The sequence below is a fragment of the Podarcis pityusensis genome, assembly GCF_964106645.2.
Source record: "Podarcis pityusensis genome assembly, chromosome: 11".
Lineage (NCBI taxonomy): Eukaryota > Metazoa > Chordata > Lepidosauria > Squamata > Lacertidae > Podarcis > Podarcis pityusensis.
Window position 1 is genome coordinate 41,823,903 of NC_138036.1, and position 144,179 is coordinate 41,968,081.

A 144,179-nucleotide genomic window follows, 5' to 3' on the forward strand; every position below is an offset into this window, starting at 1 on the left:
TGACCTGTTTGTGGTGTTTCAACAATCCACTTACCAGAATCATAGACATCCTAAGTACAACATGTGTGGTACCCCTCCTTCAAAAAGCTAACTATACATCATGGACTTGATTCTTATAAAGGCAAAACTAGTAAATGCTAATAAAACCAACAATCCTATATTAAGCTTTCCTGGTAATATGAAAACATTGTTTTGTTGTGTGGATTCTTTTGAGATATAGCAATGGCCATTGTCAGGAAAATATGTGGCATGCTGTTCTCTAAGCAGATGATGAGTATTGTGACAGTAGCTGTCCAAAACTAAGAAAGACAGGTAAATGCTGGTTCTTATTTAAGAATAGTGTTAGACAGCAACAGATAATATGACTGGTCTTTACAATCAACAATCTCAAGAGTTTCTCTATTTAAAATAATGAATAGATCCTGGTTTGATTTTGTTTGAACTCTGCTGAATTTAAAGCTTTATACTTTTTGCAGTTTAATGAATGCCTGATCTTTAAATGTATTGTAATAGCTTGCTGGGAACTTATTTGCATCTTTATTTTTTTAAAAAATCCCTTAAATATTACAAAAGTTTCTAAATTTCAACATTTTTCAGTATTTGACACCTTTGGATTTTTGAGGGAGTGCCATGAACAACTCTTGCAAAATGGCTGCCGCAAGGTGAGGCCTATGACAAAATGGCTGCCATGGGGAAAGTGGCGTAACACAAGGTGCAAGATGTGGCCCAGCTATACAGTGGCAACTATAATGTACCAACTAAAAGTGCAGCTGACACATATGTTTAAAGCATATTTTGTGTATGTAGGCAAAATAATAACACAAAGAGAAAGAAAGCATTATTCTGAATAAAATTTAATTCGGTGACAAGGTCTTCGTAGATTGCAGCAATACAGGGTCAAAAAACCTCTAAACTAATTTTCAAAAGACCTAGTAAGTCATCGTAATCTTACAAACGAATTCGATAACTTAGGATATTGTCTCCAAAGCATAGACAGCACCAAATGGGTTTCTATTTATAAAGGTACTTAGTTACAGGGTCCTTCTGATCAAAGGATAAAGACAAAACAGTTGGCTAAGATAAATATAAGTTATTAGGCAAGGGAGAGAAAGCACACACAAAAGGACCACAGGTCAATGCACTATGATAATACATTATTTATTGTGCAATAAAGAAGGATATCTAGGTTACATCCAAAAATCGACTTACAAGATAGCTCTGTTCTCGCTGACCTTTTGCAGAACAGCAAGCAAGTAGGTATATAAATGTTTTGCAACATGCAGTTTGGTATAAAACCTTTCAAAATGCACATGGCTAAGTGTCAATATTTCCCAACTGTATTTTTATGTACACTGGTGTCTGAGTGAGGAAAATAGGGGCATACATATTATAATATCCCAATACGCATACCAGGAACGTTTTGTCCAATCTACAGCTCAAACACATCTCAACAGCAGCACTGTGTGATGTTTGTGCTGGGGTTGAATATTTGGACCAGCATTTTTGCCACAGGGAGATATGGAGTTTGGGGAGCAAGAACTCTCTCTGACGATTACATGGACTATAAATCTGGGTTTTGTTTCTGCAAGTTTGAGTGGCAAGGGTTGGTTTCAACCCTTCTCCTTTTAAAAAACTATTCATTTATTTACATACCACTTATAAGCAGTTTACAGGTGTAGAAGCCATTAAAAGCCATCATTAAAATATACAATAAAACAATCCCATAAAACACTTAAATATTAACACCTACACTTGAAAATATGCAATAAAACAATCCTGTTGAAATAACACCACAATTTAAACTGGAGACTCAGGCAGGGAGATCAAGGGAATAAACAGAAGCATCATCTTTGAAAGCTGGTAAAATACCACCACACAGGGAATGCATTCTATGATACTGGTGCCATCAAAGGAAAAACCCACCACCGTATCAATAACCATTAAGCCATGGCAAGATGAAGCAGATTCCATTGGTTCATCTTAATGTGTTGACCAGGCAATGGAGACGAAGTCAGTCTTCCAAGTAGAAAAGCTAAGCTGTCAGTCCCATGAGCATCCAGATTCCACTTTGAGTGTTTGGAGCAGTGACTTAGTTATTATTTTCCCTTCTAAGGTTAATTTTTAAACAAACAAACAAACAAACAAACAAACAAACAAACAAACAAATATTAAACCAGCCTCATTGTTCTGCTGTCACTAGGTTGTTCATTTACCAGGGTGTTTGCCAGTGGCATAAGTAAAAAAAAAAAAAGTGTCCTGGGCTTGTCTGAGTAAACAAGCATTCATGTTAGACAGGGGTGGTTCTACAGTGGTACCTCGGGTTACATACGCTTCAGGTTACATACGCTTCAGGTTACAGACTCCACTAACCCAGAAATCGTGCTTCAGATTAAGAACTTTGCTTCAGGATGAGAACAGAAATCGTGCTCCGGCGGCATGGCGGCAGCAGGAGGCCCCATGAGCTAAAGTGGTGCTTCAGGTTAAGTACAGTTTCAGGTTAAGAACGGACCTCCGGAACAAATTAAGTACTTAACCCGAGGTACCACTGTACTATGAAACTAATGAAGCCTAAACTTCAGGGCCCCTAATTCCAGAGGGGCCCCAGAAGTAACTTTAGTGCGCATTGCTTAAAATTTTGGATCTAGTAGATCCAATTCAAGTCACACAGCTCAATTTGATGATGATGATGAGTATATATTTTAACAATCCCAAAGTTTGAGAGTCAGTAGCACAGAAGTTGGAAAGGTGTGGTGATCTGTCGTGGAACAACTCCATTGAAGAAAATAACAGTGGTTACCCAGATCTTATTGCTGGTTGTGAAGGGGCCCCCATAACAGTTCAAGGTTCAGGGCCCCCAAAATGAAGGTCCACCATTGATATTAAAGGCCAAACTCACCCATGTTGCAGGTGACCCATGCTCAGTTTCAGTTAAGGATCCCAGCTCCACACTCATAAATGGAGCCTGTTCAGGGCTTGGTGTAATGCTGGGACTTGCATGTCATCCTCTGATGAAGAATCTCCTGGCTGAGATATTACACTCAACGCCTTCATGGAATTGCAACAACTCTTCCCCACTCCAAAGTCCTGTGACTCTGGCCCAGCTGGCAACAGTCACAAATATTCACCTCCCTCAATGCACACAACATACATAAGGGAAGGATGGACCCATGAAAATGGGGGAGGGGGAGCGGTATCTCTGCTTTGGTAAATAGCAGAGGTTATGCCTCCCATTAACAGCAGTCTCGTTAAAGTTTTGTCATTTTGAATTCCAGGCGAATTGCAGGCGAATTGCAGGCAAAAGGCACACCAAGTAATCTTTCTGTAAGGTGGCTTTAGGCATGCAAAACTGGTTTGGTTTGCTTTTCCTGGAGAATAATAGCATCAAGGTCATTAAGCAGCTCAGATCTGCTGGATAGCACAGAATACTGGCGCCTTCAAATTATATCAGCATTGTAAAAAAGAACATCATGTACTGGTAATTTTATTTTATGTTTGCCTATTTATTCTAATGTTCCAAAAGATGGCCAAATCTGAAGCCCTGGTTGATTGTCCTTTCTGTACAGAGCATGTGTGTGGTTTTTCTCTTTCCTGTCACTTGGACGTACTCTACTACTGATAAAAACATTCATGATGGGAAAGACCATTGTTTAGATTCTGTCTACAAGGTTTTAGGGGTGCTGGTGAAATTTACTGGGTGCTGCTAAAGCCGATTGTAATTTTTAAAATCTCTGATCAAGAGGGAGCAATGATGAGAAGAAAAGAGGAAGGGTTTAAAGACTGGTGGAAGTAAAACTTGCCCCATCTTTCCAGAAAATTGATAACAGGTTGTTACCTCATAACATATTTGCTTGCAATTCAAGCCCATGTTCAAGATTGTTTGAACACCTCAGAAGGCTTTTTCCAGATTTTCAAATGCAACGTACTGTGAAACTGTGCAATGAAAGAATGACAAATTTTGGCTCCCCCCAATACTTAATGCTTAACACCTCCATTAATGAATGGCCAAGTAAACTAATTGATTAATTCTGCACCATGAAATAAACCCAAAGCCTGAAAGGAATATTTTTATTTCATGTATTAAATATTTATTTCAGCCTGAGCTTTGTCAAATGATCTCAGAGTGGAGTTAAGTGTAACTGAAAAAGCAGCAGATACTTGTGAGAACACAGCTGGAGTTTGACTTTTCTTGCATGTTAGTGAAGGGCCCATTAGAAGAATGGGATGCTTTCAAAAGGCAGGCTCTGTCTGAGGCCATGTCCTCATCTTGGGACTGTTTGGCAAGCCCTTTATTATTAGCAAAAGGCATGGAGCAAGTATTGGTGGAGACAACTGCGTTTGTCACTGCAAGAGGCTTTCGCTATCTGTTTGAGGACTCAGCTACATTAGTCAAAAAAACGTTTTGAATGCATTATAAGCATGCAACACCAGATGCATCTCTACAGAAGGCGCTGTAGAGCAGAAAAGATTTCTGTGTGATTTCACATAGCGGTTTCCCCCTTTTTGTTATAATGATTTAATTTCTGACTTTTTGATAACGTTTCCGTCCATCCCGTCCCCCCAGTGTGTAGATCCACCCTGGGTCTTCTTACAGTACAGGGTGACCAGGAGGCTCTGTTGGATAAGAGGTTAGAAGGAAGCAAAGGTAATTGCTTCTACCAGGTATTTGTTTATGTAGTTCTGCTTATCTAGGTTTCCTCCATACACAAAAAGACACGAAGAATGCTCCCATTTCACTTCCAATCTCATGGGCGCTAAACCACCTTAGCTCACTATTAGAAGGAACATTGCATAATGGAGTGCGGAGGGCTGGGCGTGCAGGAAAATCAGGGTGAACAGGATGCCGGAAGAGATGGGTCATTGGGCAAATCCAGCAGGCTCTTCTTGCAGGTGAATTTTAGGTTCCCTTCCCGGAGGGCAATAGTAACGAGGTATGAATCAGGGAAGATTTATTGCATGTGCAATCCCAATGAAGAAGTCACTACAAAGGATTCAAACGCCATGCAAGCAGAGGTACATCAACATCAAACCCACCCTGTCGTTGCCTTAGTTCAACACAATCTTAAAGCATCATTTCAACGACACGAACCAATAAGCAGTTTACACCTTTTGACGTGGCACTGTTCGTTCCCTTTGTTGCTACCCTATTTTACACTGTCAGCTATGCATAACTGCTCAATCTGCAATTCTCTTTGAAGCTCCTACAGCGTGATTTGTTGCGTTCTCCATCTCCTGACGTCTCCAAATGTTTTGATACCTGTAACATAGCTTGCTTACTCCCCTTTCAATCCAGTCAAATATGCCTTGTTTTCATTCCACCTGGCATTCATGACAAATTAACTATTTCAGTCCCTGCATCCCTCGCTCCTGATAGTCTGTTGGGTATCACCTTATGATGCTAATCTCACTCCTAACCTTTTTACCCCTCTTTCCTCTTCTACCCATCCATCCATCCATCCCCCCCCCCATCTATCTTAACCATATGCAGTGCCGGATTTACGTATAAGCTAAACAAGCTATAGCTTAGGGTCCCAAATCAATATCCTTACCTATTCCCCTGCTGTTATCTGGAATATAGGTGCAGCATTCGTTTCTCACCAGGGCGCACACTCCTTTGGCCAAATGTAATCCAGCGCCAGGAAAACTAAGCATATGTTATACTGTTCACCATTGATTCCCTCCTCAAGCGTTAATTGAAACATTTATTAATGTTTTTAATGCCTGACTGAGGGCATTCAGCCATTCTCATTGCCCTTGCTGCCTCATACCAAAGGAAGGCTGAACCAAAACGTACCTGACACATCATTACTAAAAGGGAGGCTTATTTTGACCTTAGATAAGGCAATTTCTCTCTTATTTCTTACTCTTTCTCCAAGATGGGCACGTACACAAAATGCAGGCATTAGTAACACCTTCCATTCCAATTCTTGAGCAACCAAAGGTATGCCTTCTGTTCACGCATGAAAGCAACTTCTTCCATAAGTGGGTAAACCGCATTTCAAAACCTTCCCTTCGCAGTTTTCATTGGGCCAATAGTCTTCCTTTCCATTCATGGTTACATTTTCTATTACAGCTCAAAGTATGATTGCTGTTAGTTTGAACAATCATACATTCCTGTCTCTTTCTTGTCGAAGCAGAAGGAATGGCTGACACATGCAGAGGTTTAGGAAGGACATTCACTTGCATAATATTTACAATTCTTATCTGCGGCACCCTCCCACATCGTAGCTTGGCCCTCCCAGTCCCAGCAATGGACATAATTTGTACGCCATTGGATAGGAGAACAGAACCAGCCAAAGAAATCTGGTCCTGAGTTGACCTGAAAATGCAAGCTTGTCTGGAAGCCCTGCTCGCAGCATATTGATGATCCAGATGACCTCCTACCTAATTGGTAGCAGCTGTAGCAGTGAGCTTATACGTGTTTCACACACTCTGATGTATCCACAGGCCCCAGGCGTTGTTAGACGGGTAGGAAATGGTTAATAACAGCCCCTTGTGTTCCTATGTGACGTAGCCTACCTGAGCCTATAAAGATTGTGTGTATCTTTATGTGGGTGTGGATGAGCCATCCCCTTGCTGTGGAATCTGTCCCACAGAATGCTGTGAGCCAGGGGCAAGGAGGGAAATGTTGGACTTTTGTTGTAAGTCTGTACCCTTCTTTAATAAATCGTTAGACCTGATCACTCTGCTGGTTTGAGCATCTTTCTTTGGAATTCCTGTGTACCCGAACTCCCGTGAGGCCTTCTCTGGTTCTGGAGGGCGTTTCAGGTTCCCAGATGATCCCATAACTTTACTGCAAGGAAACATTCATGCAATTCCAACAGACACGTAGGTTGAGAGCTGACAGGTCTCTGTCTTAAAAAGCTCCTTTCAAAGGCCTGCCATCCAAATGTCCCGAGGCTCTGAAGAAATAAAATATTTTGTAAATCCAGCATGGTTATTATAGATAGGGTACAGAAAAGTCCGTCAGCACTTGACTTACAACAGTTTCAGGGCCACCTGCAGTTGTACCAAACCAGGTATAGATACAGCAAAGCAGAATTCAGAGAAGTGTGAATTTCGAAAGGTTAGCTGCATTTCAGTTTCTGTATTATTTCAGAAAGTGCAAATTGCATAGGTTCACATAGAAATGAGAACTGAACCCAAATTCTCCCTGTCCCTAATTATAAGCAGCTTCTCAAACTTCTAAAAGGCCAAAATAAAGGGCAAACAAGAAAAGGGCAACAGAAAAGGGGGGAGGGGAGGGAATAAACTTTTGTCAACGAAGCATATAAAGTATTTTCACTGCAAACAGTTCTTATTGACATAATGAAGAAAGCCAGTCATGTCCAGCCCATGGGCCTTTGCTGAGATGCCCTCCGAACTCCCAGTTCTGTATACAATATTCCTATACGACTGGCAATTGAGCAACATTGGTTTGTCACCTGCTGCATCTGAGGACAGCAGGGCAGATGGCATGACATAAACTGCTTTGTTCTCCAATACTTTGTCATTGTAACCCCCCCCCCCATCCCACCAGCCTCTGTTGCTTGACATAGCCACCTCACTCTGCTTAATGGGTAAGGCTGGCCCATTAGTTTGAAATGTTATAATCATTTCCTTATCTCTATAGGCAGGAATTCTTTAAAACACTGTCTCTTTGCTGTTGTGGTTGGGGACATGAAAGCAGAAAAATTCTTCCAGGTGATCATAACTGTTCTCCTGGCATGCCGCAAACAACTCTGCTTATCTAAGTAAGCACAGGAGTTTTAGAATAATCATCCTAGGTAACTCTTCTGGGCCTGGGATGCTGCCAAGGCTTGGAAGGTGTCTCTCCTTCCCCTGGGAAAGAGTTTTCTCCCATCAGTTGAAAAATATGGATCCCCCCACCTTTAAAAATAATAATAATATTCTATTGAATTTTCTGTCTCTGTGACCTTTCTGGTATCCTATCTGTTTTCATGTTCGATTGTCGTGTGCCATAGAGATTTGAAAGCTATCTGCATCTTAAGAAATAAAAATAAAACGAAGATGAGTTGCAAATTAAATGCAAGCAAATCCTCAGGGCTCAAAGAGTTGCTTTCGTGGTTGAATGTGATACTTCGCCTCCAACATGTTTTGGAAACTTTTCTCTTTCTTCTCCTGCCTTTCAGTGGATTCCTGTAATATTGGGAATTTTACATGAAGGAGCTGAATGTCTGAAATAACATTCCAGGTGTTAGGGCAGCAGTGCTGGGATCGCCGTAAGGAATTCTGTTCTGAACATGAAGAAATAGTAAGAGAATCTGATAAAATTACTTTTAGCAATGTAGAAAATTAGTATTCAACTAATGGGACTTTATTTGTGATTCTAATGGTGCCCATTTCCTCGGAAAGCATCAACCTCACCCATTTGGTTTCATCTCTTGCATGCATCTCTCAGCTGTGTGGGAGCACACCATGGCAAAGCAGCTTCCAATCTGCAATCCTTAGTATACTTCCTGAGAGCAAGGGCTGGGGGAATCTCCAGAACAGATTTGGGAGGGTGCATGTGGGGCAGAGGTGCCAACTGACACCCATGAAAGGGGAGCAGGGAAAAACAAATAGACCAGAAGCAACTGTACTTCATCCAGCACAGCTTTTACTGGTGCTGAAGGCAAAAGAGCACAAATGGTCACAGATCCAATACATTCAGGATTGGCACTGTCCATAAGAAATCCAGTTGCAGCACTTACCATAAAACTTACAAAGCTTATAAGAAGTCTAAAACAGGCTTCCTCAACCTCGGCCCTCCAGATGTTTTGAGACTACAATTCCCATCATCCCTGATTACTGGCCCTGCTAGATAGGGATCATGGGAGTTGTAGGCCAAAAACATCTGGAGGGGTGAGGTTGAGGAAGCCTGGTCTAAAAGTTAACACTACAGCATGCAGAAACAGATCACCAGAACAAAGGTGACAGAAAAGAGAAAGCAAGTGAGACCTCCTGGTCTTACTATTATAGTCAGCACAACCTTGGCAGAAAGATAACAGAACCAGTTTAAACCAGCTGTACTCGGCTTCCCAGAGAAATAACCCAAACAGAAACCTCCTTTCACACAGAGAAGCTTCTTGAACCTTCTTGTAGTAAACAGAATAGGAAGGATCTCTACACATCAGGTCAATACTTTCTGTACTAAGAAATGACAACTGACACCAACTTCTCGAAAACATTGCAGGGGCCCAAGACAATGTCCTGACGTCATGTGCGTGATGTCGCACAGAGCCAGGGGGTGGAGCCAAGCGTGTGGCAGCATGGCTACAGCAACTGGTGTCCCCCATCCTCCCCACCCACCTGCAGCACCAGGGAAAGGGGGGAGCTGCCCCCACTGTGCCTCCAGATTCTACTCCAGAGAGCCAGTGTGGTGTAGTGGTTAAGAGCAGTGGACTCGTAATCTGGTAAACCGGGTTTGTGTCTCCACTCCTCCACATGCAGCTGCCGGGTGACCTTGGGCTAGTCCCACTTCTTTGAAGTCTCTCAGCCTCACTCACCTGACAGAGTGTTTGTTGTGGGGGAGGAAAGGAAAGGAGATTGTTAGACGCTTTGAGACTCCTTCGGGTAGTGATAAAGCGGGATATCAAATCCAAACTCCTCCCCCTCCTCTTCTTCTTCTTCCTCTGGCTGGTTCAAGTCCCCCTACCTGGTCACATTCTGTGCTCCACAGAAGGGGCAAGGGAGAGATCTGCCATATCTGGTTTTTCCCCTCTGACTTTTAGAGTTACAAAGAGACGCCCTCCCTGCTTCACCCCTGGGTGCCCACCTTCCAGTCCCTCATCTGCTCCTCCTGTTTGCATTTCAGGCTGCCAAATCATGTCAGATCCTGACAAAGCTGAGGGGGCCATGGTAGGACAGGAGATATGGGTCCCCAGCACAAAGGACCTGGGCCTCTGGCCTCCTGTGCCTCCCCTTAAATATACCTATAAAATCAACTACCTGAAAGCTTTTCTCCTTTAAGTTTACGCTTTAATTATGGGGCAAATGTCCAAAGCTGTGTTATGAAAAGACTCATGGCATAATCACATTTACTCAGACATAAATCCCACTGAATTTAATGGGGTTTACTCCCAAGTAAGTAAGTACAGTGGTACCTTGGGTTAAGAACTTAATTCGTTCTGGAGGTCCATTCTTAACCTCCCGCTGCTCCCATGCGATTTCTGTTCTCATCCTGAAGCAAAGTTCTTAACCCGAGGTACTATTTCTTGGTTAGCAGAGTCTGTAATCTGAAGTGTCTGGAACCTGAAGAGTCTGTAACCCGAGGTACCACTGTATAAGATTACAGCCATAGCTTGCTTATCTTTGTCTCTAAAAACACTCCTGCTGCTATCTTTTCCTTTTCTGGTTACGTTCTCAGGAGAAGCCAACATGTTGCCCTCCGAATGTTGTTGAATCACGACTCCGATCATCTCTAACCACTGGCCATGCTGTCTAGAGATGGCAAGATCTGGGAGTTAACAATATCTGGGAGATATTTTTCCCTCCTTCCTCTTTCAGCATGTTGCTGGAAAAGGACAGGAGCAGCAGTTGAACAATTTTGGAGCCCAGCCTGTAGTGTAACATAACCGCTGTGGTATATATAATAAACAAGATTCAAATAGCACTTTTTGCTTAGTGTGAAATTAATAAGGCCTCCTCTTGGGAATTGCTGCATATATAGCATGGCTATTTCTTTTATTACTGCTATGGAAGGGGAAAAAAATGCTATGCCAGAGTTTCCTCTGTATATTTATAACAGTGCTGTGCCGAATCCTTTTCTCCTATTTCTAAAAGTATTCATTCCTTTGAGAAAGAGGCTTCCATTTGGCTTTGTCATTCTTGGTGAGCTTTTGAATTTCTTTCAACTTTTGGTGGGGACAGGGTTGAGCTTATTTTAACATTGCAAGGTGACCATGGGTGGTTTGAACTCTGCAGCCTCCCTAGCTGCCTGCACTTCCTGATCTGAATGAGACCTATGGGAAGAGTCCTCTCAGAAGGTCTTCTCTGAGCCCTGGCTACCGAGGGCCTGAGATGGCCATATGTGCTGGTTTTATTTTATTTTTTAGGGAAGGTCTTCCCGTTAAAAAAGCTTTGTGCACAATTCTTTAAAATAAATTAATTCAGGCATAGGCAGACTTGGCCCTCCAGATGTTTTGGGACTACAACTCCCATCATCCCTGATCACTGGCCCTGTTAGCTAGGGATGATGGGAGTTGTAGTCCCAAAACATCTGGAGGGCTGAGTTTGCCTAAGCCTGAATTAATTAATCAAAAGACTTTGGTTAAAAGAAGAACAAGGACATCATGAGGTTCTTAGGGAATATGGGTACCCAGGAAAGCTGCAGAATGTGGACCACTAGAGATTTGATGTGTAGCATGAAGGAAAGAAGCACCCCTAGGCCATTTTAAAAGTAAGTGCAGCAAAAACCGTGTGCCCCACTCTTGAGAATTTATCTGAAATTTTCTCTGCCCTTTGATAATTTTTGAATGCTAGTTAGTTCTTTTCTCATTAACTGATGGAGAATGGTAAAAAAATGGGGGGGGGGTGAGATAGAAATCCATCACAGCACTAATGGAACTCTTAGGCAAACTGTCACCAAATGGTGATGAAAACATAACTCAGAGGCAGATGACTCCTTGGTCCCCAGGGCTAACTTTATTTTCTCCTCTTTTCACATATTTCATGGGGTTCTCCACAAGCCTCTGAGTTCCCTGCTGCTCATTTTCATCTGCCATCTTTTTCCTGTGCCTCACAACATCTGCCCTGAGTATTTAATCCATCTATTGTTCACTATCATTAGCCCAGATCTCACACCTGGCATGTGCCTTGCCTAATAATTTCCCTGCAAAATTTCCAGGTATGTGTAATTGGGTTATCTTTTTAGTGCCGTCGTAAATTCCTTCTCTGAATATCCGTGATGTAAGGCACATGGTTCTTCAAGTGCTACAGAACTGGGCAAAGGCCACAGTATATATGAATAGATTAGTCTGAGGTGAGAGAGCCCATCCAGTTGCTAGGCAACCTTATGAATTAGCGGCACGGAAAGTGCAATAGTTTCTCGTCAGTGTTGGTGGGTGGGGGGTTGCAATTATGCAAATAGGTGTGAGACGAGGGAGAACGTACATCTCAGTGGCACAGAAGCCTACAAACATGGGCAACCTTGCTATGGTTAATTTTCTGTATCTTTTATGGAGGAATTTTTTTTTTGGAGGGGGGAGGAGGATTTCTTAGAGATTAAAAGTCAAAAGTGGATTAAACATAGCCTGTTAACCCCTTCTTCTTCTGAGCATCCAAGTTACAATGCTGCCTGAGCCAGTGAAGCAATATGTAAGAAGGGAAAGGACAAGCAAAGTCATATGATTAGGGCTAAAGTACATGCAATGCAGCAGGTCTGTGATCAGATTTTCGGATGCCTCCCACCCCCCCTGCCCCTCCCATCTACTGCCAAGCAGCCACAGGAAGCTAGTTATTTGAATGGGGGAGTAGAGTTGCGGGTTCAAACCACAACGCTGTAGAAGGAGCACGAGAGAGGCGGGGCTTGAATTTTTTTGCATCGCCATTGAAATTTGAGAACCCAAAGTCTGCCACGGCCCAGACCAAGCTCCTTCTGTAAGCTACACCCCTCACCTGCACCCTCCGTGAGTGCTTTTGCTAAGCTAGAATGTGTCCTTGTTCATGATAATGGCCTTTTCTTACTCGGATGAAGAGGTGTGTCTATGGCGATGTGCCCTCTGACTTTTGAATGGCTGGAATGTGTCCTGCTGCGCAAAGCTAAGACATCATATTGCTTGCCTGGCCCAACTGTGTTTCACCCCCCCCTTTTGCTTCTGACCTTGCCTGCCTCTCACATGTGGCCCCCAGAAAGTTGCCTATAAGGGATTGTGGCCCTCAGGCTGAAAAGCTTTCACCATCTTTGGTGTTCAAAGCCCATAGTGCAGAATGATTTCATGAGCTAACGTAGTGTAGCAGCTGAGAAGCTGACCTACAATTTAAGACGTCTCCAGTTGGAATCTTCTTCCTTTTGCTGTGGGAGCCTTCTTAGGTAAGCTACTCTCTGCCTCAGTGTACAATATAGGATGATGATAGTAATACTGAACTAGCTTGCAGGGTTATCAATAAGAATGCAATAAAATGCAAATGCAAATCATTAGCTTTGATCTTTGGATTTTCTTCCTGGTTGTGCTATTTGTGTCTGTATTTAGGAATAACTGTACTGATGTGGCGTGCACTTTCATAGAATCATAGTGCTGGAAGATACGCTGAGAATCATCTCACCCAACTGCCTGCAGTGCAAGAATATGCAGCTGTCCCATATGGGGATCAAACCTGTGACTTTGGCGTTATTAGTACCATGCTGTAACCAGCTGAGCTATCCAGTGTTCCAGTTGTCAGCTAACATTCCACAACGCCTTTTGATTTACTTTCCAAGTCTACAGTAAGTTACTGGAGCTTGTCCTCTGGAACCGAGCAGAGCGGCCTATACAGTGACATATATGGCCCCGAAGCCCCCATACCCATTGTTTACCTTTACCTTTTTCACTTTCTCCTTTATGCACTTATATTAATAGTCAATAATAATAATAAAGCAGTTTTATTTTAATTGTAAGTAGGGAGGATGACTCAGTAAACAAAGCTCTTTCCACCCCTTGCGCTACATTCAAGGAATAAATGTTTCCAGAAAGCCTGCTTGAAACTCTTAATATCCTCCCTATAGTGTGTACAATTCAACTTCCCCGAAATCTGACAGAAGTAATAAAATAATTTTTAAAAACCCACTTTGTATTTCAGTAAGTGCTAAGTAACAATCAGCACAAATTATGCAAATTGTGTTCCATATTGTCAAAATTATTCCAGGGACTGCAAATTCTGAGACATATGTGATGATTTAATTAGTTCGTGTACCATACGTTAAAACATCTGACACACACTCAGGAATGTTTGCATTCTGAAGTTATTATAGTGACTACTTTTTCTCTTTTTTTAAGAGAAGGACTCAAACAAACCACCAAAAGAGGAATGAATAGTTAGGTGCAGTTGATGTTATTTGCAACCATGGAAGCATATTCACAGAGGGGAAAAGAAAGCTCTTGAGTCACTCCAAACGACAATTTTGTTCCAAACCATGATGATTGTACAGTACAGATGTCTCTTTACCATTTGGCTTAGTGCTTACGTTGCATGGCCACAAAATACCTAGCCGTCAACATCCTGGAAGGCTTTGGGTTCAAGTGTTGCTTGTCTTTACATGAGTGACTGCCATGAGAAGTTGGGAAATGATGCTTAGGATATAGCGCTAGTAAGAACATTCCAGCTCCTCTAACACAAATAAGCCCATCTAACAAAAATATGTCCTGCTAAGGATACTGAGAATCAACTTTGCATCATTGGCTGTAGTCCTAAGCAAACCTGAACAGGTAAATAAACCTGCTTCTATTTAGGAGTGCAAGGTTACATTTTCACTAGGAAGTGTCCTCAAAGAGGAAGTTCCTGTCTCAGGACTAGCAATTAAGCGTTCCCACGTGAGGGCGAAAAAACAGCAGCCAACACTAATTACAAGTATCCAGAGATTTCAGATAGAACGATGCAAAGGCTGGGACAAAAGCGAGCTTCCATGAATCAGCCTTTTAGTTCTCTTCTACTTTTCTCAGACTGGTGTCCTAAGAGAATCCTGTTGGGCAGTGTTTAATTGTACACTATGCAACTTTATCACAAATGCAACATGTACTCAAGGCAAGGCAGAGTCGAATTTAAACTCCTGCGGTTTTCAGAGCCAGTGGTATTTGTGGCAACAAAGAGAAGGAACATTTTCGAGATGAGCAAACTTTATTATTTCATAAGCTTTAATGAACTACAGTCCAGTCTAGTTTATCAGATGTGTTAGCTGGCAGGAGTGTGTGCGTGTACAGGTCTATCTACACACACACACAAAGAGGGAGGGATATATATGTTTGTGTAGGAATGTTAATGGATGAGTTCAGAAGGAAATAATGTTGCTTTCTGATATCAAAGATTTGAGGTTGAGAGTCTGGACAGTACTGAACGATTTCTCCAGCTGCTTCAGGTCAATTCTTTAGTATTGCTTTGGCAATAAACTGTAGGCAGAACCTAAAGGTCTTTCCTTAGCTTCAGCAAAAGGTATCAGATGAACTCTGACCAATACAGATTCATTTATTTGCTTTTCCAAGTTCCTATCTCTGCTTGGAATGTGGCTATACTGACTGGCCTCTGTGCACACTTTCTGGTTTGAGTTTTAACCGTGCAGTCCTAAACATGTTTACACAGAACTCCCCCCCCCCCCTACTCTGAAGTGTGCCTTCAATTTCAGCCTAAAATGCCTTTTGCTTCTCGAACACAGCTTTACAATTTTTCTATTCCAGGATCCAAACCAGGGATGTAGGCTGCAAAGCAGATTTCCCTGGGGCCAGCAATGTGTGTGCTCAAATCTGTGGACAATCGTTTAATTAAGGGTATTTTGCTAATGAAGCATCATGCAGTCCTTGAAGCCTGACCAGTCAAACCTGCCTTGCCACATTTCTCCTCCAGGCTTTTAAAATTCTCTCTTGCCCCCATGTCACACTGGTTCAATTATGGGAGGTACTGAATATGGCCCCACTTAAGCTCTGGGACACCAGTCTAACGTGTTTATGCTTCTTTTCATTGTGGTGAGGTTTGATGATAAAAGATTTCACAGGACTTCAGTGAGGCCTATTTTTTTTAAAAAAAGATGCATATTTAAGCAGGAGTCTTTTTGAGTCTTGAACCAAAGTAGTAACCTCTTCACATTGTGGTTATGAATGGCTTCCATTCACATATTTTGAGCTATGGTGAATTATAAATGTGCAGTTTACAAAGATGTCCTCACATTGAGCAATAAGGGGATTAGCACCTACTCTTCCATGAGCAATAAAATTTGTACAGTTGTACCTCTGGTTACGGACTTAATTCATTCCGGAGGTCTGTTCTTAACCTGAAGCACCACTTTAGCTAATGGGGCCTCCTGCTGCTGCCGTGCCGCCGGAGCACAATTTCTGTTCTCATCCTGAAGCAAAGTTCTTAACCCGAGGTACTATTTCTGGGTTAGGGGAGTCTGTAACCTGAAGCGTATGTAACCCGAGGTACCACTGTACTATGATTACTTTTTACCCCTTTGGTAAGGATGTGAATCGGTTGTGGGGGGAAATTTAAAATATTTGCTCATATTTCACGAAGTACAGTGGTGCCCCGCAAGACGAATGCCTCGCAAGACGGAAAACCCGCTAGACGAAAGGGTTTTCCGTTTTTGAGTTGCTTCGCAGGACGAATTTCCCTATGGGCTTGCTTCGCAAGACGAAAATGTCTTGCGAGTCTTGAGATTTTTTTTCCGCTCCCCCCCTTTATCTAAGCCGCTAAGCCTTTAATAGCCTTTTAGCAGCTAATCCACTAAGCCGATAAGCCTTTAATAGCCGCTAAACCGCTAATAGCGCTAATCCGTTAAGCCGCTAATAGGGTTGCTTCGCAAGACGAAAAAACCGCTAGACGAAGAGACTCGCGGAACGGATTAATTTCGTCTTGCGAGGCACCAGTGTAATGCAGAGCTTTCTTTTTTAGAATAAAATTTTGTGATGTTGCAAACAGGCGGTTTTAAAAAAAAACTATTGGTAACAGCAGTTTTATATAAACAACTTTGATACCTTGGTTTGCAGTTTTATGTAAGTTATTATTAATAGTATAAAGGGGACTGGTATGCAGTATTATTTATCCAGGTATGAACAGACTGACCAATGCTGAAATTTACTCAGTGACTTGTAACTGTTCTCTATATAAGTAACAGTCAATGAAGTGGAAGCATCATGCTGAACAGATGAAAATGCATGATGGCTGAAGATGGTGGCAGCAGGCTGCTCTAAATTTATTTCTCCTCCATTCTGACCAGTGAACTTTCTGGGCAGCTAAAAGCAAACTTTCTAGCAAATGCCACCACCCCTATGCTGAAAAGGGCACATAAGATGAAACAAGTACAATTTAGCAAAATAGCTGTAGTACAGTCCTACTCACAAACCTCATGAATTTGACTGAATTATTCAAAGACAGCCTTAGACATGAGCACACAAATATTTTGCCGCCTCCCATCTACAACAAGAGTTATAGGAGGGATTCCCACAATATATGAATTCTACATTGCCAATATTATATGTGCCTGCTTGCAAGTTAGTCCAACTGAGCTCAGCGAGACTTACTCCTATCCAAGTATGTATGTACAGTGGTACCTCAGGTTAAGTACTTAATTCGTTCCGGAGGTCCGTTCTTAACCTGAAACTGTTCTTAACCTGAAGCACCATTGTAGCTAATGAGGCCTCCTGCTGCCGCCGGAGCATGATTTCTGTTCTCATCCTGAAGCAAAGTTCTTAACCTGAAGCACTATTTCTGGGTTAGCAGAGTCTGTAACCTGAAGCGTATGTAACCTGAGGTACCACTGTAAAGGACTGCAGCTTTAAGTAACATTAGTCTAGGGGAAACATGAACCTAAATACCCAGGCTGTCAATGGGATTCCTCTGAGGAAAGTGTGAACGACATCCTATTCTATCTTTTTGCACAATTTTGGGGGAATACTGTAAACTCTCCCACTGAACTCCAGAAGCTTGGAATGGTACGTATGCAAGATACCATACAGAAGTTACTACAGAAGACTAGGCCATTTCTTCAATATACCACAAGGCTGAAATCGTACACACATTCACCCAGGCATGAGTCTCCTTGAATTAAACGGCATTTGCTTATGTGTAGTCAAAGGATTAAAGGCACAAACCCACAAGTAAGTCCTATATCATTCAATGAGACTTGGTCATAAAGGTTAGGATTGCAGCCATAGTTATTTATACTTTCGCCATAAGGTCCCAAGGCTTTCTATAACATAATACTACAATATTAAAATAAGTTTAAACAATTTACAACAGAATATTAAATATGGTTTTAATAATTAACATAAAAAAGAAGAGGGGTAGGTCCTAAAATATATATTCCAGTTGTCTTAGAGCAGGCAAGGAAATGGGGAGGAAAGTCTACAAGTTTCGGGGCTGACACACAAACCGCCCTCTGGCGGACCACATAATAATTATAATAATAATTTATTATTTATACCCCACCCATCTGGCTGGGTTTCCCCAGCCACTCTGGGCAGCTCCCAACAGAATATTAAAGCACAATAAAACATCAAACACTGAAAGCTTCCCTAAACAGGGGAATTATATTATTATGTATTATTATGTTTATTATTAATACCCCAGTCATCTGACTGGGTTGTCCCAGCCATTCTGGGCGGCTTGCAACACATATGAAAACATAATAAAACGTCATTTTGGGGGGGAGGGACACTCCAACTCCCAAGTGTGGGGAAATTCCCGAGAGGCTCCCCCTGCGATCTCCAGCCCCACGCGGGAAGGATGCGGTTTTTCAGCTATTTCCGATCCCATCTCCCCTCGCTTCTTAGCGTGACTGAAGACTTCCGAGCAAGCACGCGATGCCAAGGAGCTGCGAGCTAAGCAGGCGCGCGCTCTTCCGGCCTCCATTGCCGAGCCCTGCAATTATCCCCCGACGTACGTGGGAGCGAGCCGCGCCTTCCGCTCCGCCCCCGGCAAGAGCGGGACAACTTTCTAACTCGTGCCGGGGAGGGAGGCTGGCATCGGGGGCCCTCGCTCCCCTTTCGCGGAAGAGGAGCGTCAGGCAAGTGCCTGTGTCTCGCCTCGCACCTGCCCGCCGTCTCGAAGGCAGCAACAGCTGGAAGCCTCCGAAGGCTCCAGGGAAGCGGGCGCACCAGCAGCTGCTCCGCTCCCCGCGCCGCAAAACACAAAAGGCGCATTCTCCCGCCGGCCGGGCATGCCAAGCTCGCTTCCTCCCATTGACGCGCAGCTGCGATCCTATGCAGGATCCTATGCTGCACTGACGCACAGCGGCGATCCTATGCAAGCCCTCTTCGAGCAGCCTCGGCTTGAGGGGGTGGGAATCCCTTCCTAGGGCTCTGGGTTTGTGCAAGCGTCTTTTTTTTGGGGGGGGGGGGGAAGGGGAACTGATCTCTGCGCCGAGATCCCCCAAGTGCCGCCTTTCTGCGGGAAGCGCGATCGCTACAGTGCAAGCGAAGCCCACCGCGGCGGGCGGGAAGAGTCCGGGGCGCGCAGAACAGCCGCGAGCCGCCTCGAAAACGTAATAACGGCGGCAGAACGAGGCGCGATCGCCGAACGCCTCTCTGCCCGCCCGCCTGCCTGCCTCGCCGCCCAGCGTGGTCGTGGCGCTGTGTGGCTGGTGGTGGGCCAGGCTCCGCCTCGCCTCGCCTCTCCTCCCCGGTGCGTGTCTGGGGGCGGAGCGCGTCGCTCTCCGGCGGCGGCAGCAGGCGCTGTTGCTGCTGGACTGGCGGGCCAGGCGGCCGCGGCTCCTCCCCGCTTCCTTATCAGCCGCGCCGAGCGTGGGAGCGCCGAGCCCTCCTCGCTCGCCGCCGCCGGTTCCAAGTCCCGCTTCTGGCGGAGGCGATCAGGAAGCAGCGCATCCGGAGCTCCGGCTGCGTCGAGGCGGCTGGCTGCCCTTCGCCGGCCCCGCGCGGCTGCCTCGCTCCCCTTCGCGCTGGAGGAGCTCGAGCGGGGGAGCCCTCTCGCCTTCCCCCGAAACTCCCGGGCATATCTTGGTGGATTTGTAGAGGGGCCCCGACGGGAGGGGAGAACTTGCCCCGAGGGACTCGGAGAAGCGGCTGGAGGCTTGGCTTCGCCCCGGCCCCGCTGGCTGGCGTCCGCCCGGCCCCGGTGGGAACTTTTGTCCTTCCTGCCGAGCTCTCCGGCCCGGCGGCGGGGCCGGGATTGTTGGAGATCGCGCTCAGAAGTTTAGTTGGAGCCGGAGCCGGAGCCGCCGTCGCTACTGGGCGGGGTAGGGCGCAGGGCGCATTGGGGTAGCTGCGCTCGGGGCTCCTTTTTGTGCTTTTCCGCCTTTGCTCGGCGCGGCGATGAAGCTGAGCCGGCAGTTCACGGTGTTTGGCAGCGCGATCTTCTGCGTGGTGATCTTCTCGCTCTACTTGATGCTGGATCGGGGCCACCTGGACCACCCCAAGAACCACCGCCGCGAAGGCTCCTTCCCCCAGGTGAGTTGGTGCGGGGTTAAGGGGCAGATGGATCGCGGGTGCGCGTGTTTGTGTGTGTATTTGTGTATCATACAGGCTTGTCTCGCAACTGTGAGCAGTTACCAGGAGAGAAGGAAATGCAGAAAGCTCGTTTTAGCGACCATAAACCGATTCCGGATCAGTGGCCTTGCCCGTAGATAGGATCTGAGTCAAGTGGGGTTGGAGGTTGGGGTGTCTCCGGAAAGGAAAGGGGAAGTTGCTCATACTTCCCCCTTGTTCGATGGAGGGGGGGGCACTAGGAGACTCCTATCTGCCCCCTTTCTGCGCCCACTTATCAGTCTGTTTCGATGGGACGAATTCCCGGGTGGAAACTGCACGTGGGATTGTAGCCTTCCCCTTGGGAAAAGTCGCATCCTGACCGACTTCGAATCTTCTTAGTGCCCTACTTTCTATGTTGGGTAGGCTTAATTCGAGCCGCAGGCCAGTCCCGGAGCCAGATTTGAATGTCACCCTCGGCACAGCCTTGGAGTACGTACTTTAGTAATAAAAAGTGCCTGCTACTATCGGTCCTATACTTACTCCAGAGGAGTCATAGCCAGGGAGTAGGGTGCAAGGCTTCAGACAGGTGGCGAGGCTATCAGAAAAGGACTACAATACTCTGCTGCCCTAAAAAAGACCTGGGAAACAAAGGGGATGGTGGCTGTTAACTGCTTGATAGGAGCTGCGTGAATGTGGGAGGGAAACTCATTTGGAGACTGGAAAAAGCAAGTTTTTCCTGTGTGCCTGTTAAATGGGTGCTCTACTGGTCCCAAGGCACAACTGTTTTTTATTTGCAAAGTCTTATTTTTCTCATCCTCTATATTCCCCCTTAGTCCCCAAATAACTCAAGGCAAAATACATGGGTGTTGCCCTGTTTTTTTTTCTAAACAAAAATTATTTGGCATACTTTTAGGCCCTGTGTGCGAGGCTGGACTGAGGCTGCCAAGTTAGCTTGGAGCTAGGTTTCCATGTTTGAAATCCATTGTAGTTACATTACATTATCAAGTTACTTGCTTGTTGCTAGAAAGTTAATACAGTGTGAAAACATAGGGCTTATTTTCTACACATAAACACACCTTGTTTTATGATTTGTACTTTTCCTGATTTTATATGACAAGTACAAATCAACCAAAAGAGTTACGTCAGGCTGAATAATTTCCCCGGGATATATAAGAGGGTGTGCTTGCTTCTGAGACAGGTAACTTTGGCACAGAGAGGTGTGCATTTGAATTGGATAAATGAGGCTTTTCAACTGCTTAACAGGTTAGAATGTACTGCTGGAAAAGAATTGAAATTAGTATCTTATATCAGTAGGAAAGAGCTTATTTTATTTAAACCAGCTTTTCCTGCAGATCATGGCCTAATGCTCAGAACTGTAAAACTTAACGTGGGTTGTGTAACAAAGTAAGTGTATTTCAACATTGAGTACAAGGCTGAGGTGGGGGAAATCTTGCTCTTTTCCAGCTCTGTGGTTCTAAAATTTCCAAATTCCTATGCTATTAAGTAAAGTATAGTTACCAAAGATTGCTAGTAAATCTCTCATCTCTTGCGTAACCCGTGCTTTAATATGCACATTCTAGAAAGTGGTATCCTTGCCTTTATGGAGCACAGATATTATGGAAATAATAGGTTTCTGAAGTGTTTAGTGCTTTGATTTTTTTTTTTTTAAAAAAGCTGCTTAGAAAGTTTTCCTGTGCAACAGTACGCCAGCACGCTAGGTTGCATAGGAAGAAGGCCTTTGGAAGCTGTTGGAAAGAATTGTGACATTCCTGGTTTTGTGTTTGAGAGAGCCCTTAGCTCAGCAGCGGCTTGAAAATAGAGGGTTTTCTAGTTACTCCTGGTAACTTTTGTGGTGTGATTATCTCACCACAAAACACACTCAAATCAATAGTTGCTGCCACTTACTGAGGGAGCAGTATGGATTCTTACTACTTCATTTAAAAGATCCAGTTAGGGTACTGAGTTGCAAGTATTCCACCTTTGGCCCCTCTCAACAGCCATCTTCCCTCCCTAAAGGGATAATGACCAGTCTTTGCTTAACAGATAAAGCACTCATGTGAGGTGACAAGAGCCTAGCTTAGAAATCTGTTCAGATCAAGTTTCCTTAACCAAGAAGATCACTTTATTGTTTAAAACAAAACATTAAAAATGCACTTGGGGAAATAAAGGTAAAATGCAATTTCTAGTTTAAAACGAGCCTCTCGATAAATGTGTTAGACAGATGTTTATGCTTGCCTGGTTACAGATCCAGAGGAAAAGGCAGTAATTCTTATTCAAATTCAGGACCTTTCTACTTGGCAGAAAGGTACAGTGTAGTATTCATTAGTTCACCATTAAGCCTCCTACAATATTCCTGGTTGTATACTTGGCTGTGAACTAGCCCCAGGGCGCGATCTGATCTTGAATGGCAGACCAGGGCAAGTTCCAGCTTGTCTTCACAGACAGTGTGGCATCTGGGGTGTTCTGATACTGTCTAGAGTGTCAGCTTAAGAAACAGACACACAGTTCGCCCTTTGAAAAATAGGCAGGCTGGCCTCAGCAGATGCAGACTCAAAGCGATCATATTTAACTCAGATGGCGTCATATATTCCTAACACTACAGATAACTTAATTGCCTTGAGCACTTGTTTCTTCAGTATCCCAAAGTTTTTTGTGAAGGGAGGAAATGTGTGATAAGGCATGTGAAGTAGTTCCTTTTTACCATTTGCAAGCATAGTGTCAAACAAAAGGACATTGTTTAGTGCATTTATATCTAGCCTTGCTTCCGTCATGAAACTCAACATCTGTTCAAGGTGGTGTACTTTGGGTTCCCAGGTGGTCTCCCACCCAGGCACTGTCCAGACCGAAATAGACTAGATAACAAGTATAGCTTTGGTTCTATTCTATGTAGATTCTGGACATTTTAATTGGAAGTTAAATTCAGTGTGTTGACATGTGGTTCTCCAATACGTGCTGGTTGAAATCTAAATAATAGGATTTACGCAGTGCTGTTTTTCTAGAAAAAAGAGGTGCAGGAACTCAACATGATCTCCTCTCTCATTCTCTTAGAATGGCCATGGTGCCCACCTGAGAGATGCTGGAACTGAGTTCCAGAGAGTTCCGGAAGAAAAAAAAGCCCTGGATTTAAGGCCTGTTAGTATGCAGAGTCAGGCATATTTTAAAATATTCAGTGAGACCAGTGGATTTAAGTAAACCTAATTCTTCATAGGATTGGGCTGTTAATATGCAAGTGCTGAAAGGAACACAGTCCTGGTAGCTGTGGAGTTTTCTGACTGGAATGAGTTTGTCTCTTGCTGCATCAGTTTGTCAGTTCTTTCAGACTAGGGATTAAAACCTTCCCAACCCAAAGGGATTTATACACATCCTTTCCATTCACAGCCAATTGTGTGTGATCTTGTGCCCACAATACACAAATATCCAGAGACTGAGGGTCATGAGTCAGACGGCACGCATGTCATAGACATAGGAGACTTCCTGGTACACCCATGGAAGACTCTAGTGGTGCTTTGCTGTGGCCCTTTCCCCTAAAGAAAGGAAACTAATGTTTAAGAAACTAATTCTAAAGGTCCTGAAGTTTTTAAGCGTGGACAAAATGAAGTGAAAACCCAAAACAGCAGAAGACCTGCTACAGGTTTACAACAGAATACTGTACACAATTCAGAAGGGGAGAGGGTGAGGACATATTGCGGGGGGGGGGGGGATAGGCAAGATCAGGCACCAGTCATTACACAATACTTGATTTCTTAAAGTGAGAAACTTGACTTAAAGTCACTTCAGTTTAAAAATCAATATGTACTTTGGCTTTGGGGGTAGAGTTCAGTGAAGTGCTCCTCAGCAAACTGAATCTGTGGAGATGGCACACATTACAGAGTAAGATTGGTCGTTGTGTCTCACTGCCATGGGTAAACATCAACATTTTGGCATGATTGAAGGACACTTGAACACACAATCCACATGAGGCAAGGCAGATCAAATGCACTTTTCCTGTAACGTCTGAAGAGAATTTAGCATAGGGGCCTAGTTTGCACGTTCACAGTAAACCATAGTTAGTGGGTTTAATTTGAACACATATTTGTGGTCTGTCTTGCTCCCTCCCTGCTAGCACTGGCTCTGTGTTACATCTGTAGTGTCGCTGTCAACGAAACAAACAAAACCGACAAAATTGTTCTGGTGTTCAGTGATGCAGAGCTCTATTGTAGCTCAGGTTCTTAAAATAAAACAGCAGCACCTAGTTCCTCAAAGCTAAGTACCTCAAAATCAGCCTGCAGCATAACATTGTTTTTTATTCTCTCTGTATCTATGTCGAACATTTGTTTTGAGCCTTCCAAAGTTGGACGTAACAGTAATCCAGGGGTCAAGGTTTGCTTCATCTGCGCATAAGCAGGAAGAAGCAAAAAAGTCCTTTTAAACTTTCCTCCCTGCGTTATCAGTGTTCTACCTGTTCTCAAATGTGCAAGCGTTTTGCAAACTTTACAGAACAGACACAATTGACCCAGCGTGGTAATGCGCAGACTTGTTCTGTCACATGCAGAGCAGATCTCTCTGTCTCTCTCTCTCTCTCTCTTTATATAGTTGAAATATCAAAGAATATGACTATCTGGATGTTCAATGGTTTCCTAGTTGAGCAAAGTTATTCCAAAGGGTAAGACTCCTTTCCTGTACATTTTTAAATTAATCCATCCAAGCATGCAGCTGAAAGTTGTTAGAAGAACAATGAAAAGTATGACTTGTGTTTGCAAAAGGAGTCAGCTCTGACTTTCAGTAGCAAAACAAGAGATTACTGATTCATTTACGGGCTGCAAGCTGAATCTTGCTAGATCTGTTAGTGGGAAAACAGATCAATGTTTCTATAACACAGCACTCGCTAACAGCTCAAAAGATAACCTCAAGGCATTTTGGCCTTAAAGTGTACATGGCACAAAATGCCTAGCTCTGTTTGAATATGATCCTCCCTGGAAAGTTTTGTGCCCTTTTTAGATTTATTGAACGATGTGACACTTGGCATGAATGCCATGAAATAATTAGTTAAGTGTGGTTTTCCTTAAATTTAAACTTCTTCATTTAAACAAAGTGACTCTCTGGTTTTCTAAAGCAGCATCTGAGTGAAGCTAAAGTTTCAAAAATATAAACAGGGTTGTCATTACTGTCTGAATGGAAACTTCCAAGTCAGGCTTCCTCAACCTCTGCCCTCCAGATGCTTTGAGACTACAATTCCCATCATTCCTGACCACTGATCCTGCTAGCTAGGGATCATGGGAGTTGTAGGCCAATACATTTCCCATCATTCCTGACCACTGATCCTGCTAGCTAGGGTTCATGGGAGTTGTAGGCCAAAAACATCTGGAGGGACAAGGTTGAGGAAGCCTGTTCCAAGTAGTCCAAAATTCAACTGCTAATTACCGGCTGGGGTTCCCTTCAGAATGCATATAATGCCTGTTTTAAAACAGCTGCATTGATTACCAGTCTGGGCCCAATTCAAGGTGCTCACATTAATGTTTGAAACCCTAAATCAGTGTTCCCCAACCTTGGGCCTCCAGCTGTTTTTGGACTACAACTCCCATCATCCCTCGCTAGCAAGACCAGTGGTCAAGGATGATGGGAATTGTAGTCCAAAAACAGCTGGAGGCCCAAGGTTGGGGAACACTGCCCTAAATGACTTGGGCGCCAAATATCTGAAAAACCACCTCCTTCTCTATAGACCCTCTTGAGTATTAAGACCAGCAGTGGGAGCCCTCTTGGTAGTTCCACTTCCCTCAGATGTTGGGCGAAAAAAGGTATTATGTGTGGCAGATGTGTTTGGCATCTTCATTATGCAGCTTTTATCGTATGATAAAGACGCACCTCTTTGCCCTGACCTTTGATACTTGAGATAATGTGTTTTCAGGACCTACCCTATTCCTATGGCTGTCCTTTGATCAAACAGCTTTTAATGTTGATTTTTAGATTGTTTTGACCCATCTTGTGACTTCCTGGTGAAGTTCAGGCTGTAAATATTAATAACAATGCAGTAACAACATAATCTGTTGTAGTGTTCCTATAATCATAGAATTGTAGAGTTAGATGGGACTATGAGGATCATCTAGTCCAACTCTATTGAATCTTTTGCACAACGTGGCAAAACCTCCCAAAGGGCAGTGTAACCATCTCCTAACCTTAGTTGGAGCTTAGGTGCATGTTGTGGGGTCTCATTCCTCCTTTTGTCTGATCTGTCATTCCCCATGCAAATTTCCCCTTCCCTAGAGGGGAAGACTTGGGAGATCGGAATTTATATGTCTGCCAGTGTTAGACACTCAGATATATGAGCTAATTGCCAAACGGCACCTAAAACCCAGGTTACAGCCGCCACAACGGAATGTCTAGACCAGGCACCCCCAACCTCCGGCCCTCTAGATGTTTCGGCCTACAACTCCCATGATCCCTAGCTAACAGGAGTAGTGGTCAGGGATGATGGGAATTGTAGTCCAAAACATCTGGAGGGCCGAAGGTTGGGGATGCCTGATCTAGACACCTTTTTTTAAAAAACAATGAAATTTATGATGATGATGATTCATTTCATTTCTATACCTTTCTATATTTTAAAGAAAAAATATAGCTGTTTACAACACGTTAAATAAAGTAATTCGGTATAAAACAAATATAAGCTTCAATAAAAATATTTCAAACCCTTCCCTAAGTGACATTTTGCTTTCCCCAGATTTATTTACCTACTTAATTTATATAGCTGCCCCAAAGCAGAAGTACTCTAGGAAGCCAGTATAGTGTAGTGGTTAGTGTTGGACTGGGAGATCAGAGTTCAAATCCCTACTCAGTCATGAAGCTCACGGGTTACTTTGGGCCAGTTGCTGTAGGGATTAACTGAGGAGGGGAGTACTCCTTGGAGAAAAAGATGGGATATAAATGCAATAAATAAGCTCTTCTGCTTACCTTCTTAAAAAAGCTGGAGGGGCCAGCCAGATGGAGATGTCAGTCGCCAACTTGGCATCCAGTGATCTCCATGTGTTCGCAGCTGGACTTGTGCAAGTCGCAAAATACTCCTAGCGCCCGGGGAATTTTTAACATTGAATTGTCTGCTCAGCTATTAAGCTCGCTTGGTAGTATTGTGCAAATCACTTTTATCAGCTAAATTGACTCTGATTACTGAGTTTTGGATACCCAGAACTCTGCATTGCTTCAGTGCGCCCCACAGCTGGGAGGGGGCAGGAAGCCCATGAGTAAAGTATAATTATGAATGAAGCAATTCCTCTTCTAAAACTACTTTTATCTGTTGCAGCAAAAACAACAGTTTTGCATCACAAAGCCAAAGCTTTTTATTATAGCATAAGATTTCAAGGAAGTGGACTGTAGTCCATGAAAGGTTACATTCGCCAAAATAAGTGTATTATCATTAGGTGCTGTAAGAGTCTTTCATTTTTCTTTTAAAGCTGTTATATTCTTAAAGTATTTTTTATATTCCAGAATGTTACTAAAGAATGAAAGCCTTCAGCCCTGTGAGAATCCATAATTGCAAATACAAAGAATTCAAGTTTTGTATTGTTCGAGATGCAACTGTGAATTAATTGAGGTTGTGAGGTTTCAAAAAATACTAAGTAAATTTTATACCTGATGCTCCTGCTTGAAGAAAAGCAGGAACCAACTTGCATGTGGTTGCAAAACATTACTTCTGTAGCCAAATATCATATCTGTGTTCCCTGGAATCATTAGTTCAGGTGTTCCAAAATTATGGTAATAATTTGAAATGCACACCGCTCGCTCATTGTCTTAACTGGAAGTGATTTTGTTGTATAATTCTCAAGGACTGCTAAGATTAGAATGTTTCAGATAATTTTGGCCTTAGACATTTGGTTAATGTACCACCAGGGGGCATGAAGTAACACTTCAGTGCTTTAGCTCTTTTTAAAAAAAACTTTCTCAGTGCTGCCATAATATTTATAAATTGCTTTCAGATGTTCAGCTTTGCAGATGCCAGAAAGAATACTGCGAACCTTTGTACCCCCCCCCAAAAAAATCTGTCACATCAAAGGAATGATCTAATCAGCAACTAAGCAACTAGCGTGGCTTGTAAACCTGATAAAAACTGTAACATTTGAATGGAAAGGTATTAATGAGCCTTCCTTTTAGAAAGCAGCTCATTCAGACAGAAGCTTAAAAAATGCAACTGTGTATTAAGACAGAAAATAAAGGAGCTAGCTGCAAAGGGAAAGACAACAACCCCCAGGATTCCTGCAGAAATGCTAATAAGAAACAGAAATGCCCCGAAGGAGAATTTACATGCTGTTGAATGGATTAGCGTTACTGTACCTGGTGTAAAACAGGATGTATTGTCCTTCAGTAGATAGAATTTGAGTATTAGCTGGTTCAGCGTGTGTTCTGTGCATTTTCTTTTGTGGACTTGAGGCAGATCACTGTCTTTAAACTTTCTTTTTAAAAAAATAATTTTTATTGTTTTTTACACATGTTTTCCAAACATAACATAACATCCCATCTTATACACTATAATAAACCTTTGGCTACCACAGCCTAGGACTTCCATCAACCTTGACTAATGGTTTTCTAGCTTTCTTTCTGATTTTGCATTTTATTTTAATAGTTATTGCTATAAAATCCAAATCCTAAATAAACTCCCCCTTAGTTCTTTTTCGCAATAATTCATATAGTTCTCCTTACAAAACTTCTTGCAACCCTACAAGCGATATCAGTTGATTACAATTGTCTTTCAAATATATCATAAATTTCTTCCAATCTTTCAGGAAAGTCTGGTCTTGCTGGTTCCGAATTTTCCCAGTTAATTTCGCCAACTCAGCATAGTCCATCAGTTTCATCTGCCACTCTTCTTTTGTTGACACTGTCTTTAAACTTTCGGTCATCAGTGGATTAAAAGTTGCTGTTTTAGATTGTTGTAGCAGTGTTAAAACTGGTATATAAACGATCGTTTTACATTTACATAAAATAGGTAGCTGACACCTGTCATGGCTCTGCATTTTTCCTCAAGTGCATTTGGTAGTTGGTTAAATGATCCTAGTCTAGACCAGTTTGCAACCAATATGTTGGTGACAATCCGCTTGACAACAGCTGTTGGACATTGAACAACAGTTGCCATTAGCAAGGAATGCACTGGAGAAGTTACACTTCTCTGCACAGATTAGTGCCTTTTTGTGCCTGGGGAAGGCAGCATACATGACACAAGCAATAGCACAAGGGAAGATGTGTGGAAAAACTCCCAATAAACCAGGGAGGAAATAACACCTGCTTCCCAGAACATTGATGGTGTGGACAAGCCTCAGCTGGTTGAACTTGCTCTTTTGCTCTCCTGAAACTTTTTCCAGTTCCTCTTGAAAACGGGTTATTAAAATTATATGTCGTAAAGAAAATGTCTGCATATTAATGAAAATATTAGACCATCTTTTATTCACTTTTGCAGCAGGCTACAAAACCTTTCAGTCAGGTCTTGCCTTAATAGGAAGACAAGTTCTCAGATGTGCTTTTAGTTGAAAACATGACTGAAAGGAATTGAAAAGATAAAATTTGAAAACGTCTGCCTCTTCACTTGATTTGTAACAGATTTGGTCAGTGCTTTCTTACTTTTTTTTTATATTAAGACTTTTAATTGTTGAAGACAACAGTCTTCATTATTTTAATCTTTTTCTGAGAAAGTTTTCTTTGGTCATCAGGGGCTCTTTTCCATTTCTTTTCCTCTGGACTCTGAAGGCCTGTTTAGTAGAGTTGTGAGTTTCATTCAGTACAAGTGGGATGTGAAATACAGTAGCTTGCACATCTGAAGGACTAATGTTGTGCCTCTCCACAGGGTCAGCTTTCAATACTGCAAGAGAAAATAGACCACCTGGAGCGCTTATTGGCAGAAAATAATGAAATAATTTCAAACATAAGAGATTCTGTGATCAATTTGAGTGAATCTGTCAAAGATGGACAACGTACTCCAGAGGCTATAAACTTCAGTCAAGGAAACTTCTCTGAGCTGTCACCTCTTGCCACTATGTACCTCTCAGTTGACCCTGAGGATTGTCAGTTTGCATCAAAAAGTGGAAGCCAAGCTTCAGATGTACAGGTAAGAATATAGTGAATTTATTGCTATGGATGATCTGAGTATTTAATTCCTTTCCTTGCAGTCTCACTGGGTGCTCAGTCATAGGTTAATCCTGTTTATGCAGGTTTCCCCCCCCCCCTTCTTTAAGAATGCACAGAAAGTCCACATTTAAACTACAATTCTTGTATATACTTTTTACATAAAATACACCCGTCCATAAAATATGCATTTTGTGCAGATCTTTTGCAAACCAAAAAGAAGTGTGTAATGCAGGGGTCAGCAAACTTTTTCAGCAGGGGGGCGGTCCCTCAGACCTTGTGGTGGGCCGGACTGTATTTTGAAGAAAAAAATAATGAATGAATTCCTATGCCCCCAAAATAACCCAGAGATGCATTTTAAATAAAAGGACGCATTCTACTCATGTAAAAACACGCTGATTCCCAGACCGTCTGCGGGCCGGATTTAGAAGGCGATTGGGCCAGATCCGGCCCCCAGGCCTTAGTTTGCCTACCCATGTTGTAATGCAACTGGAAACATGTTGTAATGCAACTGGAAACCTCAGCCAAAGTCAGGAAAACAGACTAGACTACTTCCTCCTCCATTCCTAACCACTACTAAGCTTTTTAAAATGGGCCCTTAAGCGAGTTTCCCAAACAACTTAGTTGACTTGCAGGTTAGCCAAACAACACTTGACTGTAAGTTATACTTAAGTCAGTGGGACTTACAAGAAAAGGTGGCTGTGTTGCAGCTTGAGGGATGTCTTTTGTTCAGTTCTTTGGTTTTAAGGAATTGCCTCATTCTTTCCAGGTGGAATCTGAGTGGATAACTGGTTGGTACTCTTGGCTCATCTAAGAAATGAGAGGTCATGCATGTTGTGGCATTGTATAGTTGCAGCATTCTCGTTGTACTTTGGAATGATTGTGCCCACGTAGAGTATTTTTCTATAGGCATGTTGAAAGATACATCTTTATGATGCAAATTACATTAAAAAACTAAACTTAAATCTGAAAAGCTATAGCATGGATATTAAAATGTTTCAAGATATGAAGATACTGAATAATGGGAGGTCTGCAAGCTCAAAAGGTTGAGCCAGGTTGCCAGCCTTGTTTTGTGTTATAAGGCTTTTGCAAATAAAGCACTGCTTAAGTCCAACAGCCAGAGATTTGACTGTTTTCCTCAGGTCATTATGTAAATGTCAGCTTTTGTTGGCATTTTAGCTCTTGGCCATGTGAATGCGCCTGCTATTCTTTCTCAGCTTCTTTTCTTTCTCTGACCTCTTTTTTCTTTCTTTTCTGGACAGTTTTCTTTCCCATCCATCATATTCAACACTCCTTCCCTCCTTTTTACTGTGGTCCATTAACTGCCCAGGTATCTGCTGCTTCTTTTCCTGGGCCACAGCATCTTATTAGGTTTCCTTGTTTAGACCCTTTCTGTCTCCAGTCAGTGACAGCCAAGTGACTTTTCTAACCCCTTCCAACATTAAGAAAGTTTAGGTGATTGTTGACGGAGGCTTCTGTGTCATAAATACAAAAATATTACTGCATTACTGTGTAGATGAAAGCCACTGTGGTAAGATCATCGTCATACAAATCCCCCAAAGGAGAAGATAATTCTAGTTGCATTGAATGGAATTGATACCTGGTCAGCATCTCAGCAGTTGCAGTTAATATCAGTTATGCAAACCCTGATTTTGATCCGAAATATTTTATTCTGCAACAGAATACTGACACGCAACTGCGTGCTTTGCAAGGTTTATGTTGGGTTGAAAACTTCCCTTCAGGTTTAGATGGGATTTTAGTTTGTAGGACTGAAGATTGATGCCCATGTTGCAGCATCTTTATTAAAAAGAGTGTAGAATGCATCGTGTCCCTTTGTTCACTTACTGTAAGGTGTAATAGTTGCTTGGTTACCTTTGAGCAGGTTTTGTGGGAAAGGTAAGCCATAATTGCAGAATCAAATGTGTCATGGAGAGTGGTCATGCTCAGGCTTCCCTGTTTATGTCTTGTACTTTGAACAAATCAAGAAAAAGCACCCATATCAGCTCACTGTGTTAATACCTGATTTAATGCTGATTCCATCAGCCTTGTGCTTGTACTTATAGTGGGTTATTAAGACTCATGTGATGGCACACTTAAAAAACAAATCCCAGCATAAAGACAGCAGGTTACTATTGCTAGAATACTTTCTTGCATGGGACAAAGGGAGCTCAACGACAGCAACTAAACATGTCTTTAAGACAGAAAATATTTATACTCCTTATTAGAGATGGGGGGAGGGACTTCCATGCTGCAGCTTGAAAGTGTTTTCAAGAAGTCTTCATTAAATATTAGACATATAAAAGATTTTTTTGAGCGTAATTGGGAACTGCTGGTGTCTGTTTCATTGGTTTTTCTCATACATTTGTACCTTGGAAGTTCCAAAATGTTTGGAAACCAAAGCACAGCTTCCGACTGGCTGCAGGAAGCTCCTGCAGCCAATCAGAAGCTGCGGAAGCCCCGTTGGACATTCAGGTTCCAAAAGAACATTTGCAAACCAGAACACTCATTTTTGGGTTTCTGGCGTTCAGGAGCCAAAACGTCTGAGTTCCAGGGCGTTCTGGAGCCAAGGTACGACTGTAGTCATATTTGATGCCTTGTTCTTGTTCAGAAAGGAGTTAACACTCTAGGCATGCAGAAAGTGGGGTTGTGGTGATTACTGTTCACATTCAGTAGGTGCAAAGTTTCATTTAAATAACTTAATCAGATACTTTGCTCATGTAAATTCTCTTTTGAATAAAGAACATAGACAAATTTTCAGTGTGAGTTTTTTCCCCTTACTATTTTTTTTTAAAAAATAATAATTTGCAACTGACTACAGCCTTGCCTTTGTAAGTGCAGAACTGTGTACTTCAACCACTGAATGTGTTCTCATGTAACCTTTTTTCTTCATCCATTTTAGATGCTAGATGTCTATGACATTCTTCCCTTTGATAATCCAGATGGTGGAGTTTGGAAACAAGGATTTGATATCACCTATGATGAACACGAGTGGGACAGTGAACCTCTTCAAGTTTTTGTTGTGCCTCATTCGCATAATGATCCAGGTAATACAAAATTCTAAAAGGATTTGGAGATTTATTTTTGCATGGCAGTTGCCATCTCTATCTGCTGGGCCTCGAATGTGGCTGAAATGTGGTCCTTGACATTCTTTCTGTGTAGGGCAGGTTTTATCCCTTGTTAGGGCAGTACCACGAGGCATATCTGGCAAGTAAGAGTCTTAACACTCTAAAATCCAGAGCCATTTGATTCTTTGGATAAGACCAGTAAGCTTATTTAAGGAACAGACGGATTGAGAAATGATGCGAGCCCAAAGCTTGCATGGGAAACATGCCATTATTATTATTATTTTTTACATAAAACAGAAAAGGGCTAAAGCTAATAACATATTCCAATGGATAACTGTAAAGTTCTGCATTTACCTTGGAACAGAAGATGCAGAAATACAGGATAGGTGATGCTTGGTTTGGCAGCAGTATATATGAAAAGAAGGTAGAAGTATTAATGGCACATAGGCTAAATAGGTCTGCAGCTTGACATGAGATTGAAAAAGGCTAATGCAGTTCTAGGCTGCATCAATAGAAATATAAGGCCAGTTCGCAAGAAGTAATCGTACTGCTCTATTCTGCTTTGGTCAGATATCACCTGGAGTACTGTGGTGAGTTCTGGGCATGGCAGTTTAAGACAGATATTGACAAACTGGAATTTGTTCAGTGAGGAAGGAGACAAAGATGGTGAGGGGCCTGGAGAACAAATCCTTTGAGGAGAGATTGAAGGACTTGGGATACTTAGCTTGGAGAAGAGATGATTAAAAAGGCAATATGATAGACATCTTCAAATATTTGAAGGGCTGCCACATAGGTGATAGACAAAATGTATTTTCTGTTACTCCAGAGGGTAGGACCTGAACAAATGGGTTCAAGTTGTAAGACAAAGGATTCAGAGTACATGTTAGGGAGAACTTCCTAACCCAATGTGTTTGCTGCTCATTGTATTTCTTTACAAAGGGGATGGCCATGCAGCTGAACTGACTTTTGTTGGTTCACTTTTTATTATTTCAAAACATGTGCTGTTCCCCATGAACTTCAGCCATCTTACAGCATGAGTAGCTAATTTGGTGACCTCCAGAAGCTGCTCCCATCAGCCTCTGCCTTCATAGCCAGTGGTGGGAGTTGTAGATGGTTACACCATTGTTTAGCACAGGCATAGGCAAACTTGGCTCTTCAAATGTTTTGGGACTACAACACCCACCATCCCTAGCTAACAGGACCAGTGGTCAGGGATGATGGGAATTGTAGTCTCAAAAAACATTTGGTGGGCCAAAGTGCCTGTGTCTGGTTTAGCATCATGTTGTTTACCCTTGTCTTACAGCATTAGATGCTCAGATCATTCACCAAGATGCTAGTATTGCCACTATAACTTTTGTTTTTGAAGTGCTAAAAAGCAGCAAGATATAGATAAACTTAATTTTTCTGTGTGTGTGTCACTGCCAGTCTGCAAACTGCTTCCAGTGTAACCGTAGTCAGGTAAATGACTCTTGACTATTGTTTCTGGTAAATCCTGTATTCCAGTGCTCCCCAACCTTTTTATCGCCGCGGACCGGTAAATGTTTGATAATTTTTCCGTGGCCCGCTTGTTTTGAGCTGAGTCGTCCCCCCCCCCCCCCGTGCACTTACCTCATGGCAGCTTCTCTTCAGTCACCGCGTCTCCGACCTCGAGTCCTCAGTCCTCCCGTGGCGCCTCCTCCTCGGCCAATGGCGTGAGATTTGCCTTTCGGCCAATCAGGAAGCGGGAGGACCCGCCAGGAGGAGCATCAGTGTAACAATAGCGAATTTTCATTCGCTATTGTCACACAATGGGCGGGCTTGAGAGGGCGCAATGCTCTGCGCCTCGGCCGCCCACCACAGTAAAATGATTTGAAGTTCCTTGGGCGGCCCGGTGCCGATTGATCCACGGACCGGCACCGGTCCGCGGCCCGGGGGTTGGGGAACACTGCTGTATTCTACTTAATTTAGTCACTTTGTGATCTTTTTATGTTTAAAAGGCTGGCTGAAGACATTTGATGACTACTTTAGAGATCAGACGCAGCATATTCTCAATAACATGGTTCTAAAGCTGCAAGAAGACAAAGGGAGGAAATTTATATGGTCTGAAATCTCTTATTTTTCCAAGTGGTGGGATGGAATAGATAGTCAGAAGAAGGATGCTGTGAAAAGGTCTGTATATTTTATTTATTTATTTATTGTATGTATATGTATATGCCTCCCTTTCTGTCAGAGGCCCTAAAGGCAGTTTAGTATTAAACTACATCAATATTAACTATAGTTGTTTTTGTTATTCACAGGTTCATAAATTGTAGTGTTCTAATGTGTTGCTGTATCTGGGATTTCTCCCCCACCCTGATATACAATTTAGTGGAATTCCTTAACGGTTAAATTACCAAGCGCTATAAGATGAACACTTTGAAGCAGAAATCTTAAGTGGTAGCACACGCAATTCTTCAGTGAAAACAGTGTCATGGGTTACCACTTAAACAAAAAAACCAAAAAAACCAAAAAACCCCAAACCTAAGGTGGTTATTTGGCTAGCTTTTAAGGTACAGAAATGCCAGTATTCAGCTACTCTAGAAAGTTGTTGAATTAGCATTTTTCTACCAACGGTTTTACCGTTTCTTTGCTGTTCTCCTTCATGTAGTTGTCACTCATTTGTTGTAGCTTCTGTTGAATTTTCTGTTTCTGAAACCGGAAGCATTAACAATGCTGTAGCGAATGTGGCAAGTTGTTGGCAGGAGCCTTCCCAATAAGTATTCAAGTGCATGCCACGGACCAAAGGGCAGGGCAGCGTAGCTTTATTAGCACTGCATACAAGTCAAGTGGGGACAGTTCCTGAGGCTGATTGACGAGTGTGACTAAATCGCAGGACTGGGAAGTGAAAATAGAATGACAAGTGAAAATGAAATTACTGCATCAGATCTGGTGCTCTTAACTCCACAGAGAGATGCAAATTAACTTTGTGTTGCTGACACAAAGCATACGGATCAACATTCATTTTTCTTGAAACCCTTTGAAAGAGATTTTGCTTGCAGTATTCATTGCTATGGTATTGTCCCAAATAGTGTTGTCATGATGCATAATTTTTCAATAGTGAGCTTTATGGCTTAGTATATTTTGCATGCAAAACAAGCATATTGGTATTCTGAGTGTTCATTACAACCTGCTTGATAACACCTCTAGGTTGATATCCAGAAGCAATGTAGTTCAAGTCAGTGAGAGCCATTCCAATTAGTGCTTTTAAAAGTTGATGCTGGAGAGAGAGAAAGAGGTGTATTATTTTTTAAATGCTCAGCATTTTTTCTGTACGAACTGCCTGTCTAGTCCAGCGTTCTGTTTCAGATAGTTGCCCGTCACAAGCAGGGTGATGGCGGTGATCATTATTCTTTGTTGTTTGGCTCCCCAACATTTGGTGGTACAGTGGTACCTCGGGTTAAGTACTTAATTCGTTCTGGAGGTCCATTCTTAACCTGAAACTGTTCTTAACCTGAAGCACCACTTTAGCTAATGGGACCTCCCGCTGCCGCCGCGCTGCTGCTGCACGATTTCTGTTCTCATCCTGAAGCAAAGTTCTTAACCTGAGGTACTATTTCTGGGTTAGTGGAGTCTGTAACCTGAAGCGTATGTAACCTGAAGCGTATGTTACCCGAGGTACCACTGAACTCAGATGCTGAATTTGTGATACAGCAACAGGCAGGGAGATTCATTTAGCTATCACGGCAAATTGTGGTGTGCCTTTTTCTTGCCGCATACTTGACTCCTCTTCTCTGTGTTTGCCATTTTGTGTCAAGGAATCATAGAATTAAAGAGTTGGAAGGGACCATGAGAGTCATCTAGTCCAACCCCTTGCAACGCAGGGATCCTTTTCCCAGCGTGGGGCCCAAACCCACAACCCTGAGATTAAGAGTCTCATGTTCTACCAACTGAGCTAAGAGCACAGTACCTTCCACCAAAATCCAGTAAAGAAAACAGTAAAGAAGGGAAATGCTTGCAGGGACAAGCTAGGGTGCTTGATCTGTGCTGAGGAAGAGAAGCCTTAGATTGGAAGAAGGGCCGGGTACTGTATATGGCAATGTAAATTCTATTACTGGGGTGTCTCCGGGACACTCAGCCTGCCTGCTCCAAAAGTTTTGTGCAGCAGTGAAAGAACCTCTTGGGCTACTGAGCTAGAACATAATTTGTGGGATCCTCACCTTCTGTTAAAAATCCTGTTAGTCTCAATTTAAAAAGAAGAAGAGGTACTAATCAACAAATTATTTATTGATTGTAAGAAAGTCCTCTTTGATACTGCTGCTAATTTATAATGACTTGGTAATTGGCAATTAGAGACTTTTGACTTGCATTAAGGCACAGAAGCTAGATCAAAGTGAATTTTCGTGCGTGGATTTCACGCTTTAGAACTAACAGTGTAAATATATATACTTTCATTTTTCACTGCCACACAAATTGGAATGTTCAACATTTGTTTCAGATTTGTCTGCGTATACGTTATTAGGGCAGAAGTTGATAAAATCTGGGGCCCATTTTTAGATACACCTTTCCATTGGCTTTTCGTCTATAACTTTCGCTGTCCGCACTATGCGAGTTACTTTTAGTGGTCATCCTCTTTGAGGAACAAGTATTGAAGGGAACGATGAGGAGGCTTGAGCAAAGAATTTGCAAGAGCCATCTCATGAATAAAAACCAGAACTGGCAGCTGCCTACAGGTTTGAGGGAGAAGGAAATGGAAAAGGGCCCAAAGGAAATTAAATCCGTCTCAATCCTCTTGTTTTTCTTAATTTAGTCAAAGGGATATGGCTTTTAAAATCTGGACATGGGCAGAGGGATGGGTATTCCAGGTGAATTGCCTGTGTCATATAAATAGCTGCTTTCTAGAGATAGATTACCTGTCAAACTTTTCTAAACAAATGAGGGTAAACTATTGCTAACTCAGGTTAGTACAGCAACTTGAGAATGAAACATCTTTTTATATGGGGTGGGGGGAGGACAGACAACCCACCCATGTTTAAAATACAGGCACAGTCTGTCAACAGTTGCACTTTATTGAACCCACTGATTTAAGTCACACTGTCTTAATCCCACTGAACATGCCAGCTACACGACGGAAATACGTTAGGAGTCAAAAAGTGCTTAAGTGTGATTTAAGATACAGCCTGTGGCCATTCTTATTTCGAGAGGGTGCTTTTCAGAGCGGTCAAAGCTGAAGCTTTTAGAGCATTTTGGTTTCTATAGAATTGAGAGTGCAGCTCTTCCAGAGCTTGAGTAAAGCAGGTTTTAGACAAGGGGTGAAGAATCTGTTTCACAGGCCAGTCACCCCAAACCCCAGCCACCTGTCCATCAGCTGATGTCACTGGGTGATGTCAGTTGATGGGCTGAGGGGGCGGGGTTCAATGCTGCTGAGTTTTGGACCAGTCACCTTGAAAATGATTTTATCGTTAGAAGATGTTCCATAACATGAAAGATGGTTAATTGTGTATATGATTCCTAATAGAATCTGCTTCTTAACATTTTACAGAGGGCTAAGAGTGGTCTTGTTGAATGGGGAAAGTATTGTTCCTTGTATATAATTTTTACTAAATTTTCTGTTTTACAATTTAAAATACTCAAATACTCATTTTTACATCCTTAAGATATAAATGACTTCCCTTCTTCTCTTTCCATGGTTCATTTTACATATCATAAACCCCTGCATATTTTACAAAAACTATACCATTCAATATTCCATTATTGCATCCATCAAAGCTTAGTTACACTGTTGAGTTTATCTTAATGCTGCCAGCATTTTCAGCTGTACGCAGTTATTTCCCATATATTCAATAAATGTTCTCCAATCTTCTCTAAACGTATGTTCTTCTTGTTCTCTTATTCTATATGTTAAGTCTGCAAGTTGCGCATATTCTGTCAACTTAAGTTGCCATTCTTCTTTCACCACAACGTCTATGGCATAGTGAAGTATTGTTAATATTTAAGTATTATTGCTGCCAACATTGTATGTTGCTACTCCAGATAATATATTGATTGGAAATAGTTACATGCATGAATAAAAGTTTAGTAAATATGTTTTTCAGGTTAATTGAAGATGGACAGTTTGAAATTGTAACAGGGGGATGGGTCATGCCTGACGAAGCATCTGCTCATTATTTTGCTATAATTGACCAGCTGATAGAAGGGCATCAATGGCTCGAGAAGGCACTAGGTGAGTTCATGTAACTTTTGCCTTGTGATTTCATTGTGACAAGGTATTTTATTTCATTAACAGTATTTTAGAAAAACTGTTTCCTGTTAATTAAATGATTGAGTTTTCAACATTGACAACCACAGTACAGTGGTACCTTGGTATACAAACTTAATCCATTCCGGAAGTCCGTTCTTAAACCAAGGCATGCTTTCCCATAGCAGCGGGGGACTCAGTGGGACTCACTTTACAAATAGAACACACTCAACAGGAAGCGAAACATGTTCTTATTCCAAGGCAAAGTTCACACACCAAAACACCTACTTCCAGGTTTGCAGCGTTCTTAATCCAAGTTGTTCATAAACTAAGCTGTTCTTAAACCGAGGTACCACTGTACATTAGTTGCAGGAAAGTTATAAATAACAGTTTTTAGTTTATGTAATAGTGTACCTTTGAGTTTTATATGGTGAAACTCGCTTTACCCAGAGTTATAGAGGAAGCAGATGTCATTGTGAAAACTCAGAGAACTCAGTTAAGCCTAAAACGGTTAATGCAGCAGATTTCTTACCACCTACAGATCAGAATAAATAATTCAGTTACTTACTGCTATTGATTATTTTTATCCATAGACTGCAGTGGTTTGCCATAGTAATCATTTTTAAATGCTTTCCTGGTCAGAATCTATTGTAGTGTAATCCTAATCACGGCTAGCTTCAAAGTGCCCTGCTTTGAAGAAAAAAAAACATGATTGAGCTACTAATGGTTAAAATTGGTGCCGCCATAATTCTGCACAGTGGTGAGTTTCTTTTAAAAAAGGAGGGTGACTTTACATGTGGGAGGATGAGCATGCTAGTCTCTTAATAATTATTAAGAGATTGCAGTCTTGACATTCCCAATGTGTAATTTGAAACTTAAGCAATTAAAAATTGCGTAGAAAGAATCCTTAAAATAAATGCCACTTGAAAAACAACAACTTCAATTAGTAAAGTATAATTGCAGTCCTGTAGACAAGTGGTATGTCATTTTTAGCCATACTGTTTTGTTTTCATCTTGCATAATTGGTTAGGGGTGCGAGCCAGACATTTTTGATACGAGAAAAAAAAATATTTATTTTCCGTGAATCCGCAGGTGCATAAACAAACACTAGCCGAATTAGAAAAGCTCTTCCCTGATAAGTAAATTAAATTTCTGGGTCATCGTCCCCCCCCCCCTCTTTTAACGTACAGTAGTTAAGTGGTAAGGATTTGAGTTTCTATAGGATGAGATCTTAACTGTGCAAGACTAGGTGCACTTTCATTTTTATTCCACTATGGCGTGCATTTTCAACATGTATTCTTTTTTTATTAGGAGTGAAACCAAAATCTGGTTGGGCAGTTGATCCCTTTGGACATTCACCAACCATGGCTTATCTTTTGAAACGCACTGGATTTTCCAATATGCTTATACAGAGAGTTCATTATTCAATTAAAAAGTATCATGCAGCCCAGAAGACACTAGAATTTTTTTGGAGACAGAATTGGGGTATGTATTCCTTTTTTGCATGACCTTATGCCAAGAACTGTCATAGCAACAAATACTTTGAAACTGAAAGGTCTTGCTTTGACCCGGAACATTTAATAGATAATACAGTTTTCTATGTTGCTATCTTCAGAACTAATTTGTAACTTCAAAATGATTTATAGAACTACATGCAATACACTATTCATCCGGTGCACTAGACTTTAGTCTAACGAAAGCTCATACTATAATAAATTTCAGTTTGTAAGGTGCTGCAGGAGTCTTGCTCGGTTTTGCTGAAACACAAAAATATAGCTATTCAGAAATGAAAAGATAAGGCTGGTTTGCACATAATGCTAAACCATGGTTTAGCGCTACGTGATGGAGCCTAAGTAAAGCATTGGCTCACGTTCTTTTTCTTCTCTTTCAGTCAGGAGGAGACCTTCTGTCATGTTTGCTTTCAGTTTCAAAAAACCTTGACTTAGTTTTATGGATAAGTCAGGAATTCTGACTTACAACAGTGGTTGGTTAATGTTTAGCATGGGGTAGAGGGAAATGTGTGAACCTGCTTCTCTTAGGCATGCGCCGCCATTTAGAATTAAACCATGATTTAGTACAGCGTTCACACTTGCCCAGTGTTCATGTTGCACTGGAATTGTCAAAACAGGTCTTCATAACAGATTTTTTCTTGAAAACTGTGGTGGGTAGTAGGTTAAAATATACAATAATTGTAATCAGGTTGGTCAGTGTTCACTGAAGCCATGTCATGGGGAAGGGATCAGCAGTGGAAAATAGGATTATTTTTGGCATTTCTTTATACTCCTTTTAGCTATTTCCAGATTGCAGGTCACAAGGATGTTAAGGTGTTAAATGAGTGTTACTTTTACAGAACTCTGAAAATGCTCAGTGACCTTCAAGAAATTGCATGTGGAGCTCACCTATGTCATATCACATAAAGTACTGAAAGCAGCACCTTAAAGTTTGAAAAGCCGGGAGTGACTATGTAATATAGCTATTTAAAGCTCATGCTGGCAAACAAAGAGATTCTTTCTTTGTCCTTAGTGATTGAGGAATAATTGGAGTTTGCTTTGGAAAACTGAAGATAGAAAGTGTTTCAGGCAATTCTTTCTATTTGAGACAGAGGCAAAGGTTATACTTTACAGAGGGAAACAAATGTTGGAAAGTGCCTGGGCTAAAGTTGCCATATTTCAAAAAGTAAAAATCAGGGCACCCCGAAAGTTGACTTGCCTAAGATCCATGACAAAGTGCTGCTTTTCGAAAATTCCCCTGGATGTCAATTCCACCTTTGAAAATCCTGGTAATGTCCAGGAAAATCCGGACGTATGGCAGACCTAGCCTGGAAACTATTTGGCACCAGAAAGCTATATTATTAAACTTAATCCTCCATTGCTGTAGGAAATTGTCTCAACTATATTTGGCATGTTAAGTTTATGCAAGGAAATGTAGTGTCCCGAATTCTTTGTACAGCACACTTGCCAAGTTCAAAGTTTGGTATACACAACAAGAACTAATAAGCAAAGCACACAACATATTGTTAAGCAATACTACAAAGAACCCCAAGGCCAATGTACAATATATAATTAAGGGATTTAAAATTATGCAACAAGTGAGATTATGATTGTATCTGTGGCTCAAAAAAGTGTGGTTATGGCTCTAAACAGATTTATTTGCCAGTATTCTTGTTATGTTCAGCAGGCAAATTTTTTGACATTGCTTTGAAAAAAATCCATTGAGTAAAACTGGGTGGTGGAATTGATCAAAATTTAGTTTACCCTATTTTGGGGGCTGCATGGTTTCTCTTCCTTCTTTGCCTCTGCAGAGTAGACAGTGCTAACAAAGATAATAAAGGAATTTTATAAAATAAAAATTGAGGAAAGCTTGGAGTAGATGGGTTGGGTCTAAGGATTGGAGCCATTTCCCCCCGTGACTTCAGTGGGTTAGCTTAAATGCACTGATGAAGATGATCAACTTTCAAAGTCTCCTTTTTAGAAACACAATGTTTGTAAGTCTCTAATGACAGATTGCTTTATTAAGATGGTGGTTCTATGTTTTTGAGCCGGGGCTTAGACCTGTTGCTTCTGAAGCTGTTTCAGTCTCTTCCGTATTGAATTTGGCATTTCAGGGTAGCCTGGCATTGTATTTCATTGGGTTTCTCTGCACTATTTTTTACTTAACACTGTTATATTTATCTTTAAGACACTGAGTTATTGAAGTATTTGTGAGCAATCAATCTGGTCACCTCATGTTAACTCGAATAACAGAAGCTTACTGGATTGAATATACAGTGAATTATTTTTACTGTGTGGCGAATTATTGGCAGTTTGGGTATCATTGCCAGGTTTGCAAAGCTTACCAGGCCCACAGGTATGGGAGGTAGCTTGTGTCATAAGACCATTTATAGCTGCAAAACTTGTTACGGTTGGCTGTCATCCAACAGTCTTCCAAAGGCCTTCCAACTGCAATTTCGGATTATGGAATGGGAAATTATTAAAGTACTCATTCTGTCAGCTGATAAGATGGAATGACAGTTTTTTGGCTCATGATGGGTCCTTCCAAATGGGCGCACTAAATAACAGACCTAGGGAGACATGGCCTAAAGTGACATAGATACCACACATGGACTTCCGTATTACATCAGTAGACTTGTCAAAAAAAGTACAGGCCAAAGAGCATATTTGGAGCTAATTACTGGTGGAAATGGGATGCAGGTGGCGCTGTGGTCTAAACCACTGAGCCTCTTGGGCTTGCTGATCAGAAGTTCAGCAGTTCGAATCCCTGCGACAGGGTGAGCTCCCGTTGCTCTGTCCCAGCTCCTGCCAACCTAGCAGTTCGAAAGCACACCAGTGCAAGTAGATAAATAGGTACCGCTGTGGTGGGAAGGTAAATGGCATTTCTGTGCACTCTGGTTTGCATCACGGTGTTCTGTTGCACCAGAAGCGGTTTAGTCATGCTGGCCACATGACCCGGAAAGCAGTCTGTGAACAAACGCCGGCTCCCTCGGCCTGAAAGCAAGATGAGCGCCGCAACCCCATAGTCGCCTTTGACTGGACTTAACCATCCAGGTGTCCTTTACCTTTACCATGTTTTACTGGTGTAAATAAAAATTCTCTGAAATGTTGTTCTTGTTAGAGAAAAGGCATGTCATGTAATGGGCATGAATGAGATATGAATGAGAAAGGACAGAGTATTCCTTTTATCTTTATCTTGCCTATTTTAATTCTAGATTTGGGATCTAATACGGATATTCTCTGCCACATGATGCCTTTTTATAGCTATGATATTCCTCACACTTGCGGACCAGATCCTAAAATTTGCTGCCAATTTGATTTTAAGCGCCTTCCTGGGGGAAGAGTCAGTTGTCCCTGGAGAGTCCCTCCTGAAGCCATTCATTCTGGAAACATTCAGCACAGGTAAGTACACAGTGCTGCCCATTAATTTCATGGCCAGTCATATCTTGGAACAATGTCAACCATCTAAATTCAAACTATGTAGGATGTGGAAATTAAATAAATTTAATATGTATAAAAGTTGGCTTTTCAAGAGGTATGGGTGATCTTACTGACCCTGCAGGTGGCTTGTCTCATATTTTCAGACAGCGACGATGGCCCTGAATCCCTTGGGATGAAGTCTCACTTTGTGCAGGGAGCTGCACCTTGTCTTTGAACAATCATTAATTTGGAATAGGCTTTACAATAGAGTTGTACCTTGGAAGTCGAACGGAATACGTTCCAGAAGACTATTCGACTTCCAAAACATTCAGAAACCAAAGCACAGCTTCTGATTTGCTGCAGGAAGCAGCAGAAGCCCCGTTGGATGTTCGGGTTCCAATGAACGTTTGCAAACCGCAACACTCACTTCTGGGTTTGCAGCATTCGGGAGCCAAAACTGGTTCACAAGGCGTTCAGGATACAAGGTACAACTGTACAGTGGTACCTCAGTCTACGAACAGCCCTGTTTACGAATTATTCAGTTTACGAACTCCGCAAAACCGGAAGGAGTGTCCCGGTTTGCAAACTTTACCTCGGTCTAAGAACGGAAGCCGAAGGGTGGAAGGGCACCAGCAGTGGGAGGCCTCATTAGGGAAAGTGCGCCTTGGTTTAATAACGCTTTGGTTTAAGAAAGGACTTCCGGAACGGATTAAGTTTGTAAACCAAGGTACCACTCTATTGCTTTTGATGTCCTTTGATCCTCATCGTTTTCTACTGAAGTATTTTGTATCTTGTGGCAGTTCTGAAGAATTTGGACATCTATACAAAACTAGGAAATGATAATAAACTGAGTTGAGAATTCTTTACTAGCTAAATATTTATAAGGACCATTAATGCCCCACATGAGCCTGGATGTATACTAATGTCATCAGAGGTCTCTTCCCTCCTCCTATTCTGAAGGGAGACAAGTGATAACAGGAGAGAATGCCCTGCATTGACAACCCCACCCCATCGGTCTTATCTGGCACTCAATTTGATTTCTTTTCCAAGCCGGGTAAATTATCTTTTTGCTTATGCAGATCTCCCTGTGGGCAAACTAAGCTTGTTTTAACTTTACAGTTTTTACCCTATGTTTTTTTACTAAGTGTGTTTTATGATTGTTGCAACTGTCCTGGGATTTTCTTAAACTAAAGCTCTTGGAAGCATTCCTTGAGCAGAATATCCTTTCTGTTGTACAACAGAAGCTCTCAATTTCTTGAAAGCGTGTTCTCGGTGGATTGGGATGTAGACAGTTTTTATAGTACAGACACCTAAGTCTGCTGTCTTCCATCATTGTTTTTAAAAAAGAATCCTTTAAAAAAAGAATCTGTTGATTTTAGTGGATGTGGGGGAAAATATGTTACAGTGGTACCTCGGGTTAAGAACTTAATTCGTTCTGGAGGTCCGTTCTTAACCTGAAACTATTCTTAACCTGAGGCACCACTTTAGCTAATGGGGCCTCCTGCTGCCACCGCGCGATTTCTGTTCTCATCCTGAAGCAAAGTTCTTAACCCGAGGTACTATTTCTGGGTTAGTGGAGTCTGTAACCTGAAGTGTCTGTAACCCGAGGTAACACTGTACTTCTGGACCGTGAACTGCAAAGATTAGATGTACTTGAGAACAGAGGAAATTACATGGAATTAAATTCCATGTGATTTGCATGGAATTTAAACTATAAAACCTAAATAGGTTGAAAAACAATATTAAATGTTGAAATTTCATTGATAAGTGTTTTGTCGATGCATTGATTCTTTTATAATTAAGTTACTTTTAGAAGCATTGTAAACGGACGCGGGTGGCGCTGTGGGTAAAACCTCAGTGCCTAGGACTTGCTGATCGTATGGTCGGCGGTTCGAATCCCCGTGGTGGGGTGAGCTCCCGTCTTCCAGTCCCAGCTCCTGCCCACCTAGCAGTTCGAAAGCACTCCTAAGTGCAAGTAGATAACTAGGGACCGCTTTACAGCGGGAAGGTAAACGGCGTTTCTGTGTGCTGCGCTGGTGCTGGCTCGCCAGATGCAGCTTCGTCACGCTGGCCACGTGACCCGGAAGTGTCTCCAGACAGTGCTGGCTCCCGGCCTCTTAAGCGAGATAAGCACGCAACCCTAGAGTCTGGCCCATACGGGCAGGGGTACCTTTACCTTTACCTTAGAAGCATTGTAGTATTTGTGCTCCTTGTACTGACTGAACACAAATCATCTAAGGCTACAGCCTTATATATACTTTGGAATATTGTCACATTGAACTTGGTGGGACTTTGTTTTCAAGAAGCATGCATAGGACTGGGTTGCACCAGTTTATTTATTTATTTTGAAGAGTTGTGCCCCAACTTGCAATCATTAAAAAAAAAATTAGTCCAGTTGCTCTTCCTCCTCACTTCTGCTGTCAGAACTATAGGTCAGAACTATTGGAATCAAATCAATTTGGCTGCCATAACTCTTTTAGAAAACTTTAATTCACCCCAGACAGGTGAAATTTTGCAGACTTAGTAAGAATGAGTATTGTTGCAAAATATCTGTTCATGTTGGTTTATCCACTTACTCTATCTTTCCCTCTCAAATTATATTTTTTTCTAAGGGCATGGATGATTTTAGATCAGTACAGAAAGAAATCGAAGCTTTTCCGCACCAAAGTTTTGTTGGCTCCACTGGGAGATGATTTCCGCTACACTGAGAGTTCAGAATGGGATCAGCAGTATCAAAATTATCAGAAGCTTTTTGATTACATGAATTCTCACCCAGAGTTCCATGTTAAGGTAAGGTACAGTCCTGCTATAAGTCAGTTGTTAAATGGATTTCATTGCCTTCGCGGTTCATTTAAACTTCAGTTTTGCTTTTTTGCTGGTTGGTTATGCATTCTCAGTGATAGAAAGAACTCTAGAATGAATACAGCTGCAGTAAGCCACCTTGAACACAGATGAATATGCTTCATAGTAAACATATTCCTACACATGTTTTAAGAAAATGTGGGTGATATACAACTAAGTCGTATTCAGGTGACTTTACATGCTTGGTGTTTAAAATGGGGGGCAGGTGTGTGTGTTGGGGGGAGAGTATTTGGCAGTCCCACCTGCCATGGCACTCAGCATGTTTTGACTATACACAGTTTTGACTTCTGTTGTGAACCCTGGAACGTAACTCCCATGTAATTTGCTGGCTTACTGTATGCATGAACACTGAATGTAATTCTTAGACTCTCTCTATAAATTCTCAAACTTGAAGATTCATGATTTATGTCTACAGAGAAGGTGGGTGGGGTGGAGAAAGGATGAGGGTAGGTTCCATTCCAGAGCTAATGGAAGCAACGTGAGCTTCAGTACTGAAACGGAACAGCAGATGCCTGCCAAAAACGCTGGTCTCCAAGTACAAAATGTGCTTCGACTGAACGCAGTGTAAAGAACTTATATACCATATTTTAATTTGCTTCAGGCTCAGTTTGGGACTTTGTCAGATTATTTTGAGGCTCTCCGTAAAGCTAGTAATTTGGATGAAAAGAAAAGTAATTCAGTGTTTCCTGTTCTGAGTGGCGATTTCTTCACATATGCAGACAGAGATAATCATTACTGGAGTGGATATTTTACTTCACGCCCCTTCTACAAACGCCTAGATAGGATTCTAGAGTCATATATAAGGTAAGTAGGGTCACTGGCTTTTTTGGGCATGGGACCCCCCTGAGGGTTTTTCCCTTAAGGTTGAGTTAGTTTGCACTACTTCAAATGTGGGGTTACTTCCAGTTGTACTGATCTTGTGCCTGTTTCCCTGAACAATATAGTGTGGGACCAGGAGTGCTGGGTTGTCCTCTAGTTAAAAGGCCAGATTGACCAGCATGATGGGTCTTGCAACACTTCTTTTGAAAGGAAGTGCTAGGGTGGTTGGAAAGAAAGGTTGGTGCTTCCATTTGCCTGTGAACACTGGTGTTTTGTGTTGGGGGAGTTACACATCTCCTGTTCTTTTCCTCCCATGTTTCAGCAAATGTGTTTGATACGTTTTTAGTTTGGCGTTTTCTAGCATTTCCTGTATTTTGAGTTCTTCTTGGGAAAGGAAATGCAGGTGGAGTGGGAAAATGGCGCACCACACCAAAGTGGGTTCTTTCAAATACCGTATTTTTCGCTCTATAGGACGCACTTTTTCCCCTCCAAAAATGAAGGGGAAATGTGTGTGCGTCCTATGGAGCGAATGCAGGCTTTCGCTGATGCCTGGAGAGCGAGAGGGGTCGGTGCGCACCGGCCCCTCTCGCTCTCCAGGCTTCAGGCAGCTATCTGCAAGACTTTGGAGCTAGATGCTAGGTGTATTTTAAGTAGTTCTAAGCATAAACAAGTTTTTATACTTAAGGCTTTGTTAGTCTTGTGTTTCAGATCCTTGAAAGAAAGTAGCCTCAGACCTAATGCTAAGTGAATAATAGGATGTTGTAAGTCTTGTTCAGTTGTATTACGGAAACCTCTTGGGGAACCTTTATGTTGAAAGGTGGTATACAAAGACTGTAAACATTTTTTTTAAAAAAAACCACATCTTTTTTTGTTTCAGGGCTGCTGAAATTCTTTACTCCTTGGCTCTGGTACAGTCTAAAAAAACCGAGAAAATGAAAGCATTTCCTTCAGTGGACCACTACAAATTACTAACAGAGGCTAGAAGAAACTTGGGACTTTTTCAACATCATGATGCTATCACAGGAACAGCTAAAGACTGGGTTGTTGTGGATTATGGCACTAGGTAAGTGTCATGCATTTCATACTGCTTCTGGTATGTTTCTTGGCTTGAGGGGAGATCTGATTATTTGGTCTCCTATTTTAGACAAACTTCTCTTGATTTTTATATTTAAATAAACTTATTAATAGCTTTGTGTTAGTCAACACTTAGTAATTGCTGCTTTTTTGTAGCCCTTTAACATAAAGAATGCTTGAATCCAACCTCCCACAGCTGCAGTATTTATTTTGTTCACAGGCTATTCCATTCGTTAATAAACGTGAAGAAAATTATCACTGATTCTGCTCACGTTCTTATTCTAAAGGACCAAGAAACGTATCATTACAACCCATCAACCCCATTTCTTACAATGGTGAGTTTGTGGTAATAATCCTTATAATCATGAAGAAATTCTTTCCAGGAGGCCACAATTGTGTTGGTGAATAGGCCAGTCTTGTTTTAGGTTCTTAGCATGAGATGGTTGGATGCATTATGCACCTCACCTGGCACCTAATGCAGCCTGGACAACATTTTTTTGTAATCATACCATAAAAAAAAGGTTTGGGAGAAGGAATGTGCTAAATTTTGCTGGTGAACTTATTAGCCATTTACTTCATGTGGTGTTCAACTGTGTCCTCTTGATGAAAAGAATGTCAATGGCATGAGGGGAAGGGAGATAATTTTCAGTGTTCCTTTCAAACCCCCTGAGCAGATTTAGGGGAGTTGCAGGGGGAGGGAAAATTGCTGAAAATGACATCCCTCCCCATCCTGTTCCATTGACAAATTCATTCTTTGAGTGAACGGACACTGTTAGATGCCTACATTGTTTACAAGGTACTGTATAATACAATTATACTGGATGACCAAGTTAAGTTGTAGTACAGTGAATGTTACACCTAAACTAACTGTGCTTGCAACAGGGTAGGTACTGTGACTAGTTATAACAATTTCCAGTTGGCTTCTCAAATAGTTAAATAGTGAGCAAAAATGAAAAACTCCCCCCCCCCCCGTAATGTTATTTCATTGGTTATTTCTTATTTGAGTTTAAAATAGCTTGACTGTATGAAACTAGCATGAAAGCATGACAAATCACATCTTGTATAATTTGCATGATTAAAGAGTTCCAAATTCCCAGACAGAGGAGCTGAGTTGCCTAGAGCAGTCATTTACTTCAACTTGAACTATTTGTGCACTGATACCTACTACAGGTCCCTTCTTCCAGGTGTCTTCGTCATCTGAGGTTGAGGCAGATAGTGATGGGGAGAGGCTCTCTCAGTGGTGTGTGGCTTGCTACCTGTTAATTCTTGCTGAGATCAGTGCTTCCTTTTATCTGCTTTATCTTGTGGTGGTGGCTTAAACATTTTTTCCGCACCCTTAGAATTTGAGGGCAGTGGACCATCAGTCATGGTAATACAAAAACAAAAGTATAAAGTGCAGTGCATAAAATTAATTTGCAATGGATTTGAAACATCTGGGTCAGTAAACAACGATTTTACATGGCACCAGAAGATTTGCAATATTGGGGAGGATGTTCCAAAGGCCCAGGACGTTGCCACTGAAGTAGCCTTCCCTCTTGAATGATGACTTCTGAAATAAGGAGGTCCCTGAAGGTCTCAAAGCATAGGAGAATTAGTATGTAAAGAGGCACTCATTCATATATTTGGATCCCAAGCCATTTTATTGGTGGATTTGATTTTATTACTAAATTTTATAAGCCACCCTCAAAACATTGAAAATTAAAGAGGGATCAGTATACTTCCTTAAAAATAAAGTGAATGGGATTTGAATGGCCTCATGCGTTCTGTGGCATGGCAGGCTCAACTCTGTTCAGCAGCACAGTCCTATCCACTGAGTTCCATGAGACTTGCTGCCAGATAAGTGGGTACAGGGTTGCAGCCTTGGTGGATTTTCAAATAGACTTTTCTTCTTATGCTCTGTGTTGTATCTGCAAGTAACCTCAACATTTTTCCCATTGGAAGGATGATGCGCAGTCTACACAGGACTCTTTGCCACACAAGACTGTCATAGAACTGAGTAAACAGCCAAGGTAAATGCTTTCATTCTTAATACATGAGAATACGCAGAATGTTAAAAGTTCTACTATTGTTTTGATTTTTTTAAAAAATAAACTAAGCTGTTTCAGGGAGATATTACAGGACTTGCTAAAATTACAAAATCAAGGTGGTATAGTTGCAGTAAATTAATTTTTAGTTAATGTTTTTTCCTTTTTTGTAAATAGAGATGAGATTTCCTTATTTACAGTGTATACATTTTATGAAATAAAAATAAAGCAAATTTAATTCATTAAAATAGGATAGTTCATGATTTATGAAGAAATTAGAATAGGAAGCTTGGGTGGGAGGAAGAAAAGTTATAGATAACTCCCAAAGCAGTGTCATTTCATTTATGTTTGCATTTTTTGATATGCCAAGTCTAAAGCCATAGTTTGTTTTTTTAAAAGAAATACATTTGAGGATTTAGCAATAGGGCGACATTGAGAAAACAAAGTACCATCTATATCTCATCTCAAAGCTTATGCTTTGCTTGAAAAACTGCTCTAATAACCAGACACTTAAATACATATTTATTTATAGGATTACTTACGTAGCCCTCACCATAACGTCTCATGGCGAGTTACAACAATATAGTCATACAATTTAATATCAGACAAAATCATTAAAATAATGAACCAACACAGTTTAAATAAATAAATAAATGAAGGATGTCAAAGACCAAAGTAAAGAGGTTTGTCTTCAGCATCTGCTGAAAGCTCTACAATGAAGGTGATAGATACACCTCTAGCTAAGAAAGGTAACCATGACAATGCCTTTTTAATCTGCTGTGAAATAGTCTCAGAAGCACTGAGCAGTAGGGTTAAGCAAAACATAATTTATTCTCTCTCTTTTTTTAAAAAAAGCTGACACTGCTTATGGTTGGAAATGTCTTAGTATTGCATAGTATCTGTGTACTATACTATACTGTGTACTGTGTATTATACTATTGCATAGTATCTGTGTAGCATAATGTCTTGATATACTTCAGTGTTTCTCAATATTGAACAACAATATTGGTAGCAAATAAACTAGGTGAAAGAATTGATTACTGTAGTTTTTCAGAATTTGCAGTTTGATGCTTTTTTTGGGTTGAACTCTAGCTCATTTCAAGAAGGAACACTAGGAATACCTCTTTATTAATATTATAGGTATCTTATCTAGTTCAGAAATGTGGTGTTTTAAATTAGTATGTTGTGTGCAAGTTTGTACAGAAGTGAATAACACTGAAACTTTGTAATTGCCTAGTTGTCTGTGGTAATAGTTACAGCAGATATCTCCGTTGCTGTCATAAGGGCCACTAGTACTGGGATTACAGCTGTAGGGGTAGCCCTCATAGTACTGCCTTGTGTTCAGCAAAGCAGGGCTATGAAACCTGTGGTCATGACCCCTTTCTCTTTTCTAACCTGAGGAATTGGAAGGAAATGGAATTGGAAGTGGTGTTTATGCAGCTTCTAATAATACCAATAGTTTGCAAACAGTGTCATGGAGACTCTGAATTGCTCTTTTCTAGACTATGGAAGTTCTTCACATGCTTTGTTTTGCCATGAGATCAGCATTTTTGATAGTCTCATTCGGTATGGCAACCGTAACCAATAATACTTGAGTGGGGGAGAAGAGGCAATGAGTGGTCTAGCCCAAGTACGGCTTAAGTATTTATTGCTCAGCAATAAATACTTTGAGGCTCAGCAAAGATTGTACAGCCGCCTTACCTTCTGCTTACGAACGTCTGAAGTAATTTTTGATAGGTCTCAAGAGGGTTGCATGCCAACTTGATGCACTCCAGATGTTTGAAGCACAACCCCCATTAGTCCTAAATAGGATGGCTGGAGCCAAAGGGAGTTGTATCCAAACCATCAGGAGGGCACCAGGTTGAGGCTGATGTAGAGCATTTCAGAGGGTTATGGGTTGTCACCATAGAATGTCTGGTTAGTTTGCAAAGGTTGCAATTTAGGTGTTGCCTGTCTTACAGAATTGTTGGTATAAACATCAGAACTGTCTTCTTGGATATAATGTTGATGAGGAGGCTATGGGTGGTGTTAAAAATGCATGTACAGTGGTACCTCTGGATACGAACAGGATCCGTTCTGGAGCCCCGTTCACATCCTGAAGTAAACGCAACCCGTGTGTGCGCGAGTCACGATTTGCCACTTTCGCGCATGCACGTGACGTCATTTTGACCGTCTGCGTATGCACGAGCGGTGAAACCTGGAAGTAACATGTTCCGTTACTTCCAGGTCGCCATGGAGCGCAACCCGAAAGCGCTCAACCTGAAGAAACTTCAACCCGAGGTATGACTGTAAACCTAATTTTGGAACAGACAATGCGGTTACAGTGGTATCTCGGGTTAAGTACTTAATTCGTTCCGGAGGTCCATTCTTAACCTGAAACGGTTCTTAACCTGAAGCACCACTTTAGCTAATGGGGCCTCCTGCTGCCGCTGCGCTGCCAGAGCACGATTTCTGTTCTCACCCTGAAGCAAAGTTCTTAACCTGAAGCACTATTTCTGGGTTAGCGGAGTCTGTAACCTGAAGCGTATGTAACCTTAAGTGTATGTAACCCGAGGTCCCACTGCATATCTTTCTTTGCATATCTGTGCTAGATAAAAACCCATGGTCTGATTACCTGGTGTAGGTACTAGGTGATTATCCAGTGCCACAAGTGCATTCAGCAGGGCTTTCTTTATCTGCAGCCATGGGTCTTTCAACTCAACCTTTGGAGCTGTCATGGGCCACAGCCAGGACAAGGGTAGGCATGGCAGGATCTGTCAGAGGACGAGAGCCTCAATTGGGGGTGGGGTATGTTTCCAGTAGTGATGGAGAAGAGGGTTGTGTGGCACTGCTGCTGAATTCTTCTGTAAGGGAGCAGGAGTCTGTTGGGTCAGTTCCTATTCAGTCTCCTGAGCACAAAGTTTCCAGGGTAGCCAAGGAGGCAGGTAGCCATTCGGCCAAGCCAGCTGAGTTAGAGGTAGGGAGTTGGACTCTGTACCCATCACAAAAGACCACCTGAACAGACCCAGCAGCTCCCCTTGTAGGAGTGCTTCCTTGCAAGGTTTTTGCTGGGGATGAGAACCACATAACCTACCGGTCCTGTGATGGTGCCTGCTTATGCCTAGCCATGATTTTAGAACTCTCATGAACGATGTATTCTGTACTTGAGCTGATACTGAGACTGTGTGCTGAATTATCAATAAATCCTTTGGGATTTCCTGAGTTGAGAGTCCTCTGAGTCTTTTGTCTGAGAGTGGGAGCCAGTTCAAGACCAAATTTTGGGGCTGCAGGGAAAAGAAGTCCCATTACGTGAGTGGATATTAATTCCACAAGTGGGAAACACCTTTGAATGTCACCTATTGATTCTTCTACCACAATTGTAATATTTGCAGAAATCCTTGATACATTTGAAGAAAAGTGCTTAGGACATTTTAAAAAGATGTTGGAAAATATAGGCTTCGAGATTCTGTAAACGTTTGGCTTAAAATTTGGTACATGTTTCTGACTTCTTAAGAAGGGTAAAATTTACTGCAGTGTACTATAGAAATATAAAAAGTTATATTAAGTTAACTTTTACCCAGAGTACACCCATTGAAATTAATGACCATGACTAACTTAGGTCCATTAATTTCAGTGGGTGTACACTGGATGGTATTCAACAAACTTTTACTCAGTGTGCTGAAAGTACTTCCAATATCATTTTTCACCATTTCTTACAATGGTCTTTTAAGCTTGCACAACTTTATTATTCCGTACTAAAAACTTGAGCTTGAAATCAAGAACCTTCATTTCATAATTTATGCTCTTGGCCACTGTACTACAATAAATAAATGCAGCAAAGGTCCAAAAGTCTAGGAATTGTCATAACTCGTCAGGAGAGAGCAGGCAGAGGTCTGTGCTATCTTTAATTTTAATCAGATTTCTTCTAGTGCCTCTCTTTGCTTTACCCCTTCCAGACTTGTGTGTAGTCAGATACTGTTTGTAGGCTTTTTGTTGTGATTTTTCAGGAAATATTTTTACTGTTGAATTCAGCTGATAAATAAATCTTTTTCAGGCTCATGCTTGTTTATTTAGCTGATATTTATACATGGTGGTTGTGGTAGATGACATACAGCTTGTGACATACTCAGTTTCTTACAGGTTACCTATAGATCTTGCCATTTTGGGGTGTGTGTTCTGCCTCTTCAGGTTGCAAGAGAGTCCTTACATAACTTTGAAAATCAACTGGACTTTAATGTATTGCCATTTGCTGCCATTAGTAGTTTTTTCCCCCATAGGTTATCACCCAAGCTGTGATATGATATCTAACCTACGTACTTTGTGTAGTCACATTGAAATCGGTATAGTTAAGTGAACTGATTTCATTGGGTTTGCTCGGAGTCCTCACCTTGTGTTTTATGGCATTAGGTCAGCAGCAAGACAATATACTAGTTTAACAGAACCACCTGTGCTATGAAAAATACTATGCTTTATTTTATACTGCCTAATAAGGAAAATAGTTGAAAGAATAGGGACAGCAGCATATGTTCACCAACCATGAGTGTTTGTGCAGTATTAGAAACAGAGATATGAAAGCTAGGAGCTAAATGGCTCCTTAAATCTAGGTTATGGATGCAACAACAGAATGTCCAGGCACACTTTTTTTAATAACAAGAATACAAAGCTGAAAATGAATGAATTGCTGCTAAAATATTACAATCATTTTTCACATGGTCTAGTCCTTCCCCTGCCCACCCCTCTAATATTCTTAAGAGGGTCTCTTCCCCAGTCTTCAGAGAGCAGCTGGAAGTGGGGAGGCAGAAAAAGGCCCACTTTTCCTTCCACTCTGCAATTTTAATCTGAATTAGTCGCAGTACTGCACCCAGAACTCAAAAACTGCTCACCCTAATGAAGTTCCCTGTTGCAAAATGCGCCTAGAACAATGGGAGTTTCGAACACATACGTGTGTGTGTGTGTGTGTACCTGAGAGAAGTGAGTGATGAAGTCAGTTCAGGAACATGTTGAGAGTGTGGGGGGGGGGTCACAAAATCAGTTTGTGGATACATAGAGGAAAACAAAAACCCAGTGACTTCAGAATTTAGGGATCTGATCAGAACAGAGTTGCTCTTAAGATTGTTAGCAGGGAGGGGAGGATGTTTGAGAAAAATGAGAGCAACAAAGGAAAAGGTGAATTTAACAGGATTGGGGTCTAGAGCGCTGGCGCCACGGACTCATAATTGCTTGTTCTGTCTCTGTCTCAGAGACTCAGTTGGTAGTTGAGAGATTAAATTGAGCTGAAAGTATTTATTGCTTGTGAGTGTAGTGGTAAGGTTGGACACCAAATCTTATTTAGAATAGTTATGAGCAGTAAATACAAACAGATGTAAAAAAATAAAGTTAACCTTTGCCTAATTAAAATTTGTTTGAAGAAACAAACTTAAATAAAACTATTGAAGTGTACCTATGCTGTACAATATTGTCACCTTTAAATGGATGTTTTCATTTAAATAATTATTGTGATTGCTTCATATAATGGAGCGGCATTTTTAGTGCTGCTACATTTTCCCTTGTAAAATCCACCAGAGCATGTAGCATTGTGGTATAAATTTTCTGTGGAGTTAAAAAAATTGGCAGATTTGCATGCACTTTTGTCATCAATGGGTACAGCATCATGGATCTTGAAGTATTTGTGGAACTGGCAGAGATGCAGGATGGCTTTTGGAGTAAGTTATGAAGTAGATGAGAATTTAGAGTTTTGAGTGCAAAGTGCTTCTGCTTTTACTGGGATTATAGAAAATGGTTGGACATAAAGGATTAAATTGAGAATGTTTTTTTAAATATAAAAGTATATACTGCTATATCATAAAACATGAAGATGGTATGCACAGGAATATAACGTGATTGATGAGATATATGAGATATTTAAATTGTTTGTTTTGGCAATTTAGCCCACTGTTTATTAAAACAATCCCAAAGTAGGGCACAATGTATAAAAACAAATGCAAAATACCAAGAATAAATAACATAAACCAGGCATAGGCAAACTTGGCCCTCCAGATGTTTTGAAACTACAATTCCCATCATTCCTGCCCACTGGTCCTGTTAGCTAGGGATGATGGGAGTTGTAGTCTCAAAACATCTGGAGGGCCAAGTTTGTCTATGCCTGACATAAACCCATAATCACATATCACATACCAGTGATTCCAGCAGGGACAAGCTGCCTACCCCCACAACCAGTTCTGCCCAAAGCCTGAGTAGATAAAAATGGTTTTTAACTGGCACCAAAAACCCATCAGGGTTGACGCCTGTCAGATCTGTGAGGAGAGAACATTCCCCAAAAAGGTGCTGAGAACACACACTCACACTCTTAGTTCATAATGCAAATTTAGCACCATTAAGAGGGCATACTCACCTGATTGTCATTTTCCAGAAATCTTATATGGGAGCAGGTAAAGGTAAAGGGACCCCTGACCATTAGGTCCAGTCGCAGACGACTCTGGGGTTGCGGCGCTCATTTCGCTTTACTGGCCGAGGGAGCCGACATTTGTCTGCAGACAGTTTTTCCAGATCATGTGGCCAGCATGACTAAGCCACTTCTGGCGAACCAGAGCAGCACACGGAAACGCCATTTACCTTCCCGCCAGAGTGGTACCTATTTATCTACTTGCACTTTGACGTGCTTTCGAACTGCTAGGTTGGCAGGAGCTGGCACCGAGCAACGGGAGCTCACCCTGTCGCGGGGATTCAAACCGCCGACCTTCTGATTGGCAAGCCCTAGGCTCTGTGGTTTAGACCACAGCGCCACCCGCGTCCCTTATATGGGAGCAGACAACCCATCAAATATTTAGATCCTAAGCCATTTAGGACTTAAATTCATATATTATATGAATGCAAATAGCATATGAATATTGGTTATAATATTGCTGTCAATGCTCAAAAGCCCAATCTCATCACCTGAATTGTGTATCATATTTGTAATGTGATTGGGCAAAATAGTGTGGGGTGTGCATATGAAAGCCTTTAAGGCCTCAGCTCAGTTCCATGAAGGAGTGTTGTCATGGCGGTTCTTTTTTTGGCCATTAGTCTCTTGTTTTGCATACATGTTGATGTAAGGAAATACATGTAGTAGAACAGATTTTGTAATGCTACTTCATTTTCCCTTGTACAATTCGCTTGAGAAACCTGCTCAAGTTTGGACTTTATTATTATTTCTTTCTCTGTAGGCATCGTTTTCTAGTTTAAATACATTAGCTCTTATTCAGGTGTTTTTTTCCTAATTTTGGCAGAGATATTAAAAACATTTATATTGATGGCTTTTGACTTATATGCTAAGGCTTTGAGAGATGAGATTTTTTTCCTACTTTTGGCAGAGATATTAAAAACATTTATATTGATGGCTTTTGACTTATATGCTGAGGCTTTGAGAGATGAGATTTTGGGTGTGAGGTTGCATATTACCTTACAGTAATATTCATGGTCACCTAATAGTAGAGCATCTTCGCTTTCTCAGAAGCAGACATTTGCCTTTTCCCAACCTTTCACTTTATTTCTATATCTTGTGACTACTGAAATAATAATAATAATAATTACTTCTACTACTATTATCATCATCATCAGAATAAACTATTTGGCTGTTGCATAATCAAAACACTGGAAGATATAGTACTATATCATTGAAGGAGTTTCATTAAATTTTCCTGCTTCAGAGCAGATTTGATGAAATTTAATCCTAGTTGCAATTTATATGATGCCATGTCCGGGCATATGTTTATGTATGAATTCTGCTTGAAAGTATATCTGGCACTAATAGAGGTAAGTGTTTTTCTTGAAAAAGGTTAAGAGCAGCAGGTGGTGGTGTCTGTCTCTGGAAAATGTTCTTCGGGAATCGTTTTGATAACATCTGTTCTGTTACTATTGTGTGTGGGCAATCAGATCTTGATGACCTCATAATTTGCTATTTGCTTGTAGTGCTAATGCCCCAAGACTTCATACGGGGCACTTTTTTGTTCGTGAAAACTCTAATGGTGGCCACCACTAGTTTTAGTGCATGAGCCCAAAGCTCAGGTACCTTCCAGAATAGTTATTTTCGTGGAATGTGGCAGTTAAGAGTCAGACAAAACTTAGTGGTGTGAGGAGAAATTGGCATTTTGGAGAGCACTTTAATGATGGACTAGGCCAAGCCTCACTACTGAATCTGGGCTAAAATGTTCTGACTGGAAATTTTTTTCTTCAGGGTCTTTCTGGCTGATGGAAACAGGAGAGCAATTTTAAATTTTTGAAGGAAGAAATCAATTCCAGCAATAGACCCTGAGGCAGTGCCACAAAGAAGTGCTCTGAATGGTGAGAGCAGCACAGCTGCCTATTGCCTCTGAAACAGAGGTAGATGTTCAGTTTCTCCGAGTTCTTGTCTTAAGTCCAGTTTTAACGGGACCTTTTTAGATGGTACGAAAAGCCTCCTTCAGTAAACCTGCCTCCATGCTTGTTTTTTGTTTTTTTTTGTGGGTGGGTTACATCTAGCATTTGTCTTTCCACATGGGTGGATGTTGTGCTGTGCCACATAGTATGAGTAAAGTAGAGTCTTTTGTGAGTGTGGTGTCTTGATTTTTATTGTAGATCTCTATCTTGTTACAGGTGACATGATGTTTTAAGTGATGGAACTGATGCAAAGCTTTAAAAATAGTATCGCAGAGCTGTATTAGTCATAAATGTAAAACACACAATTGTGTACCTGAAATTGACAAGGACGTGCCCTGTTGTTTGCATGGTGTTTACATTTCCCAAATTGCGGGCTTAATTCTTGGCTAAAATCACAATATAAGTTTCCTCTTCTTATTGGACTCCTAATTTCCTCTTTCACCTTCCCTTCTGTTTGTTCCCCAGTTACATTTTAATACGTGGTTGAGTTTGGTTGACCTCAACTTTTGGGGGTTCTAGGTACATTTATCATTAAATTATTCTCTGACCTTCCCCCACCAGAGAGTGGCTTTGGATAATATTTCTGCATTGCAACTTCCTGTTCATGTGCATCTTTGTTTTTAATCTGACATAGGACTTCCACATCTGCACTGCTTGGAGATTCAAGGACAATTTCAGGCAGCAGTTATTTTTAAATTGCTGTTCAGATGATGTGGAAACAAGAACAACTTGTCACTTGGTTTTCCTTTTGTATCAATATCTCTTAAAGACACTATGCTGAAGGAGAGAGAGAGAGAGAGAGAGAGAGAGAGAGAGAGAATTAAGTTCTTATATGGCCTGAATTTCTGTTGTGAAATTCTTCTCGGTAGTGGCACCTTCCCTTCAGGTGTCAAGGAAATAAACAACTATCTGACTTTTAGAAGACATCTGAAGGCAGCCCTGTATAGGGAGGTTTTTAAGGATTGATGTTTTTATTATGTTTTAGATATGTTGTAAGATGCCTAGAAACCAGCACAGACGTTAAAATTCAGAGAGATTAGAGGCAACTTTGAGGTGGGGATCTGTTCTCCCATTCCGTGGAAAGTACCATGTACATAGATGACACCACATAATTAATAATAATATATCTCAGAATCAAGCATCTACATAGTCTATGCAAGCCTAGGCTGGCTATGTCTATGAAGGACATTGAATTTACACTACATAAAAATAATATGCAAAAAACCCCAACACATTTCCTGCCATTTTTTTCCCATAGAGAAATTTATGTCATCATTTTAAATATTTGTGTCTTAGATTGAACTGTTGAAGTGCAAGCGGTGTGTCTCATAATTTGTTGCAGCTCATGTAAAGTTAGAGGCAACTGTAGTTCTACATTTGAATGAATAAGATATGGTCTCTTGTACAGAGAACAGAATAAATCTTGAGAAGGTCAAGGCTTAAGGCATGCTGGTACTTCCTAGTGGTGAGATGAAAAACTGGGTGGTGCATATATATAACCACGTCGTTGTGATGAGTTTCACTAGTACAGGCACCCCCCACTTACGTGGGGGTTACATTGCAGGCCTGCGCGTGCATAAGTGAAGTTGTGTGAAGTGCAATCTCTGCCACTCTCTCCTCAATCCATACAAAAAAAGAGAGAATGTTTTATCCAAAAATATCCACAACTAGAATTGAAGCTGTGGAGCTGGCAGGAGGCTGGAGGGATGTGTGGGAAAGTGGTGGCAGCGGTGGCTGCACTACCCCACACATCAGCTGTTAGGCGGGGAGGCTGAGCAGCATAAACAAAGCCCAGTCTCTTCAGGGCTTCCTCCACCTTCACTGATACCCTCTTCCGGCTCTGGGGTTGGTTTTCGTGAGCCACAAGAACTCCTTTCTGGTTTGAATCAAATTATTTATTTCCCGTCACTGCATGTATACTCGGTCACATGTGAGTTGATCATGTGCAAGTGGGTGACGCTTGCATGTCTCTTAGATCCCAGTGAACATGGGGAGTAACTCAAACAAGGGGTATCTGAATGTTTAGCAATATAAATACTCTTCTTTGCCTTTCTTCTCAGGTTAATTTTGGGTGAATTTTATTGGGAAAGGGTCATTCAGTTGCTTTTAACTCTTTGGATTCTTTAAATATCAACCTTTTAAATAGAGGTCATGTCATTATATTCATATTGACCAGTGCAGCTTACAAATATGCTCCCGCAAGAAATCACCTAGGAAGTTAAGTAACTGAGACAAAGTAGTGTGATAGAAAGTGTAAGAACAGAAATTGATAAAATGTATACCAGTGTTTTCATTATATTCCAACAGTTTTTTCCTCTCTTTAATTTATGTGAATGCATATTTTAAGATATAGCTGCATCATTTCTTTCTATACTAATTGCTTGTGGTTTGGGCTAAGAAATATCAACTGTCCAGGTGTTCTTTGATTCAGCTACAATACTTGGCTTCGTTTGTTGGGTGATATTCAGTGTTTTGCAGATAGATCTCAAAAGCACCTTTCTGAAGGAGGAAAATGTTTCCTCCAACAGAGGAAGCTCATTTGAACCCAACCCAATGATATAAAGTAATTTCAATAAGTTATATATGCTTTTAAGAGAATATACACACCATATTAAACTGTATTTTGAGGCTCTAGACATGAAACACTTCAGGTGACTGGTAAATGAATAGATTTATCTGAAAAAGATTTGCCAAGGACTTTTCAGTATTTTCTCTTCAAAAGTGTTCTTAAAAGAAAAACTCTTAATATCTAGCTAGCATATTAGATGCATTGTGCATCTAAATACATTGTGCCCATGTATTCTTTTTGTTTTAATGTTTTCTTGGTCTAATTTCCTAGCTTGGTAATTCAGGTGAAAAAAGAAGTCTTTGATCAAATAACTTTGTTTTTGTAAAGATCTGGCAACATTTCTTGCAGGTACCTTTTGATTTATAACCCTACAGAACAAGAACGCTCATCAGTGGTTTCAGTCTACGTGAATACACCTCGAGTTAAAGTATTGTCTCCTTCTGGAAGACCAGTTGTGGTCCAGCTTACCGCAGTATGGGATGGAGCTGCTAAAATAATATATGATGCATACCAGGTAAGCTATTTGTAATACATCTATGAACGTGTACTGAACAAGCATGTGAATGTTTTATATGTGGGAAGTAGTAGTACCAATGACAAACAAAAACGGAATTCAGTCATCTACAACTGTTGCTAGATAATGTATTTGGGAGAATTTTTAAAGCATACAAGTGATAATTTTAACTTTGGGATTTGATTATTGTCTCCCCCTTTATAAATAGTAATGAGATGCCTATGCATTTGAGACTTGGAAGGTGCATAAAATTACTACAGCATGTGTGTTTACTTGGAAGTAAGCTCACTTTAATTTCTTGGAGGTTGCTCCTAAGAAATTGGGTATAGGATTGTAGTCCTACTAAAGCTTTCTTTTAATCCAGGTTATAGTTCCAAAGTGACAAAAAAAATATCATTTTTTCATTTCAAATATTTAGTTTAATTAATGTTTTTCCTGGTGGTGAGAAGTCAGAGCTGAATGTGTAAGTTTGAAGTTAACAATTCTCTGAACATAAAATAAGTTATTTTGTTTGTCTCTCTGGGAAAGGAGAATCCAGGTTACGTTTCCTTTCAAATTCTCTTGGCTCTCCAAATTCATAAAATTCTGTGGAATTTCCATCAACATTTTTTTCTGCTATAATCCTTATGCTTTTTGTAACAGTTTCCTAAAAGTGCAAAATGAAAACATTTTTCTCTGCTACTGCTGAAGTACAAGAAACCTACTGAGGGGATGCAGCTGTAGTGTTTGAGCATGCAGAAAATAACTGTTCTTGATTTCCCTTTCTGTCTCTTGCTTGAAATATAAGTAAGCGTCTTTACTTGTGTGAAACAGCTTTAAAGAAAAGCACTGCAATTCTTTATATATTCAAGTAAGAGTACATGCAGTGATTAAAACAAGGATGGTTTGTTGCTCCAAAATATTTTTTTGTTGATTCATTGCTCCTCAAGTTTCTCAAACGTAGAAGAATTTGATTGCATCATTACCTTTGAATTTCTTAGAATAGAAGCAAATGAGGATAAATTGATGTAGTGGAATCTTTGACTGAACGCAGTTTTTTTTGAAAGGAAGCTATTGTAGCTAATATTGTGTCCTAGGTTCTGCTTTATTGTGGGGAAAGCATGGATTTAATAAACTGAAAAGAATCCTGCTAAATGAGATCTAGCTCTCTTGAGTACCATTATTTTCACATGTCTGTTCATAACAAGGATGTTGGCTTTGATTAGAAAATAGTTCCTAGCACTGTTGTGAGTTTAGGATCTTGGTATAAGTCATCCTTTGGGGACCAAATAATTTTGTTTACACTTGGATGTCTGCTCTTGATATTGAAAAAAATAACCTTTCTTTGCCTTCACTTAACAGATTTCTTTCTTGGTTCGTATACCACCCTTGGGTTTTGGAGTTTACCAGCTGCTGGAGGGTCTGAGTTCGGAAGCTGCATTGGCGGACTATAATCTCTATCATAACGACAAAGCTAAGCTAGTCAAGCCCTATAGAGTTTTCAACGTTAAAGAGATACAGAATGCTCTGGATGAGATCATGCTAGAGAACTCTTACATGAAAGTCTGGTTCTCTGGGAATTCTGGACTTCTTGAGGTATGTATATTTAACTATTTGAGATTGAAATAATGTGGAATAGTATTATTATTATTATTATTATTATTATTATTATTATTATTATTCCTTTAGAAAGTAAATACGAAAGAAAATAATAAAAATCACCGTGTCAAGATGGAATTTGTTTGGTATGGGACTACAAGTAACAGAGATAAGAGTGGGGCTTATCTCTTCTTACCGGATGGAGACGCCAAGGTAATAATAAGCTTGTGTTTGGACCATATTGAGGAAAGCAGGGAAGAGTGTATATACTGGCTTTGATCCAGAGGTACCATTCTGCTAGTGGAAAACTTCCCCCACTTTTGAAATAGATGTTGTGACCTCCCAGAAGAGCACTGGATTGAGAAAAGTGAGCCATGACTGACTGGGAAGATAGGAGGATGAATCTCTTGAGAGTCAGTGCTCATTTAGCTATCCATTAGTGGTAAACTGGGATCTGATCAAGAACATTTTTATCACTTGTCGTGTTATATAGGTATCACTAAAAAAAAATGGACTTAATCCAGATATGCTCTTATTGGAAGAAATAGAGGCAGGGTGATTTTTGCTGGTTACGCCTTCCTGCTGCGGCCCCTTTGTGTTTCTTGAAAACATACCCTTAAGGATTGGGAGAACTAGGTTCTAAGAGATGAGGTGAGGAAATCAGGGGGAATTGTCTTGTACTCCACAGCTTCTTCCATCAATGGAAGGAAGCTTTCCATTTCTGGAAGGGCAACTGCACAGCCAACCTAAAATATTGAAGTAGATAGTGAAATGGGCCTTCATTTTTCACTGAAGATAAACTGCAGATACAAAACGTTTTGGAAACGGGGATCTACAGCAGGATTGAGGAGCGTCCAATCCACAGACCTAATTAGGTCTGGGAGGGGTCACTGCTTGACTCATGAAGCTGTTACCCACCCACCCCCAAAACTACAATCACCTGTCCCAGGCCTCCATCAGATGAGGGGCAGGTGGAGATGTGGCAGCCAATGAATGATCAGGACCTTTGAAATGTGCTCCTGGTTGTGCATTTATAAGGGGAGGGGGCTTGCTGTCGCTGCCGATGACTGAGAAGGCCATCTCCCAGTTTTCTTGGGATTTCCATAAATAAATATTCCAATTTTATGAAAAGCTGTGCCAGAAAGGGGGAAACTATTTAATTAGCGATCAGATATTGTTGAATAACAATTGTCCTTTGTATATAGCTCTTGGTTGAAGCTTGAGGGATCTTTGACAAGATAAATGTGGCCCAAAATCCATCTCTCTCATACAAAGTATGATTTTAACTTGAAGCTCTTTCAAGGCGTTCCACGGATGTGGTGAAAGAAGATGTGTGAGGGACATGCTTCTTCCTACTTTTTGGAGCTCCTCTGAAGGGTTGCAACAACAGTGCCCCCCCCCCCCTTAAGCAAGACAATGAAATGTGAATATTCAAAGTACTAACATAATTTTGCTTTTGTCTTTTTGCAGCCCTATGTTTTCTCTGATCCACCTATCATACGAGTTACACATGGGAGGATCTTTTCTGAAGTTACTACTTTTTTCCATCATTTGACACACACAGTACGACTTTACAAAGTTCATGGTAATGTATTGTTAGCAAATCTAGCTGTGCAATTATGTTCCAGTTCTTTTAGGGTTTAATATTGTCTTGTTTCAGTGCATGTGAATACAGTTGACTTTCCTACAGTTTCCCATTTTAGAAACTTGTTAACTGCAGTGAGAGTTGTTCAGAAATGAACTCTTTGATCTGCTACATTTATTCAGCCTACTTTAGATTAATGTAATCCATTATTTGTGGTGGTGCCTTTGAAAAGTGTTTGGGAACGTCAACTGGTTTCAACTAACAGTCTTACATATATATATTTGTATCTATATATCTATAGATATAGACAACCAGCTCTGCCAGGGACCCTCACTCAAGTATAAGCCATGGGGGGCTTTTTCAGCATAAAAAAATTGCTGAAAAAGTCGGCTTATACTCGAGTATATACAGTAAACATTATACAACCTTTAAAATATCCAATGAGTTCCCTTCTTCTCCTTCTGTAGTTCATATTACAAATCATACTTTCCTGCATATTTTACTATAACCATTCAATTTTCCACTTTTACATCAATCAAATATTGTTTACTCTGTTGAATTTATCTTAATGCTGCCAGTGTTTTCAGCTGTGTACAATTATTCTCCATATATTCAGTAAATATTTTCCATTCTTCTTTAAATATATGTTCTTCTTGCTCTCTTATTCTGTGGGTTAAATCTGCAAGTTTTTCTTCATATTCTAACATCTAAAGTTGCCAGTGCTCTTTACAAGGGACCTTGCTCACTTTGCATTTGGGGGCTGACAGAACATGGGCTGTTGTTGTTGCATACATAAACAAAACTTTTCTGGCCCCTGGGAATTTCTGTCTGGGTTATTCCCAACAAAAAGGGCTCTGGTTTTTTAGTGGAAGGTAAATCTAAACATTTCCCCCCAAACTCATTATAAATAATTTCCCAACTCATTCTTTAATTCACACTACTTTTGAAAATCAAAGGAGAGCAACAAAGGTGGAATCAGTTGAATTAATAAATATATCATGTGTAAAAGATGGCATCTTCTGACATCTTTCCTTTGGTTCCAGTCCTCTTCTAAAGCAGGATTTGCAGCTCTAGAGATTCAACCGATAGAAGCATCTATGAAACCCCTCTTTATGTGGCTCCAATTGAGCTGCAAATATATGTTGCACTTGACTGGTTCCTTACTGCTTAGGATCATGGGTTTGACTAGTATTTGGAAATTACTGAATCTCATTTTATATTTAGGGCTTGAAGGTCAGTCCCTTGAGGTATCCAACATTGTGGACATTAGAGGAGAATACAATCGTGAGATTGCAATGCGGATTTCATCTGACATAGAAAGCCATAACAGATTTTACACTGACCTCAATGGATACCAGGTAAACACCATGTTAATTTAAACACAGGGGTTATGTTCTACGTTTTAGATTAGCCTTTTTGTTAACATTTACTCTCATCTTTTATTGGAGTGGTGTTTTTTAAAAAATTAGTAACAATTAAAAATTTCTATAAACTGGATGAAAATCTTAAAATATTTACGTTATCTTCCCATCCTCCTCATCCCCTATTTTTTTAAAATTCCACTCAATTTTATCAGACATTAATGAAGAAATGCCACCTTTTATCTCCCACTAATGATACCATGTCTGTCCCCATGTTTTGTCTCTCTCCCTTATCTGGATTCCCAAGTCAGGACAGCAGAGAGGTTCTTCCATTCCCTTTAAAAGGGAGTTATCAACTAGCATAACCTGAGGTTGGTGCAATCAGTATGTTTGCTGATGAACCCACAGCCATGGTGGAATGCAGCAGACCTCACTCAGGCAAGCTCCCTGTATTTTCAGCAACATGTATGCAAGCTCTTGCACATGGTAAATTAGAAGATTAGCAGGCACACAGAAAGCAAGTGAATCTCAAAAATGATGAAGAGAAATAAAAACCCAGTTGTTAACCACCTTCTCTTATACCAGTTCACCCTTTCACTGAGATTTTAATCTGTGACTTTCCTCTGGGAGCTCCCACAGATTTAGCTGAGTTGCATACAGATGTTTGTTTGTTAAAATATTAGTTAGAAAGATAACTTGTTTATAGGCTGTCATCAATAACTTGGTTTTAGGGAAAGAAACAGAAATTGGGCAAGCCTGAAAGTATAGTACAGTCATTCCTTGGCTCCAAACCAAACCGGCTCCAAATTCCAAACCGGAAGTGAGTGTTCCGGTTTTCAAACGTTCTTTCGGAAGCCGAATATCCAATGGGGCTTCCACAGCTTCCAGTTGGCTGCAGGATGCTCCTGCAGCCAATCATAAGCCACGCATTCGAAGTCAAATGTTTCGGAAGTCGAACGGACTTCCAGAACAGATTCTATTCAACTTCCAAGGTACGACTGTATTCAATTACCATTTAGCAAAATCTATTTTTCTATTTGTCTTATGTAAATTATCAATGAAATTTACTGAAGTCACATTTGATAATTTAGATTCAGCCTAGACAGACAATGAGCAAATTGCCTCTTCAAGCAAATATTTATCCAATGGCAACAATGGCTTATGTCCAGGATAGCAAGATACGCTTGTCTCTTCTTTCTGCTCAGTCTCTTGGCGTTGCAAGTTTAAAAAGTGGTAAGTAACACTAGAAGGTTTTAAAGACTGACTATTCTGGAAAGTAAACAATGTTGTGGTCATAACATAGCTCAAAGGCCTTCAAGTTCCATGGAATTCTCCAAGGCTAATCAAGGCTCTATGAATAGTTGATAAGATATGTAGGTGCTTGCTGAAACATTAGAGGAAAAAGTAATATAAATAGAGCAATGTTTATGAATATTTTGGACAAAAGATCTTGGATTAGGAGAGCTTTAAGACGTCCAATTTTTTATACCTGTTAATAATTCTATCCTTTATGCATATGTAGAATAATGGGTAGTCTGTCTTTTCATAGCAGCATGATTTTTAGATACTTTAACAGAGTGCTGAGTGGTGGATCCAAAATAAGACGAATGTTTGTTTTTAGGCCAATTAGAGGTCATCATGGATCGCCGACTTATGCAGGACGACAATCGAGGTTTAGGACAAGGTGTACAAGATAACAAAATCACAGCTAATCTATTCCGAATTCTGTTGGAGAAAAGAAATGGAGTAGATATGGTAGGAGAAGTGTTACAAATAACTTGATTTCAGTTTCTTAAATGTTAGCTTCCAAATATATGTACATGTATATGTATCATAAGAACATTTTACCAAGGGATTCTCCATATCTCTAATTAGTACATTAATCTTTCAGTTTTCCAAATATGGATTCACTTATGTTATTGAACCTGACTATGGTGTGTCATAAAGTTTTTCTGTTCTTCCCTGTTTTAGGGAGTTCATATGAAAGAATGTGTTGCTATAATGTCACTCACTAAGTCCAAATAAATTCTGGTGTAAGGGGGTTGGGCGAAAGGTGATTCTTCCATCTGTAGAACTGTAGACATCGGGCATCACTGTAAGACTCCTGTGGTTTGCAGGGGAGCACATGGGGCCTTCTACATGCAAAAGGGGGGGGGGGATAGAAATAGTGATTGTGGTGGTAAAGGCAATGGGGACCAACAGTAGGCTCATTGTTGGGAGAGGGATAGCAATGACAATAGTTGAATATTTGGTCCTCTACACTACTCTTAAGATGAAATATTTCAGCATCATGCTTTGCGTCATATGACTTGTATCTACTATAAAGTGAAGTCATAACAGATGCACAACTTAGCAAATTTTCACAGGGGTGCATAAAGAACATCCTGAGTGTACAAGCCAAGCTGCTTTAAATTAAATGTATTTATTTATCACAGTCTTAAGTGGTACAGATTTGACAAAGATAAATGCCATTCCAGTCTATGGTGTAGTCACAGATCATTATACTGGGACCCCAGGGAAGTCTGAGGTAGTAGCAGTTAAATTTAAAATCTTTATTAACGCTGCCTGAAAAACCATAAATAGTGCTACAAATGTTGGATTCAGGCAGAGTATAGCAGGTTACCTAGTTAAATGAGACACACAGAGAAACAGCCCAGTAAACCAAGAAAAGGGTACCTTTGTTTGCTTCAGGATTAAAAGAGCACACTGTTCAGTTATCCATCAGGAACCAGCATGACAGAGGGATGCAAAAGACCCCCACAGAGAGTATGGATGATAAAGAACCAGTTCCTTTGGTATATGCATATAGACCCCCAATAGATCAGCTAAGCACTCCCAAATGCTGCATAACCACTTCTATATGAGAGAAAGAGAAACTACACAATTCACACACTGTGCCATAGGTTAAAGTATGTGCCCTAACGGTGCTGTGGCTTCTTTTGACCGCTAGAGTGTATGTCTGTTTATGGTAATCTTTTGGGGGCACTGTTGACTTTAAAACACTGTTGGCTACCTATGTCCCAAATGCCATTTAGTTTTATTCATGGGTTCATTTATCAGCTTAAATGAATGCATATATGTTCAATGTACCACAACTGAAAATAGCTTACTACTATCTTCTTTTTTTAATAGAAAGAAGAAAAATCAGCAGTCAGCTTTCCTTCTCTCCTTAGTCATATAACATCATCTTTCATAAATCATCCTTTGATTCCAATGATTACCTATGCAGACATCGGCATCCCATCGCTGTTGAATACCTTTTCTCCATTAATGTCATCCATGCCCTGTGATATGAATATAGTTAACTTAAGAACCATACAATCCAAGGTAAGCTTGAAATAAGTTTGAAATAGTTATTTCAGTATACTCAAAACTATTGCTTTCTAGAAAGCCCCTTTACAAGACTTCTGAAATGGGTCTCCGAAGAAATTAGTACAGTCTTAGCATATTTTACTCCTAAACACTATAAAATGTGCCTGACATTGTTATTGATACTCTCTGGTGTCAAAGAGCAGTGCAGAAGTAAGTTTGAGAAGTGAGTAAGGGCTTGAGTCTGATTACTAGGATGATTTATTTGAGATGCACAGCTCCTTACCTACTTATAACAATGCTTTGCAGCCTAGCTTGTGACATGTACTTCCATGAATGTAGATTTACAGATGCAGTCACTTCTTTTCTACACAACAAACAACATTAATTTCTATGGGCAATAACTCTGTGTATGCTACGTATGGGCTTTCATTATGTGAGTCTACTGAAGTAGAGAGTGATAAATGCCTGCTTCCTTATAGACCACAAACTATCATTTTTGTACAAGGAACAATAAAATTGTAGATTTCTCTGCCTAATGATGCATATTATTGGAATGATAAACGTCAACATATTTAAGACAATGTGAAATTACGAAATATTGCAATCTTTCATTAGTAGCATTAAAATACTCAGATTTAAACCAGACAGAGAATAAGATGAATTTTGGTAATCAAGAAGAACCAAAAGACTTTTCCAGATAACGTTTGCCTCCGTTCTCTCTCTCTTGGCAGTAGCATCTCCCCACCCCCCCCTGCAAAAATAGGGAAGGTGTGATGAAGCCTTGTCATAAAATAGCCATGCTCCTGTTCACAGCGCTAAATAAATAAAGGGAGAAGTGTTCTTACACACTGGGTGGATAGTGGGCAGCCTTTAGAATACAAATATTTTAAAGCAAAAGCCTAACAAAAAAGCAGATAATCTTGCTTAATGGGCAACAGGTAGGTATGCTGAAAATTGCTGCCGTATTTGTTTTGCTATCGTTAAAGGGATAGATGATACGCCTGAAATGTACTTCAGTGCAGGGCACAACATACTATTGCCATAAGATATGGTGGTGGCCACTAGTTTTAATTGGCTTAAATTAGACAGCTTCATGGAGGATACGTCTGTCAGTGGCTACTAGTAATGGATGGCTCTTTGTGTAAATTTCTCTAATGGTGTTTTCAGTGTCATTTAGTAGCTGACAGCATGGGTTTTGAGAGTTCCGCTTCAATAAAATGTACATATTTTGCACACCTATCATGTATTCCCATCTTCTGCCTTTTAGAAGAGCTGTTGTATGTGCCTGCTAACATTGTAGGCTCCTGAATCCTTAAAAAAAAAAAAAAAACCTAAAAAAGCTTAGACCCTTCCTTTTTGTACAATTGTATGCACTGTTTTAGTTATGTGGGAGGTTATTTTGCCTGAATTTCTGGCTTAGTTTTTAGTGCCACCGCCTAGTGAATCTAACGGTATATAAAGTAACAGATGCTTTGTTCATCTTACTGAGCTGTTTATTAGCCCATAACCTGTTTCAGATAACATCTGTATTCCTGCACACAGGCATTTGGGGATATAACTGCTATGTATGCCAAAATCTTCTAAGTTTTACTGTAGTAATTAAAATTATGTATGTGACTGAACCTGTTATGGCCATATAACTGAGGTCTAAAATCATAGCAATAATCAGTGAAGTTAGGCAATGTTGGGCTCCAGAGTAACTTGTCAATTTCCTAGCAGTTTCAGTCACGATTCAAAAGTTTGTGCCTCTGCCCAGACTCTACAGTTCTTTCCTCCTCTCCTCACCCCCTTTGCCCACAATTTCTCGTTTTGTTTTGCAGGCAGATTCTGGGCCGTCTGAGGAAGCAGCCCTGATTGTTCACAGGAAGGGATTTGATTGTAGGTTCACAAGCACAGACCTGGGCCTCCTCTGCTCTACAACTCAGGGAAAGGTATTCTACAATATTTTAGATTTATTCATACGGTAGTAGAGAAACAAGTTGGCAGAGATTGAGTCAGCTGCTTTTGATAATGGCTTGGACCTGCTCAATTGGATTTTCTACCTTCTTTCCTTGGAGTAGCAGGCTCTTATGCTATGTCACAAACCAGTCCTGAAAGTCTCTTCAGTTTTAGAGACGTTTCCCATGTTGCATGATGAGGGACTGCTGTTTGAGAAACACAAGCCTGCAGTTCACTTAAGTGAGCAGAATTGTAGCGCCCTGTTCACCTCTGCATAGTTCCATGCTTACTTCAGACATCGTGGTATATTGTGATGTTTTGCTGGTGATATATCGCGATTTTGAAAGCCAGATATTGCCCAGCCCTCACACACATTGTGATTTGTGATACATTGCCAGGTTATAAATATTATGAAACAGTTTTCACGATGTGAACTTCAAGCCGGTTTTGGACGATATATCCATATTTCGCCCAGCCCTAGTTAGAACCTACTTACGAGGAACTCGTAAGATTTAGATTTCAACTAAAAATCATTAGTGAAGTTAAAATTCATGTCCAATTCTGTGTTGTAAATAATGATCTTTTTTTACTTCTCCAGCTAAAGGTGCACAGACTCTTTAACAAGTTCCATGTGGGAAGTCTTATACCTACATCCTTATCTTTGATGCATTCACCTCCAGATGCCAGAAACATTAGTGAAATCAGTATGAGTCCTATGGAGATAAACACATACAGAATTCAGCTGAGATGAAACTTGACCTTTAGAACTCAAATGCTAATGAAGAATCTGCAACTTTTCTCAAAGATTGGTGTGCAATAAGAAGCACATTTCTATTCCAGCTTCTTGGATACTGTGACAGTACATTCACTCTAGAATTTATTTGATCTCCAGCACAGTAAAAAGCCATGATGCAAGCAAGCAACTTTACCATTAACAAAATGCCAACATCAGTATAAGAAGTGGAAAGAAAAACAAAGGATATTTTCATCAACATAGTGAATCTCAGGTTAAATGTTAGTTTATGGCTTCTAAGTTTATGATTTTGTGTTTGAAAGGTTGGGACTGTTGACTTTTAAATGGTTTTCTGATCTGTAATTGGGTCTTAAATAATTACATATTGTTGAAATCCCAGATAGTACAGTCTGGAATTAAAAACCTGAATATGCTCTGGCGAAGCTATTGTCCAAATACTTGTAAAGACTTCTATAAGCGACAGTTACAATTTGTTCCACATGGAGTCTGCATTTATCCCACTCTAGCCGTAGAGTGAAATCCAAGAGCCTTTGAGAAGTGTGGAAAATTATAATCACTTGTCCTACCATCTTGAAGTGGCAGAAGTTAAAATTCCGGAATTTTAGATTTCATCTTTCTTGGAAATGTCAAACAAAACTTCTGTTTCGTTACTTGACACATTGGGATATGTGCAATTACTCCATTATGAAGAGTAAGGAAAGTTAAGTCTATAATTTCATGAATACAAGATTTTTTTACAGAACATTTGGATACTAATGCTCTCTGAAAGCCTTTTTCTATTTCAATATTTCAATATCAAAATAAATGTGCCTTATTTTTTGATACATCTTGTTACTCTATTGGTGTCCATGTAGTGTTTTTTGGGGGGGAAGGGGGAAGGACATTAAAACACATATTTTTTATTTGACAGTGGTGGGTACATTCCGTTCTCCTGCACCAAATTTGTTCTGGTGGTGGTGGTCTGAATGCTCTAATTGAATGTAGAAAATGATGTAATGAATTAAAACAATGGAAGAATAAATGATACTGTAAAATTCATCTATCAGTTAAACTGCAACATACACATAAATTTAAAGGTGTGCAAAAGCTGCCTTTCCATGTATATTGTAGCAAACAGTGCATTGAGAATCATGTGCCTATATTTTTAAAATGTCACTGTACAAACTTAAATGTCCATGCTTATTTTGCTAATGTTTGTTACATATTTCTGAAGATGCTATTCCTCAGTATTTCTGCCTCCAGTATTTTACACTGAGTTCTTGAAGCCATGGGGATTTAAAAGTTCCACTTCCCTAAATAAAGTTACTGTTTACTATTGGGTAAAGGCTGCAATCCTATTAACACCTAGGGGCACGTTCCATTGAACCCAATGGGACTTGCTCCTGTGTAGACATATGTAGGAATGCACTGTAAATTGCAATTCTGTATGATTCCAGTTCCTTTAACCTTCACCTTTTTTTAAGTTTTGCTGATACATAATTTCCTCTGAAACTAATATTTTAATGGGGGAATGGCTTTTATAGTCGCACATTTTTGTACTGTAGTAATCTGATCTATGCCATGTTGATATCCAGGCACATTTCCCACCTTAATGACATTAAATTCTTTTATAATTTTCATGTTTTGAAGGCATTCTTCAGAGGACACTATATAGATTCCGTATTTCATTTTTTGTATTCACACAATTTCATGTGAACTGTTGGGAAAAAATAGTACAGTGGAAGAGTATTAAGAAGCTATAAATGAATCATTTTATGCAATAAACATAAAAAATGAATACTTTTTCTTTAGATGAAATCCTTAAATGCCAGCAGAACATTCCTGTAACTACTTCAGTTTTATGATGTCCATAAGTGGGAAATATTTACTGGAAGCCTCTAATTGTTCTTAAGGGAGTAAAAATTACTCAAAAGGTTAAAATTCAGAAAAATAAAAAGATGCAATGAATTGTAGTCTGTTTACTTGTAAAACACGCTTCCAAATAATGTTTCATGTGACTAGACCTACAGCCCAATCTTACAACATGTTCCCTCAGAAATCCTATTGCGTAAGTCTACATTAAAATGCATGTCTACTTGGAAGTTGCGTTGAATGGGACTTACTTCCTGGTAAGTGTGTTCAGGATTGCAGCCTAAACTACTTAGTTAGCAAGCATAGGATTGCAGCCTATTTTTTTACTCATTTATTTTTCATCGGCTGTACAATCATGCCTGAATGTTCCTTAACCAGCAGACGTTTGTATTAAGTCAAAATAATTCTTGTCTGAAAGCTAATGCCTTCTGAGGCAATGGCAATTAATTCAATACAAAATATAAAGTTGTCAAAATTGCAGTCCAGTTCATACTAATCTAAGGAAAGATAAAAAATCAGGATTTACTGTTTTTATTCCTTGCATTTCCTGTGAACATTTTCCAAACTTGTACACATTTTTAATGTCAGTTTTGATGCCCATATATGTTAAGAGCAATTTATCATACGTTCATTTTTTTTTTAATGGAAGAAATCAGTGCATTTAAAGCAATCATGTAAAGCTGAATCTAAATTTCTTGTTGCAGGAGTTCCACCATGCTAAGGATTTTTAACATTCCTTTACATTGTGTCTAATTTTTTTTCATACTGTCCCTTGAAGCCAGCTGATTTAATTGGAAGGTTTTCATATATATATATATTTCCCTAGGAAGATTTTATATCTTTGGGGGCGGGGTGTGTGATGCAAGATTGCTAATAAAAAAAAATGTGATAACTTTTTTGTCGAGCTGCTTTGATCACTATTTTAGAGATAAAATGTTCAGCTCTGGCTTTCTCTGTTGCAGTAAAAAAAGGTAAAGGGACCCCTGACCATTAGGTCCAGTCGTAACCGACTCTGGGGTTGCGGCGCTTATCTCGCTTTACTGGCCGAGGGAGCCGGCGTACAGCTGCCGGGTCATGTGGCCAGCATGACTAAGCTGCTTCTGGCGAACCAGAGCAGCACACGGAAACGCCATTTACCTTCCCACCGGAGCGGTACCTGTTTATCTACTTGTACTTTGACGTGCTTTTGAACTGCTAGGTTGGCAGGAGCAGGGACCAAGCAATGGGATCTCACCCCGTTGCAGGGATTCGAACCGCCGACCTTCTGATCGGCAAGCCCTAGGCTCTGTGGTTTAACCCACAGCGCCACCCGCGTCCCTTCTGTTGCAATAGTATTCAATATAATCCAAAGATTTCCCTGTTGCCAAAGCATCAGTTTGTGTTGCTCTTCTGTCTGTGCCAATAAGAGTGTAACATCAGGGCTTACCGTTAGATTACGGACTATGTGCAAGATCTTCGCAGTAACCAGAGAACCTGGAATACCTCATCTAATTCTCTTTGCTGTATAGACTCCTGATGAGTGAAAGCATGAGGCAAATGCCAAAATAACTTACAAAACCATATACATCCCAACTGTTGGACACCATTTATGCCCGGGGGGCAGGGGGCTGTATCAACTTAAAGGCTTAGTTGGAAGTATAGTTGGTTGATTTCAAAATTACTGCAGATCATTCAGATACAGGCAATGACCATTTTTCACGTGATCCAAGCATTCGTGACCATGCACTCACACATCGCCACAAACCTGGAAGTGGCTGGAAAAGGGCGTAAGGGGTTTATACAAGCTTTGCTGTTGCACGCGATGACCCAGAACACGACCCCTGTGCAAATAGTTCAAGTAAAGTGGTGTGCCAATCTAGTCTTAATACAACAGCTATTAGTGTACCTTAGATTTCAGAATGTTAACCTAAATTCCTTGCTTGGGGTAGCAGGAATTCTATGCGGGCGGGTGGGGACGGCGACAGAAAATAGGCATAGGTAAAATATTGGGCTCATAACAGAAGAGAGAGCAAATCAATACATCTTAAAAGTTACTATGTTTTAAAGTTAATAATAAAAGGATATTTTCTTCAAAATGGCATTACAAATAAATCAGTATTCTGGGCTTAAAGTAAATAAAAGGATATTGCCTACCCTGTTGCAGCAGCCAGGGAGCCAGGCCACCATGGGCGAATGAAAGGATGCAACAACATTTTGGGATTGAAAAATGGCCACAACTTTGTTTTCAGTTGTAGGTAAACCTTGGCATAAGCATTGGATGTGTATCCCTCTCAACTCCCAGCCCGGGGGTCTGAGGCATGACAGGATCAGTTGGGGGGAAATGGGACCACGACAAAATATGTGTTTACACAAATGGTCCCCCCTCCCCAGGCGCTGAGGGAATCTCTTACGGCCCTCCAGCCACACGCTTCTGGCTTTATGGACAGAGACTTTCCTCAGTACCCCTCTAATGGGGTACCTTGTTATCACCAACTGCCAAAGTTGTTGCTATGAGGAAGGTGGAAATCTGATATGCAGGGAAAATTCCTTCCTGGCTCTGCAAAAAACCGAAATCATTAAAAAAACCATAGCAAGGCCGCTGACCTGGAAAGAAAAAGGTTGCAAAAGAGGCACGATTAGAGGGTGGGTTGGGTTGGGTGGGTGATGTGCTGGGCCAACTGAGCTGCTGAGAGCAGCACTGGCCTGTTTAAATGCCCCGGAGCGGAGAATTGACCCACATAATTGTGGAATACATAGAGTATGAAGTGGCTCAGGTCTGCTTGAAAAGTTTTTACAATTTTCAAATGGCAACATCATACAAGGAACTTTCTCCCTGATGTAAATTGAAGACTTAGCTGCTTACCTTGGGTTTTTGAGGCATGAACTCCAATTGGAATTTGAGCAGCTGTTGTTCTTTTTTCTTCTATATTTGGTAAGAGCTTTATTTTAAGATGTTTTTAATTTTCTGATTGCAATTTTTGTGTTCAGCGCCACAGTTTCCTGCTAGGAGAAGAGCAGTATAGAAATAAAATAAGAACAGCAGTTGTTTGCTGAAAAATTCTCATCCGAATTTTCTGCTGGCCTAGTATGCTCTTACTGTTTCCTGAGCATAATTGCATAGAATGAGTTGTTATTACAGTATTACAGCCACATTTTATAGAAACGTTGCAACAAATCTTAATACTGTCCCATTGAAAGAAATTTCACTCACCCGCCAACGATTTGTATCGGATAGTAGTTGCCATGACAATAGGCCTGGTCTTCCCTTCTCGGCATTTGTTCTGGCTCTCAGCATACCATGCTTAGCTTGTGTTTTCTGCTCCAAATTTTCTTACAAAAGGAGTAGATAAGATAAAGCTAATAGAAGATTAACAGCAAACATGATAAGAAAAAACATGTCGGATGGTAAATTGTCTTCAAATAAAAAGGGTGTTGTGTACTCTGAATACAAAATGCCTTGAAATCTGGATTGCATGGGCAACCAAGCAGCCATTTTCTACTAGAGTACCCTTAGTGGGATTTTGGGTTCAACTCCACCGGGCTCCCTTTTGCCAGACGAGGGAGGTACCACTTCAGAAAAGATCGTGGTGGTTGCATGACAATGCTCCAGCTGCCTCCCATGACATTCCCAGGTCACTCAAATGAAAACACAGGTGAGCCAAGAAAGGGGCAGCTGGATGGAAGCAGCTTAGAGCATTAAGCAGACATGCAGGGCGGCTGCATAAAAGGGAATGCTGGAGGATGAGGATCTAAGACATTGATGAGTGGAAGAAGCAGGTGTTGGAAGAGGGACAAGGGCAAGACAAGCAAGGGAGGAAGAAACCTGGACTGGTTAGAGCCAGAAAGGTAGGGGATTAAGTCTGGAGGTAACCCCCAGTGGCAAGCCAGAATAGCATGGGCAGGTGAATGGAATCACTACACTATAGACATTTAGGGGTATAGGTAGGAAAGTCTTACACCTTGGAAATAAAAACAGAAAAGGGGTCTTGTGATGAGAAAGAAATTGCCAGGCCATTGAGGGAAAGGGTCCCATCCAGCATTCTCTAAGGCTAAGGGGTCACCTGGAGTTTGCAGGATCCTAGGGACCGAAAGATTCTGACACTTTTGTATAACACACGTGTGTGTGAGTTTCTTCCCTTTGTAAGTTGGATTGTCAGAGAGGTTTCTTGCCGAGTTTCTATGTCAAGCCAGTTTTCCACATGGGTAGGTTCTATTTTTTTATTATTAATGAGGAACATTCAGTCATCTTAAGCCCCACCGGAAACAGTACAGTCCTGACACTAGTTTACAAGTTCAGGATTAAATTCTAAACACAGCAGGAGCAGCACTTTGAACACACAAGTGTTTACAACTCACTCAGAAGTATGTTTTGTATCGGTTCATTTTAAGTCTGCTTTCAGCCAAAGCAGAGCAGCAGCCATAATGACTTCTAAAATGCCACCTCTTGATAAATGTGATCCATAAGTACCGTGGCTTCCACAGAATGAGCAGTAACTTTCCCCATCAGCAAGGAAGTGCAAGTTTTGAGATTAGTTATGCATTAAACAATCAATTTAGGGACACTAATTGGAAAAAGGAAGACCTTGAAATAGAAGTCAATTTTTAAAAAGAAACTTGATTAGACTAGCTTTTCTACTACATTTGTCATTCATTTTATCAAAGTTGGTAGGTAGACTGTTCGTTAACCATACAAAAAAAGAAAGATCGGCAAAGGAGGCCTTCTTGGAAAGTTTTCAGTATAAAAGTGTACCGATAGGAACACAAGAGTTTGAATCTATAATATTACACAACTGCATTTGTATTCGTATGAAAGATCACACAAACTTTAGCCTATCGAGTTACAAAATGCAGCACTGAATTGAAACAAGTGTTCAAATTTTGGCTCATCGGATATGGCTAATTTTCCAGAATACTCCATTCCTTAACCTCCACCCCACAGTTTTCTGTTTTTCCTCCCCCAATAATCTGCATTCCATGATTACAGAGTGTGTTCAGTCTTCATTGTGGTATTTTGGACAGATTTCTCCCTTTCAGGGTCTTCGCTCCAAAGATTTTTCTCTGTACTTTGACAGTCCTTGGGGTTCCCCTAACCCCACTGATACATAAGGAAGCACATAAGGAAGACTCAGTATATAGCAGAGGTGAGGACATGTTCAGCCCAAAGACCACATTACCTTATCAGCAACCATCCATGGGCTACATGCCACTGATGGGTGGAGCAATGGATGCCACTGTGCAGTAGGCTATATTCCAGCCACACACAGGCCAAGGTTTATTCTCTCCTCCCCCTTCCCCTCCCTCTCCATCGCACACCCATATTCCCCCTCCATCCAAGCAAAAACAGACTCCTCTTTCATAGGTGTAAAAAAAGAGAGAGAGAGAGAAACTGGAGGGCTGGTCTAGATTAAACTATAGTAAAGGGTAAAGGGACCTCTGACCATTAGGTCCAGTCACAGACGACTCTGGGGTTGCAGCGCTCATCTTGCTTTATTGGCCGAGGGAGCCGTTGTACAGCTTCCGGGTCATGTGGCCAGCTGCTTCTGGTGAACCAGAGCAGCGCACGGAAACACTGTTTACCTTCCCGCCAGAGCGGTACCTATTTATCTACTTGCACTTTGACGTGCTTTCGAACTGCTAGGTTGGCAGGAACAGGGACCAAGCAACGGGAGCTCACCCTGTCGCGGGGATTCGAACCGCCGACCTTCTGATCGGCAAGCCCTAGGCTCTGTGGCTTAACCCACAGAGCCACCCGCATCCCCTAACTATGGTAGGACCTAGATTAAAATAGGACCTGGTGCTTCTAAAATTTAAAAAAAGGAGGAATAAGGAATAACAAAGGCAGTGGCTTTCCAATGTTACTGTGCATGTTACTAGACAAAGATTGGTGACCATTTATTGCAGATGGAAGTTTATAATGCCTGATTTGCTTATGGATGTAAATCAACTGATTCATAGTTTTCTAGTTGTATCCACAGATGTAAAAGGTCTGCTTCAGGTATTTGATCTGCGATGGCTGTTATATTAATGGAAATCATCATTGATGATGCATCAGTTATGGGGGGTGGGAATCATACATGGGTGTCCATTGTCCAATCTGCTGATTGCATAATCTCACAATTTCTATTAAAATGACAGCACTGTGTTAAAAATGGCCTTGGGGGGGGACCCATCACTGATTCCCCCCCCCCTTTGTTGTTTTAATAGCAAATGTTTATATTTGTAATTAAAGTAAGATAGATTCTTGGTCAAGGGCTGAGGATATGTTATTACAAGAAAGCTGTATGTTCTACATGAAGGCCCAAAGCTGACAAATTATGAAACTATCTGAAAGGTTACTAAAATATCTAACATACCATACTGTATCTTAATGTGGGTTTCTTTAAGACATAATTTAAATAATAGCTCCATGGAGATAAGGTATCGCTCCAGCCTTTGGAAGTCTTCCCTGCACAAATCTGCCGGGCATTCACTTTGCTGTCTTTGAGATACTACCTCATTCTTTTTTTAAAAAAAATATTTTATTAAGGATTTTCTTGTTTTACAGAAGTGTATTGCCTCGTATTTTTTTTTCCCATGTAACATTTTTACAAATCCGTTTCATTTGTTGAGGCATTAGGGGGAGAAGAAAAAAAGAAAAAAGAAAGGGGGGGTGGAGAGAGGGAAGATGGATGGGGTCGGGGTCGGGTGGCGGTGTTTCTATTATGTTTAATGTATGTAGAGTTTGGTGTCAGCGTTGCTTGTGTTGTTCACTTGTGTTCCTTTGGTGGTGAGAGAGGTTGGGGTTGGCCTAGGGTGTGATTGTTTGCTTGTGATTGGCTGTGGTGATCTTTGTTTTCGTGTGTGAGTGAGGTGGGTGGGTGTTTTGGATCAGGTTAGCCATATTGATTTGTATGCTGTTGGTGGATTATTGTCATTGTCCTGTTGGGCTGTGTACTTTCCAACCTGATGATCTTTTAAGAGCAGGTGTCTGATACTGTTTCCTATAAGTTGTTCGTATTGTTTATGCTTTAATTTCATTATGTCACATTCTCATTGGTGATGAAACCCATGTTGAAGGTTTTTGGTTTTTTTAAGAGGAAAGACTGGGTAATTAAAAATATGTTTTAAAGACACAAATTAGGAATTCAGAGTTTGGCCAGTAAATGCTTCCCCTGGCCTTAGGGTGCTTGTTTTCTTTCAGAAATTCTTAAATTTCAGACATGTGTCCAATATACTTCTCTCACTGAAATGAATGGTCCTCTGTTTTGCATCTGTGCAGATTTGTAATCTTTAGAATAAGTCCAGCTTTCCAAATACAGCATTGTATGCCCAACAATCCATTTCTGGTCTCCTGTGTTCCCTTATATGTGTGTTCACATCATTGTTGCTGCAAAGCAGAAGTTGCTCTGGTCATCTTTATACAGAGGCAACATGCAATGCAAATGAGCAGCACAGTATCTTCGCAATAGTTTCCAAACTCAGCAGGAGGGTTGGTTAGATTATTTTTTTTCAAAAAATCTTTTGCTGCTTTAAAATGAGACTTAGTATTTTTCCTCTCTGTTATAGCATGTTGGTTCTAGCATCAGGGTCATTAACTGATGGGCCAATGTGTGCAGGACTAATGGGCTAGAAATCCTTTTAAATTATGTTATAAGAAAAAACTGTTCCTTTTCCCTTATGGGGTATTCAAGAGCCTGTATAGAGTCCTTAAGTGGGGTCCCTATTGGTAGGAGAAAATAACAGAGGCCAAACAGAGAATTTTGAGAAGTAAAGCAGCAATAATAATAATAATAATAATAATAATAATAATAATAATTTTCTTTCTTTCTTTCTTTCTTTCTTTCTTTCTTTCTTTCTTTCTTTCTTTCTTTCTTTCCCGGCCATCTGGCTGAATTTCCCCAGCCGCTCTGGGCGGCTCCCAATCGAGTGTTAAAAACAATACAGCATTAAATATTAAAAACTTCCCTAAACAGGGCTGCCTTCAGATGTCTTTTAAAGATAGGATAGCTGCTTATTTCCTTCACGTCTGAAAGGAGGGTATTCCACAGAGTGGGCGCCACTACCGAGAAGGCCCTCTGTCTGGTTCCCTGTAACCTCACTTTTCACAATGCGGGAACTGCCAGAAGGCCCTCGGCACTGGATCTCAGTGTCTGGGCTGAACGATGGGGGTGGAGACATTTCTTCAGGTATATAGGTAAGCATGGACTTTATTAAACTATTGCAACAGGGTCCTCACTCACCACACGTGGGAGGGAGGAGGAACCCCGAACAATGGTGTGAAAGTCCTTATATAGACTTTTGAAATTGCCCACCCTGTAGCTCAAGACCACCCCCCACAACATCATACATACATCACAGAAGGCGGTGGGTCTACAGCAGAAATACCTGTATTTTTCGCTCTATAACACGCACCCGACCATAACACGCACGTAGTTTTTAGAGGAGGAAAACCCGTAGGCATGCCACCCGTAGGCATTCCCTCCATAACATGCACAGACATTTCTCCTTACTTTCTAGGAGGAAAAAAGTGAGTGTTATGGTGCAAAAAATACGGTATATCACAGGAGGCGGGCTACAGAAGAAATCCGGTTTGCCAGGGTATCTGTTAATGGTCATTGGTTGCTTTACCTGGGCAGCCTGGCCACTCTTTTGTGATGGTAAACACTTTTAGTTCCTGAAACCAGGTCACAGGCTCACCCTATTCGTACACAAATACAACCTTAAGACAGGTAAGCAAAAGACAATGGAAAGGCTTTCCCATTTCCTCCCTCCTTGCAGAGAAATATTTGAGGTCAATTTGGGAGAGTCAAAATGATTTGGGAGAGTCAAAATGGCTTCAGGATTGCTCTCCTGTCCTATTTCAGACACATGGTTTATATACTTATATGTGTGTTTGCTTTGTATATTTATGAACGTTTATTTTATATTTGGGACCTTAGAATTCTTATAACAAATTAGGACTGTGCATTTGGTTTTGGATGAAGTAGGTTCAAGTCAAAGTGACCTGCTCTCAACATATTTGGACTTATAATGACCTGGGTCCAAAGCAGGCAAGTCCTAAAGCTTCAGAACAATTTCTCAGCCTTAGAAAACACGTGCTGTTTCTCTGGTCCATTTGACACAGTTTTGAAACTTTCCCCAAGCTGTCCACAACTGGAAAATACCAGGGAGAGGAAAGGGAGACACAGGAATGGGATGTGAGTCTGTGACAGACAGTTCTAAATTTCCATCTGGGAATGACTTTACCAGAGTACTCCTTTTACTTGCACCAACTGAGGATGTTTTTTTCTTTTAAGAGATGCAGAAGGGATTCAAATGGAACACACAGAAATTGTTTGAGTTATTTTTTCTGCTCCTTGCTGAGTTTTTAGAGGTGGCTGGTGTGGTTGTGTGACTTACGTTTCTTTCAGTTCCTTCCTTATTCCAGACCAACTTTGTCCTAAAATCCAACCCCTTTCATCCTACATCTTTTTCTCTGCTTTTCCTATTGTATATTTGTTTCTGTCTTGACTCTTTAGTCTACAGTGGTACCTCGGGTTAAGTACTTAATTCGTTCCGGAGGTCCGTACTTAACCTGAAACTGTTCTTAACCTGAAGCACCACTTTAGCTAATGGGGCTTCCTGCTGCCGCTGCGCCGCCACTCCACGATTTCTGTTCTCATCCTGAAGCAAAGTTCTTAACCTGAGGTAATACCAGTATTTCTGGGTTAGCGGAGTCTGTAACCTGAAGCGTATGTAACCTGAAGCGTATGCAGTGGCATAGCGTGGGTTGTCAGCACCCGGGGCAAGGCAAGTAATTTGCGCCCCCTAACCCGTGGATTTGCGCCCCCTAACCCTAACCCCCAGATGTTGCGCCCGGTGCGCACGGCCCCCCCTGCACCCCCCACGCTACGCCACTGAGCGTATGTAACCCGAGGTACCACTGTACTCTGTGGTAAAGTTTCTTCCCTTTCCTCACACGGCCCTAGTAGCATTTCCTGTTGCCCTAAACAGGCTTGCAATGTCCTCTATGTGGTCACAGCAGCTGACCAATGGCAGATAAGAACGATGAGCTGCATCAGCTCCACTGATGTCACTACAGCTCTTGCAAGTCTAGTAAGGCAGCTGTCTAAACATCCAAGAACAACAAAAGCTTCTGTGACATCACAACAGATCAGCCAATTGCAGCCAGAGAAGTGAGGTTAGGAAGAAAGTTTGACCCTGCTTATGGCTGATAAAAACCAACAGGCTATTCACTACTAACGTATAAAACAGAGGAATGAAAAGGGGAAGTGAGACAGGATGAATAGCTCAGAGTACACTTCATACAATGACAGTATTCTGCAAGGCTCAACGATTCATTTTAAACTTGCTTGCAAAAGTGTCTGCTTAAATGCTCCTGTTAACTCATCTGAATGGTTGTTAATCGGAAAAACTTTGAAAAACAATATTTCTCTGTATAGCTCATATTCATCCTCACCCATTAGATGCTCAATTAGCTGAAACAAAGCTTAAATCATATGCCAGAGGCTTAATTTAATTTGCCCAGCCTAAGCAGCTAACCATAGCAGTTAAGCCTGCATTTTAAAGAAATTACTATGGGGTAGTCAAGCAAAAAAACTATTAAGCACTAGAAGGCTATAGGCAAGTTAAAACTGAGCTTCTTATAAGTTCTAGAGGAACAGGCACTTGACGTGAGAATATTTGTGCACTGGGCATAATCTATTAGGAACTTCTGCAAAACTCCTATCGAATTAAACTGCAAGTGCATAGACCGCATAGTAGCAATCTACTTTAAATAATGTAAATATATTCAACATTCCCCCCATCCATGTGCCCTTAAGATACTATCATAAAGGAATATTTTTATAGCATAATATTCACATAGATAAAGCAGATGAGCTAATCAGCAAAAGTCAGCATCTTAATGGCGGCTTCAGTCCAAGACTCTTCCAGTCCTATGGAAAACCCTCTTGCATTAATAATTTATATTAAAGCATCAGTTTCCTGCTTCCATCTGTTGGTCACACTGAACTTTCAATGAGCATATCCAGTATTTAATATATCATTTAATCATAGCTTCTTGGACAGATTCTTCCTTGCAGGAATTCTCTCCTTACATCGCATTCAGTGCTAGAGTAGTTCATCTGAAACAAAAGCAGAAAACCTTTTTTTACAATAAAGGTCTGTAATCTCAGGAAGGGCCACCCCACTGCCACCCCTTTTCTCTTGCCATCCTTCTCCGCACAGTGGGCTGCCAGGGGAGGGGCAGGTCATTTTTGCCAGAGGTCTGAAGCCATCGCTGGAGTGGTACCTATTTGTCTACTTGCACTTTTTGGCATGCTTTTGAACTGCTAGGTTGGCAGGATCTGGGGCCAAGCAACAGGAGCTCACCCCGTCACGGGGATTTGAACTGCCAACCTTCTGAGTGGCAAGCCCAAGAGGCCTAGTGAAGAGCAAATCTGTCAACATGACAAAAGGGGTTGATGGGTCATCTGAGAGGAATCCTTTGGCCTGGGGAGACAGATGTTGCCAAGGTGATACATTGTGTGTTTGAAGTGACAAGAAAAGAGAGTTTTGAGCAAGGTGTTCTGGGAAGAAGAATGGAGAAGAAAGTTGGGATCCATCTTGGGTAGGCTGGCTAAAGGTTGGCAGGGAGAGATAATAATAATAATTAATTATTTATATCCCACCCATCTGGCTGGGTTCCCCAGCCACTCTGGGCGGCTTCCAGCAGAATATTAAAATATAATGATTCATCAGATATTAAAAGCTTCCCTAAACAGGGCTGCCTTCAGATGCCTTCTAAAAGTTAGATAGTTGTTTATTTCCTTGACATCTGATGGGAGGGCGTTCCACAGGGCGGACGGCACTACCAAGAAGGCCCTCTGCCTGGTTCCCTTCACCTCACTTCTCACAGAGAGGGAACCGCCAGAAGGCCCTCGGAGCTGGACCTCAGTGTCCGGGCAGAACGATGGGGATAGAGATACTCCTTCAGGTATACTGGGCCGAGGCTCTTTAGGGCTTTAAAGGTCAGCACCAACATTTTGAACTGTGCCCAGAAACATACTGGGAGCCAATGAAGGTCTTTCAGGACTGGTGCTATGTAGTCTCGGCGGCCACTCCCAGTCACCAGTCTAGCTGCCGCATTCTGGATTAGTTGTAGTTTCCAGGTCACCTTCAAAGGTAGAGTGCATTGCAGTGGTCCAAGCAGGAGATAACCAGAGCAGCTGCACTGCCGTGGGGGACAAGCCCCTCTTGAAATGACCATACTGTAAGACCTGGACTCCCCCCATGCAGAGTGAAGGTGTAAATAGGTAAATAAACCATATTTCTTAAAGCTGTGACAGTCTCCGCCATGTCTGAATTCTCCAAAGGAACACAGACCCTGAGTGAGTGCATGGAACCCCCAGGAATCTTGCAGAGAGTGGGCGTGGCACCCAACCTTCGTGACACCACCCTACTCTTTCCTATTAACATTTGATAGCCACATTGCTTGTTGATGATAAATGCACTTGGCTCGCTGAAAAGATTCATGAAAATGTACAATTCTACAATTGACTTCCTACCTCCTGCAGCCGCAGAGAGGCAAATGTGAAATATTTTTCTAGTCAGTCATTGCAAGAGTAATTCTTTTGTGTCAAAAAACAAATACACACTTACATGCAACACAAAAGCAGGTTGCCTTCAAAGTCTCCAAAAGCTATTCTGAGAAATCATTCTTTGCTAACACTCAAATTACCCTGTGGGGAAAAGGCACAGAATGTTTAGCTAGTTCCATTATTGTCAATGAAGTCATACAGGAGGCTGGGGAAGAGCCCAGGGGGGACACTGTACAATGAAATGTGTAAATACATCAGCAGGCATTGAAAAGCTGTGATTACAAACCGGAAAACATGCTACACACAGCAGAACAGATCACCTGCGAGCACAAAATGGCATGTGCAAACTAGCCTTGTCCGTCATATCTGGGCCTTTGCTGGTGTTGATATCCCGTCTTAATCATTGCTTAAGTTAAGCCATTGATTTCAGGGTGTCTCTGTGTTCTTTAAACCAGTCCTGTGATTTTAATAAACAGATTGCCATGTACTCGACCCCCAACACAACAGGTCCATAGTAACAAATTAGAGGAGGAGGAGGAGGAGGAGGAGGAGGATACATTAACAGTCACCAGAGATATCAGATTTGTGTAAAACAGAAGAATACCAAATAACTAAATAGATGTATTTAATGAAGTGGGAAAGTGGCAGTTACTAGCGAAAGATCTTGTCTCAAAGCCATAAATCATTGTCATCATTAAAGACTGTTGTGAAGCCTTTCACAAAGACTCCTGACTATGCAACAGTCAGTGTGGTCAATGATCACGGGTGATGGGAGTTGTAACCCAACATCAGGAAGGGGACAGGTTCCCTATCTCTGTTTTTAGAGATGATGAGCATGAGATAATGCCTTTCTTGTTGCAATATACATTCAAAGCAAATTGTGGAGTGTGACTTGGAATTCAAGTACAGTGGTACCTCTGGTTACGAACTTAATTCGTTCCGGAGGTCCGTTCTTAACCTGAAACCATTCTTAACCTGAGGTACCACTTTAGCTAATAGGGCCTCCTGCTGCCGCCGTGCAATTTCTGTTCTCATCCTGGGGCAAAGTTCTTAACCCGAGGTACTACTTCTGGGTTAGCAGAGTCTGTAACCCTAAGTGTTTGTAACCCAAGGTGTTTGTAACCTGAGGTACCACTGTACTCTGATCTTTGTGGGCAACCTTTGGCAAGCTTTCAAGAAGTGGCTTGAAATGGAGAGGATGAGAGAGAAAGTACTATGGAGTCTTCCTTCCTCCCCCCAGATGGCCCCCAGCCAGAAGGACCAATGATCAGGGATGTCAGGTGAGTCAGGCCCCATTTCCATGTGCATCAAACACCGTGGTTCTAACTGTATGTGAATAAAGCAGTGAGGTGACCATCACATAGATCTTTAATACCCAATTGTTTCATTCAGATATTGGTGTACCATGGGGCAGTGTCAGGGACTGGCAAGGGCAGAGGGCCAGGGGATTGACCCAGAAGAGGGGACCAGTGATTTAAGGGGTTTGGCACCACCTGCATGGCAGGAGTCACGGCAGGGAGGAGTAAGAAGAAGGGTCAGAGCCATCTGAGATGGAGGGAAGAACTAAGGATGTCTCAGTGGCAGAGGAAGAGGTGAGGGATTCACCAGTTGACTCCCTAGCATCCCCTTCCACCCTGTCTCCTAGCCTGAAGAGGGAAGAGCAGTGATGACGTCTGTGTAGGAGAAGCCCTCAGGTTGACTGTGTGCACCTCATCAGATGAGGGTACATAAGCTGGCGGCGGGGGGGGGGGAGAGCGTGGTTTCCTGTTGCTGCAACTCCTCTGTAGAACAACAACAAACCTCTGGTTACGTGAAACGTATTCAATAAACACACAAGACGCAACCGGCTGTACGTTTGAATAACTAAGGTACACTATTCATTGTATTAAATTGTAGATTTCAACAGAAGTAGCTCATAAAGTTCAACGGAAAAAGCAGAAGACCCAGTGGATCAGTTCATTCTCTAATCAGTTCATGCATAGGGTTCATATATGTGTAAGTGTCTATTCCACCTGTCTGTTCATATATTCCAACAATCCGCACGAAAGGTTGTTACAGTTCCACAGAATCTTTTCACAGCGTCTAAGACAAGGATTTCGGAATATTAGCCTTGTTTCGCCGTCCTGGGCTTCATCAGTAGTACAAACTCTAGGTAAGGCAAATAAATACAATATTGTAATCTCACACATTTTTACAGCAAAAATAATATAAAAACCATCAACAACTCCTCTGCAGGGCACAGATCTGGGTATAGCTGCCTAGAGGCTAGAAGTTGTATGCGTGTATCTGGAGAACCATGGAAGTTGCTGTAAGTACATACTTTTGTCAATAAAGAAACTATCATATGTGCAGCCATGGGCATAGCCAGGATTTTTGTTGGGAGGGGGACAGGACTGCCATGATTGGTCAGTTAGTTATTTCTACTGGTTTACTTGATCGGGGGGGGGGGTGCTGCCCTCAGCCCCCCTTTGGCCATGCCCATGTGTGTACCTTTCTTGGCTGGGATGCCTAAGACAGGAAGTGACTTCCACATCAATATAAGATAGGGAAATAATTAGTGCTGAGCAACAATGGGAGGGGGGATTTTTTAATTTATTTTTTGGCAAATATTTCCACCTCTGTAAAATATGCCCCAATTTCTTCTGAATGTTGTAGCCTTTTGTAAAGGGTTGTGCAAATCGGAAAGGAAGAGAGAAATGGGTTCCTGGTGTCAAGGCAATCAGATCAATGATCCTTCACTCCAATCCAGTCACACGTACCAGACTGGCTGCAGCAGAATATAGATGAGTTTGCACATCACACTGAAAGCAGTGGAATTTATTGCTGTCCAAAATGCCTAATGCACACCCCATTGAAAGTAATGCAGCATATTAATTAACGTTCAGATTCGGTTGTGGATCAGATATGTTTTTTGTACCGATATATCACATTATTTTATATTGGATGTATACTGTGATGACAATGTAAATACACAGCACTATTTTCAGTGGGATCTTCATTCCTATCAGATACAGAGCACTATGTTCAATCAGATGCCAATCTGCATTCATGATCTGTCCAAATCATGTATAAATACATGCGTGGCTGGGACAAAAGTCATGTCATGTAGCACTGATGGACAATAAGCCCACACAGTTTGAAAACAGAGAGTGTGTTGGTCAGTTGGCGTGGCAACAGGGATGCATTCTCTTTAGATGCCAAAAATGACAGCAGCACACAGGGTTTCCAAAAACAGGTGCAAAAATTATATACTCCTTCTCCCTTCCTTGTACAGAGTGAGGAGGGTTGCACAAAAGGTTTCTATGCTATCAGTGGCAACATTGCATAACCATATCTGATTGGGAATATAGTACTGTAATGTTCTTTACATAATCTCAAGTTGGCTGAGGAAATATTTGAAGGCGCCTTTCAAATTTGTGTGTTTGTGTTTTGTTTTGTTGTTTTGTTTATAAAAGCTGCCAAGCATCAGATTAAAGGACTAAAGGGTATGACAGACATGAAAAAATACATAAAAGAGTAGAAGGCAGGGGTTGTGGGGAGTGAATGCCTCCATCCTTCCTCTTTTTTTTTCTTGAACTTCAAGCGACAAGATAATTCAGTGCAGTGCTAAGTAGAATAGGAATGAGTGAGGTGTAAGTAGCTGCACAGAGTTCTGGCTTCAAAGGGACTAGTTCAGTCATCTCAGGTTTGTGCTTTGTAGTTATGAGAACAGGAAACTATTTTGCCAGGAATTCTGAGGAGCCACAATGACATGCTCCATTGTTAATATAGTCCCAGTAATGGCTGCGAATTAAACATCTTCAGTACAGATTTAGCTTTAGATACAACTTCTACATTAAGAAGCTTCATTAGCCATTAATGTAGCTTCCAAGCATCTAAAGTCCTCATTTTGGAATATAAGTATGTATGTGACTCCTTATTGCATGGTAACATTTACCCAGTTAAAAATAGCTCCTTCCTAGCAAATGAAGTGCTCTTTGTCAATATTACTGGATGAACTCTTAACTCAGTGAATTGATGCAGGAAAAATATGACAGCTTTTATCTGATTTGTAAGGGCTGTGTTGTTTATGTGATCTTTGGCAGTTCAATTGGCACTTGGCCTTTAGGAAATCTGGAATTCCTGCAGATGGGAGAGTTTGGAAATCCAGAGCAAGCAGGGATTTTTATTAACCCCTTTGCCTTTCAGCTTCAACTGATTCCCAACCGAAAATTCAAAAATTAGCTGAATGACAGTATTATTTGTGACTATTCAAGAATGGTGCTCAATAACTCATATTTCAACATACATATTTGCCTTTTCACATTTGGAGGCAACTTCATTTTCATCCAACCAGCGCATTTTTGGGGGGTGGTACTTTGGTTAAATGGATATAATTTAGTTTTGCTTGGTAAATAACTACATAAAAATATTGACTATTTTACATTTTTTTAATCTAATAATTTTAAACTTGTCTTACTGACTTTTTGTGTGAAAAAAAGTCGACTGGTTCTATTGGGCCACATCAAACTGGCTTGCCAGGTCTCCCTCAGCATAACAGGAAAGTCAAAAAGTGTAACTGGCAAAAAGACGAAAGAGGAAGGCTTGCTGGATATAAGCAGAGAAGTAAGCAGGACCCTTCAATCAATATGAAGATGGAAATGATGGAAGTTATGAACTCACATTAGGAAAACCAAGTATGCCTTCCACTTCTAATAAAAAAGACAGAGTACAACACATTAGAAATATATAATATTGCTATGCAGAGCATCAGATATGGTGTTGGCCTGCAAGCCACAGCTGCCATCATCATTGCCGCTTTTATGAATGCTGGTTTGATCACTGAAGAAGACGGGAGAGGTGAGAATGGGACCCGAGGAGCCCCCTGCCTGAGCCCCCTAACAACAACAACAACAACAACAACAACAACAACAACAACAACAACAACTGTACCCTGCCCATCTGACTGGGTTGCCCCAGACACTCTGGGCAGCTTCCAGCATATACCAAAACAAAATAAAACACTAAACATTAATAAGCTTCCCTATGCAGGGCTACCTTCAGAGGTCTTCTAAAGATTTTATTGTTACTCATCTCCTTGATATCTGGTGGGAGGGCGCTCCAAAGGGAGGGCACCACTGCCTAGAAGGCCCTCTGCCTGGTTCCCTGTAGCTTCACTTCTTGCGGTGAGGGAACCACCAGAAGGACCTCAAAGATGGATTTCAGTGTCTGGCCTGGATGATGGGGGTGGAGACACTCCTTTAGGTATACTGGGCCAAGGCCATTTAGGGCTTTAAAGGTCAACACCAACACTTTGAATTATGCTCGGAAACATAAATATGGAGTCGGTCCTGACTACACTGCAGCAGCTCCTGACTGCAAACTGGTTGCATGAAAAGGAAAGGCCAAGCTGGGTGCCATTTTGAAGAGGTATATTAAAGAGGTACTAGCTTGTGAAGCTAAAGCGGTAAAGGTGGCCCTTAGAATGCAACATTACCATGACATTAAGCAGATCACTTCAACCTTAGGCAGTTTGAAAGCAAACCCTTTGAAGTTATGGCTAAAGAACATAAATGGGACTGAGAAACATCGGTTCAAGTTACTTCCTTTCAGCTTGACACTGAAGGTCAGGAAAAGGACAGATGCTTAAAAGCAAGTTAAGAACAAATATTTCTCCTTTTCACTCCATTTAATACACATTCTAAATCTTCACAGTGCATTTTGAAGAGAGAGAGAGAGAGAGAGAGAGAAAGAACAAAATCAGACCTATACATGCAAATTGCCCCATCTCTCTTGAGAGAGCTTTGAAAAGCAGCATATGAAACTGTTCTGATTTAATATTTCACAGGACTATAATCTCTGTGGTATTCTGCGTATTCCCAGTGTCTATATCCTTTTTCCTAAGAGTGAATATTAACACTAGCCTGGGCCCCAAGGACACGCAGCTTCTTTTGCTGGATCTGAACTTTCGGTAATGATGGATATAAATGTAGGACACAATGTTATCTGTTAGTTAATTAACAGTGCAATCCTATTCACGTCTACTCAGAAGCAGGTCCCACTAGGATCAATGGAGCTTATTCCTAGGTAGATGTGTATAGGATTTCAGCTTAAATATTTAAAACTAAAACCTGCAATAGCATAGAATGTGTGAGGCTGAAACAGCCTTCCCGGAAACTGTCTGTCATTCAAGCTTGCACTGGGCTACTTACATGATGTGTGTTTACTGTATATCCTGCTTACATCCTGTTCCCTAAACACCAGACGATAAAAGCAGCTTAGGAGCTGTCCTTGACAACCATTGCAATATTATCAGTTCAGGAGTAAGAACAAAAAAGTCACTGTGACTTTTTTTGCATGATGCTCAGGGCAGGAGAGAACTTGCAATGAAACAGATATAAAGAAATGCCTTCCATGAGTGTGTATTTAGCTGGAATATACAGGCAACCCCCTCTTTGTGTGTGGGGTGGGGTTGTGGTCCTGGCCCCTGCTCCGCCCTGTTCCGCTGCATTTAGGGGGCACTGTGGCGATCATACAGGGTTCCCGGACGTTTCACCGTCTATTGATCCCTGTGCCACCACTTTGTTTCTCTCTGCCACCACCCAGGCCCTACCTGGTACAATACTGAGTCCAGTCAGAGTTAAACTGGAACATAAACTTCTGTTTATTTATTGCAGTTTAACAAGCGTGTGGTTTCATAAACGGTATCGGTCCATTACAATCATAGGGTGCCTATCCAGACCTATAACTTCCGCTACCTGCTCTCACTCACTAAACCACCTCTCAGATATTTCCTTGTCTTCCTAGTTCCTAACTGTTCCTGACTCAGCTTATTTCGCTACACTAACTCAACCTACTCACAGACTCTATCCCAATTCACTCCCACTCCAACCAACCACCCAACTCCCAACGAACTCCCCACTTCCCCACTCCCCTCCCAGAGCTGGTTTTATAGTCCCTCTGACTCCACTCTGACTATCCTGCTTACATCCTGACGGTAAAAAGCAGCTTAGGACCTGTCCTTGACAACCATTGCAATATTATCAGTTCAGGAGTAAGAACAAAAAAGTCACTGTGACTATTATGCATGATGCTCAGGGCAGAGAGAACTTGCAATGAAACAGATATAAAGAAATGCCTTCCATAAGTATGCACTTAGCTGGAATATACAGGCAACGCCCTCTTTCTGTGTGGGGTGGGGTTGTGGTTCTGGCCACTGTTCCACTGCATTTAGGGGGCACTTCCAGGCCAGCGGCATGTGTGTGGTTGCACGTCCATCAGACACATGTAAAACGGTCGCTGCAAAATAAATAAATAAAGTGCAAAAATGTCTTGCATACTCCATTACAACAAAGGCCTATCTCAACCCGGACAGGTGATCTGATTCAGCACTCCGCATATCTAGAAAGGACGGAGCCTTTTAATATCAGGGTCATGGGTTTGAGCTCCACATGGGGCAAAAGATTCCTGCAGTGCAGAGGGTTGGGCTGGGTGACCATTGTGGTCCCTTCCAGCTCTACAGATTTGTTATCGTTTTCAGTGAAACGTTAGCTCTTAATATCTATCCAAGTCCCAAAGAAGAGGTTAAAAAGGTTAAAAGGAGAACACTGAAGACAACGATCTGTCTCCAGTCACCAGAGACTTTCTGGCGGCCAAGACTGAGGAGCAAAAATGCAGGGCTTTCTGCCAACTCTTTAGGCAGAACACAAAGTTGGAGTGGCTTTATCGGAGAAATTAGTCCATGATTAGAGCTTTAAACGAGAATCTGGAATTTTGACTCATTTAAAGCTACCAGAATAAAATGCCTCAAGCCTCTAAGAAAGCCTACTTATCCTCCTGTTAAGTGTGGGATTGGAGCTCTTGAGCATCAACTGCGTTTGGAGACCCAGTGCCGCTAACAGCCAATTGAGGCCTGTTACAGAAATAGCAGTTTTGCTTAATGGTTGAGTAGGAACATGAACTTTGGCATCAACATCCCGATTGCTCCTTTCAAGTTTGAGTTATTCTTTAAAGTCAAGGCAGTTTGAATTGGAGGGAAAAAAGGGAGAATAAATAATTCGTTATCACAGGACCACAAATAAGAGTTAACAGCTATTTCATCTCTATTTAAATTCTGGCTGACTCTGACCTACTTCTTTGCTTGTGTATTTTAATTGGATTATTAATTGATTAAATGCAAAAACACACAATAAATATCTAAGAACCTTCCGTGGATCCTTAGAATGGATTAGTAACCCACTCAGCCCAATACACAGTCTTCCGCATCAGCCAGATCTGGACACTTCAAAGGAAGTGAATCCAGCGTCGACCACTCAGAAAGTATTCCAGCCAATTTCTACAGCTTCTAGACTCTGTCATTCTAACACGCTCTTTGAATTGATAATTCATGGACTGACTGCAAATTCCTGGACACTTGGAACCAAATTGTAGTTTAAAGAGCTAAGCTTCCTTTGACATTTAGCTTGCTTAAATATAATTTCGAAATCATGCCTGTCTTCCAGTTTCGTTGCACAGGGTGACTCTTTTCTTCTTTCCTGTCTGAACCTGTGACTTGTCCAAGCCTAGCTGGGCTTACTTCACGCATCTTCTTTTTCTTGATTTCTCTGCAGAGGCATACTAGACAAACCTTGTCATCGTGGGATTTTCTTCTCTTTCGCACCTGTCACTGTGGGCCAATTTAAACGTTACAGCTTTATGCAGAACATGTTGAAAGGTGCTTCTAGATAGTTGTGAAACTCTGTTAGTTGACCAAAGCATGTGCAATGTCTCCATGCCAGAGCTGTACACCTGGGCATTGGTATAGACATACCCAGTGCCGGTAGTCTCCATTAAGTTGTTACAGTAAGTGCCATACTTTTACCTACGGGACCGCCTCTCCTGGTATGCCCTGCAGAGGACCTTAAGGTCCACAAAGGACAACATTTTGGAGGTCCCAAGTCGCAAGCTGGTTAGATTGGTCTCAAGTAGGGCCAGGGCCATTTCAGTACTGGCCCCAACTTGGTGGAACGCTCTGTCACAAGAGACTAGGGCCCTGCGGGACTTGACATCTTTCCGCAGGGCCTGCAAGACAGAGCTGTTCCGCCTGGCCTTTGGTTTGGACTCAGTCTGACCCTTATGTTTCCCTCCCCTTATGGTTTTGATCTATGGGCAACTTTTAAAATGTATTTTAACCTGTATTTTAAATTGTCCCCCCCCATTATGTTTTTATTTTAATTTTACTGGTGTTAGCTGCCCTAAGCCTGGCTCTGGCTGGGGAGGGTGGGGTATAAATAAAACAACTTCTTCTTCTTCTTCTTCTTCTTCTTCTTCTTCTTCTTCTTCTTCTTCTTCTCCTTCTTCGTCTTCTTCTTCCCAGTGCTTTTCTTCTAGAAAATGGCACTGTCACTACATACCTTTGAGTACCCCCAGAAAAAAGTACTGGGCATACCGCATGCCAGGGGTATGCAAAATTCCCTTATTTTTTCATTATTAACACCTAATTGATTTCGTTATTCCTTAAATTCACATATATATTTTTCCACCGGAAGACTGAATTGTTTTTCTGCTGCTTGCAACGTCCAACACAGGCATTACACAATTCAGCATTTTAAGTAATAAAATTATGCAAATAGAGAAAGGTTTCTCTCCCTTTCTCATAATACTCAGGGATGTTTAATAAACACCAGGAAAGGCAAAAGTCAGTACTTCTTCACACATACACTTTAACATTTCTCCAATGAATATAGGGGTGTCCAAAAGGAAAAGTGGGACATTTCAGGATCAAATCAGAAACTGGGACAGCTTCTGTAAATCCAGGACTGTCCTTGGAAAACAGAGACGTTTAGAGGGTCTGTATTAATCCTGCTGCTATGGTTTATATTTTAGTTGTAACTCTGCAATTTTACCTCTCCTTATATATTTAAAGTGGGTGGATTATTGTTGTTTAAACCAGTCGTAACCCACCCTGAGATCTGTGGGTGATGGGGCAGGCTAAAAAGAATGCCTAAAATAAATATATAAACGACCCATGGGTTAATAGATGTAATTGGTGTACTTACACTGAATTAAATTAAATTAATTATTGTTTTAAATTATTGATTTTGCCATGCCATCCTCTTGGAGAAAAAGCTGAAACACTGTGGTAGACCTAGACTTTAAAGTTATTTTTTAATATGCAGTGGGCAAAGTTGCTAATAGGCTGGGGTGCTGCTGTTCCATAATTCTTCCTTCATCAGGAGCCAAGCAGGATTTAGCGCTGGCAATTTTTGAGGGACAAGCTTTTAGGCACGGAAGTGGGCATGCATATAAAATTAAATTGTTGTTTCTGCTCCATTGTTAATGAAAGAAAAATGATCCATGTACTCTACTGGGATAACCAAGTTCGGAATATATTTATCTCATGATTTAGAAGCTCTGCGAATTGTCAACAAATCATTCAACAACCATTAATGAGCTTTCATTCATACCTTGTGAATTTATTAACTGCCCTGCTACGTACATTTCTATGCTGCACATGCAAGACAAACTCTTGAACTTTGGCAAAAAAACACCAAACCCCAAATTAAACAAGAATGATTCTTATCAAGTGCAAGAGAAAGTATAATTAGGAACAGGAAACTTACTTTGTATTTATAAACACTTGTTTAAAACTGCATAGGTGTCAGGAACTGGCAGAGTGTGTGTCTGGCGGCTGACCCAGGAGAGGCGGCCAGCGATTTTGGGGGTTTGGTGAAACCTGTGAGGCAAAAACTAAGGCAGGAGGAAGGGGAAGGGAAGGAAGAGGCAGGGGAGGGGAGCAAGATGTGTCAGAAGTAGAGGGAGAAGTGGGCTGGCGGAATCCTTGCTGTCCCCTGCCCCACTGTCTTCTAGAACCAGGAGGTGTCTGAAGAGGGAAGCACAGCAGCAACTTCCATGCAGCTGAAGTTGTGTGCACATACTTGCTCAGCTGAGGGTACAGAAACTCAGTGGACAGGTGTGGTCCCACTGTTGCTTCAACTGCTCCACTGGGCATGAACCTGAGAAAGTTAATGCCAGCTAATAATAATAATAATAATAATTTTATTGTTTTATACCCCATCCATCTGGCTGGGTTTCCCCTACATAGTCACTAGAAGCATGTGTTTGTGTGTGTGTGTGTGTGTGTGTTTGATGCACCTTATGAATTGCTAAGTGCATGCTTTTGTCAATAAAGAAGTAGCTATCATCACTTTGTCCTCCTTGGTGTTTCTGACATGTCTTGCTTCTCTCCCCTCCCCCTTCCTCCTGCCTTGGCTTTTGCCTCGCAGGTGGCACCAAACCCCCAAATACCCCCAATAGGCAGCTTAGTTGTTACCTCTTTTTATGCCAAGTACATTTGCATATCAGCCAACTTCCTTTTGTCTTTACAGCCAATTTAGAGACCCTTTTTGAGTGGCGCATGGAAGAGAATGCAGACTTGGTGAGTTGTCCCCAAACAGTGGAACTGATCATGTTTTTACTGGCAACGTTTCAGAACCTTTTGCTAACTTGCACAAGAGAAGGCAAATGTATTTTGTGTTTGAGTTTGCTAGAGCTCTTTATTATCAGGCAGATTTCTATTTTCCTATGTGCAACACAAAATAAAATTGTAGAATGGATCAGGCAGTCCCACCCAGGGACATTACCCTATGCTCAAAGCTTCTCATATGCCTACCCATCTATTTCCCTTTTAACTTTCAAAGACGGGAAACTCCCTATGGTTGTAATATACATGGTTCTGGATGGAGAGAAGGGAACAGACTTCTCGTTTCTTAGCATAAGCAACCAACTATTTCCTTTGTTATTTGGGGATGCCAAAGAGGTCACAAGAGTTGTATTGGAGGGACGGACACTGCAGTTTGCTGTACAAGAAATAATTCCCAATCCTTGCGAGTCCTCTTGAAAAACAACAACCTTACTGCATAAATGTGAATGACAGCTAGGCAATCCTCCATAGAACTGTTGTTACTCATTCAGATGCACTTGCCAACCCACTCTGGGTGCTGTGGGTGGAAGATGAATGATAAAGCTACAGTTTGGAAAGACTAGAAACTCTGAAACTGTTCCTTCCCAAACAAGCACATCCCTATCCCTTGCAAATTAAAATATGCCATTGGGCAATTGATCAGCAAGCTCTCCCCCCCTTTCTTTTTTAATGAGTTAGAATTGCATCAAAATGTACCTTCTGTTCTGCTAATTGTGCCCATGTTTCCATGTTTGTGTGTGTGTATTTTACTGTTGCAGTTGCAGTCGTATCCCATTCATCATTTGCCATGGAGCATCATAATCAATTGACTGTGCTGTAAACTTGCTATAAATATAACAAGGTATTTCACTGTCTTAATAATTAGTGCAGGGCTGTCGGTAGGCTAGCTCTCACAAGAGACTTAGATGTCTTCAGCTTCTAAAAAGAAACTGTTGACCATCAAAAGATTTGCCCTCTTCATTCCGCCCCCATTGGTAGGAGAAATAGTTTGAGCAAAGGGGGGAAAAAGAGGCATCAGTCCTTCATGATGAGATAAAACATTCTGGTAGGTGTCAAATAAGGGAGGACGAAGTTTATGAGGCCTCCGCAAATTGGGGAAGAGCAAATTAATAAGGAAGATGTGGTTGATGTAAAGCTTCTTCAGCCTCAAGAGTATCAAGAAAGGTCAACAATTCCACCCTCTACAATTTCAGAGTCTAGGTGCCTTTATGCATATTCATTTGTACTGTTCTTCCTGCTTCAATCTATCATTGCTTGCAGTGCTTTTCCTGGAGAACAGCTGGTGCATTTCAGGAGACAAAATGTCTTGAAGGAACAGTACAATATGGCTAATTCTCCAGGCAGAGTCTGCTTGGCGAACAACACGGGTGGTGGTGGGGAATCACTGCTGTGAGTAAAACCAGGGGTCATTATAGATGCCTCGTAGGAATGTTTAGTTATTTTCCTCCTCCAACAATATGTTTCCCCCAAAATTCATGACTGATTTGCTGTGTGTCACACACCCCTACTGTCAGGGGTGCGTGCAGGAGCCAGGCCCTGTGACCAGTAGGGCTGCCAGGACTGGGGCTTTCCTAAGTTTGTTCTGAAGAGGCAAGGTGCGGCCGCCCAGGTGAGGCCGATTGGTAACTCACAGCACCTGGTGGCAAGAGCTGGGAAGGGATATATGGTCAGCATTTCCCTTTGGCTCTTTGCCACAGCAACACGCTTCCCGCCTTGTTGCATTTGGCTTCTTGACTCCTTGCTTCTTGATCCTCAGACCCTTGGCTTCTGGATTCCTTGCTTCCTGACCCTTGGACCCTTGACTCCTGGTTTCCTGACCCTTGGACCCTTGGCTTCTTGACTCCCGGCTTCCGGACTCCCGTTCCTGCTCCCACCCCGCCGTCTTGTCGGCATGCAGAGGGCTGGGAGGCCAGCTGGCTAGCCCCGGCTGGGCCGTCTCCTTCCAGCCCTCCCTCTGTGGAGACCATTGCCTCTGTTCCGACGTAAATCAGCGACCCGGGCTTCTGAGCCAGCACACACTATCAGCAGATCGAACTGCGCACACAGAATAGGTGTGAGGCTTGTGGAAGCATACTACAACTACAGATTTATTAATCATAAATCAGGACAAAGAAACATGTCGTCTCTCTCTCGCGTCATCTCAGAGAGAACAGGAAAAGCAAAAGCTATACACAACGGAAGTTCCCAGCAAGCTGTGCTGGAATGTAAACAGACATGTGACACACAACAATTCCACATGTCTGCTCCTTAAGGTGGAATGGAAATGTCAACATGTCTTGCCCCCGGTTCCGACGTCCTCCGCCAGGACTTCGACTGCCCATAAACTGGACCGTGATACCTACTTCCTCTTGAGAACTAGTCAAGATCCAAAACAGGGAAAAACCTCCTTATTGGAGAAGAACACTGCCAGCATCAGCAGATACAGAGGAAGCAAAAGACCCCAACATCCCAAAGGTGCCATCTGGTGAGATGTCCCATAATTTACAGCAGGATTTCCCAACCTAGGTCTTCAGCTGTCTTTGGAATACATTTCCCATCACCCCTGACCACTGGTCCTGCTAGCTAGGGATGATAGGAGTTGTAGGCCAGAAACAGCTGGAGATCCAAGTTTGGGAAACCCTGGTTTACAGAGTTAAACCAATTGCTTCAGGTTCTTCATTATGAGCCCTAGCTTCAGTCTCCAGCACTGAGCAGGAGAAAACTCCTGCCTGAAACCCTGAACAGCCAATCAGTGTTGACAGCACCGGACTGAATGGAACAATGGTATAAGTCAATCTCCTATGTTGCTAGAAACTGAAACCCAGACCAGAAGACACAGTAAGCATCTGGGAGAATGAGGCCTTCTATCTCTGAGCCATGCTTAGGAGAAGAACCATAAACCAAGAAGTTCTGTGGGCCATGGGTTCTCTAGAAAGGGATGGCACAACAAGTCCAGCTCTGAAACCCTTTCCTTGCTGCCTAGCTGTTGCTGTGGCAACTCCGCATTGTGTTCAGTTCCTAGCTCTGTGGGGTAGTTTGGAATCTTTAGCTGGACAGCTTCCCCAGCATTGCCACAGACCTGCTCCTTGCCCTTCCGGACAGTTTTCTGGCACTGCCGACAATAACATTCAAGTCACACAGCAATGGGTGTGAATAAGACAATATGTTGCACAGTGGGGAGATCACTGTTTAAGAAACTAACTGTTGCTGCAGCAAGATTTTCTGAACTGTTGCCCATGCATGCAGTGCAACATCGTATAATTAACTTTTGGGATTAGACAAAGAATGATGTGATTATACTTGTTTATTACTATGTTTATTAAAGGCAGCTGCCTCAACTTTTCTTGGCTGCCAGCTGACATCTCCCAGTCCTTTTTGCCACCAGACTCTACCGGAAAGCATTGGTGTAAACCATGGGTGACCAAGCCCCTGTTCAGGGACCTAATGCAGCTCCCCTGCCCCAAGGAAATTATTTTGGCTCCCTGGGCACCACACTAATTTTTGCAGCAGCAGCAAAAGCAAATAATAATAATAAAGTAGATAAAGTGCTGGGGTTGGTGGAGAGATTTTAAACCTCCCCACCCAGCCCACTGCCCAAAGTGAAGCTGTAAATGGGACCCTCCCCAGCCACCATTTGATGAGCGCAGTAGGCATAACTCCTCCCTTTCAGATGGTTTGCACAGATCAGCTGATGGTGGGCTATGTGCATTTATGCATTTGTACCCAGAGTGCATGCCTGTGGGATGGCCGCACTGACCGCTAGGCATGTAGCTTGTGGGGGCTGGCCAAGGGCAAATGTGGCTGCCAAGCAAAAAGAAGGTGGTTTGCCATCCCTGGTGTAAATAGACAGACTGCAGGATTTGATACAGAGAGAAGGAACAAAGATTCCTGCCTACAATCTGATTTCGCCTGGCTTCCTTCATTTGCATAGGGGAGGTTAAAGAGGCAAAGGCCCTTGAGTTGGGCTGAGATACGCTGGATGCAATAAGAATTCCAAGCAGGTTAAAAAGGGAGCTGTTGCTATGTTATGGCAGCCCACTTGCTGGCCCCTGAGGTCTATTCTAATTCCATAATACTGCGTTTTTAATCAATTAATTGATTGCTTAATTGAGTTAAGCAGGATCATTAATAAACCAAAACTCTATAATCAGTTGACAGTCCCACTTTATTGTGCATACATTAGTTATTAGCCCAAGTCTTATAAATGGCTTATACATTGTCTCCTTATGCTAATAGAGGAGGAAAAGGAAGGAAGATTCTGCATATATGAGCCACACACACACACACACACACACACACACACACACACACACAAAGAGAGAGAGAGAGAGAGAGAGAGAGAGAGAGAGAGAGAGAGAGAGAGGTTGGTGCCAACTGCAGAGGATCTGCTCAACCTAGAAAAGACCGTCTTGTGTTTGTGTAAAGGCTGGTTAACACACATGTGAAGTGTTCTGCATTAGCTTGGATCCTAAAGAACTTACGGAATACAGTGGTACCTCGGGTTACAGACGCTGCAGGTTACAGACTCCGCTAACCCAGAAATAGTACCTCTGTTTAAGAACTTTGCTTCAGGATGAGAACAGAAATCGTGTGGCGGCAGTGGGAGGCCCCATTAGCTAAAGTGGTGCTTCAGGTTAAGAACAGTTTCAGGTTAAGAACGGACCTCCAGAACGAATTAAGTTCTTAACCCGAGGTACCACTGTAAATGTTTTCCTGTCCATTCCTTCCACCCAAAGCCACCTGTGACCCTGGAGGGGCTCCTATTCTAGAAGAATCCAGAACTATGTAGGCGGGGAAGGGGCAATAAAGGCTTTGCAGAGGAAGGGAAAATGGGACCTAAGATATTCTTCATGGAAGAGAAGTTTTCCCCTACCATTCTTCTTACATCAACTAAGGTAAATGGTGTCTCTGTGTGCTCTGGAACTTGTCACAGTGTCCCGTTGCGCCAGAAGCGGTTTAGTCATGCTAGCCACATGACCCAGAAAGCTGTCAGCTCTCTTGGCCTGAAAAGCGAGATGAGCGCCGCACCCCATGGTTGCCTTTGACTGGACTTAGCTGTCAAGATTCCTTGTACCAGCTCCCTAAGTTTCAGCCCAGCCCATATTGTTCAGGAGGACACTCCCTCCTTTGAACCCTGCAGAGAGACTTTTCATAGAATCATAGAATCATAGAGTTGGAAGAGACCACAAGGGCCATCGAGTCCAACCCCCTGCCAAGCAGGAAACACCATCAGAGCACTCCTGACATATGGTTGTCAAGCCTCTGCTTAAAGACCTCCAAAGAAGGAGACTCCACCACACTCCTTGGCAGCAAATTCCACTGTCGAACAGCTCTTACTGTCAGGAAGTTCTTCCTAATGTTTAGGTGGAATCTTCTTTCTTGTAGTTTGGATCCATTGCTCCGTGTCCGCTTCTCTGGAGCAGCAGAAAACAACCTTTCTCCCTCCTCTATGTGACATCCTTTTATATATTTGAACATGGCTATCATATCACCCCTTAACCTCCTCTTCTCCAGGCTAAACATGCCCAGCTCCCTTAGCCGTTCCTCATAAGGCATCGTTTCCAGGCCTTTGACCATTTTGGTTGCCCTCCTCTGGACACGTTCCAGTTTGTCAGTGTCCTTCTTGAACTGTGGTGCCCAGAACTGGACACAGTACTCCAGGTGAGGTCTGACCAGAGCAGAATACAGTGGCACTATTACTTCCCTTGATCTAGATGCTATACTCCCATTGATGCAGCCCAGAATTGCATTGGCTTTTTTAGCTGCCACGTCACACTGTTGGCTCATGTCAAGTTTGTGGTCAACCAAGACTGCTAGATCCTTTTCACATGTACTGCTCTCAAGCCAGGTGTCACCCATCTTGTATTTGTGCCTCTCATTTTTTTTGCCCAAGTGCAATACTTTACATTTCTCCCTGTTAAAATTCATCTTGTTTGTTTTTGCCCAGTTCTCTAATCTGTCAAGGTCGTTTTCAGGGGTCACAAATGACTGTTGGGGGGAATGATAGGAAACTTTATTTCCATTCACTTTATTTGCAGTGCAATCCTCTGTGTTAGCTTATTTTAGGATCAGAGTTAGCCACCCCAACCTGGTGCCCTCAGAAGTTGCTATATTTCTCTTCACCCTGGCTGTTGGACATGCTGGCTGAAGATGATGGGGACTGTAGTGAAGGGACCGCATTAGCTACCCTTGGTTTAAACAAACAAACCTGGCTTCAGAAAGCCCCAAACATTTTGCTGCCTGAAGATGTCACACCTCCCAATTCCACATGCAGAAGCCGACTGGACAGGCGTTTGAACCTGACCTCAACACTGCTGATGAGATAGCATCCTTCACCGCACTGGAGGCTGAGGCAGCAGGTCGCATTATGAGGCCCAGGAGATGCCGTGTGGCAACAGATGGAAACAGATGCAGGCTGCAGAGGAATAGCCAGGGGCTGCCTGCTGTTGCACCTGAACACCTGCCATCTGAGGCAGTTGCCTCATTCTGCCTAATGGTGGGACTGGCTCTGTTTGACTTGCGCAACACAGAGTTGTCCGTTTCACATTGCAATGCTACAGGTGTTTGAAAAGCAGCAATGCAATTCAAAGGACCTCATCATCTGTTGTTTTGACCTGGTGCCCCTTTCTTCTGCAAAATACTCACCTGACCAATTTTTGTAAGAGGAGCAGTTGTATCCAGTGTTTTCTTTCTTGCAAAAATGATATTGCGTACCCTTGATTACCCCCAGAAAAAACAACACTGTGCTGTTCTCCCCCTTTATGAAATAAATGCTGGAATGAATATGACCCGTTAAATCTTTATAAATCTTACAGTATCTGCTACTTTTGCATGTGGAAGAGCATTTTTCATGCAAGAGCAATAAATATTGGTGCAAAACAAAGGGCCCAAGCAGGAGCTACTAAATTCAACGCAAGGCTTTCCCTTAAGTTCAGCATGCTGTTGACCAGGAAAAAAGATAAGAGGGGCTTTATTATTAATCTTAAGGCAGTCTGATGAATCATCAGAAAAATGCACTCCAGGGCCTCAGCACTATGATTCAAAGGAAGGAGTGGGTTAAGTTTCATTGGTAGCCATAATGATTTGTTTCTGCTGTCTGAAGAGGATGTGAATATGATATAGTTGAGCTGTGGTCTTACAGATCAACATAACATAGCAGACAGACATTACCATTTACTGGTCCAGCTTTGCCTTCTCAGAATTGGAGGCGAGATAGTGCACAGTATTGCACAGAAGACTTTTTCAGGTTTTGGTACTGTATTCCAGCATTAGGATCCCCCCCCCCACCTCTGAACCCAGCCAAGTTCACGATATGATCTGATAGGTGACCACATAGAAGAAGAAGAAGAAGAAGAAGAAGAAGAAGAAGAAGAAGAAGAAGAGGAGGAGGAGTTTGGATTTGATATCCCGCTTTATCACTACCCTAAGGAGTCTCAAAGCGGCTAACAATCTCCTTTCCCTTCCTTCCCAACAACAAACACTCTTTGAGGTGAGTGAGGCTGAGAGACTTCAGAGAAGTGTGACTAGCCCAAGGTCACCCAGCAGCTGCATGTGAAGGAGCGGGGAATCGAACCTGGTTCACCAGATTATGAGTCCACCACTCTGAACCACTACACCACACTGGCTCACTGAAACTGAAGTGGAGAGTGCCTGGGTCTGGTTGTTTTCTGGATAGGTGACTCCCTTGGGAACCACATGCACATCACTGCCTTGGTTTTCATGGTGGAAGAAAGGTAGTTCTGCATATAAATGTAAGGAAATAAATGCATAAAAATCTTAAGGTTCTGCATGACTCATAAGGATGTACACAAAGATAGTGTGGGGAGAATGGGCGCCCATCTGATTATGCATACTGACCCACAACATGTGTGGAAGTGAATTGGGTGAATTCTCCCAGTTGAGCCAACTCTCCCCCAATTCATCAGTAGTAGTAACAGTAGTAGTAGTATTTGTACCCTGCCCATATGACTGGGTTGCCCCAGCCGCTCTAGGTGGCTTCCAGCATATACAGAAACTTAATAAAACATCAGACATTAAAAACTTCCCCATACAGGGTTGCCTTCAGATGTCTTCTAAAGATTGTATAGTTACTTATCTCCTTGACTTCTGACGGGAGGCCGTTCCACAGGGTGGGCACCACTACTGAGAAGGCCCTTTATAGCTCCTATTTTTCTCTAACACTAATTTATTTATATAAACAGTTTCAAAGCCCTTCAAAAAACAAACCATATGGGAGACGCACCCCAAAATGTTAATGAAATCTCCTCATTTACCGGCACCCCCTTTTAGCTCATCAGTAATAAAATGCCGGCAATAATTTGTAACCTTGCACCAGGGATGTGGGGAACCTGTGGCTCTCCAGATGTAGCTAGATGTCAGCTCCCATCAGATCAGGGATAACTGGAGCTGTAGTTCAACAACATCTGGAGGGCCACAGGTTCCCTGCCATCTTGTGAGGGTGAATGAGATAAAGAGAGTGAACAAGATGCAGTCTGCCAACAAAAGCTGTCTCTTTCCAACAATCTTCAGAGATGCTGAGTTTTTAGACTCCCAAACCATGCATTCAGTACATGCATCCTCATGGATTGTGGGATCATGCCTGCTAGCTGCCACTCGCTGTAACCCTAGTGATGTTACATGTACACACACTCATCCTCAGAAGTGTCAGCCTTTTGCGGGGCTTCTCACACACACGCAGGAGCTTATATGCATGCAGCCAAGCCTACAGTCCCTGGTGGGGAACTGGGCAGCATGGAGGAGATGGCAAGAAGGCTGTCGCCAGCAGGCACGATCCTGGCCCCTTGGCCACATTTTCACTCAAATGCGTTGGGTGAGGGGCAGAGTCAAAGAAAGCTAAAGTCAAGAGCAAATTGCAGGTGACACTATTCTCCATTAGAATTGTGTTGGGTTCACGGAATCATATTTTATTCGCTTGTTAGTATTATTTTATTGAATTTACATCCCATCCTTTTTCTCCAGCGAGCTCCAGGTGTGGCATACGTGGTTCTCCCCTTCCTCATTTAATCCTCACAACAAACCTGTGAGGTAAAGTTAAGCTGAGGGGCAGTGACTGGCCCAAGGTCACCTCCATCGACATGCCTTTGAACACGTTTGCCTTTGAATTCTGTCCAGAATATTTCTGCTCAAAAATCAGATATTTCTTAAACCAATCACATCTGCTTTTCCTCTTCTGTGAGGCAACTGCAAAGCTGAACTTGTGGAGGGGGAAGCCCCCACAACCCAAGTCTGAGGCCACCTTCATCAAGAAAGAAAGGCAGGAAAACCGACACCAGCTTTTCTCCGTTTCCTGTTTCTAAAGTGCAGACGCAGCTGAAAATAAGCATTTGCTCCTGTGCAGGTTTGAAACCAGTCCAACTTCAGTGTGCGTCCCTGCGGTCTGTGTGTGTGTGTGTGTGTGTGTGTGTGTGTGTAGCCAGGCTGCACTCGCAGCTAAATCTCCCTGCACCGAAGTGGATACTTTCCAAATGTCACATAGGCCTCTCAGGTCTAAATCTACTGCAGACTCACTCCATTTAAAGAGATTGGTTTTTGGATCTTACTTGAAAGTTGTGGGTACTTAATCATGACGCGCATATGAATGAGCTGGATGAATTCATTACTGAAAAGCTAAATTAAGTTCTGCAGCTGTTCTGCCCTGAGACTTTGTTCCGAGTGTGGCCAGAGCAGCTGAGAGAAAGAGAGAGGGAAAGAAAAAGAGAAAGAGAGAGAGAACGTTTCTCTCTCTCTTTTGAGAGACTGCGTTTTAGGAGGCAGTCCTAAAGGTAGGAAGTAGCATTAAAAATGCTTGATGGGAAGAGAATTGAACATGACATGCCTGCTTATAGGGCCCGAGTTCTGTGGAGCTGCTGAGCAGCAGGTAAATTGTAATAGAAATATGAGGCATTGCATCCCAGCTGCCTGACCTTGAGCGTGCTAATTTCTGCCTTTAGCGCAGCTGTGGCAGTCACAGCAAGCATTCACATCCAGCATGTCAAAGGAGCTTTACAAATTGCAAATCAAACGCAGGATGTTAGTAACAATAACGGAAACCCAAGGGGAGCAGGTGTGCGGGCAGGTGTGCGCATGAGCTCACACGCGAAAGCGGAATTCCCTATTGCTCACTTTCAACTGCTCTCTCCTGGTCATATTTTGATTATCTTCTCTATAGGACCTTGTTCTCCTCTTCCTTCATGTGGAATTGTGTGCCAGAATGCAGATAAGCAGTGACCACTTTACAAGCAAGTGGAGTTGGGGGGGGGGGAGTTTTCTCAGCAACTGCTTTATTTCAGTCGACTGGGAGTAGCTGCAAATGTTACCCGGATGCAGAGGGAAGTAGAAGGGAAGGAGTGTAGCGCATTGGCAAAGCATCTTGCCTTGCCTGCAGAAGGTCCCAGGTTCATCCCTTGTTGTCTCCCAGTAAGGCTGGAAGAGACCACTGCCTGGAACCTTAGCTGCTATTCCTCTCATCCAAAATATAATTGTTGTTCCCCCGCCTTTTAAGGAAATGTGGTCTAGGGCTGCCATACATCTGGATTTTCCTGGACATTGCCAGGATTTCAAAGGTAGAAGTCACGTCCCGGGGGGGGGGGGGCGGTCTGGAAGGCAGCGGTTTGGCCTGGATCCAAGGCAAGTCAATTGAAAAATCACCATTTTGGGGCGTTTTTGGAAGAAAAAATTATAGGTGGCTTCCCATGAGGCAAGGCACAGTGATAACAGCAAGAACCTTTATTGAAGTAACAGAACTGGACAACAGCGGCAAAGCAACTGCTTATATACATTTCTGAAAGCCTGGGCCACTCCCACTCCCAATGTGATTGGCTGTCTAAACTCAGACTCAGTCTAAACTCATGACTCAGAGTTTAAGAGCCAATGGCAGAGGCCCAAATCCGGAAATGTTCTGTGATTGGATATCATGTATTGAATCAGAGAACAGGGGCTCAGAATCCTTAGTTCAGACTCAAGCTCGGGCAAACACAGACCACTGAATACATAACATCCTGGTTCTTACTTTTTGAAATATGGCAACCCTAAAAATATTAACTATTTTTAAAAAACAAGATTCCCCATCTAAAGAGCATGCTTCGCTTCGTCCTTTCTTAGGAGGGAGAGGTACGCAATTTCTAATTTAAATAAGACACAAAGTGAAACTAGTCATGACACCATTCATGTCATTAGCTGTTATGTACTGAGTTGAATAGGATCCAAACTGTAGCAGTCTGATTGGTCCTAGAACAATAGGATCCAAAAGGCAGCAGTCTGATTGGTCCTAGAACAATAGGATTCAGAATGCAGCAGTCTGATTGGTCCTAGAACAATGCAGCAGTATGATTGGTTGGCAGGAACCACCCAATCCTGCTCCAGATAGAAGTGAATCCACAACCTGATTGGCTTACAGTAGAATTCCAGAATTAGCCAATCATGTGCAGCCCATTGTGTAAATAATGTATATAAAGCAGATACTGTGAGGGGACATTTATTCATTCCTCCTCACCACTATGAGCTGAATAAAGAGCATGAAATCACTTTGCGACTCTGAGTATATTTCACTGGCGACGAGGATGGGATCCCGCTGAGCTGACTGCCACACACAGCACCGCAGCACCGCCAACTGCCGCACCGCTGCCTCGCACCGTGTATCCAGGCTTCAGCTCCGGGGCACAAGGAACTCAGAATGGCAGCCAACAGCAGCTTCTCGCCATTCAACCCAGCATCTGGAGACTGGGAAGCGTACGCCTCCCGTTTCACCTTCCTCCTAGAAGCCAAAGGGGTCACCGACGAAGAAGACGCCAAGAAGAGGGCGATATTCTTCAGCGTCTGCGGAGAGGAGACGTTTGAAATCGCCCGGGCTCTCCTTGCGCCTGAAGACGTCGCTACTGTTCCATACAAAACAATAATGGAACAGCTGAAGGGGCACTTTTCGCCGCAGCCCTCAGTGGTGGCTCGTCGAAATGCCTTCTACGCAAAGCGGCAAGCCCCTGGGGAAACCATAACTGGGTTTGTGACCTCTCTCCGCCAAGCCGCCCGGTTCTGCAACTTCTCAGAGCTGGAGAACATGCTTCGTGACCGCCTCGTCGGTGGCCTGAAGGATGAGAAGCTGCAATGGCGCCTCTACGCTAAGAAGGACCTAACGTTCCAGGTCGCTCTGGAGGAGGCCCTGGCAACAGAAGCTGCCGAGAGGTCGACCCAAGAGGCACGGCCGAGCCTGCCATCCCAACCGAGGGTCCACCATGAAGACCTCACCGACGACTCAGGATCCGACAGGGAGGAGGTGCACCGAGTACAGCAGCGCACTCAAGCAGTGCACAGACCACAGCTGCCTCGACGAGAAGGAGGGAACTGCGCAAGCTGCGGGGAGAGTCACGAGAGGAGGACCTGCCGTTTCCGCAACGCAGAGTGCAGGCAGTGCAGAAAATCGGGACACATCGCCCGGGTGTGTCGGGCTCGGCCCACCCGACACCAGGCATCAGATGACCAATCCAAGAGCCCCAGGTCCCGGGGCCTAACGCACCAAGGCAACTCGACGGAGCTCACGGACTTCCAGGTATACCAGTTGCCCCACCCCAACGTAGAGAAAATTTATGTAGAGGTACAGATAGAGGGGGCCCCATGCCGCATGGAGCTTGACACGGGTTCAACTCTATCCATAATCTCGGCAAGGACCTTAAGGAAACTGTGTCCCACTGGGGGTCCCAAACTCAGGCCGGCCCCATTCACCCTCCGGGACTTCCAGAAACGTAAGGTCCCCACAATGGGGGTGGGGACCTTCAGGGTGCAATACCGAGGGCGGACGCGGCAACTGGACTTGCTTGTGGTCAAGGGCCCCTACATTAGCTTACTGGGATTGGCATGGTTTGGACCACTGGGGCTAGCTGTCACCGGGGTGAACCACACTAGCTTACAAGTGGACGTGGACGCCATATGCAAGGAATTTCCAGGGGTTTTCGATGGGAAATTGGGACAGTATACGGGCCCCCCCATTGCGCTACAGCTTGACCCCGCAGTACGACCGGTCAGGCTCAAGGCCCGCCGGGTCCCGTTCGCCTTGAAACCCCGTATAGACGAGGAATTGGACCGACTCGTAGAGCAAGGAGTGCTGGAGCCGGTGCCTAATGCTCCCTGGGAAACCCCAATCGTCACACCCGTCAAGCCTAATGGTTCGGTCCGCATCTGCGCAGACTACAAATGTACCATAAACAAGGCCCTCACGGCCCACGCATACCCAGTGCCAGTGGTCAGCCATGTCCTTGCCACCCTGGCTGGGTCGAAAATTTTTGGCAAGCTGGACTTGGCCCAAGCATATCAACAGCTGCCAGTAGATGAGGCCACAGCAGAGGCACAGACGATTGTGACGCACAGAGGAGCGTTCAGGGTAAAGCGGCTGCAATTCGGTGTCAGCGTGGCACCAGGCATATTCCAGAATATAATGGACTCTCTCCTTAAAGGGATTCCTGGCGTCACCCCCTTCTTCGATGATGTGTTGATTGCCGGCCCCACACCAGAGGAGTTTGAGGACCGCCTCCGCACCGTTCTGCACCGTTTCCAGACGGCGGGTCTCAAGGTGAAGCGGGAAAAATGTCTACTAGGAGTGCCTCAGGTGGACTTTCTGGGATTTATGGTGGACGCAGAAGGGGTCCACCCGACTGGGGACAAGGTACGGGCCATTTGTGATGCCCCAGCGCCCAAGAGCAAGACTGAACTTCAGGCCTTCTTGGGACTATTGAACTTTTACCATTCCTTCCTTCCCCACAAGGCGGCGGTAGCGGAGCCCCTACACAGACTCCTGGACAAGCGGGCCCCTTGGGTGTGGGGCCAGCGCCAGGAGGCCGCATTCCAGGCAGTCAAGGACTTGCTTGTCTCAAACTCGGTCTTGGCACACTTCGACGAGAGGCTGCCGGTGGTGCTAGCATGCGACGCCTCACCCTATGGCATTGGAGCTGTCCTGGGGCACCAACTCCCGGATGGAAGAGAGGTACCGGTGGCGTACTTTTCCCAGACACTCAACACAACCGAGCGGAACTACTCGCAAATCGACAAGGAGGGTCTGGCAATCGTAAAGGGAGTAAAAAAATTCCATGATTTCTTGTACGGGCGGCCCTTCACCGTGGTGACTGACCACAAGCCGTTGCTTGGCTTGTTTGCCCCCGAAAAGCAGACCCCCCAAGTGCTGTCTCCTCGCGTCCTCAGGTGGTCAATTTTCCTTGCCAGCTACCAGTATGCACTGATTCACCGACCTGGGAAGGCGATGGGCCATGCGGACGCCCTCAGCAGGCTACCACTACCGGAAACAGGCCCTGACCCAGCACCTGCACAAGAGGTTATGAGCCTGGAGCTGCTTCCCGACCGCCCCATTCAGGCACAAGAAGTTGCACACCATTCCAAGAAAGATAGGGTCATCTCCCGGGTCCTGGACTGGGTGTGGAGGGGATGGCCCAGCAGCAGCCCCGGACCAGAATTCGCCGGCTACACAACCCGCAAACATGAACTGTCGGCCCACAAGGGGTGCCTGTTATGGGGAAGCAGAGTCATTGTTCCCCAGCCCCTCTGCAAAAGGGTCCTCACAGCCCTACACGAGACACATCCAGGGGTAGTAAGAATGAAGGCCCTTGCCAGGAGTTATGTGTGGTGGCCGGGGATCGATGGAGAGATAGAGGCCTGGGTCAAACACTGCCAGGCCTGCCAAGAATCCCGCCCAGATCCCCCAAGGGCCCCAGTCCAGTCCTGGGAGTCCGCCCGAGCACCATGGCCACGCCTGCATGTGGATTTCGCTGGCCCCTTTCAGGGGAAAACATTCTTCATAGTGGTGGACTCCTACACCAAATGGCTGGAAGTCGCACTGGTACCGTCCACTTCCACGTCCGCAGCCATCCGGGTACTACGCAGGCTGTTTGCAACCCACGGGCTCCCTGACACTCTCGTCTCAGACAACGGGACTGCATTTACGTCAGGAGAATTCCAAACCTTCACAGCGCAGAACGCCATCCGCCACATCCGTTCGGCGCCGTTCCACCCTGCCACCAATGGCCAAGCAGAACGCATGGTGCGGACCACCAAGGACACCCTTCGCCGCATGACGCAAGGGGACTGGGAGTACCGCCTTGCCACATTCCTTCTAGCACAGCACAGCACCCCCAGCTCAACGACTGGCCGGAGCCCCGCTGAACTACTAATGGGTCGGCGCCTTGCAATCAGATTGGACCGCCTTCACCCCGATAGAGCTCAGGATGAGGTAGTGGTGGGGGAAGGCAGGAACCCCCGGACCTTCGAGGCCCAGGACCCAGTGTACGCAAAGAATTTTGGGGCAGGCCCAGCATGGGTACCCGCCACAATCACCAGGGTCACTGGCCCCGTGTCGTACGAGGTGCTAACGGATGGGGGGCAATGCTGGCGCCGCCACTGCGACCAGATACGGCGACGATTCCCGGGAGAAAACCAGGAGGAGGACAGGTCAGAGGAGTCCCAAGGGAACAGCGGGGCAGTGAGGCCCATAGAGCAGGAGGGGCCAGCAGGAGAGGCAGAATCAGTAAATACAGAGAGGACCCGTGAGGCCGAAAGGACACCGGAACCAGAACCACGACTGAGCGAGCCGGTTGCACCAGACCAAACAGCCGCATCACAGCCAGCATCCTTGGAACACGAGCCAGAACCCGGAGCCCGGACCAGGGAACACCCCAGGCCACAACGCACACGTAGGCCGCCGGCATACCTTGAGGACTATGAATGCGACCTCCCGGGCAGGACTGGAACTTAGAGGGGAGGGGTGTTATGTACTGAGTTGAATAGGATCCAAACTGTAGCAGTCTGATTGGTCCTAGAACAATAGGATCCAAAAGGCAGCAGTCTGATTGGTCCTAGAACAATAGGATTCAGAATGCAGCAGTCTGATTGGTCCTAGAACAATGCAGCAGTATGATTGGTTGGCAGGAACCACCCAATCCTGCTCCAGATAGAAGTGAATCCACAACCTGATTGGCTTACAGTAGAATTCCAGAATTAGCCAATCATGTGCAGCCCATTGTGTAAATAATGTATATAAAGCAGATACTGTGAGGGGACATTTATTCATTCCTCCTCACCACTATGAGCTGAATAAAGAGCATGAAATCACTTTGCGACTCTGAGTATATTTCATTAGCCATCAACACCAATGAGAGCTTTCCTCCTGAAGGACATGGCAGGTGTTCTGGTCCCATTCAGGCTTGGTCCCATTCAGATCAAGAGAGGTCAAATAACTGAACCCTCCCTACAAGGGATTAAATCTAGATCAGGGGCCCCTTGTCTGCTGAGCATTCTAAAATTAATAATAATAATAATGTTATTGTTTACATAAAAGGTAAAGGACCCCTGGACAGTTAAGTCCAGTCAAAGGTGACTATGGGGTTGCAGCACTCATCTCGCCTTCAGGCCAAGGGAGCTGGTGTTTGTCCACAGACAGCTTTCTGGGTCATGTGGCCAGCATGACTAAACCGCTTCTGGCACAATGGAACACTGTGAGGGAAACAAAAGTGCCCAAAAATGCTGTTTACCCTCCCACCGCAGCGGTACCTATTTATCTATTTGTACTGGTGTGCTGAATGGGTTGCCTCAGCCACTCTGGGCTGGACAATTTTTTAATTTATTTCATCAGCACTGCCTGTTATGCTGGTGGCAGAAGTAAACTACCACATGGGGGTCAGTTAAAATTAAATATACAATACTCCTTAACATGTATTTGATTATGTTTCTCTGTTCCTAAGTTCAACACACACAACCCCCACTGGTAGCACTTGGGGCACTGGAGAGAGGATTCATGAAAGATCATGGGCTTATAAAAGGGGTTTCTTGCATTTCCAGTGCACCCCGCTCAGAGATTTACCCACAAGGCCTTTCATGAGCATCCTTCTCTTCTGACACCACACTGCTTGTGCAAAAGACTATTTGCATGAATGGCTAGGTGTGCAAGTTAGAACCAATTGACATTATATGAACTGCCTTTGGCTCCCTTATGCGGCTGATTCAGCACTTCCATGGTAGTGTTGTCTGTGGAGCTTGGCATGCCCATTTCTGCTATCTTCCATCCCTCAGGGAAGTTTTAAGCTCAGTGTCATACATCCTGTGACTTGGCTTTTCACGCAAGTGTAGATAGTGATGCAACCTATTTACATTTCACTCCCCCTTTTAGCACCATCCTCATTTGGTGCCAATGGCAGCCAGTGTGGTGTAGTGGTTAAGAGCGGTGGACTCATAATCTGGGGAACCGGGTTCGCGTCTCCGCTCCTCCACATGCAGCTGCTGGGTGATCTTGGGCCAGTCACACTTCTCTGAAGTCTCTCAGCCCAACTCACCTCACAAAGTGTTTGTTGTGGGGGAGGAAGGGAAAGGAGAATGTTGGCCGCTTTGAGACTCCTTCGGGTAGTGATAAAGCGGGATATCAAATCCAAACTCAAATCCAAACTCTCCCAGACTAAACGGCAGCTTTGAGAAATGGGGAATTAAACTGGGGCTCTGTCCTCCTATAAAGCTGCCAGTTCAAGCTTTTAAAAACCGAGAAACAGGCATCACCATTCACTTAAAATATGCACTTAAAATAACATGTAGTTTGATCCTTAAGAGGTCCATTGTATAAATGACATGGAATCAGAACTAAGGTGCTGGTCTCAATGTAGGATGCCTTCCCCTATACATTTTCTTATGCATGTGCTTTGTGGGTTCATTTCATAAACCACAATAAGCAAAAGTAATTCATTTTGTGATAAATGTGACTTTAAGTGCAGCAATAGAGATAATTGATGATTCTGGACTGTGTTTGTGTACGAGTAATGGCATATTCCCCAATGTGCTGTTCATTCATGTGAAACAATCTCGACTGAGGAGGCACACTTGTACTCTAAGAAACACACAGCTAGTGTCTTAAAAAATATCAGCTATCTACACATCACAGCTGCCACTGTGACCAAGGAGGGCATCAAACAACACCCTTGTAAAAATAAATGAAGCAGACCCACCTCTGGCAGAGCAAGTATCAGGATGTGACATATAGTTTAATCTGAAATTAAACTGGAACGCCGCACAATCATTTCAGATGCATCACCTTTCTAGTTTTTAGCCTAAAAAAATATAAATGCTCCAGAGTGTGTGATTTTGAAAGCACTGTGACAAAAGTGACACTTGAGAAGCAAACAATATTTTAAAACCCAACAGAAGCAATGCTTTGCATACAATATTTTTAGGTATCTATACTCAAAGCCCTCCCTACACCTTTTTGAGTCATGCTCTGTGGTTGATTTTAAATCAGTTATAAAACAGAGTATTTGAGTTGCAAGAGATCTACGCCTATTACTCTAACTTTAAGCTTGGATTGTGCACAAGATATCTTAGAACAAAAAAACTGATGAGTTCCCAGTATATTTTAAATTGGTCATAGTTTGTGGGGTTGGCTGTTTCAGGGAAATGTCACAAGTAATATGGACCTAATGAGGTATTAGGAGAGGCTTTTTGGTTTTCCTGCAGTACTTAATACTCTTTAATTTGTTTAAATCCAGTTGCTGTTCATCAAAATAGTTTTGCAATCAAATACATATTATAAATATATACTAAAAAAAGAAGCAACAAGGAAATTGATAGGATGTTTTCCTGGATACTGCTGGCATAACTTTTGGCCTTCATGGCTGATTAAACCTAGTTAGTGGGGGGAAGATGACTGGGTGGGTTCAGGGTATGGTGCAGACCACCTTGAAGGAGATGATAGCTCAGCCCTGAAAAAGCCCATCGTGGACCCTTTGGGGGCAAGGTACTTGACAGGATCATACCAGTGCATCTGCAGGCAATCCTGGAAGAAACTGGTTATGGACCCAATCCAATCTGGGTTCAGCCACAGGTTTGGGGCTGAATCTGCCTTAACCCTGATGGATGGCCTCTATCAGGGGAGGGTTGAGAGTAAGGGGGCCCTGTTGCTCTTATTAGGTCTCTCAAGGGCTACCATAATATCCTCCTGAACCATCTTATGGGAGATGGGTATCAGGACACAATGGTTCATGTGTTATCTCCAGGGATAGTTCCAGAAGATAGCATTGGATGAGTGCCTCTTGGCCCCTAGTCTCTTGAGCTGTGAGGTGCTGTAAGCTCCAAATTGTCTCCCATGCTATTTAACATCTACATGATGCCCATCAGCCCCATCCTACACAGCCAATTTTATTTAATTTATTTATTATATTTATATCCCACCTTTCCTCCAAGACACTCAAGGTGATGTACAGTACATAGTTCTCTGCCTCCCCATTTCATTCTCACAACCCTGTGAGATTGGGTAGGCTAAGAGATAGCAACTGGCCCAAGGTCACCCAGTGAGCTTCATGGCTGAGTGGGCATTTAAACCCTGATCTCCTAGGTCCTAGTCCAACACTCTAACCACTACACCACACTGGCTCCCAGTGGATCTGGAAGCTCATAGGTTCTCCACCCTGATTTATTCCAACATCCTGTTTTCAGCAATGGTGGCAAATGGATGGCCTTGGCCCAGTATACCTGAAGGAGAGTCTCTACCTCCATCGTTCAGCCTGGACACTGAGGTCCAGCGCCGAGGGCCTTCTGGCGGTTCCCTCCTTGCGACAAGTGAAGCTACACAGAACCAGGCAGAGGGTCTTCTTGGTAGTGGTGCCCACCCTTGGGGAACACCCTCCCATCAGATGTCAAGGAAATAAACAACTATCTAACTTTTAGAAGGCATCTGAAGGCAGCCCTGTTTAGGGAAGTTTTTAATGTTTGATGTTTTATTGTATTTTTAATATTTTGTTGGAAGCAGCCCAGAGTGGCTGGGGAAACCCAGCCAGATGGGCGGGGTATAAATAACAAATTATTATTATTATTATTATTATTATTATTATTATTATTATTCTCCATTTTTTTTATCCCAAACATGTGGTATGTAGAGGCATAGTGTCTCTAGCTATCCTAGCCACCCATAGACCAATCTCCATGACTTCTCTAAGCTTTCATAAAAACAGTCCATCTCAGGAAGTGGTCATCATCACATTCTGTGGCAGTGAATTCCATATATACAAAGTAGCCCACAACTTCCACCATCCCTGACCTGTTGGCCATGTTGACGATGGAAATTGTGGTCCTGGAGAACGTAATGTTGGCTACCTGGCACAGGAAATAGTCACGTCTCAGATAACATGCGTATGTGCTTTGAATAGGATAGTCAAGAGAACACACTATTTCTAGGAAAAAATAATTAGAAGGGAATTTGCCCCATGGCTCTGAACATCAAGACAAAGGCACCCACCAGTGCTGATGCACAGAGCTGCATATCCCTTATCTGAGGGCAGGAAATTAAAAAGCATCAGACTTCCTGAAACTTGTAACCCAAGGTGTTGATCAAGGATTGTGGACGCGTTTTCATCTGTTTTATTTTGTCACTGTGGCTCCAAAGGGGTTATACTCATTTTCTGTAACTCGCGCACCTATTTCATTTAAACTCTGTTTCTCTCTCTATTTTAGTAAACTTTTGAAATCATTACAAAATCTTGGCAAGGTCTCTCTTATTTTAACACCCTCATGTGTGGAAGGTCATATTACTTAAAAAGGCTTCATGGAGACCCCAGGAATTATTTAGGATAATTGATAACGGGGCAGCCTTGATTTATTTTTTATTTTTAACAACCCTTCCTTTTTCGGGTGGCAAAAAAATGTTTAAGGGGGAAAGGTGGACTGAGAAGTGGCGTGAGAAGTGGCCAGATCTCTCAAACGGAGATCTGGGATTTGGCCTTCACAGTAACCATCTTCATTTATCCAGTATGTGAATCATCATTATTATTATAAACTGCTGCCATTTCACACAACTCTGTGACCCGAGAGTGGTAAGGAATACAGTTTTCAGAACATCATTAGTATTTTTCAGGTGATATATCCAATAAATATGTAGAAGGGGAAAAGGATTGTGTCTGGTGACCCTGTCCTGATCTCTGGGTGGGCAGCTGAATCTGTGAACAGAATTCTCCCTAAAAGTTTGATAATTTGGTGAGCTTTCAGGTGAATTTGTTTCCTTCTGGAATAATGCAGACCATATCTGAAGCTACAAAAAAGGGCAAAAGAAGGGGCGGGGGAGCCTGCATTTGTTTTTCCCCTCATGGAATTTTAAAATGGAAACACACCTCTTCCCTCAGACAATTCCCATTAAGACTCTTATATCAAAATGAAATAGGTACAGCTTGAATAACTGAGATTTTCAACACACAAAACCCTTCAGATGCCCCTTTCATCTTCTTGCTTTGAGAAAGAGAAGTTGACAGCCTTTTCAGAAATCTGTGTTATATATGCACCTGAGAGACATTTTAATTGACTTCAGTCATTCACAGGCAAGGGAGAGAAGAATTAATTAGGGTTCCTGCCTTTTTGGCAGTTCAAGTGTGGCTCTTTTAAAGGGGCAGCACAGTTAATTCCTCTTCCCAAGTAAGTGATTATTTGATCAAATGTTTAAGGTCACCTTCTTTGTTATTGTTTATTTGCAGCACAGCATTGCCTAGAGGCCCCATGACTTGGAGGAGCACAGAGCGCCATTATTTGGCTGAGTAGCTAAAATATGGAGCATTGGAGGTTGATTTTTGCATTTGGATGAGAAATCACTGACAGAGCCCATATATTCTTCCATGTATTTATTACAGAGAGTCTACAAGGTTATAAGACAGTACCCATTATTCAATGTAGCTAGATTAATTAGGGGTGAAACCAAGGAGCTTTCCCCCAATTTGTGAACAATGTGTAAATATAGTCCATTTGATTGATGAACATTTCTTCTAATTTTTATTTTTGCTCACTGAGATATCCTTGGCTCATCAGCCCATCTAAAGTTCTATTTCTGCTTCACTTACTACTGTCAGATGCTTTATACACCTCAACCAAATACTCAATAAGAACAAGGTGGCCTCGGAGGTTTTGCTGCCTGAGGCAAAGGACAATTCCATGTGCAGGAACCGACAAGACCAGCACTTGAAATCTGTGTGCTCCCTTCACCAGAGGCTCTAGTAGGGCAGGTTGTGCAGCAAACATAGTTCTGAACTCCTTGTCACCCCCTGTCCTGTGCTCCCCCAACTTATGCTGTCTGAGGACAACCCACCCCACCAAATCTGAATCTAAGGTCACATCCACACCTTGTATTTTAATCACTATTATTGTACTTTAACATTCATCGTTTGCTTCCAAGTATCCCAAAATGGTAATTTGTTAAGGCGTGCTGAGAGTTTCTGTTGTTGTTGTTTAGTCGTTTAGTCATGTCCAACTCTTCGTGACCCCATGGACCAGAGCACGCCAGGCCCTCCTGTCTTCCACGGCCTCCCACAGTTTGGTCAAACTCATGTTAGTAGCTTCGAGAACACTGTCCAAGCACCTCATCCTCTGTCATCTCCTTCTCCTTGGGCCCTCAATCTTTCCCAATGTCAGGGTCTTTTCCAGGGCGTCTTCTCTTCTCATGAGGTGGCCAAAGTATTGAGGCCTCAGCTTCAGGATCTGTTCTTCCAGTGAGCACTCAGGGCTGATTTCCTTAAGAATGGATGGGTTTGATCTTCTTGCAGTCCATGGGACTCTCAAGAGTCTCCTTCAGATAGTCTCTTTATTACTTTCCTCATCTTCTTGTTGTTATCATATATTCCTTTCTTTGCGATCTCTGATAATCTTCACAAGCGGGTTAAAAAACAAACATCCTCTGTGTGGGTTTTACAGCTCCAAAAATCATATCACATAAGGACAGCCGCCATTTCCACACCTCCGTAAAGAGACTTTTCCTCGGACTGTCCCTTGATTTTCCCAGGCTTGCCAAACATATCTCCGAGGGCTCTGCCAAGGTCTAAATCACATCCCTATAAGCATTCACATTCCAATGACCCTGGTCCTCCCCCCCCCATCCTTCTTAGGCAAGCCTGTCTCGGCAAGACGCCATTTGAAACTGCGTCATAAAACTTTCCTCCTTTCTCCTCCATTCTCCGATGTTTACCAGTCCTCTCTTTGAGCGATAATTCACTCCACACAGTTCTTGAATTCCTGCTTGTGATTAATAAATTGCAATGATTCTTCTTTCTGGGGTGGAGGGTTATTAATACTCACATAAGGCAAAGAAAAAGAAAAGTTTTTTCCTCCACCCCCCTTTCCGTTTCGCACCAAACATACCAGTCTTTTAATGGCGATTCATCACTTGATTTATTTGTCCCGCCCGTCGCTCCGCTCCCAGAGATCCATTAATCAGCAGCAGCAGTCTTAACTCCCAATCTTTGCTTGATGTATGTGCTTTAGCTTCTTTCCAATTATATATTTCCAATTATATGTTTCGAGCTAAAACAACCAGTGCGCTGATTGGAGACAGCGTCCGGGAAGAGCCGACTTCACACAAGGGCTGGTGCCAAGTGTCCACACCCCCTTCTTTCGAATCCGGGGGTGAATTATGGACACCGCTGGCAAGGCAGTCCCCCCCATCTCCTTGGGGGGGCCAGGAAGACTGCATACTTCCCATAGCAGCCTCTTAATTACCTCGTGTGGGTCGGAGAGATGTTATTGTCGGCCATCTTCCAATGCGCCCCCTGGTGGCCCTTCCATTTCTTCCCCTTCTATTTGCCAGGAGGTGATGGGACCAGTGGTCATGATCTTCGTTTTTTTGATGTTGATCTTCAGACCATATTTTGTGCTCTCCTCTTTCACCCTCATTAAGAGGTTCTTTAATTCTTCCTCACTTTCTGCCATCAAAGTTGTGTCATCTGCATGTCTGAGGTTGTTGAGATTTCTTCCAGCAATCTTAATTCTGGCTTGGGATTCATCCAGTCCAGCCTCTAGGGAACCCCAATTCCCCGCACAGAGCTACAGTCAGAGTTTTTTTTGAGTCAGAACTCGCTGGGACTCAGTTTTGGCACCTATCAGGTGGGCGCCATTTCTATTATAAGAGAACAAAGAAGGTGTTCATGGTGAGTTCCAGCACCTCTTTTTCTGGAAAAATAGCTCTGGCTACAGTTCAAAGAGTAGTTTAATAATCAAGCCTTCTTCCTATCGAATTCTGGTAATTGCAGCTCTCTTATGGGAATGGTGGTCTCCTAACAATTCTTAGTAACCTCAAGAAACTTCAGTTCCCAGGGTTCTTTGAGGGAAGCTCATGGAGTGGTATAATAGCACTTTAAATGTATGGCATGAGCATCACCCAGCTTCTTTTTCACATTTGAAAATTTGATTTGAAAAGGACCCAAGAAGGTTGAAGTAAATCAAGAGAGCATGAGAATTTTGAGATTATAAACTCAAATTGAAATGCTATGATCTGAGTCCTCTCCATTTTAAAACAAACTTGATCAATATTTTGCTAAGAATTACAAAGGTGAGGTGCTCCTTAATTTTAATTCTTGTATTTCTCATGTACAATGATTTAAAATGATCTCCCTTCTGCTTTCTATACTGTATCAGCTATGGAAATTACACATCTCAGACTTGAAGGTGTTTGTGTTATCACTTGTGGCAACATTTTCCCCGTTTGCCCATATACGTGTTTTCCCCATGGCTGGCTTAACACTATATTCACGCATGTAAGAAGAAGGACCTAGAAGAGCAGTTTTGCAGCATTCTCACTTTTAGAATAGGCCATGGAGGCTAATATTGCAAGTCTCTGGCCTGCTATTCAAATTAGCAGACATCAGCGCTGGGATCATGTTGCTGCAGGTGTCAAAAGAGCTGAATTTGCAAGCATAGCACCTCCTAAAGATGACATCAGCTCCTCAGACTAACAAAAAATGTGCTTCATTGCGACTGTTTTCAAAGATATCTGTGTCACCTTGACGGCCTGCAGTCCCACTGCCTCATGGCACTTAAGTATGGGCCATAAAAAGCTTTGTCAATACTTAACTTCAGAGACTGGTAAAGTTAGTATACCACCTTCGAGAATCAGGCAGTTGCTGGAGCTGAAAAAAATGATGGGTAGGCTGAAGAAGATGCCAATTTTAATGCTCAGTAAAAACATAGGTTCAGTGTAAAATTATAATATTTCTAAAGGACAGTTTTTTAAAAAAGGCTACGGACGCTGATTTATATTTAACATATCCAACTAGCTTTGTTTGCTAATTAGCTGCTTAATTTACAGGTTTCTTATAATTTTATTCTTTCAATTCACTTTTTACAGATGTTCAAATAACTCTTAAAATGAAGATTTTTTTTGAAAAAACAACAACAAAACAAATTGAGAGACTGGGTTGCTATTGGCTATAAAGTACCCACACTTTCCCAATTCCGTTGGGAGGTTAGATTTAGTCCAGAGGCCTGATTCAAGAACACATCCCCCCCCCCCAGCATCTAGAACCTCATGAGGAATCCTATTATTGTGGGGCAGGGGGAGACCTTTAACCACGACTTCTTGGTTGGCGGGCCTAGCCAATGATGTTTATATACCCAATGGAGGGTGGGATTCTGAGGTACCAACTTGAGCAGAAGATGGGCGGAATGATGTGCACATTACATGTGCATGATGCCGGGATGGTGTGAGTAGCCAGGGGGCGGAGCTGAATGTGCAGCAGCTGTGCAGCTTCATGGCTGATGGCTCCTCCTCTCTGGCGCTCAGTCTCCGAATTCTCCTCCTCCTCCTCCTCCTCCTCCTCCTCCTCCTCCTCCTCACACTACCACCCTCCTTCCTGTCCACAGCAGGAGAAGGAGAAGGAGCTGCCAGCCACTGAAGCTACACCATGCCACGCTTGGCTCTGCAATCAGCCTCCTCCACGATTTATTGTTCTCAATATTGGCTGCCCCAAATATTTTATGAAGGGGCCTGGGCCCCTTAGAGTTGGCACCTATGGTTGGCTTCCTCTCTGTGTCCCTCCTGGAACCACATCCCTCAGTTCTTTCTATTTCTTTTGGGTCTTCCATCCAATTTGAGTACCCCTGCACAGAGCATGGTCCATCTCTCTCCACATCAGTGCCTGCACCTCCTCCCCTCCTTTTTTTTTTAAAAAAAACCAATTTTTATTTGATTTTACAAATGTAAATTAATCACAATACCAAATACATAGCCATAAAATGAGATATCTCTGAATCTTGAGACTCCCCACCCCCCATTCCCTCCATGGATCCTATTGTCAACATTTCCAACTGCATATTATTTCATAGTCAATGTTTTGTATCTATCCATATTGTCCATAGCATTTGTACATTACAAGTGAGATTAAAATCCTGCTAATGTTTTAAACTGCTTACAGTGGTCTCCTAAATAAATTATAAACTTTTCCCATTCTTTCTTGAATTTCTTGTCTTCTTGGTCTCTGAGTTTTCCAATCAGTTTTGCCATTTCAGCGTATTCTAACAGCTTAGTTTGCCATTGCCAGTAGGGACTCTTTCTTCTTTCCATCTCTGGGCTGGTGCCTGCACCTCCTTCATTCTTAGGCCATCTCTCTTAGGCTTCAGTCCACTTCCTTTCCATTCTGGTTCTGTTTCATTCTCTCCGTCTCAAATCTGCCTCATTTGCCACCTCCATCCATCAGGCCATGTGTTTTTTTCACTCCCACATCATAAGTTCCTCAACTGATTATTCTGTGTGTCATGTTGTTTTTTTGCTACAGTTCTTTATTATCAGTGGTTGCCATTTTGTGTGTTTCTGCATGGAATAACTGAAACAGCCAGTGTGGTGTAGTGGTTAAGAGCGGTAGTCTTGTAATCTGGTGAACTGGGTTCGCTTCCCCGTTCCTCCACATGGAGCTGCTGGGTGACCTTGGGCTAGTCACACTTGTCTGAAGTCTCTCAGCCCCACTCACCTCACAGAGTGTTTGTTGTGGGGGAGGAAGGGAAAGGAGATTGTTAGCTGCTTTGAGACTCCTTAGGGTAGTGATAAAGCGGGCTATTAAATCCAAACTACTCTTCTTCTTCTTCTTTGTTTTTTTTCTGGGGAGTGGGGCAGGAGGAGGAACCACCAAAATGTTTAGTGACAAAACCTGGCTATGGTAGGCCGTGATATAATAGGGGGCAGAAACAACAATGCCAGCCTTTATGACCTGGTGCCTATGATTGCACTTTAACAGAAAAAAATGGCTGGTTTGTGGACTTGTACGTTTTTGCCCACGTAAAGAAGGTACGTTGCTAAAATACAGGTGGAACAGCTGCAGTTAGAGTCTCCTCTTCTCTCTTATAGGTAAAGAAATGTGTGTAGACCAGCTGTAATAAGAAGTTAAGTTGAGAAGCTGATGGTGAATTGCCAACTTTATGGCAGAAAAGTTGAAAAAAGAACCCACAATAGTGAAATAAGAGTGTATAAAAGCAATAAATTAGAGTCGTTTTATGTCTGCAAAGAACACTTTTGTGGCTCCCCCAATACAAAATAGTGCCTACTAAATCATAGCAATATTCAGTATAAAATGAAATTGATATTAGAACAACTTTATCACCTGATAGATCAAATGTGCACATGTCATAGTTAATATAACATTTACTGAAACAAATATACCGGGAAATGAACTGAATTAATTGCCAAATGAGCCTACTTGCTAGTGAAAGACAAATCTCCTATTCCATATATTCACCGAAATTTAGCAAGGGAGTATTCTATGCAAAACTGGATGTGAGAGAACAGCTGTTCTGCTTTGATATGAACAAAGAACTGAGATCCTTAATAATAACACTTTAGTACTATTAGGGTTGCCATATTTCAAACAGTGAAAATCTGGACAGAAAAGTTGTTGAGCTCTTTTTAGTTTTGTGCAAAGTTTTTGAGCTATTTTTATGGTAGAACAGCAAAAACGGCACTGCCACCATGGGCTGTCATACGTCCAAATTTTCCTGGACATTTACCCATTTCCTGAAGGGTGTTTTTGGGGTAGGGGTAGGGAGAGGAAGAGGACCTTAAAGCAAATCACCTTGGAGCATTGTTATGTTCTATTTTATTCTTCTTGATTAAACCGTCATCCAAGAAAATTGCTGTTATTGATATCGGTGTATCCTAACTCAGCCTATCCTTCTCCCACCTCTGCCATGAGGAACTGGAAAGTAATAATGATGTAGAAAGTACTTTCCATTTGAAAAGAGAAAGCTTTGTCACAACATTTCACTATTGATTGTGTAGCTTCTGTATTGATTGTTTCAGTTAAGTGTCAATTGTATTTTATTGATTTTAATACGTTAACCACCCAGAAGATATCATTAAGCAGGCTGCGTACAAATACTATAAAAAATTAATTTCACATACAAAAATGGGGACACATTTATAATACCTCAATTCTCATCCCAAGGAGATGTTCCCCATCGCAGGCACACAATTTCACATAAACAGAAGTTCTACTGCTTGATGCGCTTCATTTTCTCTGCAATTACCCCTCTTCCTCTTTCACTGAATTAAAAAACCAAGAGGCTCTTTGTTCTTTTGGTTAAAGGTGCAGTAGAATACCTAATTGTTATTTAATATATTGACAACAGTGCAAGGCTATACATTTTTCAACTGCAGTGTGTGGGAAATGGCAGAATGCACATTGCATGGTGCAGTGGTGTTCATGTGCCTGCATATATGTGCAGAAGAGATCGATGCTCAAAAATTGACTGTCTAGACTAGAGACTCTGGGGTGGGAACTGAACGATGACAATGCTAGCATCTTACACTAACAAAAAATTAACAAGGCATTCAGATTAGTGGAAAGGGACTAATCCAATAGACTGGGGTAGCCAACAGGGTCACCTCCAGATGTTCTTGGGACTACAATGTCCATCAGTTCCAGCTGATGTAGCCAGTAGTCAGGAATGATGGGAGTCATAGTTCAATAGCTGTGGGCATCGCATTGGCTACTTCTACAGCAGAATAGTGTATGGGAAAGGGGGCAGCCGCAGACTTCATACACAACCTACGTGTGTTCCATTATTTCTACATCTGAAATGGTGCTACATGCATATATTTGTATGAGCATAGGCATCTCTCTCTGAAGTCTTCAGGGTTTGTCCAAACAGCATACCCTCCAACATTTCTCTGATGAAAATAGGGATACCCTATTAAATAAATAAATAAATAAATAAATAAACAAACAAACAAACAAACTACAGTGGTACCTCGGGTTACATACGCTTCAGGTTACATATGCTTTAGTTTACAGACTCCGCTAACCCAGAAATAGTGCTTCAGGTTAAGCACTTTGCTTCAGGATAAGTACAGAAATCAGGCTCCAGCGGCGTGGCAGCAGCAGGAGGCCCCATTAGCTAAAATGGTGCTTCAGGTTAAGAACAGTTTCAGGTTAAGAACAAACCTCCGGAACGAATTAAGTACTTAATCCAAAGTACCACTGTAATAATAATAATGTTGTTATTTATACATCGCTCATCTGACTGGGTTTGCCCAGACACTCTAGGCGGCTTCCAACACATATATGAACATAATAAAACTATACAGGACTGCCGTCAGATGTCTTCTAAAGCTTGGATCTCCTTGGCTCAGGGTTGGGTGGCACTGTGGTCTAAACCATTGAACCTCTTGGGCTGGCCGATCAGAAGGTTGGCGGTTCGAATCCCCGTGACAGGGTGAGTTCCCATTGCTCTGTCCCAGCTCCTGCCAACCTAGCAGTTCGAAAGCATGCCAGTGCAAGCGAGATGAGCGTCATAACCCCGTAGTAGTCTTTGACTGGACTTAACCGTCCAGGGGTCCTTTACCTTTACCTTTTACTATATAACTCCATACCATCCAACATTCTCTGATGAAAATAAGGATGTCCTAAGGAAAAGGGGGATGTTCCAAGATCAAATCAGAAACCAGGAGAGCTTCTGTAAATCCACGACTGTCCTTGGAAAATAGGGACACTTGGAGAGTCTGAAACAGGTCTTAATAGCTTGCAACAAATTGGTCATTATATCAGTCTGATTCAGCAAGCATTTCCTTGCTTGCATCTCCTCTCAAACTCCCCTCCTCACACACACACACACACACACAAACACAGATATAGATATTTATATACTAAATTTAATTTCATTTCAAGAGTCAGATGCTTGTTTTTAGCTTATTTTTCTTTCGAAAAAGAATCACAAACTTGCTTGGACTCGAAATAAATAATTTAGCATCTGGATCTTACAGGTGCTGAATTGTACACTCAAACGCATTCCTCCAAATGAAATTGTTCAGAAAATATACAGAAACCTAACCATGTTATTTTTGTATTGTTTATGATGTGGAGCATATGGGCTGTGATCCTTGTGTATTTATAATATATATGAGCATAAAAAATGCATGAGGAAGAAATTTGAGCCTGCGTGCCATCCTGGGTGATTGATCTCAAACCTACTTTCACGCTTTCTCACTATATTGCCCTTTATTACTGTTTGCTCCAAAATTGCTTAGTGTTGCAGCTTAAAACCCAATTACAGGGAACCTTTTCTTGCAGCCTTTTTGTTTGAAAAGTTCTGCCTCATTTCTTGGCTCAATATTTCTGTCTTAATTCTACAATTATGATCCTGGTTTGCCAGAACCCTTTTATCAACATTAGCACGTCAGAATTCTTTTTCTTTCTTTCTTTTTAAAAAAGCCTTTTTATTAAATCATATAAATGGTGCTTCAGATCTAAAAGATTCCTCAGCCGGTTCTCAGAATATTAACCATTAGATCACGGTGTTACTGCTCTCGTGGCTTCAGGTCTGTCAGTTTGCACCATCATAAAATGATAGATAGGTTCTCCCAGATTTCTTGATCGGTGCATTTAGTATGCGCATTACATCTTTTGATGTAGAAATAATTCCCTCGCTTACACCACATTTATTTTTCTCGGGGAACACTGAGAAACTTAGTATTCCTGAAAAACAAGGTTTCAGTTTGTTGCAGCCAGTGTGATGGGCATCATTGCAGCTTACCTACATAGATAGTGCTGAGCAGAGCTGTATTAGCCATGGAGGACGCGGACCATTTGGATTCCTTCCAATCGGGATTCAGGCCTCACCATGGGACTGAAACTGCCTTGGTCACGCTGGTCGATGATCTCTGGCAGGCTAGGGACAAAGGTGAGAGCTGTTTCCTAGTTCTACTGGATCTCTCAGCAGCCTTTGACACCATCGACCATAACATCCTTCTGGACCATCTAGAGGGGCTGGGAGCTGGGGGCACTGTTATACGGTGGTTCCGCTCCTTTCTCCTGGGCCGTGTCCAGAAAGTGGTGTTGGGGGATGAGTGTTCAGACCCCTGGGCTCTCACTACTGAGAAGGCCCTCTGCCTGGTTTCCTGTAACTTCGCTTCTTGCAGTGAGGGAACTGCCAGAGGGCCCTTGGTGCTGGACCTTAGTGTCCAGGCTGAACGATGGGGATGGAGATGCTCCTTCAGGTATACTGGGCCGAGGCCATTTAGGACTTTAAAGGTCAGCAACAACACTTTGAATTGTGCTCGGAAACGTACTCAGAAAAGAATAAGATGTGTAACTAAAATATTAGTTTTGACGATATGATCAAAGACTTTTCAATTAGAAAAAGTAGGAGAATTTCCCCCGAAATATAAATAAAATGGAAGTATACCAAAAGAAACAATGTTTTCCATCTTACTGTAGATTTTGTTCCATTAAAAAACAACACAACTTGTTCCCAGTAATCTCATGAATTCTGTTCATGGAACAAAAACTAAGATCCAAACATATGTTTATATGTTTACTATTTGTTTTGCTTTTTTAAAACAAGAAACAAAAATGGAAATGCATTACATATAATCAAGGCATATTGTAATATTATGCTTCCATTTCTCTTTTGTAAAATAATATTTTAATTAAAAGGCAATTTCATTTATGCAACAGTGCGTCTAGGAATAGGTGCAAATTGACCCCCTATAATGGTCATTTGTGGCACTGTATTTTGTGCACTAATGGAAAATGTCTCCAGGTAGTGCCTCTCAGGAGGGTGGCTCTGCGGCTCTGCCCCACCACACTAGCCACACGTTTGGATTACTTCCAGAGAAATAGTTTTTACTGTGCCTGCTGCCTTTTCTCAACAGATGGGTTGAAAAATAAGTTACCAACGTTTGTTAGTAAACTCAATTTCCAAACATTTGCACCTTTCCATTTAGGGGCTATACGACAAATTTTAAGGGTGGCAGGGCAGGGAGAAGGTTGGTTTTATCCAGGCCTTAGATAAAAATAGTCTGGGTTTCTTAAAACTTATTAAACTTTAATATTTCAATTTACGAACAGACTTCCAGAAAATTTGTACTAATGTATAAACTAATGTACAAACTCTCCCTGGAGGGAAAAGATACTCTGTCTACATTAGGTCATTTTAAAGCACAAAAGTGCACGTAATATTCTAAAGGTTTATTTGGAGATTTAATAATCTGAGCCAGGAAGATGACCCTCCTGACTCCATATCCACCTACTCACAAATAGTTTGATTGTTTTTGTAGGGCAGGGGCATGTTAACTGAATCCTAGAGTGAATGGCTACAGATTTCAGAAGAAACGTAGGTTCTGCTTCTGCCTTTCATGTTGGGTATTTCCTTGGCATAAAGAGATTATTCTTGTCTCAAAATGTGGGCAGTTCATGGGTGCTTCCTTCTTAGCTTCTGAGTTTGAGCTCCTTTCCACCTGGAACAGCCCAGTGCCCAGCACTGCTATAACATGAGCCCCATCCTTCTGGCGCAAAGAGATAATAAATAATAAACAACAACAACAACAACAACAATTTATTTATACCCTGCCCATCTGGCTGGGTTTCCCTAGCCACTCTGGGTGGCTCCCAGCAGAATACAGTGGTACCACGGGTTACAGACGCTTCAGGTTACAGATGCTTCAGGTTACAGACTCCGCTAACCCAGAAATAGTACCTCGGGTTAAGAACTTTGCTTCAGGATGATAACAGAAATCGCGCGGTGGCAGTGCAGCGGCAGCGGGAGGCCCCATTAGCTAAAGTGGTGCTTCAGGTAAAGAACAGTTTCAGGTTAAAAACGGACCTCCAGAACGAATTACCGTATTTTTCGCTCTATAAGACACACCAGACCACAAGACGCACCTAGTTTTTGGAGGAGGAAAACAAGAAAAAAAATATTCTGAATCTCAGAAGCCAGAATAGCAAGAGGGATGGCTGCGCAGTGAAAGCAGCAATCCCTCTTGCTGTTCTGGCTTCTGGGATAGCTGCGCAGCCTGCATTCGCTCCATAAGATGCACAAACATTTCCCCTTACTTTTTAGGAGGGAAAAAGTGAGTCTTATAGAGCAAAAAATACGGTAAGTTCTTAACCCAAGGTAAAAAGGTAAAGGGACCCCTGACCATTAGGTCCAGTCATGACCGACTCTGGGGTTGCGGCGCTCATCTCATTTTATTGGCCAAGGGAGCCGGCGTACAGCTTCCGGGTCATGTGGCCAGCATGACTAAGCTGCTTCTGGTGAACCAGAGCAGTGCACAGAAACGCCGTTTACCTTCCCGCCGGAGCAGTACCTATTTATCTACTTGAACGTGACATGCTTTCGAACTCCTAGGTTGGCAGGAGCAGGGACCGAGCAACGGGAGCTCACCCTGTCGCGGGGATTCGAACTGCCGACCTTCTGACCGGCAAGTCCTAGGCTCTGTGGTTTAACTCACAGCGCCACCCGCGTCCCTAACCCAAGGTACCACTGTATTAAAAACACTGCAAAACATCAAACATCTAAAACTTCCCTAAGCTGTTGGGACAACTCTGTCTCCATGGAAACTGAGGCCAGGATTCTGAGGCCAGCAATGCTGGTCTTGCCACTCACCATTGGCGCAGCTGTCTGACAGATCCTGCCAGCAGGTGCAACTCATCCTTTCTTCTTCTTTTCTTCTTCTTGCGGTCTGAGGCATAATAAGAATGTGCTGCACCATTGCAGCGCCTCATCACTGAAAGCCTCCCTTACCTGGGTTGCATGGCAGCGCCTGTGAAGCAACGATGCATTCTGGCGAGATCTCACGAGAACTTGTGTGCTCCATCCGATCTCATGAGATTTCAGTGATGTCTTGTGAGGCGGAGGTGGCAGGGCAGGCGGCGCCTCCTCCTGGGTTTCCGTTGCCTGAGGCAGCTGCATCCGGAAGCATATGCTTGTCTCAAAGATTAAGCCCTGCGTGGCTATGCACAGCCATGCATTACAATGCAACTGAAGATGGCTCATTAAATCAGTTATGGCACCTTTGGTTGCTCTGTTACTTGGAAAACTCTGACAATCCTTCCGTGAAAGGTGCACTGAACCAATCATAGGTAAAAGAGACTTTTATTAGTTATGGTCACTAATAAAGAGCTGTTAATATGAATATTCAAAACTTTAAAGTACACTTTGTGCTTGAAGCACTCATAAATCTTAACTGCTGGTAATGGCTGATAGGACACAGAATATTCCCATTTTGTATCCTCATGAAGTTCTTACATCAGTCTATTTGTTTAACTTTATTGCTATTAGCAAAGAATAACTTTTGCTGCACTTATCCAGAGTGCTCACAGCAAAAAGTAATCAAGCACACACACAAAATACAAAGTCAGTTAATCATTCCATTTAAGCGAAAAATGCACCAAATCCCAGAAATAAACTACAGTACAAACAAATTACCCCACATTTTATACAACTAACATACTGTTGAGCAATTTAAGTACCTAGTTTCACCTGTCATTAATTTTCTTTCTTTCTTTTTTGTACAACAACCACCAAAAAACATTCAACTACGGACCTTGTTAGGTTGATCTGGGGTAAAATTCTAAGCATATTTCCTAGGGACTAAGCCCAACAGAAGAATACCAGCTATCTTGCTTCAAAGTCAACATGCATTGCATTATCCTGTCTGTTAATTCGTTTATTTTTTACCTAGAGACTACTCTTTACTGAAAGCTTCCAGGGCAGATTACATACAACATCACAGTTTAAAACAATATACAGTTCATTAAAACTATGAATTAAAATCACAACAAAGGCAGACAAAATCACTGGATTTCTGCAAGTCTTGAGGGTCAATTCAATGGGGCTCATAAAACAAAACAGGATAAATGAACCCAGCTAACCCTAATTAAATTGTCTCTTACCCTAAGATCCTGTTGGGCAAAAGTTTTATGGGCAAAGTCCTTGAGCTCTTATATTAGGTAGCAGCTCCTCTGGCTAGTGAATCTTCATCTTTAATTCTTCCCTCAGACCTCAGAAGACTTTCTATTGCTGCTAGTGGCCCAATTATACCCTTTGCTACCTTTGATCATAATTAACAACCCACAAACAAACCAGCCCATCTACCGCCTTAATCCTATCTGCAAATTACTTTCTGTCCAGCCCAGTCTTTTCTCATTCATTTATAGGTAAAAAGGTAAAGGACCCCTGGGTGGCCCAGTCAAAGGCGACTATGGGGTTGCAGCACACATCTCGCTTTCAGGCCAAGGGAGCCGGCATTTGCCCACAGACAGCTTTCCGGGTCATGTGGCCAGCAGGACTAAACCGCTTTTGGCGCAACGGGACACCGTGACGGAAACCAGAGTGCAAGGAAATGCTGTTTACCTTCCCGCCACAGTGGTAACTGTTTATCTACTTGCACAGGTGTCCTTTCGAACTGCTAGGTTGGCAGGAGCTGGGACAGAGCAACGGGAGCTCACCCTGTCGCAGGGATTCGAACCACTGACCTTCTGACCAGCAAGCCCAAGAGGCTCAGTGGTTTAGACTGCACCGCCACCCACATTCATTTATAGCACCCACTGAAGTGTTTACCTGAGAGAAAGGGTTGGCTCCAGAAAGCAAATTAACCCCATCATTGCCATGCCAAACCATATCCTAGATTTCCATTTCTATTTAAACAGCCCATTTATTTCACAGTCCCAGATTAGGCCATACTGACTGCAGGTGATGGGTGTTGGAGCCCAACAAGATCTGAAGAGCCACAGATTTCCCACAACCTGCTTTGACACCAGCCAGTCGCTACAGCCTAGAACTGTGCCTATGTTGCTACAGCAGTCCATTAGACACTGGAGGGATATGATTCTAGAAAACCCATGCCGTTCGGAACCTAAGTGTTTTATCCTACAGCAACTGAATGCCAGCTTCTGGGAAGAAACTTACTAAGGAAGCAAAAGTCACTCAGATTTAGTTATCAAGAATTGTTTTTAAAGCTAAGCAAAAATCCATCTGCATACATGACCAGCTGACTACTCTCACCATCACCTCTATGGTCATAAGACCTCTTATGAAGTTAATATATCAAGAATATCTCAAGTCGTGCTATCGAGTTTAGTTCTGGGTGTAATTGCTTTTATAAATGTTAGCAGCTGTACTGTATCAGTCTTTTAATTTACCAGGTGATATATCTATTCAAGCGTGCTCTGTACCTGACATTGACTTGATACTGATATGATTTAAAAGGTGATAACTTTGATTCAGTAACTAGGGCCTATACAGTAATTCAGAAAAGGGTGACTGATTTGATATTTAGTGCTCACACTTTAAAAGTTCATCCTGTTTTGAAACCTTCTGCATCTTTAGAGCAAGTACCTAAATTAAAAGAGGGGGGCAGGGAACGGCACAGAGCAGATGGGAGATGCCACACTCATCAGAAATAACAACAAGCTGAGGTGTTTCCGCCCCCCTCCCCCCGATACACGAAATGTCTGACATGATGAATATTCAGCTCTTAGTTCTATAAGAGGTGGAGAGCATAACATTTAATATGGCATCATGTTTTACGGGGACAGGATCTAGTTTATAATGTGAATTTTAAGTTGGTGGCACAAGGATTGTGTAGTAAAATTGCATACATAATTCATATATTGAAGTGTCGTTCTGAGCTGAAAAGTGACTGTAAAAATGTCACCGCAGGACTTCATGTTTGTGTTGCGGTAATGTCTAAACTGAAATTATATCTCTTTTCCCCCTACTGACAAGTCTGAACATTCATCTTGGTGTTGGAAATTGTGGATGGATTTCTTACCCCTTATCACTAGCAATATACACATCTTACAGGGCAAATTATATTCGCAGCAGCTCATTGTCCACCAGGACTATGCTCAATGACATTCATGCAGACCCAGTGACACCTGTGGCCTTTCCTGGAGTGGGCATTTCAAAAGAGGAAACGCAGAATGGAATCAGATCCATTGTTCCATTCTGTATGGAAGCTGGGATTTTAAAGTGCTGTTTTTAGGAAGCAGTAATTAACCTGTACTCTGGGGTGAAATCTATTGAGTGAGAAGGCATCGTTTATGTTTAGCCATTCTCAGAGTTTTGACATTATGCAGAGAAAGATACAGAAAGGGAAAATGAAATTTATTTTCCCCCCAGGCCATCTATGTCTTTTCCCATTCCTCTGCCCATCCTGCCAGGCCACTTCCTTGTAATCTAAAGAATCAGGAAGATGGCCAACATCTGGATTTCTATCTTAGTGGTAATTTGAGAGATCATGCTGATGCTCTGTGTGATGTGGATTATCTCAAGCACAGTAATTTGATGGAGCTAAGACAAAGTGTTTCTTGGCACATGCAGGGAAATTCATAGGACTGCTTCTCTCTCCAAGGTGATTCCTACTATTCCCATAATCAGATCTTGTAAAAAAGTGAATTGTTTAAAGGATGCAACATGTGTTCCATCAGAAGACCACAGCTAGCAAATCCAATTTTTAAAGTACTCTGATATACACAGTGACTCAGAAGCCTAATAGTTGTAGGACATTTAGCTTCATCTAATTATTTGTAAATCAGATAATGAGATAAGTGAAAAATGCCATCTCATGGCGAATCCACTTTAGGAAGAATAATAATCCTGTTTTGGATCATTGTCCACCTCGTTTGGATTCCTCTGGCAGCCCCTTGTAATGGTCTGAATTTGTTACTTCGCTTCAGATTATATCACTTGATATAATCACACTACTGACCAGAATATTTGCGTATCACGAAACTTGTTCTCATTCTGTTGAATGGCAGAAAAATGCACTGCACGCTAGGATCTAATTTTATGTCTATATTTTTTGTGTGTTTCCTTGATTTTCTTAGCCTTGCAGGGATTTCTTCCATGATCAAGCAATCTCAGCCAAGTTAAAAAAATAAAAATCGATGTACCTTTTGTAAAAAAGAAAAGGAAAAAAAAGCTTCGATCCACTGAAGACCAAAGACGCATTCTCTCTCTCTCTCTCTCTCTCTCTCTCTCTCTCTCTCTCTCTCTCTCTGCCAAAGAAATACAGCACAAATAGCAGCAATTTAAACCTTTGTAACACCTTGCTAAAGTGTTTCATTATGGACTAGATTGACAGTCTCTAGACATCAAACAGCATTTCAGCTAACTTGTGGCCTCCTCCCCAAGTTTCTGTAGTAGTATGAAGGAGAGAAATGTTTTATCCCCCCCCCCCGTGTGTGTGTGTGTCTGTGTGTCTATGTGTGTCTGTGTGTGTGACGGAGGGGGAGAGAGAGAGAGAGAGAGAGAGAGAGAGAGAGAGAGAGAGAGATGGCTCTTAAGAATTTGTCTATAAAAATGCCAGCACGCCACAGGCAAGGCTTGGCTTTTAACAATTTTACCCCTGAAAAAGTAAAAGCATTGCCTCTTCACTCTACCATGGAGCCCATTTCTTCAATGATGGATAGAGGCTGAAGGTGGGAAAATAATGTTCTCTCAGGAATAGGCTACTATCACTTTATGGGAAGGCAGGTATTTTCATACAGATAAATATAATTAATTGTAGTTGTTGCATGCTGGTTTCAACTAAAAAGAGAGACACCCGCTTACACATGCATATTTCCATAGACATGGTTGCTGCTGCCCTTCCACATCCTTTCACACCCATCCAACTTTGTGAAAAGATTTCAACCCACATGGCTCTTCTGGATGGGATGTTTACATAATGCTAATGGAGGAGTGAGGAACCTCAGGCCCTGGAGTCATGTGGTCCTCCAGACTTCTCTATCTAGCCCTTAGGACTCTCCCCAGGCCATGATCCTCTCTCCAGGTAACACCTCCACCAGCCCTGTTCCATGTGTTGAAAGTGAAAGGACCCCTGGACCATTAACTCCAGTCAAATTAGATTATGGGGTGCAGCTCTCATCTCTGCTTTCAGGCCAAGGGAGCTGGCGTTTGTCCGCAGACAGCTTTCTGGGTCATGTGGCCAGCATGACTAAACCACTTCTGGCGCAACGGGACACCGTGATAAGTGCCAGAGCTCACGGAAAAGCCGGTTACGTTCCCAACATAGCAGTACCTATTTACCTACTAGTGCTGGTATGCTTTCAAACTACTAGGTTGGCAGGAGCTGGGACAGAGCAATGGGAGCTCACCCCGTCATGCAGATTTGAACTGCCGACCTTACGTTTGGCAAACCCAAGAGACTCGGTGGCTTAGACCACAGCAACACCTGTGTGTCGATCACCCAGGGATCACTCACTGTGCAACAGTATGTGGATTAACGTCAAATAGCCAAGATAGGGACAGGTTAGCAACCAGGAAGAGTGGCATGATTTTCTTTGAGGTAGCATGTGTTCTGCTTGACTATGTGGTTCTGAGGGAGTTTACCTCTGTTTATTTTGAATGAATATTCCTCTGCTATGCCCCCCCCACATGAATTCTGCCTTTGAAATCCCAGTAATGTCCAGGAAAATCTGAACGTATGGCAGCCCTAAAGTACTAGGCCTGATATAAGAAAGGCAAACCCTCTCTATTCCTTCTTCTTTTAATTATGCACTGTTTTCAGTTTTGCTGTAAAGTGTTACTATATCAGTGTTATGCTAGATACTGACATTAGTATGAAAACAGAGTTCATAGCATATACTTTACACATTACATTTGTATGCATAGGGTTAAAAAAATTAACACAAAAAAAATACATCTATCTATCTAGTAGTGTTCATAAACTGCAAAATGACCCAGAGTTACATAGAAATCTAAAACAGGAAAGATGTAAGCATTTGTAGGAGTTTGCAACAGAGGGCACAGCTTAAATAATAGATGCATACCAGCGAAAGTGAGAGATATTTGAGAGGTTTGCTGGCAGGTGCACGGTATCCTTTTACTAGTCTAAAATCATCCAGATTGATCATCCAGACTAATGTATAGCATCTGTTGGGCTTTTGGAAATGGAATTAATCACTTTTGTAAAGACAATGAAATAGGCAAGGGCATTAATGTTATTTATTTCAGGTGCTTGCTCTCTGCAGACAGGCGAGGACACATTGTCCCTGACTCAAAGAATTTGTAAACTATTGTAACAAAGCAGACAAGGAAGAACACAAGCGAGAAACTGTACAGACAGCCTGTAGAACTAGACAGTCTATGGAACTGCACCATTGAGTTCATGCTGAAGAATAATGGTTTGCAGAATTCGGGCCATTTGGTCTAGAAAATTAGCCAAAACTTTAGAATCCCATCTTCCCTAATAAGAAAACAACAACAACAATAACACCTGGTACTGAAAGAATTAAAGTAGGAAATATACAACAAACATACCCTTTAAAATGTCTCCAAGGATCCCATGAGATTTTAGTAGACAATGACCTACTGTATTCTGCCATATTCTGCCAGATTTAATAGTCAGCTGGGAGGAAAGGGTCTTCACCTCTCAGCTGAGCAAGTTCTCTTGAATATAGAGACAGGACACAGTTTCATTTTCTATCAGCCTATGCCTGTTGGGGAAGGGCCATCGCTCAGTGTTAGAGCATCAGCCTTGTGTGAAGACGGCCCCATGGTTTGACATGGTATAAGGTAGCATCCTATGAACCTGTGCCAAGTTGCCTGAAGAATATCTTCTTTGGCTTATCCTATGCTCTGCAACCAGTTGAGGGAAGCCTGCTCCAAGATGTGCACTCAGCTACAAAATAGTCATATGTGGTGAGAAGGGGTGAAGAGAAAGCCAGCAGGAGCTGAGAATCTCCCAGTTCAGGATAAATAATTCCTAAGGGTTGAGTTTCAATAGAATTGTTCTAATGGGAGAAGGATAGACCCACACCGTGAAAATGCAGAGGGACAAAACAGCAATCCCAAGATGTCAAAGTGCTATACAGTGGTACCTCTACTTACGAACCTGATCCGTTTCGGGGTGCCATTCATACCCCGAAAAGTCCATAAGTAGAGTGCCGCTACTGCGAGTGTGCGAAGCATGATAGAGCTCTTCTGTGCGTGCGTGAAATGTGCAAATCACTTCTGCACATGCAAGAAGCGTGCAGATTGTTTCTGCACATGCACGCACAGCGAAACCAGGAAGTATACACTTCTGGGTTTGCCTCGTTGGCAACCCGAAAATCCGCAAAATGAAGCGAACACAACCAGAGGTATGACTGTACTAGCAGGCATGTCCAACAGGTAGATCCTGATCTACTGGTAGATCACGGGGTGTTCCTGGCAGATCTATAGCCCCTCAGTGATCTCCTCCCCCATCCCAAAAAAGAGGAAAACAACAGCTGTGGCTTCCTAAAAAAGCTCAACAACTTTGGTCCATCCAACGACAATGGGTCGATCACTGCTAGTTTTTTAATACTGTGAGTAGATCAGTCTATTGGGAGATGGACGTCCCTGTGCTATAGGATACGACATGTTAGAGACATGCGGAGGGAGACAGTGTACTGATGAGTCAAGACAGGTAAGCTTAGAGTGCTAGATTATAAGGGAGAGTATAGAATACTCTGGCGTGCTCTGGTCCATGGGGTCACGAAGAGTGGGACACGACTAAATGACTAAACAACAACAACAACATAGAATAGCTAAAAAATCCATTTCCCAACCATCAGAAGAAGGACCTCTGTAGCTGAGGGGAGGTCCTGGGGATGCTCATAAGTGGGATGTGATTCAGGCTTTGAAGGTCAACGCTGGCACTTCCAGCTGAGCCCAGAAGCAAAACCGTTCGCCGGTATTCTACACTTTCCTTTTGTTTGCTTCTTTGACCTGCTTGTCATTATATTGCTGAGCAGCTCCGTAATAAATCTTCTGGGGTTCTCTTTGTTATTTGTTTGTGAATAAGCTGGAGAGAAAAGCAATTGACAATAAATAAGAGGCAGCTGTAAATGTTCAAATAATTAATGTTGAAAATATGCTGGTTGTCCTGCTTTGACAAGAGGGAATAGCTCTGTTATTCTAAAGACCACATTAATTTTGCCCGGGTATGTAAAGGGACACTATTCACCAATGTGTGCTCAACAGATAGTCAAATTGCCTCATTCATAGTAGCAGGAGACATATTCTCCCCGCTGGAGTTAGCAAACTTCGCATTGTTTGCCTATTCACTGTATTTCTTGGCTGCAATCCGGGCTGCATATCAATCACCGACACCTCCGCTTGCATTAAACATTTCGTGCTCTTTCTCCTGTGACAAGTGAATTATTGTCACGTTTGACAAGGTTTGTGCTTGTGTCATGTCAGCTGTGGTCAGGAAACTTTTTCTCCAATTCTGCAAGGACTGCACCCTTGTTTAGACAGCCCCTTTGCTTAACCCTTACTGTCCTATGTTCCAGCTGTCTTGCCAATAAAGTTGTGGCTTCTTCAATAAATAAGGTACCGAGTGAACAAACATCAGCCGCAAAACAACTTCTCCAGAGGATGTGGAACTTCAGAAAAGCTTGTTAGCGGTGGTGAAAGTAATGGAAGGACGTCAAAACATTATGGAGTCTAGCCAAAACATTTTGCCCACATGCACCTTTTACTGTTAGGGAGCTGCGCAACATAAAAGCGATTCGAGCAAAACCCTTCTTCCACTCACATCACTCCTTGTTAGATTGTTCAGAAATTTAATATGAACATTTATATAGTATTAACAGAATGCTAGAAGCTGTACAATACCAAAATGACAAGATTTCTGCCCCAGAAAGCATGCAGTAGACATTCAGAAGGCGAGAGAGAGGGGGGGGTGAAGTGAGCTTTCCCCATCTACCAGGGAGATGCCTCCATTGCCTGCTCCCTTGGTAGTGGAAAATAGAGGGAATTGTGCTTTTTCAAGGTTTTGTTCTAACACTCAAAAGCATTTTTTCCAAAACTCTCCCTTGAGGTGTTCAGAGGATTCAAATAAAACATTCAAAGGGCAAGCATGGGGAGAGGTTTTTTTCTTCTGTGGTATTGTCTCTGCTTTCGAATACCTTTCCTAGAGAAGTCAACTGTTTTCAACAGTTGGCTTGAGAGTAAGATCTTTTCAGCTCAAGATTAAGATTGTCTTCTTCGCCCAGGCATTTTAAACAGATTGTGTTTGCTTTTTGCTTTTTATCTGCTGCTACTGTTGTTATTTTTAGTTGTTGTTATTTTATTATGAGCTATGCTTACCACCAGTAAGCATAGTGTTCTCGAAGCCACAAACATGAGTCTGACCAAACTGCGGGAGGCAGTGGAAGACAGGAGTGCCTGGTGTGCTCTGGTCCATGGGGTCACGAAGAGTCGGACACGACTAAACGACTAAACAACAACAACAACATGCTTACCACCTGCCCTGTTCACCATTGTCCATCTTGGTTTCTTAGAAATAGCCAAAGGAGTCTGATTGGGTGGGTCCAATGAGTGATTAATGCTTCATTAGATGAGTGAGAGGTACCACTCGCCTTGAAGGAGGTCGTGGCACATCCCCTCCTTAAGAGGATCTCCTTGGATACAGAATCACTTAACAAATATTTTCCAGTGGAGAATATCCCTTCTGAGGGCAAAGTGCTTGAGAAGGTGGTAGCAGCCCAGCTTCTGGCATGTTTGGAGGAAATTGATCATGTGGCTCCATTTCAGTCCAGCTTCAGGTCCAGTTACAGCACTGAAAATGCCTCAATTGCCCTGGTTGGTGACATTTATCAGAAGGATGGGTCACTCTACTTGGCTTTGATAACATTAACCACAGTATCCTTCTGGAGATGTTCTGGCTGCTGAGTGTTGGGAACTGTTCTTCAGCAGTTCCACTCCTACCTCCAGGGCCATTTCCAGAAAGTAGTTATGAGGGATCATTGTTTGGTGCCATGGGAGTTGTTCTATGGCATCCTGCATGGTTGCATTTTGTCCCCCTTGTGCTATTTAACATCTATCTGAAACTGCTGGGAGTGGTCATCAGGAGATCTAGAGTCACAAGTCACCAATATGCAGGTGGTACCTAGCTCTGCCTCTCTGTTCCATCTGAATCAGGAGAGGAGATTGAAGTTCTAGACTGCTGCTCAAAGGCATTGATGGGCTGGATGTGGGCCAATAAATCAAAGCTGAATTCTGATCAGACATAAGTATTATATTTAGCCTGAGAGGTGGAAAAAATGACCTGCTACACTCCCCTAGAAGGAGCAGGTCTGTAGCTTAGGTGTACTCATGAATCCGATATTGTTGCTTGAGGCTCAGGTGGTCTAAGTGGCCAGGAGTGCCACCATTTTCTGTATGAAGTAGAATGTTGGGGACCAGGTTCTAGGCTACCTTACATAAGCTGTTGTCTTGGTAGGGGCAAAACCTTCCACAGATCAGTTAGTTCTCAAATTAAGGGCTGGAGAGAGAATGCACTTGCATGAAAGAAGCTGTAACACAAGCTTGGAACAGTTTCATCAAGATTCCAAAATGTGTGGAATATGTAAATGGATTTCTAAAACAAGCCTAGAAGGGTGAGGTCACTTACTCAGTTATTGCTCAGTTTCAAATGTTTAAACTCGGGACCATTCATATTATAATAGGCTGTTTATTGTCTACAACAAACAACCCATCTATATCCATCATGCTCACCCCTGAGCAAAAAGAAATGTTGTTTGATCAAATGTTGATTGTGTGGACAAATACCTTTTGTATTTTAAAGAAGAAACAGTTTTTCCTCCCTAGCCCCAGGCCTATAATGAGAGTTAAGGCTACACTTTGAAGGCCAAGGAAATGTTGGCACAGGCAATAAATACACAAAAATGGGCACTGCAACAGAGATTTATTGGTGGGAGCAATCATTAACAGAGTCCCTGCTATATGTCATCACAGCTCTTTGAAAACAATGGCCTTTGGTGGACTTCTAGCTGACTTTTACAATTTTCGCCTTCCAGCTTTCCCCCTTTAGCTTCCCCAAGTTAAAACAAGCAAATAAACATCTGATAAAAATGGTGTGCTTTAGATCATTTGCTTGCAGGTAGGAAGCGGCTTGGCTGGGCATTTGTTTGTTTGTTGATAGTGTGTGTGTCTTTGTCTCTTTGTGTGTGTGTGTGTGTGTGTGTGTGTACTTTTTACAGAACCCAGTTATTCTAGCTGCTTAATAATACATATTATTATATCACTAAATGGAGAAGGGTAAAAAGGTAAAGGTATCCCTGCCCGTACAGGCCAGTCGTGTCCGACTCTAGGGTTGCGCGCCCATCTCGCTTAAGAGGCCGGGGGCCAGCGCTGTCCGGAGACACTTCCGGGTCACATCGCCAGCGTGACGAAGCTGCTCTGGTGAGCCAGCACCAGTGCAGCACACGGAAAGGCCGTTTACCTTCCCGCTATAAAGCGGTACCTATTTATCTACT

The 144,179-nt window shown here is 42.4% G+C and overlaps 1 protein-coding gene and 1 long non-coding RNA gene across 2 annotated transcripts; both read left to right on the forward strand.

The window, feature by feature from the left end:
• The first annotated feature begins 7,647 nt into the window (after positions 1-7,647).
• On the forward strand, positions 7,648-10,591 carry LOC308458551. Its single transcript, XR_013977548.1, has 3 exons — positions 7,648-7,730; positions 8,130-8,251; positions 10,346-10,591. It is a non-coding gene; the product is annotated as an uncharacterized lncRNA (long non-coding RNA).
• An 8,871-nt stretch (positions 10,592-19,462) lies between these two features.
• On the forward strand, positions 19,463-75,839 carry MAN2A1 (mannosidase alpha class 2A member 1). Its single transcript, XM_080972355.1, has 22 exons — positions 19,463-20,066; positions 29,887-30,147; positions 33,064-33,208; positions 35,206-35,377; positions 39,280-39,407; positions 40,734-40,907; positions 44,128-44,314; positions 46,945-47,122; positions 47,796-47,998; positions 48,891-49,076; positions 49,308-49,422; positions 51,029-51,096; positions 62,402-62,567; positions 63,909-64,142; positions 64,236-64,358; positions 65,616-65,730; positions 66,955-67,088; positions 68,183-68,324; positions 68,713-68,846; positions 70,224-70,418; positions 72,224-72,334; positions 72,940-75,839. Exons 1-22 carry the CDS (start codon positions 19,932-19,934, stop codon positions 73,090-73,092), a joined length of 3,459 nt encoding a protein of 1,152 aa, XP_080828481.1. The 5' UTR covers positions 19,463-19,931; the 3' UTR covers positions 73,093-75,839.
• The last annotated feature ends 68,340 nt before the right edge of the window (positions 75,840-144,179 follow it).

What these genes read in the sequence shown, in the direction of transcription:
- MAN2A1 (XM_080972355.1), top strand. Translation starts at nt 19,932, where the DNA reads ATGAAGCTGAGCCGGCAGTTCACGGTGTTTGGCAGCGCGATCTTCTGC. An exon ending in GGAATTCTGGACTTCTTGAG is followed by an intron (nt 64,143 to 64,235) that starts GTATGTATATTT and finishes TTATTCCTTTAG; the next exon opens with AAAGTAAATACGAAAGAAAA. An exon ending in ACGACTTTACAAAGTTCATG is followed by an intron (nt 65,731 to 66,954) that starts GTAATGTATTGT and finishes TTTTATATTTAG; the next exon opens with GGCTTGAAGGTCAGTCCCTT.